At 52.1% G+C, this 116,308-nt stretch overlaps 8 protein-coding genes and 2 pseudogenes across 15 annotated transcripts; 7 read left to right on the top strand and 3 right to left on the bottom strand.

Annotated features, from left to right (window-relative positions):
• Positions 1-14,666: 14,666 nt before the first annotated feature.
• Positions 14,667-27,402, top strand: PTBP1 (polypyrimidine tract binding protein 1). 3 transcript variants are annotated; one of them, XM_036242125.1, is made up of 15 exons: positions 14,667-14,755; positions 18,045-18,075; positions 21,918-21,993; positions 22,285-22,457; positions 22,552-22,698; positions 22,804-22,974; positions 23,048-23,158; positions 23,235-23,409; positions 23,678-23,755; positions 24,456-24,604; positions 25,784-25,817; positions 26,238-26,330; positions 26,414-26,630; positions 26,891-26,968; positions 27,055-27,377. In XM_036242125.1, exons 1-15 carry the CDS (start codon positions 14,748-14,750, stop codon positions 27,185-27,187), a joined length of 1,674 nt encoding a protein of 557 aa, XP_036098018.1. In that variant the 5' UTR covers positions 14,667-14,747; the 3' UTR covers positions 27,188-27,377. The 3 variants fall into 3 exon arrangements, with proteins under 3 accessions (XP_036098018.1, XP_036098020.1, XP_036098019.1); XM_036242127.1 differs by lacking the exon at positions 18,045-18,075 and having other exon boundaries at positions 14,682-14,755; positions 27,055-27,187; XM_036242126.1 differs by lacking the exon at positions 23,678-23,755 and having other exon boundaries at positions 14,708-14,755; positions 27,055-27,402.
• Positions 27,403-29,296: 1,894 nt separating this feature from the next.
• Positions 29,297-38,795, bottom strand: PLPPR3 (phospholipid phosphatase related 3). Of its 2 annotated transcripts, XM_036242122.1 has the most exons (9): positions 38,745-38,795; positions 38,505-38,596; positions 34,365-34,485; positions 32,003-32,188; positions 31,780-31,921; positions 31,492-31,687; positions 31,340-31,397; positions 31,009-31,182; positions 29,297-30,643 (listed from the first exon to the last, which is right to left on the bottom strand). In XM_036242122.1, exons 2-9 carry the CDS (start codon positions 38,531-38,533, stop codon positions 29,300-29,302), a joined length of 2,250 nt encoding a protein of 749 aa, XP_036098015.1. In that variant the 5' UTR covers positions 38,534-38,596; positions 38,745-38,795; the 3' UTR covers positions 29,297-29,299. The 2 variants fall into 2 exon arrangements, with proteins under 2 accessions (XP_036098015.1, XP_036098016.1); XM_036242123.1 differs by lacking the exons at positions 38,505-38,596; positions 38,745-38,795 and adding an exon at positions 34,801-34,842.
• A 6,077-nt stretch (positions 38,796-44,872) lies between these two features.
• On the top strand, positions 44,873-45,078 carry LOC118616560 (annotated as a pseudogene).
• Positions 45,079-47,817: 2,739 nt separating this feature from the next.
• On the top strand, positions 47,818-50,400 carry LOC118616223 (myeloblastin-like). The gene is made up of 5 exons (XM_036241698.1): positions 47,818-47,884; positions 48,181-48,337; positions 48,559-48,700; positions 49,456-49,686; positions 50,230-50,400. The coding sequence occupies exons 1-5, from the start codon at positions 47,818-47,820 to the stop codon at positions 50,398-50,400; spliced, it is 768 nt and encodes a 255-aa protein (XP_036097591.1).
• Positions 50,401-54,694: 4,294 nt separating this feature from the next.
• Positions 54,695-57,113, top strand: ELANE (elastase, neutrophil expressed). Its single transcript, XM_036241869.1, has 5 exons — positions 54,695-54,761; positions 55,202-55,358; positions 55,663-55,804; positions 56,521-56,751; positions 56,913-57,113. The coding sequence occupies exons 1-5, from the start codon at positions 54,695-54,697 to the stop codon at positions 57,111-57,113; spliced, it is 798 nt and encodes a 265-aa protein (XP_036097762.1).
• A 2,620-nt stretch (positions 57,114-59,733) lies between these two features.
• Positions 59,734-62,030, top strand: CFD (complement factor D). Its single transcript, XM_036240448.1, has 5 exons — positions 59,734-60,055; positions 60,562-60,718; positions 60,813-60,957; positions 61,126-61,383; positions 61,808-62,030. Exons 1-5 carry the CDS (start codon positions 59,998-60,000, stop codon positions 61,967-61,969), a joined length of 780 nt encoding a protein of 259 aa, XP_036096341.1. The 5' UTR covers positions 59,734-59,997; the 3' UTR covers positions 61,970-62,030.
• Positions 62,031-70,742: 8,712 nt separating this feature from the next.
• MED16 (mediator complex subunit 16) lies at positions 70,743-89,259 on the bottom strand. 4 transcript variants are annotated; one of them, XM_036240496.1, is made up of 15 exons: positions 89,151-89,259; positions 87,175-87,347; positions 84,977-85,084; positions 84,509-84,678; positions 82,161-82,592; positions 81,139-81,244; positions 79,109-79,264; positions 78,193-78,404; positions 77,229-77,435; positions 76,211-76,421; positions 75,560-75,693; positions 75,260-75,452; positions 74,125-74,341; positions 72,289-72,372; positions 70,743-71,148 (listed from the first exon to the last, which is right to left on the bottom strand). In XM_036240496.1, exons 2-15 carry the CDS (start codon positions 87,305-87,307, stop codon positions 71,022-71,024), a joined length of 2,490 nt encoding a protein of 829 aa, XP_036096389.1. In that variant the 5' UTR covers positions 87,308-87,347; positions 89,151-89,259; the 3' UTR covers positions 70,743-71,021. The 4 variants fall into 4 exon arrangements, with proteins under 4 accessions (XP_036096389.1, XP_036096390.1, XP_036096392.1 ...); XM_036240497.1 differs by having other exon boundaries at positions 87,175-87,366; positions 89,151-89,167; XM_036240499.1 differs by lacking the exon at positions 82,161-82,592.
• Positions 89,260-89,789: 530 nt separating this feature from the next.
• Positions 89,790-89,890, top strand: LOC118616623 (annotated as a pseudogene).
• A 2,200-nt stretch (positions 89,891-92,090) lies between these two features.
• On the bottom strand, positions 92,091-99,918 carry R3HDM4 (R3H domain containing 4). Of its 2 annotated transcripts, XM_036240186.1 has the most exons (9): positions 99,780-99,871; positions 97,308-97,415; positions 95,733-95,887; positions 95,213-95,337; positions 94,665-94,788; positions 94,427-94,512; positions 93,920-94,005; positions 93,783-93,838; positions 92,091-92,265 (listed from the first exon to the last, which is right to left on the bottom strand). In XM_036240186.1, the coding sequence occupies exons 1-9, from the start codon at positions 99,860-99,862 to the stop codon at positions 92,162-92,164; spliced, it is 927 nt and encodes a 308-aa protein (XP_036096079.1). In that variant the 5' UTR covers positions 99,863-99,871; the 3' UTR covers positions 92,091-92,161. The 2 variants fall into 2 exon arrangements, with proteins under 2 accessions (XP_036096079.1, XP_036096080.1); XM_036240187.1 differs by lacking the exon at positions 97,308-97,415 and having other exon boundaries at positions 99,780-99,918.
• Positions 99,919-103,799: 3,881 nt separating this feature from the next.
• KISS1R (KISS1 receptor) lies at positions 103,800-107,006 on the top strand. The gene is made up of 5 exons (XM_036241463.1): positions 103,800-104,043; positions 104,795-104,919; positions 105,461-105,596; positions 105,836-106,068; positions 106,237-107,006. The coding sequence occupies exons 1-5, from the start codon at positions 103,800-103,802 to the stop codon at positions 106,666-106,668; spliced, it is 1,170 nt and encodes a 389-aa protein (XP_036097356.1). The 3' UTR covers positions 106,669-107,006.
• The last annotated feature ends 9,302 nt before the right edge of the window (positions 107,007-116,308 follow it).

Here is a 116,308-nt window from a genome sequence, read left to right as displayed (position 1 = left end):
ATGAGGGAGTGACTACTAATAGAAATGGGGCTTCTTTTTAGGGTGATGGAGCGTTTTGGAACTAGATAGAGGTAATGATTACACAGCATTGCAAATGTCACTAAATGCCACTGCATTGTTCACTTAAAAATGATTAATTTCATGTTATGTGAATTTCACCTCAATTTAAAAAAAAAATTGTGCTCAAAGTAACTTTACTCCCAGCTTCTTCATACCCTATGATAGCCCACTGTGCACCAGCTCTGTGTTTTGGCCACCTAAGTACCTGGGACCATGCTGAGGCCTGACCTGGTTTTTCTGGTTCCATCCTGCTTTAATTCCTGGAGGAGGTCAGAGTCACACAAGAGGGAAGTATCCTTTGTAGGGGTCTCCACACGAGATGACCCTGGTCCCTCCTTTAGAGACACTGTGGAGCTCAGGGTGGTGAAATAGCTCCTGAAATCACCCGCCACCCCCAGGACCCCACTCAGGTCAGTCTATCCCTCTCTGCGGGCGAGCCCACTGTGCACCAGGCACTGGGGACTTAAATTCATACTCAATAGTGTGGATCTAGCTTTAACCCTGCCTCAGTTTCCCCACCGGGAATCGGGTCAGCCTCCAGGGCTGACCACTAACCAGTGTCCGAAATTCTGCTGCCTCCCCTGAGTCCCAGGCCTCTGCATCCACCCCCTGGCCTGGCCTGCAAGGGGCAGAAATCTCTTTCCAGCCCTGGCCAGTTTGGCTCAGCGGTTAGAGCGTCGGCCTGCGGTCCAGAGAGACCCGGGTTCGGTTCCCGCTAAGGGCACGTACTTCGGTTGCAGTTTGTCCCCGGCCCTGGTTGGTCGTGCGGGTGGCAGCCATTCGATGTGTCCCTTCACGTCGATGTTTCTCTCTCTCTCTCCCTTCCTCTCTCTCCCTCCCACTCTATCTGTACAAAAAATGGAAAAATATCCTCGGGTGAGGATAAAAAAAAAAAAAAAAAAGAAAGAAATCTCTTTCCACCTCCCTCCTGACAACAGCTAAGTGTGGGGAGGTGTTACCAGACTATTGCATGGATTGCCTTTCTCTGTTGCTGGTGAGAGTGGGGTTCTTTAGAAATCTTGAGCCTTGTCCGGTTTGGCTCAGCAGTTAGAGCGTCAGCCGCGAACCAATGTGTCGCGGGTTCGATTCTGGTCAAGGGCACGTATCTCAGTTGTGGTTTGTCCCCAGCCATGGTCAGGGTCATGAGGGATGTTTCTCTCTCACGTGGATGTTTCTCTCTCTCTTGGGTGAGGATAAAAAAAAAAAGAGAGAGAGACGAGAGAGAGAGAGAGAGAGAGAGAGAGAGAGAGAGAGAGAGAGAGAGAAAGAGAGAGTTGTTGTCAGGAGGGAGGTGGAAAGAGATTTCTGCCCCTTGCAGGCCAGGCCAGGGGGTGGATGCAGAGGCCTGGGACTCAGGGGAGGCAGAGAGAGAGAGAGAGAGAGAGAGAACCCTGGCCGGTTTGGCTCAGCGGTTAGAGCGTTGGCCTGTGGTCCAGACAGACCCAGGTTTGGTTCCCGCTAAGGGCATGTACCTCAGTTGCAGTTTGTCCCCCGTCCTGGTTGGGTTGTGTGGGTGGCAGCCAATCAATGTGTCCCTTTCACGTCGATATTTCTCTCTCTCTCTTCCTCTCTTTCCCTCCTGCTCTGTCTGAATAAAAAATGGAAAATGTCCTTGAGTGAGGATAAAAAAAAAAAAAAAATCTTGAGAAAAAGAATGTTCTAAGACTCGCCCAGGAGAAATACAGTGATATCAGAGGTACAACTGTCCTGGCTGGAGAGTGGACAGTTTTGATGAGGGTGGCCATGGATGGCCAGGCCTGAGGTGACTGACAGGGCATGCGGGCCTGGGGTCATACATGCCAGCTGCACACACTTAGCTGCAATAACCCCGATATGGTGTCTCTGGGGGAGAGTGCGGCCTGGAAGGGTGCTAGCATGTCTTCTGGCTTGACCACTGGTAGTTCCCGGATGTACAAAGTCCCTAAATGCTGGTAGGCAGCAGAAAACAAAAGGAAAAAGGAGTTCTTGGGGCATCTAATTTAAAACAAACAAACTAACTAATGGGGACAAAAGAAGGAATGCTCGGAATGTGGCCAGGTCCCCGTCTGGGTGTGGCTGACCGCTGACTGTATAGGACCTGAGGCCACCCCAGACTCCCTGAGGCCTCTGTGCTCTGTGGGAGGGAACAAAGAAAATTATTAACACTAAGGAATTTTGCTTTTCTTACTAGGCTTGAGACGGCTCCCTCGGTGTCTTTGTTGTAAGGGGCATTTGGAGGTCTGGGTGGGGAGCCCTCTGGGTTTGAATTCTTAGGCATGAAAGAACCCCATGGAAGATTCCAGAGACAAAGCTTTGCAAAAAGAAATAACCATAAACGTAGTATAAGGTTGTTGGAGGAATATGGGCATTTTAAGAGCAGTGTTTTTAAGCCTTGGCCTAGGTTGTGCTGAGGCCCCTCTCCCGGAACCCTATACAATGTCTGGAAATGACACAACATTCCACGCTTTGGAGATAAACACCAGCATCTGGTATGTTTGTTTTTATGGTTGGATCTGTTTTATCTTCAGTAAAAAGGAAGGAGCCTGTGCTTGCCCAACTAATTCTAGAATTTTCCTCCAGGATCACGCTGGGGAATTTAAACTCTGCTAGCTGGACAAGGAAGCTGGGGCAGGAGAGAAAAATGTGGCTTTCTTAAAAACAAACAAACAAACAAACAAAACACCAAGATGTAGATTTTAAGAAAAGAAGGATCGTCATCATCTCAGTCTTTCTGGAGATTTCCTGTTATTTGCTGAATGCTGCTGTTCTGATAGGGAGACCCCTGGGCACTGGGCTGGTTGGAAGTTCCGGGTCTGGAGACTCAGGAGAGGCAGCAGGTCCCAGGTCAGCTGAGCTGGGGAGGGCTCTCAGTTCCTCTGGAATGTGGGGTGGGGCTGCCAGGAATGTTGTGCCTGACCCCTGTCCTCCCTGACTGGGCACCCAGATTTAGGGCTGGACAAGCCTGTGCACCGCCAGCACATCCTGAGTTCAAAGAAACCAGGGCAGGGGCCAGGGAAGGAGATGCTGCCTGCGTGAAGAGGGAGTCCCAGCTCCCACACTGCGGGCTAACTAGGAGCAGGACATGACACTGTCAGCACCGACGATCCTGCATGTATTAGAGATGTTTCCAGAGTGTCAGTTTGGGAAGAAGAGAAAGTTCTGGGGAGGGATGGTGGTGACGGTTGCACAACAATGTGAATGTGCGTAAGGTCACCGACCTGCACGACTGAAAAGGGTGAAAAGCCCTGGCTGGTGTGGCTCAGTGGTTGAGCATCAACCCATGCACAGAGATGTTGCCGGTTTGATGCCCCGGTTGTGGGCCCAATCCCCGGTGTGGGCATGCAGGAGGCGGCCAATCGATGTCTCTATCTCTCTCTCTTTCCCTTCCTCTCTCTCTAAAATCAATAAAGAAAAACTATGTAAAAAAAAAAAAAAAATGGTGAGCCCTGGCCAGTTTGACTAAGCAGTTAGACCTTCGGCCAGTGGACCAATGAGTCCCGGGTTCTGTTCTTTTTTTTTTTATCCTCACCGGAGGACATTTTTTTTGTTTGTTTGTTTTTTGTTCAGATAGAGTGGGAGGGGGAGAGAGACAGAGAGAGAGAGAGAGAGACATAGACGTGAAAGGGACACATGGAGTGGCTGCTACCCACACAGCCCAGGGCCGGGGACAAACTGCAACCAAGGTACATGCCCTTAGCAAGAACCGAACCTGGGTCTCTCTGGACCGCAGGCCAAGGTTCTAACCACTGGGCCAAACCGGCCAGGGCCCGGGTTCGGTTCTGATCAAGGGCACGCGTACCTTGATTGCGGTTCAATCCCTGGCCCTGGTCAGGGTCGTGCGGGAGGCAACCAGTTGATGTGTCCTCTCACATCCATGTTTCTCTCTCTCTCCCTTCCTCCCACTTTATCTCAAGAGAAACAGAAAAATATCTTCAGGTGAGGATTTGAAAAAAAATAGTGAAAAGGATAAGTTATGTTATGCACATTTTACAATTTTATTTTATTTATTATTTTTGTTTTGTTTTTCTTTTTTACTGATTAAAAATATTTTACAGCCCTGGCCGGTTTGGCTCAGCAGTTAGAGCGTTGGCCTGCGGACTAGAGAGTCCCGGTTTCGGTTCCTGCTAAGGGCATGTACCTCGGTTGAGGTTTGTCCCTGCCCCGGTAGGGGTTGTGTGGGTGGTAAGCACTTGATGTGTCTCTCTCACATCCATGTTTCTCTCTTTCTCTCCCTCCTGTTCTATCTGAAGATAAATGCAAAAAAAAATGTCCTTGGGTGAGGATAAAAATAAAATTACAATTTTATTTATTTATTAATCCTTACTCGGGGATATTTTTTCCATTAATTTTTTTTTTTTTTATCCTCACCCGAGGACATTTTTCCATTTTTTGTTCAGGTAGAGTGGGAGGGAGAGAGAGGAACAGAGAGAGAGAGAAAGATACATCGACGTGAAAGTGACACATCTAGTGGCTGCCACCTGCCCGACCCAACAGGGCCGGGGACAAACTGCAACCGAGGTACGCGCCCTTAGTGGGAACCGAACCCGGGTCTCTCTGGACTGCAGGCCGACACTCTAACTGCTAAGCCAAACCGGCCAGGGCCATTGATGATTTTTTTTTTTTTTTTTTTAGAGCGTGGAAGGGAGGGAGGAAAAGACAGAGAGAAAGACAGAGAAACATCAATGTGAGACAGACACATCAACAGGTTGCCTCCCACATGACCCCAACTGGGGCCAGGGATAAAACCTATAACCCAGGTATGTGCCCTTGACCAGGAATCGAACCCGAGACCCTTTGGTGCGCAGGCCAACACTCTAACTACTGAGTGACACCAGTCAGGGCAGAAAATATTTTACAATTTTTAAAAAATGATGTTTCAGAAGAAATGTTAATATCATTTGGAAAGTTTCAGTACATAAAATAATGGGAAAGGAGCACCTGCTTAACAAGGAAGCAAGTTGTACTTTGGTGAACTCAATAAAGCTACAGAATAAAATTCAAAGTCCCCCTCAATGTAACACCATACAACATACTAGCAGTTGTTCCCTCTGGATTACTGAGGACATTTGTTTCCTCTTCTGCTCTATTTTTTTTAATATTGGGGAATTTTATTTATTTGTTTGTTTATTTATTTGTTTGTTTGTTTATATTTTATTTTTTTGTGGTACGTGCTCCTAGCGGGAACCGAACCCGGGACTCTCTGGTCAGCAGGTCGACACTCAATGCTGAGCCAAACTGGCCAGAGCTTCTGCTCTATTTTTAAATCTTTTGCTACACTAACGTGGAAAACTGAGTTGGTTGTTAAATGCAAAAATGCATCATGGAAAATGAGTACAAAAGGCCTTAGAACCGTTTAATACTCAAAGGATGGAAGATGCGCAGCAGTTGGGAGCATGATGCCACATTACAAAACACAAAAAATGATTGTATTGTCCCCGTAGATTCTGTGGTGGAAAACAGGCCTTGGAATGTCTGGGAGCAAACAGTGTGAACTTGGAATAGCAGGAATATGCAAAGAACAGGGCAGAGGAGCTTTGTATGTTTAATTTTGTATTCTTGGGGTGTGTGAATTGGTTACAATGATACTTAGTTTTTAACCATTTTTTAGAAAGTATTAGCATGATTGGGATTATATATGTGTATACAGACATGTACATATATACATATCTATATTTATATATTCACTTATTTTTCCATACAAGATAAATAGATATAGGAAATATGAAAGGAAGGCCTCTAATGTTAAAGGTAGTTATTAATGACTTGGGGGGCAGTTTCAGGTAATTTTTAGTTTTCTTCTATTTGGTTATCTAATTGTGTACAATGAGCATTTAATATATATACATTTTTTTTTTTTTATCCTCACCCGAGGACATTTTTCCATTTTTGTACAGATAGAGTGGGAGGGAGAGAGAGGAAGAGAGAGAGAGGGAAACATCGATGTGAAAGGGACACATCGAGTGGCTGCCACCCGCAAGACCAACCAGGGTCGGGGACAAACTGCAACCGAGGTACATGCCCTTAGTGGGAACCAAACCCGGGTCTCTCCGGACTGCAGGCAGACGCTCTAACCGCTGAGCCAAACCGGCCAGGGCAACATATATACATATATACATTTTAGCCCTGACGGTTAGAGTGTCAGCCCACAGATCAAAGAGTCCCGGGTTCAATTCCCATCAAGGGCTAGTACCTCGGTTGTGATTCGTTCCCAGCCCTGGACGGGTTGTGCAGGAGGCAACCAGTCGATGTGGCTCTAACAGATTGATGTTTCTCTTTGTCTGTCTCTCTCTCTCCCTCCTTCTCACTCTATCTGATATTAAGTGGAAAAATGTCCTCAGATAAGGAATAAAAAAACAAAAAACAAAACAAAACATATATACATTTTAAACTCATTAAGAAAAATAATGCAGAAAAGTTTCATGAACAAAAAGAAACCCCATCCCATCAGCAGTCACTCCCCATCCTCCGACAACTGCTAACCCACTTCCTGTGTCTGTGGATTTGCCCGTTTTGGACATTTCACATAAATGGAATCACACACTATGTGACTTTTTGTGTCTGGCTTCTCTCACTGAGCAACATGGTTTCAAGGTCCATCCATGTTGCAGCGCATGTCAGGGCTTCACTCCTTTTCACATCTGAGTAGTATTCCAGTGCATGGATGGACCACATTTATCTGTTAACAGACACCCATTGTTCCCACCTTATGGCCTTTGTGAATCATGCTGCTGTGAACATTCATGTACAGTTTTTTTTTTTCCTCACCCGAGGACATTTTTCCATCTTTGTTCAGATGGAGTGGGAGGGAATGGGAGGATGAGAGAGGGAGAGAAAGGGAGAGAGAGAGAAACATCGATGTGAAAGGGACACATCAAATGGCTGCCTCCTGTAGGACCCCAACCAGGGCCGGGACGAATAGCAACAGAGGTATGTGCTCTTGACTGGAATCAAACCCACGACTCATTGGTCTGCAAGCTGACACTCTAACCGCTGAGCTAAACCGGCCAGGGTGGTTTTTTGTGTTTTTTTTTTAAATCCTCACCCGAGGATATTTTTCCATTTATCTTCAGATAGAGTGGGAGGGGGGAATAGAGAGAAAGAGAGAGAGAAGAACATCAATGTGAGAGAGACACATAGATTGGTTGCCTCCCACACAACTTCAACCGGGCCCGGGGATTGAACCGCAACCAAGGTACGTGCCCTTGACCAGAATCGAACCCGCAACTCTTTGGTCCATGGGCCGACATTCTAACCGCTGAGTCAAACCGGCCAGGGATACAGTTTTATGTGGACGTGTTTTTATTTCTTTTGGAGTGAAATTCTTAGGATGAAATTGCTGGGTCAGACAGTAACTTTATGTTCACCCTTTGGAGGAATTGCATGATTTTCCACAGTAGCTGCCCATTTCACAGCCCAGCAGCTGTGTACTGGGGTTCCAACCTCTCTAAATCTTTTTCCACCCTGTGATCATCCAATGGGGATGAGACACCATCTCACTGTGGGTTTGGTCAGCATTTCTTCCATGGTTCATGGTGTTGAGTATCTTCCCATGGTCTTATTGGTCATTTGTCCATCTTCTCTGCAGAAATGTCTATTCAGAACTGCAAAGGAGCCCTGGATGGTTTGGCTCAGCGGTCAGAGTGTCTGCCCTTGGATTCCAGTCAAGGGCACGTACCTCGATTGCGGTTTGTCCCCAGCCCTGGTCGGGGTTGTGTGGGAGGCAACCAGTCGACGTGTCTCTCTCACATCGATGTTTCTCTCTCCCTCTCTCTCATTTTGTCTGAAAATGAAATGGAAAAATATCCTTAGGTGAGGATTGAAAAAAAAAAAAAAAAAGAGCCCTGGCCAGTTTGGCTCAGCAGTTAGAGCGTCGGCCTGCGGTCCGGAGAGACCCGGGTTCGGTTCCCGCTAAGGGCACGTACTTCGGTTGCAGTTTGTCCCCGGCCCTGGTTGGTCGTGCGGGTGGCAGCCACTCGATGTGTCCCTTTCACGTCGATGTTTCTTTCTCTCTCTCTCTTCCTCTCTCTCCCTCCCACTATATCTGTACAAAAGATGTAAAAATGTCCTTGGGTGAGGATTAAAAAAAAAAGAACTGCAAAGGAACTTGGAATCAGTGGCATTGGCCCCTTTCCCTTCCTCCTATCCTTCCGGCTTCCTGGGCAGCCAGAAATAGAAACCCCTTTTGGACTAGTACCTAAGCCCATGCACCAAAGGGTCATGTGTTCGACTCCCAGTCAAGGGCACGTACCTGGGTTGCAGGTTTAATCCCCGGCCCCAGTTGGGGCACATGCAGGAGGCAACCAATAGATGTATCTCTCTCACATTAATGTTTCTCTCTCCCTCTCTCCCTCGCTCCTCCTCTCCCACTCTAAAAATCAATGGAAAAAATATCCTTGGGTGAGGATTAACAACAACAAAAAAACAAGAATAAATTGGTGACATAGTGTCTCCACTCCAGGAAACGGTGGCTTCTGTGGAATCAGGGAACCAAAAGTTTGTGTGTTCAGACTGAAATGAAGGACAGGGTCCGTGCTGACCCCAGGCGGGTCATCAGGAGCTCCACTCAGGCAGGCCACCCCAAGGCCATCCAAACTGGCTGCCCAAGACTCCAGATCAAGTGTCCGTTCCTGCTATAAACTATTGATGCCGGCAATGTCACCAATGGAAGGCTGGCTGTCTTGGGTGTCATATGTTATCTGTTATGAAACACAAGGGCCGTTCTTCCTTCTGTTCCCGGAGTCCTATTTGCCTGCTTTGCGGGGGGCACATTTCTGCCTCTGCACCTGGATCCTTCCAGAATTAGCTTCTTATCAGGATTTCAGTCGACTTCTGGGGAGGTCATCTGCAGAGGACTCAGGGGTTTTATATAAACTCAGCTGACGTTGGGCAAGTCACTCTCTGTGTGTGTGGGGCGCCACCCTGGGCACTGTGAGGTGTAGAGAAGCATCCCTGGCCCCCCAACCACGTTATGTCAGGAGCACCCCCAGTGTGACAACCACAGAAGTCCTCAGATTATCAGCCAGTACCCAGGACTCTCCTGGGTGAGAAAGGCTGCTTTACATATATAGTGAAGGCTCTGCTGCAGTGACCAAGATGGGGCTGGGGTCCCCACTCCTTGGTGAGTGAGGACTTGGGTCAGTGCCCCTACCCTGGTCAGGACACGCTGGGCAGCCCAGAGCCCCTGATCGGCTTCATGCCAGCCTGTGCCCGTGGCCCCATGACCCTGTGGACAGGCGGGCATCAGAGTGAACAGATGGCCGCAGGATCACTTACAGCCCAGCTCACATTCCCTCCCCCTATCAAGACATCTTCCTTTTCATAAATTTTGCAAGGGCCGCGAAAGCAAGCCAACTTTCCTGTCACCAGGCGAAGCTGCCAGCCCGGACAGGACAGCCACTGTCCACCCACTTCTCAAAGGCAGAATGAGTTTCCTGTGGCTGTCGTGACCAACAGCCATGAACTGGGTGACTTAAAACAACACACATTTACTCTCTCCCTGTTCAGGAGGCCAGGAATCCAAGACCAAGGTGCTAGCAGGCTGGTTCTTTCTGGAGGCTGTGAGGGGGGATCCTGCTGGTGTTGCCAGCAACCTTGGTGTCCCAGGCTGGTGACCTCATCACCTAGTTTCTGCCTCCGTTGTCACATGGCCTCTCCCCTGTTTGTATGCAAATCTCCCTCTTCTTATAAGGACACTAGTCATTGCATTAGGGCCACTCCACTCCAGTGTGACCTCATCTTAACTAATTACATATGCACAGATCCCATTTCCAAGCAAGGTGGCAGTCATGGGTGCGGGGATCAGGACGTGGACAACCCCATTTTTGGGGACCCTGATTCATCCCTTGACAGGGCCCTTGTGGTTCCGTTCTCCACACTCTTGGCCCAGCTCTCCAGTGGCCAGCCCTCCCTGCTCAAATTAAATGTGGTTGTTGAGGAGGCTGCCCTGACCCTTCCCAGCCCCTTCCTGCCTTTCTCTCTGGCCATTTCCTGCAGGGCCCATTGTAGCGTCCTGCCCTCAGTTTTGTTTATTGTTCATCCTCCCTGCGGCCCAGGCTTCCTGCACAGTCCAGTGCCCAGCAGGAACCGCAACATGACCTTGGTCATTTGGGCCCTTGGCCTGTCTCCACCACTGATCACTTGACAGAAAGACCCCTGGCCCACCCCTCTTCATGGGCTACACACGGCAACCCCTCCTGAGAGAACAGTTTGGGGAGAAGCCTGACCAGCAAAGTAGCCAGATCAAACTTAGCATCAGCCCTGAGGAGCCATGGGGGACAGCAGGGACCCTGATGACTTTAGGCTTGTGTCAGTGCTTTGTTCCTTTTCACGGCTGAGTAATATTCCACTGTGTGGTTGGACCACGTTGTGTTTGTTCATCTGTCAGTGAACACTTGTATTGTTTCCACTTTGGCTGCTGTGAATACGCCTGTACGAGTGTTTGTGTGAATTTTGATTTCATTTCTCTTGAGCACATACCTACGAGAAGGGTTGCTGGGTCAGGTGGTCATCCTATGTGGACCCTTTGTTGGGCAGGACAGACTGTCAGTCTGGGTCAAACCTAAGCTGAGAGGCTCAGGCAGCTGACTCAACCTCTCTGGGCTGGGGAAATGGAAGTGATAGTATCTCACAAAGAGTATTAAAATTTTTTTAAAAATGTATTAAAGAATTAAAACTGGGTCCTGGCCAGTTTGGCTCAGCGGTTAGAGTGTTGGCCTGAGGTCCCGAGAGACCTGGGTTCGGTTCCCACTAAGGGCATATACCTCGGTTGCAGTTTGTCCCTGGCCCTGGTTGGGTCGTGCGGGTGGCAGCCACTCGATGTGTCGATGTTCCTCTCTCTCTCTCTCTTCCTCTTTCTCCCTCCCACTCTATCTGAACAAAAAAATGGAAAAATGTCCTCGGGTGAGGATAAAAAAAAAAAAAGAATTAAAACTGGAAGGTGCCCAGCACTAGCTGAGCTCACAGTTGATGTGGGTCAGGCAGGGGGTGGGGTGGCACTGGAGATGGAAACACAGTTCTAGCTCAGGGGCAGGGCCTGGGGAGAGGGTGGGTTCCTGGAGGGAGGGGCAAGCCAGGCTGGTTTGGGCAGATAAGGGCTGGGGAGTTTGCAGATTGCCTGAGGGCCTGGGGCTGGGGGAGGGGAGAGGTTGAGCCCTAGATGTGGGGTCTATGGTAAGACCCTTGACAGGACAATTCAGGAGAAGCACCTTAGGGACCCCCTCTGCACTTCACAGAGACAGGGCTGGGGGCTGGGCAGGGCCTGGCAGGGATAGTGGAAGAAGAGGCCTGGGGCCTAACTGGAGGAGGGGCACAGGCAGAAGTCTTGTAGCTGGGGAGTCAGCTGTTCCCTGATGGACCCAGGCTGGAGGCAGATTTTGAATATTCTTAGGCCAGCAAGAGTTCCAGAGGTCCAGGAGTGGCTCCAAGCCACCCAGCTGGGGTGGAGGGAGTAGCTCCAGCTTGGAGGGGCTGGGAGTAACCTCTTTGATCCCCCTACTCCCCAGCTCAGTTCAACAGAAAAGTGGAAAAAGGGTCAGAAAGTCTGGGAGGCCTTCAAGAGGAGGGGAGATATGGAGTGACTTGTCCAAGCCCAGGAAACCAACCCCCACCATGCCTTTGTAATCAAGGCAATGAATAAACAAACAAGTGACTAAATCCAAAAGTATTAAACTATTTCCATTTGAAACAGGAAGGTAAGCCCACAGGAGATGAAAGAGGACAAGCCCTGCCCTGCCCCTTTGTTTTGACAAAGAGATAAACTGAGGTACCACCCCCCATCCCCCATCTGATATGAGAAGAGGACTGAGGTCCTGCAGGTCTCTGCCATCAGAGCCCAGGTACCAACCATCCATCCCCATCTGGCTCCCACCTACCTGCCTTGCTCTTGTCACAGAGTATCATTTTCAAAATGATCAAACAATTGCAAGGTGAGCATGCAGCAGCACTCACCCTGAATCATTCATGAGGGAAGCAGCTGGCGACTGGGATGAGAGAACGCACTGAGAAGGGAAAAGGAAGACAAAGAGAGGAGGCTGGCCTGCTCCGAAATAAATCAGGAGCACCGATCTGATTGTCAATGTCCAGCCCTAAGCCTTGGCTGAGCTCATGAAGGCCCCGACAACAGCCTTTTGTTGCTGGTCCAAGTTTCAGATGGTGTGGGCTGACAGAGGGATGGGAGGTGGGGCAAAAAGGTTATATTCACATCCTAATCCCTGAACCTGTGAGCATGCCCTCCTTTGGGAAAAGAGGTCTTGTAGATGTGATTAAGGGTCTTTAGGTGAGACCCTGGAATATCCTGGTAGGCCCTAAATCCAATAAGGACTGTCCTTTTTAGAGACACAAAAAAGGGACAGAGAGAATAAGGGAGAAAAACAACCATGTGATCACAGAGTCAGAGACTAGAGTGATACGCCTACAAGTCAAGAGCCTTGAGGCCTCTGGAGCTGAGAGAGGCATAAGGCTCCTCCCTTGGAGCCCCTGGAGGAAGCATGGACCTGTTGACACCTTGATTCCAGACTGCTGGCCTTCAGAAAGTGAGAGAATAAAGGAGGGAGTTGTGCAGGTTTGGGGAAGAATCTTCCAGAAGGGAAAAGCTATACAAAGGAGGCCTGTGTAAGTGAGGTGAAAAACCAGAAAGGTGGCCCATGGTGTGGGGCTTGCTGGGCTGCAAGGCTGACTTGGGCTTGGACTCAGCAAGGCAGTAGCCCTGGGAAGGCCCTGCTTAGAAGTGGGTTATAACACAATTCCGATGGTTTAGACCTCCACCACTGTCAGCTGCCCCTCTTCTCCTTAGGGCTGTGACACTCCCAAGTCTTCCTCCCTCCCCGCTGCTGTTAAGGGTTGGGGGGGGGAGGGGGCAGACCTGGCACTTGTCACCAAAAGAAGGAAGATGAGCAGCTAGCTGGCCCTGGTGGTATCCAAATTGGAGTGTGGATAGGAATCCAGGAGGGAGCAAATCCAGGAATCTACCGGGACATTCTTTTTTTTTTTTCCTTTATTGATTTTAGAGAGAGAGAGGAAGGGAGAGGGAGATAGAGAGAAACATTGATGAGAGAGAACATCGATTGGCCACCTCCTGCATGCCCTCCACTGGGGATTTGGCCCACAACCTGGGCATGTGCCCTGACCGGGAATTGAACCAGCGACCTTTATGTGCATGGGTCAACACTCAACCACTGAGCCACACTGGCCGGGCTACTGGGACATTCTTGATTAGTGACTCTGGGGCTTCAGATGTCCTGAGGTGGAAGAGAGGGCCAAAAACCGCAGGGCAGGAGGCTCCAGGGAAATTGGCGACAGCCCCTAATCCCTGGCAGCCCTCTAGCTCCCAGGACTCCTGGGCTGTGTCCAGATCCTCAAGGCTCTGGAAGTGTTGTTGCCAGGACTACAGGCGCTCGCTGGTGCAATGAAACTAACCTGAGAGTCAGGGAAAAGAGAAATGTCGTTGCTTCTCCCTCTCTAGGCTGGTGCCATTTAAAAATCCCTTTTTTAGCACGGACATATAGCAAACTATAATCACAACAGCTTCCTCTGTTTATTGAACTTCTACTCCGCACCGGGAAACTCGCCAAGACTGTAATGCCCATCGGCTCCAGCTCCTGGTGCTTCCCACAGCGCTAGGGGATCCAACCCACATGCAGCCGTCCTGGCTCTGGCCTCTTTGACCTCAAATGGAACTCCCGCCTCCCCACCCAGCTGGCCTTGGTTTCCCGTCACTTCTCCAAAGGGGCACACCTGTCACAGACAACCCTGTTAAAAACTCTTGGAATCAGCGCTCTTGGGAATACGTTTAGGGTGTTTTTCCTGCTGCTGGGATGGAGCCGCACCCGGTTCTGAATGACCCATGATGAAAGATTCTGCTTTCTGCGTCCCGGGCTCAGTATCTCCATGTGCAGGGCAGGAGAGGTCCCCTGTGCGCCAAAGCCTCGATTTCCCCTCCCTCCAGCCAGGGAGCGCAGTGCACGCGGCCTTCGCTGCTGTAAGACAAACAGGACGGTCGGGGCAATCCCTGACCACAGCGCGCCTGCGGGTTCGGTGGCCAGCAGTGGGAACTGAGAACCAGCGATTCTCCGACACATTAACAGGCATCTGCCTCTCTTCCAGCTAATCTAAGAGTAACGTCTCAATTTGAATCAGACTTTTCTGCCACGTGCCCATAAGCAAGATGGAGCCCAATAGGTGTCCTGCCCGACTCCAAAATGGCGACGCGCCTTCCTTCGCTCTCACGCATGAGGGGAAAAAAACACCTGCCCGTTTGCAAGATGGCGGCAGCCTAGGGGAAGCACGCTTCCCGCCGCCTGACTCGCCACGTACCCACTCTCAAGATGGCTTCTCCCGCAAAGCCCCACGCAGCAGGGCGGCTTGATCACTGGCTCAAGCTTTCTCACGTGCTCCCACCTTTTCTCCCCTCCCCACGATTCCACGGGCCGTTTCCGCCTTGAGCCCAGACGAACGGTCAACTTCTCCAATGGTAGCCTGCCATTCTTCTTGGCTCCACCCCTCTAGCGGCGTCCTAGCCATTGGGAGGGGTTGGTGGGGGCCCGAGACGCTCGCCCCGCCTCCCCTGGGCGGCAGGAGCCAATGGGCAGAGCGCGCGAAGGACGTGTTCAGGCGTCTCCGCCATTTTGTGAGTCTATAACTCGGAGCCGTTGGGTTGGTTCCTGCTATTCCGGCGCCTCCACTCCGTCCTCTGCGGGTCTCTTCTGTGTGCAATGGACGGGTGAGTTGTGCCTGTCCGCGCTTCCCGCCCCTCTTCTTTCGTTCCAGCTTTCCTCTTGCCGTCGCTTAGGGCTCCTCAGAGCAACGGCCCGCTTGCCGATCCGTCCCGGGCCCACAGGCGCCTCGGGATCCTTTTCCTCTCCGCCACGGGCGCGGGAGAGTTTGCCAGGATCTAGAGGTGTCTCACATCTCACGGGCCGGGGCTCGGCCGGGCCCAACCTTTCTCGCCGCCGCGCTCGCTTCCGGTCTCCCCGTGGCTTGGCCTGAACACACGCGGCGGCCCTTCCTGTCGGCCTTCGCCCGCGCCACCTTTTGCGCGCCCCATATCCCCCTTCCCGCTACCCGTACTTTTACGCTCCTCGTCCGCCCCTTTCCGGTACCCGTTCGGACCCCACGCGCGCGCGCGCAGTTTTTTGCACCCCCCCCCCAGGACCCGGTGCGCGTGCGCGGCCTTTCCCGCCGCGCCGACTGTGCGCTTGGCCTCCCCCACCCGTGGCGGTCCCGGGCGCGCCCAGGAGACGCCGCCCTCCTGCCCAGAAGGGCGCGGGCCCTCCTCCGCCCCCGCTTGGCCCCTCCCCGGACTTTCCACAAAGGACGGCGGCGTTCTCCGTCCAGCCCAGGGCTGGGGGTGTCCCAAAGGGACCCTCGCACCCCCTTTGTTCCCGCTATTTTGGGGCTCCTTGTCCGCGAGTTATTTAAGTACGAGTTGGCCCACCTGGGCCGTAGAGTTCGGTCTCTAAATCCTGCGGAGTGACCCACGTGGGCCGGGACAACCGGACCCCGAGCCTTTGGGCAATGTAGCCGGCTGGCCACCTTGCAAGAGGGAAGGGGGGCTCTGGGTGCAGTCAATCGTGTCCGGAGCTTGTGTGTGTTCCGGGGACGGGAGAAATGGCTGAGGGGTGGGTAAATGCTTTTTCCGTTGTGAGTTATGGTAGGACTAAACAGATCTGAAGTGTTAACAAGGCTTCATTTCACTTCACGTAGATTCAGGGCCAAGGTGCAGAGCTGTAGTCTGTTAGACAGGAACAGAGCGGCCCAGTTTGGAGACTGATATTTCTGGTTTGCGCGAAAGGATAGAAACTGTTAAAATGAAACTAAGTTTAAACAGCTTAACGTGGTAGCCTAGTTATTTTCATTTTGGGAGGGTTAAGTTCTGATTTTAGAAAAGTAAGTCTGAAGATTTCCAAAGGCAGTTCTGGTTATCTTTTGATCCGGAGCTTTGAAAGCCCACCTTCTCTGGTCTGACCTGCGGGTGTGTTGTGGCTAAAATGACTGGAGGGCCAATATCTCTTGTGCCCCGGTTTGAAATGCTAGGTTTCAGGCTGAATTAAATTCAGCCTTTTAGAAAAACTGCTGGGGCATGACGAATATGATCTTGGATCCACCTTCCGTTTTAGGTGGACCTTGCAGAGAATCGCTTCCCAAGCAAGTGGGCCTGGGCCATGGGTGCACACAAATGGGTACTTAAGGAGCCCTGCAGGGAAATCTTGATGGAAAGTGGGACTGTCTGGCAGTTTTGCTTCCCTCAAGGATTGTTGAAGGAGTATGTTTTCGGTCAGATGTGGTTTGGTGGCCCAGTCCCATCTGCAGTCTCTTGTGGATGGTGTGTTATGCCTAGGCATTCAGGCCAAGCTTCTTTTTGGAAGATTTGAAAACCTTTTTAGGAAGGGCCATTTTACATAAAACTTCTGTGTCTGAGGGGCCCTCTCAGGGAGTTAGGAAGCAGTAAGTTGCCTTGGGTTAGCAGACAGGAAGCGGCATGTTTTTCATTCTTTTCAGTTTTTCTGGGAAGTTTTTCCTTGACTCCATATGGTTTTAAAAACTGATACTAGTCCAGCCCGGTCTGTGTGGCTCGATGGTTGAGTGTCGACCCATGCACCAAGAGATCACCAGTTGATTCCTGGTCAGGGCACAGGCCGGGGTTGTGGGCCTGATCCCCAGTGAGGGGCATGCAGGAGGCGGCCGATTGATGTTCTCTCTCAAAATCAATAAAGAAAAAAATTTAAAGGAAAAAAACTGATACTAGTCCATAATCTTTTTTTTTCTTTATTGACTTTAGAGAGAGAGGAAGTGAGAGGGAGAGAGAGATAGAAACATTGATGAGAGAGAACATCAATTGGCCGCCTCCTGCATGTCCCCCATTGGGAATTTGGCCCACAACCCCGGCATGTGCCCTGACCAGGAATCGAACTGGTGATCTCTTGGTGCATGGGTCGACACTAAGCCATTGAGCCACACCAGCCGGGCCCATAATCTTTTTTATAGTGAAGCGGTAAAGGCCCTACAGTAGAGGTAATGGGTTAGAATGAGCCAGTGAAGAGCGTAGATGGCAAAACTAGGGCACAGGGCTTGGGGTCATGTTCTTGCAGATGGGTGGGTGGGTTGGTGCCTTGAACTTGTCTCTCTGAGGGCAGAAGCAAAGGGATAATAGTGCACAGGTGGCTGCCCCAGGACCTTCTGCCCGTTCTGAGACCAGCCTTTCCCTGGCTGGGTGAGGGGGACATATTTGTGTGACATCTTTGAGACTCGGTCACACACCACTAAGCCAGGTGACCTGGTGGGGGTTGCTGACTAAGTTCCTCTCCATGAGTCATTGAGGACCTTTCGAGTTTACATTTACCTCGGAGGGTTTTATGTTTGTATTGAGAGCTGATTTGCAGCTAAGGCCTGCAGGAGTGCAGGAACCTCAGTAGCCATGGTTTCTCATCTTCCTGAGCTGGGTCTGGAGCAGGGATAAGAAAGTCCAGTCACACATAGCCAGGTTGATGAATAACTTGTGTTAATTTTATCTAATTATTTCATCTTTATTCTGTCGCCTTCCTCCTGGAGCGTGCCATTCTTTGAACAGAGTCCCCTTGTTGAGTCCCTTTCTCATCCCCCTGGAGCTCTGACCTCAGCGCCTTGTGAGTTGCCTTCTCACTAGCCTTCCTTCCCTGCTTGAAACGGTCTCCAAGCATTTCCAGTTTTTAGAAAGCAAACAACAGCACTTCAGCTTTAACAACAAGCATCAAGTGTCCCTCCTGGGGCTTTCGGAGGGGGTGTCTTTGTCTGGGGTCCTGCTGGGAGGGAGGGGTAGCTGAAGGACAATGATGGCTCCTTTTCAAGTTAAGATTAAATGGACTGACAGCTCACTTCCCTGCTCCAAGCTTACTGGTTATCTGAGGACCTCAAATGGGGGAGACTTGTGTAGCCAAAGAAGTCCTGCGCTGGCTGGCCTGTCCCGGGAATCCTGGCAGCAGCTGCTGTAGTACACCTGCTAACGTTCTCCTTTTCTCTCTCTCTCTCTACAGCATTGTCCCAGACATAGCAGTTGGTACAAAGGTAGGCATTGCTGACTCTGCTACCCTGATCAGAGGCGTGGCCTCTGATCTGATGCTGCCCATATGGGCCTCTTCCCTCCTGCTGAACACTGGGGCTTTCTTCTGACAGCAGTGCTCTTGTGGTCTACAGTTTGCATGGGGCAGAGGTTTTGCAGGTTGGGTACTTTTCAGACACCTTTCCTTGGCTCTACCTGCATCCAGCCATTTCCAGGCTCTGTTTCCAGCAGTGTGGGTTGGATGGTTTCTCATTGGTAAATGTACCTTTGGCCTTAATTTGAGGCTCCTCCTCCCTGTCCTGGAGAGAGAGTCCTGGGGTATGCAATTGGGACTGAGGGGTGTCTGCCCAGTGTTCTAAGTACCCTTGGTTTGATACAGGAAAAGTAAAAATCTGGTTGTACCCCAGGCAGATTATGGGGTGGCTGGTGGGATAGGAGGATACAGAGGGACTACTTATGGTGGTTGCGGTTTGGATATTTTTTGGTCTGAAAATCTCATAGCTTTTTTTCTTGAGATAAAGGAAAATGGAGGTGTTGCAACCCCTTTATGTGCCATCCTCGGTACTTGGACATTTAAACTGTAGAGAGGGCAGAGCTGGCAGCTGCTGTCTCCACAGGAAGTGGGGCCATGGTGGTCCTCCCCTCAGGTGAGGACCAGGCCTGTGTACGCCCCAGGAACTTGGCATCCAGGGGTGCCTGGAGCTGACTGAACACTTCTGCTGGCTTGGTGTTATGTGCTGGCAGAGACTGGGGGCTGGGGAGTACACTGCTGGTGTCTTGGTCAGTGGGCCATGCTGCTGGGCTGGGCTTCGGTTTTTCCAGGTGGAGTCTTGTCTTCACATGCTGCCTGTCCTGATCTTCCTGCAGATAAAACCTGTTTGTTCAGTGGTGGGAGGAGGGAGAGGGATTTTTGTCTCTGAAGCATTTGTAACCATCACAGAAAGTCTGGCTTCCCATAATCCTCCTGGCTTTGCCTGTTTCCAGCTGGAGCAGGGCTATCCTCGAAGGGGCCAGCCAGGGGACCTCTGCTTCCAGAATCAGAACTGTACAGGACAAACCCCAGAACCTTGGGTTGGGGGGGCACCTGCCATCCTGCAGAGTTAAGGCCCTCTGCCAGCACAGCCTGGTACCTGTACCCTAGTCCATCAGTAGAGTAGCACGGTTGGGTTTGGAGCACCATTGACCATCACTCCAGCTTTAGAACAAGCTGTACCATAAGCCCGAGGTGTTTAGCTGTTGATTAAAAAGCAAAGGTTTCCCCTATATGCTGTTGGGAGCTGGTGTGCCTTGTCCCCAGCAGGAAGCACACAGCTTGGGGACTTTTCTAGTAGATGCTTAATTGACTTTGGGAAAGGTACCATGGGGTCTCCCCAAGTGCCTGCTGTGAAAAGCACCATCCGCTGGATGGCCTGTCCAGAGGCAGTTGGACTGTCCTCTGAACTTGACTTGGGTCATGGCCTCAGTGTGGCTTGTCCCCAGCCTGGCCCAGCTGTGCATGAGTCACAAGGCTTTCAGAAAGCCTCGGCATTTGGCCTGGCCCTTTTCCTTTAGTCTTCTGCCCTCGGAGTGTCTACCCCAGTGGATAGTTTCCTTCTGAGCTACTGGTCACTGCCTGCACTTCGGTGTCCCTGTGCTCTGGGGTGGGGAGGTTGCTGCTTAGACCAGGCCTGTGTCCTGGGGGAGGAGGGCCTAGGGGAATGTGGATGGGCTAGTGGTCACGGTTTGTCCCACAGATGTGGAAGCACCAGGCTATCTGCCTTGGGAACTAAATGAGAGCCAAGAATGCTGCCACTCAAATGACGCTGGTCAGAGACAGCAGTCAAGATGCCCTTTTTAAGGTTGTGCAGCTAGCATGTGGGAGCCACATGGTGCCTGGTTCTTGTCCAGTTCTGGAGGGGGCACCTTTGTGAGTCGGGATGGGGCATTATGGATTAGAGCTCCCAGTCCAGAGGCAGGAAGGAACTTCCTTGAGGCTTGCACAGGTGGGACTTAACCTGCCCTTGGTGTCATCAGGAGATTCTGAGGCTGGGGTGCACTCTGCCTGGTGGCTTTGTCTCCATTGAGCCCTGTCTGCCTGCAGTGTTGAGCTTTGAAGCACCGGGTATCCACTCAGAGTCATGACAGGCACAGAAAATTTTGCTTTGTTTTTGTTAATCCTCACTTGAAGATCTGTTCCCATTGATTTTTAGAGAGTGGAATGGGGGAGGGAAGGGGAGAGAGAGACACATACATCGATTGGTTGCCTCCTGCACGATCCCTATTAGGGCTGGGGATCGAACTGCGACCCTTTGGTCCACAGGCTGCTGAGCCAAACCAGCCAGGGCTCACTTTGTTTATATTAGACCCTTGTTCTCAGAGACCAGCAGCATTAACTGTGTGTTCCTCAGCTCTAAGCACCACTGGGGTTTGAGCAGCCATAAGCCATGCACTATGGTCCTGGGTCCACACTGCAATTAAGAGCACCTGTCCATCTTGCATCTTTGGGCCATGGGAGCTAGGGGTTGGGGATCCTCTTTGGGTGCTTGTCCATCCAGGGGTCCAGGATTGTGGGGACATGCCCTCAGCAGGGAGCCAATGGTGGTGTGGCCATTCCCAGTCCTCTTCCTAAAGGGCGGTTTGTAAACCTTTCTGGCTTCCTTCAGTAGGTCTCAAGGGCTGCCTGTGGCAGGGCAGTGGTTCTGAGGGCTTCTGGAGCTCCTCAGCTCTGCCAGGGGAAGATGGGCAGCCACATGGCAGCCATGCGTGATGGTTGTGCTTGTTTGAGTAACAACTAAGTTGGCAGTTTGGAGGAAGGGCAAAGATAAGGTGTCCTTGAGAAAGGCAGTTTGAGGGAGAAGGGGCGAGGTTCTTAAGCCCTGAGAGCTAGAGGCCCAGGCAAGCTGGTCTTTCTTGTTCCTGCTACAGGCCTGAGGGGGCACTGAGGGCTGGGGGTACAGAACACCCTTCCCTGATTGCCGGTCTTGGTCCCAGTTTCTATTGATAGAGCCCTGTCACAGTTCTGCCCCCCACTCTAATTGGTCCTGGAGCCTGCAAGCTCCTGCTCCTGTTACCAGCAAAGTGGTCCTGGGTGGGGGTTGCATCCTGAGTCTCCATGATTGCACTGCATGGTCTCATACAGCTCACCCCTTGAGTAAAGTAGTCCTGTCCTTGAACCTCACTCCACAGGAGGGATGCCCGTCTGCTTTCCAAGCTCAGGGTCAGTCTAACGTGATTGGGGAATTGATTCAACTAGATTGAGATTTGGAGTAAACAGGTTGTTTCTGGAAAGAACAGGCAGGTCAGAAGTCATGGGAGCCTGCCTGCAGACGAGGAGCTCTAGAGCTGCCCTCACACCCTGTTTTCTCAGTCACTGGATAGTGTCGCCAGTTCACGGAGAGGTAGTGTTTCTAGTCAGTGAGTGATGAGGCCGCAGCTCAGGTGTCCTCACACAGCTGGAAAATAGGCCAAGCTCCTGAGGCCAAGGGAATAGCTGCAGTGTGACAAGGGGGCTTTGTTTTCAATTCGAGAGCAGCTTTGTGATAACTGAAGACAGTTTAACAGTCTCAAGGTGGCCTGCTGGGCCTGACCTGAAGCCTGCCCACAGACCCAGTAAGGGTCCCCCAGAACCTAGAGATGGGAGTGACATGCAAGCCCTTGTAGGTGACAGCCCTCCCTCCACCCCCACCCCAATCCTGAAAAGCAGCCAGGTCTGGGGAGTTGGAAGAACTATGAGGCCATCTTGAGGTGGGACAGGCACAGTGCAGGACTGTTTCTTCAAGTTTGAGCAGCAGGGTATTCTGGGAGGAGGGGGTCTGCAGCCATGTGCCAGGCCATCTCCAGCCCTGCTCCAGTGCGCCTTCTCTTGCAGCGGGGATCTGACGAGCTCTTCTCTGCCTGCGTCACTAACGGACCCTTTATCATGAGCAGCAACTCAGCTTCTGCAGGTAACTGCTGACCCATAGCTTTTCGTTCCTGCCGCTGGGATTTTCCTCTTTGTGCCCAAGTGTGCTCTGTGCGGTGAGGACACTGGGGTGAACTGATTTTGCCTGTAACCTTGAACCTTGGTTCACATGTAGCTACACTTCCCTGGGAGTTGAGGCGGGAGGGAAGAGACCACACCAGATGTGGAGACCACTCTGGTTGGCCCACTCAAGGAGGAAGCTGATTCTGAGGAGTGTTGCTGTGTGGGAGCCTGGGGGGGTGCTCTGTGTCAGACAAATCACCCCTCTTCTCAGCAAACGGAAATGATAGCAAGAAGTTCAAAGGTGACAACAGAAGTACAGGTGTCCCCTCCAGAGTGATCCACATTCGGAAGCTTCCCAGCGATGTCACCGAGGGCGAGGTCATTTCCCTGGGGCTGCCCTTTGGGAAGGTCACAAACCTCCTGATGCTGAAAGGGAAAAACCAGGTGTGTGAACCCATCCCAGGAAGGGCCCTACTTAGGCCTGCTTTCGGGGTGTGGTGCTGGGGTCTGGCCTGGCTCATACCCCTGCTTCTACCAGGCTTTTATTGAGATGAACACAGAGGAGGCAGCCAACACCATGGTGAACTACTACACCTCAGTGACACCTGTGCTTCGTGGCCAGCCCATCTACATCCAGTTCTCCAACCACAAGGAGCTTAAGACCGACAGCTCACCTAACCAGGCAGTGCGTCATCCCCTCGTCCCCTTCTGGGTCTAGGGGAGGACAGGGCTCTTGGTGTGGGTCTGGGGATGGTGAGACTCACAGCTGTCTCCCCACTCCCCCCCACAGCGGGCCCAGGCAGCCTTGCAGGCCGTGAACTCGGTTCAGTCAGGGAACCTGTCGCTGGCTGCCTCGGCCGCTGCTGTGGATGCTGGGATGGCGATGGCTGGCCAGAGTCCAGTGCTCAGGATCATCGTGGAGAACCTCTTTTACCCAGTCACCCTGGACGTGCTTCATCAGGTGAGGTGGGGGTCCATGTGCCTCATCTTCCATCCAGATCCTGGGCAGAGGTTGACTGCTCCTTTTCTGGCAGATCTTCTCCAAGTTTGGCACAGTTCTGAAAATCATCACTTTCACCAAGAACAACCAGTTCCAGGCACTGCTGCAGTATGCTGAACCTGTGAGCGCCCAGCACGCTAAGCTGGTGAGTGGGCCCCCTGGGACACCTGCCTGCCCCCTTCAGCCCCAGGGCCCCAGCCACTCACAGCCTTTCCCCACAGTCGCTGGATGGGCAGAACATCTACAATGCTTGCTGCACACTCCGTATCGACTTTTCTAAGCTTACCAGCCTCAACGTCAAGTACAACAATGACAAGAGTCGGGACTACACCCGTCCTGACCTACCCTCTGGTGACAGTCAACCGTCTCTGGATCAAACCATGGCAGCGGCTTTTGGTAAGATTCCTAGCAAGGTGCCTGGTACCCTGTGTGCCATGATAGGCGAAGACGCGTAGCTCAGTCTTAAGTGCTCAGGCCCCAGGAGTCCCATGATGCCTGCCCTGCGCCCAGGGAGGTTGGCGCCCATCACTCCTTACATGGCCATAGCACCCAGCACGGGTGGACATTGGACCTGCCTGCTGGGTGTGGGGTGCGCCGGCTTGGCTCACTCGGCTCTGGTGGCGGAGGTTGTGGGTGCGATGATTAGTGTCTCATTTGTTTCTAGGTGCACCTGGTATAATGTCAGCCTCTCCGTATGCAGGAGCTGGTTTCCCTCCCACCTTTGCCATTCCTCAAGCTGCAGGTACTCTCAAACACTCGGTCTTGGTCCCCACAGCCGACTGTGCATGCCCACACACCTTTCAGTAGCTCTGCCAACACGCGAGCTGACGGGCGCAGTCACGGGGGGAGCCCATCTTCCTGGGCGCGGGCCTCTGGGTTCCCTGAGGAGCCTGGACAGGGTAGTTATAGGACAGGCCCACACAGAGAATCCTCTAACCCCACAGTCTCTGGTCTGATTCCTTTAAGCACTTCCCGGGCAAGGACGTGTGCACACAGTGGTTGGAGGGCTGTGTCCCTAGTAGGTGAATTTAAGTGTCCTGGTAAGCAGAGCAGCATGAGCTGGGCGGGCACACCTGAGCGGCCCTCTTGGGGGCTGGGCGCCTGACCATGTAACAGCCATGTGACAGTCATGAGCCTGCTGTGTCCTGCCCGGCGTGCCAACTGCATGGTGATGGGTACCTGCATGCACACAAGGCCGAGGCTCGATTCTGCATTCATGGAGCTGGAGCTTTTGTGCTGTATGGGCGCATGTAGCAGGGTCCAAACCCAGTATAATCTGCTATGAGGAAAATGAAGGAGCCAGTAGGCCATGTGGCCAGGATAGGCCAAGTGCAGACACGTCCTTTGTGTCTCCTTTTGCATGAGGATGGGCAGGACTTCGCTCCCCTCTTGGTGGAAAGCAGGCACTGCTGCTCATCTCCTTACTGCCTCTCTTCTTGCAGGCCTTTCTGTTCCCAATGTGCATGGGGCCCTGGCCCCTCTGGCCATCCCATCAGCAGCGGCGGCAGCGGCAGCAGCTGGCCGGATCGCCATTCCAGGCCTAGCAGGGGCTGGGAATTCTGTTCTGCTGGTCAGCAACCTTAACCCTGAGGTATGTGGCTCTTCCAGGCTGTTCTTCCCCAAGGCTCAAGCAGGGGAGTTGTGCGTCTCAGGTCTTAGTGCAAACTGTCAGCAGGCCACAGTCCTGTAACTCCCTTGAGCTCATCCACAGGCCAGTCCTGTGCAGCCCCACCCTGCGCTCATTGTATCCTCCCCTCCATTCCCACTGTGCTAAGAGCTCTGTCCCCAAACGTCCTAGTTGACATTTCCAATTCCATAGTGTTTAGATTTGAAATGTTTTTCAATACTTTCATGAAAGCAATCATAAAATTTTGAGCCAGCCACATCTCTGTTTGAGGAGGTCTCTGGGCACTTCTGCTCAGGAGGGCCATGGTCTGTGCTGCCCCCACAACTCCAAGTCACAGTCCCTGGAATAGCCAGCCTACACTTGTCTCGGGGCCAAGTTTGGCTCAGAGAGAGCATGGGTGAGATTAAGGCTCAAAATATTTAACTCTTGAAAGATGGGATTAATGTTCAATTAGCATTTCAGACTGTTTTCTCATCTGTCTGACCACTCCTATAATCTCTTGGCCTGGGGCGGCCGGTGCCTTGTCTGACTGAGTTAGATGCTCTAGAAGCCTCACTAACAGACTCCACCCCTCGTGCTTGTGTGAGCCATTATACTTTCCCCGCAGCAGTCAGCAGGAGACAAGTTCCAGGGGAACTGAGCCCAGCAAGGGGCTTGGCAGGAGCAGGGCAAGGCCGGAGGGGCAGCAGTGTCTCCTGCTCACTGTGCGGACAGGTGCTTTCCTGCCTGCTCCACGAGGTGGACCTGTGACTAGTAATGTGTGTAGATCTGACTGATGGAACACTGCGGATTTTCTTATGTATTTACTGACCTGTGTTTTTTGCTACTTTTTTTCTTTTCTCCCCTTCCCCTTTCCCAATTTTTTTTCTGATCCGGAATTTCTTTGCCAACTGACTGCACGGTACTTCTGCTTCCTGTTGTTGCTTGAAACAAAACAAAACCATAAATAAATAAAAACAATTCCCCCTCAAACCCTGCTCTCCGGAAACCAACCTGCCCTTGAATATTAACATCCTGACAACTTCATCATCCATCAACCTGCACGCCTGTGGGGCTGCCTCCTCGTGGTGGACGATGGCAACTCGCCCCCTGACCTCTCCCTTTCCCTGTCCCTCCGCTGCCTTGCTCTGCTGTCCTCTAAAGAGAGTCACACCCCAAAGCCTCTTTATTCTTTTCGGTATGTTATCATTCACACTTTTATTATCTTGTTTTCATTTAATTGAGGTTATTTTTATGCCCCAAGATGTACTATGAGTTTGCAGTTCTGCCTCATTACTTGGTTTGCCTTCGGTTTGTGTATTTATTTGGATTTCGTAGACACGCATGGTTTATTGCCCTGCATGCTCTCGCAGAGTTAAGCGTGTTGGTAGCATGTAAAGTGATGGCTTTTTGGCAATTGACCTTTCCTGGATTTTATGACTTCTTTGCTGAAGGTAGCCCTCCTGGTAACATCCCTGTGACTAGACGCAGGTTCCCAGAGGCAGAATAGCAAACCTTCGGGAAGAGCCAGCCCTGTGAGGGTGTGCGGGTCATGGGGGCTGGTGCGGGAGGCGGCATCAGATCCCAGGCTCAGGGCCCTGTCCCCACGCTTTTGAAGGCGTGTATGGTGATGTGCAGCGGGTGAAGATTTTGTTCAACAAGAAGGAGAATGCCTTGGTGCAGATGGCGGATGGGAGCCAGGCCCAGCTGGGTAAGGAGTGATGGCCTGGGATGGTGGGGGTATGGGACCAGGCCAGTGGGGCCTTGGATCACGCGGGCGTTCTGCCTTTTCAGCCATGAGCCATCTCAACGGGCATAAGCTGCACGGAAAGCCAGTGCGCATCACTCTTTCTAAGCACCAAAATGTGCAGCTGCCCCGCGAGGGCCAGGAGGACCAGGGCCTCACCAAGGACTATGGGAACTCACCCCTGCACCGCTTCAAGAAGCCAGGCTCCAAGAACTTTCAGAACATCTTCCCACCCTCAGCCACCCTGCACCTTTCCAACATCCCGTAGGTGTTGCATGGGTGGGCAGGGTGGGGTCCTTCCTGCAACATTCCCAAAACAAATGAAGGAGTGGGTGGCATTTTTTTCAAACCTGTTTTTGGAAGCCAAGTAGAGAATTTTAAGATAATGGTCATTCTTCAGTATCTTATTTATGGGTCACTAAAAGGGTGAGCAGCCCCCAGGACTTCCCTGCCTCTCTTGAGAAGTACTGTCTTTGAGGGAGTAGCCAGATGGCCCACTGCTCAGGTCTCCCCTCTCCCTACAGGCCCTCCATATCCGAGGATGATCTCAAGATCCTCTTCTCCAGCAACGGTGGAATTGTCAAAGGGTTCAAGTTCTTCCAGTGAGCATGAAACCCTCTCCCTGCCCACCCTCCCCTTCTCTCTCTCCTCCACCTCATGCTGTCCCTGTTCCCTTCGTACCCTGCAGGAAGGACCGCAAGATGGCACTGATCCAGATGGGTTCAGTTGAGGAGGCCATCCAGGCACTCATCGACCTGCACAACCACGACCTGGGCGAGAACCACCACCTGCGAGTGTCCTTCTCCAAGTCTACTATCTAGGCCCCACCACCAGGACCAGCCTGCCGTGTAATCCCGGCATCAACTTCCATCATTCCAGAAAATAGCCACTTTAAAGCAGCTGAAGTGACCTTAAAAGACCAGAGATTTTATTTTTTTAAAGAGAAAATCAGTTTACCTGTTTTTTAAAAAATTAAATCTAATTTACCTTGCTCACCTTGGGGAGATGGGGTGCCAGCCTCAGGCTCTTGGTGATGCGTGGACAGTATGCCTGCGCCTTCTGCAGCCTGCAGTGTGGTCATTCCCAAACCTCCACTTGGCTTTCTTGTGCCTTAAAACCCACTGCTCTGGCAGGGCCTTCTTGCAGTAGCAAATGCATAGAGGTTTGGGGACCAAGGGTACAGCCTCCCACAGGGATCGTGTGCCTGGCATGGCAGGAGGCTGCCAACTGCAGGGTCTGCTGACATCCCAATCCTCCATTAATCAAGTGTCTGATTCTCCCCACCCCTGGCTTGAGGTGCCCCTCCTGGGCCAAGACCCCCGAGGGTGCATCCCTGGCGCTTCTTCAGCTTGGAGCTTTGTTTCATCATAAATCTCTATTGTGCTTTGATGCAGTTGCAGACATTTTGTGCCTAGCAATATTTCCAGTTGACCAAATATTCTAATCTTCATTTATATGCAAAAGAAATAGTTTTAAGTAACCTTTTATATAGCAAGATGATAAAAATGGAATGAGTGTAATCTAAATTTCCTCCTTATATGACCTTGTATACTGTACTTTTTATTTTATTCCTTGTAATTAAGTTGCAGGGCAGGATCTAGTTTCCAGGTCAGACGCAGTGGGGGCCACTGAGGAGCCTGGGTTCCTCCTGGAAAGCCCCAGGCTTAAGACCTTCAGATGCCTTAACACCTAACCTGTCCTCTGTTTGGGAGGACAAGGGCTCTTAAACTTTCAGGGTTTCTTTTTCCTGCAGATTATGGACCAAAGTTTGTTTGTTTTTTCTTTTTTTGGTCTGCCTCTAATGCTGGGACACCTTAAGGTGGGACAATAACCCTTGAGTCTTAACAGTCTCCTTTACCTGGTGTAGTCCTGCACTCTTGGGTCCAAGGGGCTTCCCTGTGCACAGACCTTGTGCTGGCCGGCCCCTTTTCCTGGGGCCTAAACCCTTGAGTGTTCATGTTGGGGTGGGGACAAGGGTTTAGATATTTATAATTTTTTATACCTGTTATAAGACGAGGGGCAGCAAATGCAGTTTTTTATGGTGACACAGATGTATATTTTGATACCAGCAATTACAGGCACAGTATTGTAATGTGGAGCATGGCACATTCCACTGCCCGCCTTACTGCTTGTAATGTTGAGAGAACTGAATTAAAGTGATTTTATAACAACTCTTGCCTTTTCCGTAGGCTTTCTGTTCACTTTGTAGAAGGCAGTTTGGCCAGTCTGTACTGGACTTTGAATAAACTCTCTGTATCCTGCACTCATTTCCCTCTTTATTGGGCCTGCTTGTCTTCACTGCTGTTTTCTGTGAACTCAGATATTTCCCTGTGTCCCTACCCCCCACCCCCGTGACTTCAGTGTTTCTGGAGATTTCCAGATGTGGGATATGGAGGCCAGTGCAGGCCCCATGGACACTGGACACTGGACTCAGCATCAGCATGAAGTCTTGTGGAACAGTGAGCCCTGCTTGGGGAGTCTCGCCTGGCCCTCTCCCAGTCGGGTGGCCTTCCCTGGGAAGTGAGCATGTGTTTGAAATGGGGCAACTTTCCTGATGCTGCAAACCACACAATCCTTTTCCATATCCCAGTTTGAACCCTGCTGTACAGTCCTCCAGGTACACTTGACCGGACCCACTGCCTTGCTGCCTCAGTACCCTGTCGTCTTTGAGGCCTTCCAGTGTACAGGCCCAGGCCACTGGTCAAACACGGCCCCTGAGAGCCTACACCCAGCCCAGGACCCTGAGGCCTGTATGCATTGCCACAGCGCTGCCTGTGTGGGAGACCCTCAGACCAGGATGACTTTGCAGCCATGACTCCAGTATCAACCTTTTATTGTCTGTAAAATACCTCAGCCCTCTTTCCCAGCACCGCATGCTGTTGTTTCCCCCCTCCCTCACCCCCCCTCCCCAATCCTGCAGAGACCCTGGGTGCTCAGTCCTTGAACCTGCGAGCTGCCTGCATCTTATGGTAGTAGCTCTCAGCCTCCAACTCACAAGAGGCATCACGCTCACCCAGGCCAACCCCTTTGCGCCGCATCGTTGATTCCCGGCTAGCAGGCCCCAGAGCCCCATCTGCTGCACCCAGCGGGGGCAACCCCTCCCCTGTGGCCAGGTTGACTGTGGCCACAGCACTGAACCTTGGCTCCTCCTGGTCCACGTCACTGACAGACGAGCCAGGAGACATACCCAGTGGCTTAGGCCCACCACGAAAGCCATGAGCCAGGTCCCCTAGCTCATAGCCAACCTCTCCCTCTGAACCCTTTGTCCCGCTGCCAGCAGCCTTCCACTCCCAGGGCCCATTACCAGCAGACAGGTGAACCACAGGATGGTGGGGCGCGTGTGCATCGATAGTGACGATGCTGGCCGAGTCACGGTCTGATGGTGACCTGTACTGTGAGGAGTCGGAGCTGGAGCTGGAGGACAAGGCTGTATCGGCCGCCTTGGGGCCTGGTCCACCTGGTGCCTTGGACATGGCAATCACCTGTAGCAGCCGGGGTGGATTGGCCATGCGGGGCTGAGTCGAGGCCGTGGCCACAGCGGCCCCGCTCTTCTCAGCCATCATGAGCCATTTGGCCCGCACAGCCACGCTGCCCTTGGGAGACAGACCAGCTGCCGCCTGTGCCCCTTCCTCTGGGATGTGTACCAGGGGCTGTGGCCCGGACCTCGGAGGGAGAATGACCCGAGGCCCTAGGCCTGGCCTTGCCTGGACAGTGGGGTAAAGTGAGGGCGGGGCTGGACCCTCTTCCTCCCCCTCTTCCTCCTCCTCTTCCTCCTCCTCCTCCTCTTCTGCCATGGGCTCTGCAGGCACCAGCATATGCCCCAGGCTGGCCTCATCAGGCAGCCCCAGGCCACGGCCTTCCAGTGATTTCTGCTTCCACTCACTAATGAGCTGCTTAGAGCGCGAGGCATCAAGCGGCACATGGATGGTCATGTGTCGGCGGGCAGGGTCATCAAGTGAGGGCGTGCTGACGCGGGGCAGTGTGTGGCTGAAAGTCACCATGTTCTCCTTGCCCATAGGGCTGCGTGGGGCCAGCAGGTCTACGTCGACGCTGGCCCGCTTCAGACTGCCCAATGAGGTCTTCTCGCGAGCAACAGGACCAGGCACACCCTCCAGCCGCCCCGGAGGGCCCAGCTCATCGGTGCTCACGGACTTGTTCTGCTGGTACACCGAGTCATGGCCCCGCTGGGTCAGCACCCGAAGTGCATCCTTGGCAGGTGTTGGGGCTGTGGGCTTCTCTGTGGGTGGGGCCTGGAAGTTGCCAACCGCGTGGCAGGCCTGAGGGTGAGATTCAGGCTGGCTGTGAGGCCTGTTACCTCTATCACGGTCCCCACAGGGCACAGACTTGGAGATCTGAGGGGGAAGGACTGGCCCTTGATAGGGGAGTTTTAGGAGAAAGGCTACCATTTTCCCCGTAGGGGCAAATTTTTGCTTCAGGTTACTCTAGTTACACTGCACAAAGGACAAGTCTAAAGTCCATGAAATTCTGGTTCCAGAATTCCAAAGGACTTGTCAGAGTCCCCCCAGGACAGGGTCAGGCTTTGGCACCTGTGCCTCCCTTCCTCCAACCGTCCCCTTGGGGGCCATCCTCCCCTCTCAGACCCGCCCCAGTGGCAGCCCAGCCTCCCTGGTCAGACCCTCACCAGGTAGGCAGCGATGCCAGCACCGATGAGGAAGCCAGCATAGACATCCACAGGGTGGCTACGGTACTGCGTGATCTGGGTGAGACCGCAGACACCCGCTGCGATGGCGAAAGCGAACACCAGGCTGGGCTTGAGCAGCTTGGTCGTGTCAGAGATGACCGAGTTGAAGTACATCTGGGGATGGGGTGGTGGTCAGGGTGGTGGGGCAGTAAAAGGGACAGGGGCAGGGTAGGGCCAGAAAAGCTGGGGTGGGGTGGATGGGGTTGGATCAGTGTGGGCAGGTCCTGGCCAGGGTGTGGTAGGGTGGGCAGGGCCTGGGCCCAGGACTTACCGACACATAGACTGCAGCGAAGGCCGACAGTGTGGCGTGCTGGGATGGGAAGGTCTTCCTGTAAGAGTCATCCATGTGAATGCCACTGTATCTGAGACCCCTCTGTACCTGTTTCCCCATACAGAATGGGACAGGGGTTAGAGCCTGCTCACCTTGCAGACAGGATGGCATGGGTGTCGTGGCCAGAGCAGATATCCTGAGTGATGTAGGGGTTGGCCTCACAGGAGGTGCCCAGCAGTGTGTAATTGGGCTTGCAAACCGTCAGAAAGAAGGGCGCATGGTAGCCTGTGGCCAGCTGGATGACGTCAGTCACCAGGGCCGTGGCACACAGGCCGAACACGTGGACTCCTATGAGTGAAAAGGTCAGGCTGGTGTCAGGGGGCCAAGACCTGCCCACCCTGGCATGGATGGCCGTGGTTTGGATGCTGTCCAGTACTCACCTACAAAGCGCACAGTGCGCCGCAGGAAGGAGTTGAAGTTGCAGCCGCCAGCATTGATGCTGCCCTCAGCCCCGCCTGGGCCACCTCCGCGGCCCCACAGCCGAGACTGTAGACAGTACAGCATGCCCTCGCCCACCATGATCTGCTGACAGGGGGGAACTCAGCTGGATCCTGGCCAAGGGTGCCCACAGGCTGGCCAAGACCCCTGGACCCCAGGACTCACCGAGGCCGCAGGGGCAGCGAAGGCCAAGCTGAGCAGCATGAGCAGCGGGATGAGCTCCTCGTTGGTCTCCACATAGGGCATGGAGAGCGTGCGGTCATAGCACTGGAAACCGACCTTGGCTGGCTTGAAGAGGTCGGTCAACTCCAGGAAGTACAGGGACACAATGGAGGATGCCACAATGGGCAGCTGCAGGGAGAAGACTGGCCAGTCACACACATTCACTGACTCATCCCTCCATGAATTCAGTCCCATCCACTGATTTACCCACCCATCCACCTGTCCATGCTGCAGTTCACTCAATCATCAGCTCATCCACCATGCAGCGACCCACCCATCCATCTGTGTAGCAGCCACAGTCCATCCATCCATCATAGCCATTCTTGCACCCATGAATTCATTTACCAGTCCATGGATTTACGTAGCCATCATTCATCCATGCTTCCTTCCTTGCATCCATCCACCTACTCACCCATCCACCCACTTCATTTCATCCATTTCTTCCCTCCAACCACCCTTGACATCTTGAACAACTTAGAAACAGCAAACATTCCTGCTTTTCAGCTTTTCTCTCTCTCTGTTTTTGGTATTTTGTTCAGATAGAGTGGGAAGGAGAGAGAGAGAAACGTCGACATGAAAGGGACACATCGAGTGGTTGCCACCCACATGACCCAACCAGGGCTGGGGACAAACTGCAACTGAGGTATGTGCCCTTAGCAGGAACCGAACCCGGGTCTCTCCAGACCGCAGGCCGACACTCTAACCACTGAGCCAAACCAGCCAGGGCTCAGCTTTTCTCTTCAGGATGGATGGGTGCCCTTAGACATCCCTCTGGTGCCCCAAACCTCCTCAGAGTGGCCCTCCCTAGCCACTCATCTCTCTATCCCTTGCAATGCTTTATTTCCTCTGGGTCTCACAACCTACGTGTCAACCTGTCACTCAGCCCCAAGAACATGGACATCTGGCTCATGACAGGTACTGAATGAATGAATAAATTAATCCACCGAGTCACTATTTCATGCAACTGTCCTCCAAACACCCTTGTCATGTGCCCCCACAAGCTGGGCAAACAGCATATGTGATGGCATGCATGCTCATGCCACCCGTGAGATACAGACAGTAAGACTGAGTTTGGGAAGCTGGTCTTGATCACATCACAGGTGTGGTGCCTGGAGGAAGATTCCTCAGTCATTTGCATAGGCCACAAACCTATTGGGCACAGACTCTGGCAGAATCTTTTTGAAGAAGCAAACCCTCCCAGTTCTACACTTCCCATCCTTGTCCAAGAGTCTCAAACTCAAACGCTAGCAGCTGCAACTTCAACTCCTTCCTGCAGTTCACTGTGCACTTTGTGGGTGAGTTGCTGGACAGCACCCAAACTGCACCCCGCCCCCAATCTACACCCCGGGGTGGGTGGGTCCCAGCCCCCTGGCACCCATAAGAGAAAGACAGGGGCAGCACTGTGGGGGCCAGAGAATATGCAAGAGTCTAAGGGGGCCTGGCTGCCTGAGGAAGCTCCCCCTATTTTACAGATGAGGAAACTGAGGCACAGATGAAGCCCACAAGAGGCTCCCACTTTAACTCCTGTCTTGTATGGCACCTTAAGAGGAGCCTCAACCATCCATTTAGCCCTGGAGAGTGTACAGGGCAGGACAGACACCCTCAGCCCCATGGTCAGGGCTGGAACAGAGGGAGGGAACCAGGCTGGGGCTCTCAGAGGGGAAATGCCAAAGTTGGGTTTGTAAGAGCAGGTCTTGTGCCCAAGGAGCATTTACTGAGTGCCTACTGGCATGTCAAGTGAGGGAGCTACAGGGAGATTAAAGTCAGTACCGAACCTCCAAGGATGGGCAAAGGTCACCCTGTGCCATCACCAGCGTATGCCAGGTGGATGCACTTACTGCATTTTACTTTTTAAACACTTGAAGCTCTCATTATGTGTTCAACCTATTCTATCACAGGTTAGGGGAAGTGTACCTGCCCACAGGAGGGATTTGAGCTCAGATCCTCAGGCTGGAGGAAGACACTGCACCCTCACTAACTGTACCACTCTTATGACTCCAATACCTTGGCTTCAGCCCCTCCAGGTGAGCTACTAGCCTGAACCCCAGACTGAAGGTCCCACCTCCCAGCATTTGCCCAGGATATTTGGGAAGCCCAGAATACCCTTTTGCCCCTTGAGCTTCTACTCGTCCTGCAGAGCCCAACTCCTCTGATCCCCACCCCCAGGTACCCTAGGTGTGCGCCAACTGGAGGGTGACCCCAGCTGTGGCACCCCTGTGCCTCAGCATGGGGGTCCCCAGGGTCAGTGGAACTGAGGCCTCTGCCTTGCCCCGCCCCACCAACGCGACACCCTCCCCCACCTCACCTCCACGAAGTAGAAGCAAGGCAGAAGCGTCATGCTGTCCTTCGGGCTTTTATTCTTCTCCTTGGTCGAGATCATGGTGTCGCCAGTTGCACAGGCTGTGGTTGGAGGGGATAAAGCTGCTCTGGAGGGGAGGCACAGACTGAGTCCAGGGGACCGGTACCCGGCGACGGCGGGGGAGGGGCGGCCAAGATTGCAAAGGAACCGCCCAGGGAAACTGAGGCCAGGGGAGGAGGGGTGTCCTCGCGGCCTCCCCCGCACAATGTGGCCCTGACGAACGATCGGCTGCTGGCAACCCCACACCCTGGATCCAGGTCGGGCAAAGAGGGCGGGGCCGGCCTGGCTTTAGCGGGGGTTCTCAGTCCCGGCGATCCCCGCATCAGGGCGGATGCCTCCGGGAGAACGAAGGGTCCGGGGCCTCAGCTCCTAGGCCACTCACCTGGCGCGCGGGTGCTCGGAGGGCGGAGCTGGCAGCGGCAGCAGCCGGGCGAAGCGCTGAGCACAAAGCACGCCCCTCCCCCGCGGGGGCGGAGGGGAGATGACGGGGGCGGAGGAGAGATGGAAGGGGGAGGCGGAGGGGACCCTGCCGGGCCCTGAGACCCCGTACCCACCGAGGCCTAGCTGCGGCGCGAGGGGCGGGGGCTCTTTGTCTCCGCGCATCGGTGTCCTGGCCAGGCCCCCAGTGTGCGGTCCCCGCCTCCCTGGCGCCCGCCTCCTCTGTCTCTACGTCTCGGAGGTCCCAGTGTCCCGTGGGTGCGAGCTAGGGAAGGGATCTGCGGGCTCCTCTCCTCCTGGGATAGGCCTCGGGAGCCCCATCGGTGCTGGGCGGGGGCCGAGGGTCTGGGTTCCTGGGTCTTTGGTTATCTCTGCATCTCTCTGGATCTCTCCCTGTCTCTGACGCCCCCACCCGGAGTCTCTGCCCCCCCTTCCTTGTGCCCACCGGTCGCCCGCATGCGTTTCCATGACGAGCTCCCTGGGCGAGGAGCGATCGGGGAGACAAAGAAGCTGGGGGGGGGAGCTTGCCCTCCCCCCAACCTGGCCTCCCTCCACCCCGCCCACCTTCGTGCCTGCCCAGGTCCACCCTTAGATCAGCCGGGCCAGTCCAAGGTCCCTAGCTAGGCTCACAGTCGGGAGTCCCCCCATGCGGGGGCGGGGGACAGGGCCCTCACCGTGAATTTTTTGACTCCCAGTTGGACACCTCTTGCCGTTTGTAGTCATGTCCTATTTACCACACATAGCACTGTTGTGTGGGTACTGGCTGAGCCCTTATTTACGAATGGGAAAATTGAGGCCCTGGGAGCTTAAAAATCACTGACCAAGATCACCAGGCCTCAAAACGGCAGGATATTATTCAGTTCATTTATTTACCACCTCTTGAGCACCTACTGTATACCTGGCCCTGAACAGTCACTGGAGACCCCCATGAGAACTGGGGCAGACCCAGACAGTCAAACTCATAGTTAAGTGTTGTCGGGTGAGGGCTGCATTATTGAGTTCACCTCTGGTCTTTGTTTCTGGCCAGTGGTTCACACTCCACCAAGGCTGTCCAGTACTTTGGGCAGACCAGGGCTGTCTGTTCAACCTCCCCAGGCCTGTCAGTTTTCCTGGCTGGTACAGGTTGGGCTGCTCTTGGGAATCTGGTGTCCAAAGGAGACAACAGCCAGCCAGCCCTTGGGAGGCAGGAGGAGGAGAAGAAGAGGGGCAATCACTCTTGGATGCCTCTTGAGGAGCAGGAGCATGAAGAGGTGTCCTGGAGAAACATCTTAACTATTGGAGGGAATATCAGGATAAGAGGTGGGAATGGGGGTGTCCTTCTTACCCAATCCCTGGTGGTAGAGATGGGGCAAGACCTGATTGTGGTGGTGTACCGCCTAGCTGGGGGCCTGCACTTGAGTCTGGGGCATTACTGAGCCATGGGAGAGGTTAGAACAGGCAAGAGGGGTTGAACATGTGAGGGTGCTGCTCAGAGACTAATACTCATATTAACTCACTTAATACTCACAATAGCTCTACCAGAAGGAGGGGGCTGTTCATATCCCCATTGTATAGATGGGGAAAGTGAGGCACGGAGCAAACAGTTTACTACGGAACCCAAGGGGTTCACCACTCAGGGTGCTCTATTAAAAAATTAGACAATGCCCTGGCCATTTTGGTTCAGCGGTTGGAGCGTTGGCCTGTGGATCAGAGAGTCCAGAGTTCGGTTCCCGCTAGGGGCACATACCAAAAAAAAATGAGACATGGCTCTGGCTGGTTTGGCTCATGGGTACAGCGTTGGCCTACAGACCAATGAGTTGTGGGTTCAATTCCAGCCAAGGGCACATACCTTGGTTGCAGTTTGTCCCTGGCCCTGGTTGGAGGGTCGTGCGGGAGGCAACCAGTTGATGTGCCCCTCTCACGTCCATGTTTCTCACGATCTCCCTTTCTCTCCCTCCCACTCTATCTGAAGATAAATAGAAAAATATCCTCGGGTGAGGATTAAAAAAAAAAAATGAGACATGGTTGTCACAAGGTAGTTGTATTTACTTGCAGCAAGAAATAGAGACAGGATGGGGTATTCATATCCAAAGCTCTGCCTCTTAGCCACTGCTTATGTAAAGTTTGGTCAATTATATGCTGGTTTCTTCTTTGCAGTTGGCTACACTTATGGGCTGGGTTCCTGTCAAGCTTATCCTGTTTACAACTGGTCTACAAAATTTTAACTACGTATTTTAACATTTAGCAAGAATAGCATTTAGTAAGAATGGTTCAGACCTTGAGACCCTTGTCCTATCTAACAATTCCCCCGGGAGATTTTTTCACTCCTCATTTTTGAGAGAATGGGGACAAGGGTCATACTTCTGTAACTCTTTTCTGCTAAATGTGGACCAAGTAAGCCTCTGAGTTAGAAGAGTGGAATTCTCTGGCTGCCGGGGGTCCCCTAGGTTCTGGGATTCCTGAGAACAGCAGTGCATAGAAGAGCGCTACTCTGACAGGAGACACAGCCATTACAGGTGAGGCAGAAGTAGGGGGGAATCAAAGAGACCGAAATCCTGTCACTCATAAACTCACACTCTGGTGGGGATCTAATGAGCAAGATGGAACAGAGTGAAAGCTTCCCTAAGGACAAAGATGCCAGCAGGCTAGGTGTACCCAGGACTTCGAAGGACAGGTGGGATCTGTGCAGGACGAAGCGCAGCAATTACGGGAGGCGTAGGGATACCAGATATGACAGTTCTACACAATATTCAGTCGGTGTCCCATGGTTTTTCAAGCACAGCGATGCTTGCTATATGGCCAAGTGAAGAGCTGCCTGGGGAGGGAGGACAGTTTGGGAAGTGCTGACAGCCCTCTGAGACAGCTGTCTGAAGCCAATGCACCACAGAAAAGCCCCCCACGCCCCTCCCGATGATAGCAGGGAGCACTCCTCGAGACTACAAACTGTGTGTATGTTCACTTGTCAAACACTTGAGGCCGTGCTGTTCAGGCCCACACAGCACAAGGCGCTCCATAATCAGACATCCTGTTAGACATCTTCCCTGGTTAGCCAGCTACACCGCTGCAGTTCAGAGACTTAAAATCCTTCTCAAAATCAGGACACAGGGAGAAAGTACCAGTCACTCACTACTTCTTTGTCACCCAAACCCACTGCCCAGTAGGCAGTGACGAGCCTTGAGATGAGCAGATCACCTGAGATCTGTGTACCCCACCGTTTCTACCTTTTACAGACTGTGGCTCCTCTACACCTTGTCCCCAGCTTGGAAACATTAGGAGCTCAAGACTAAGGTGAAGACAGGAAACTGCTGTGGGAACAGATTGTAATGAAACCGAAGGGAGCCCTGGCCGGTTTAGCTCAGCGGTCAGAGCATCTGCCTGGGGTCCAGAGAGACCCGGGTTCGGTTCCTGCTAAGGGCGTGTACCTCGGTTGCAGTTTGTCCCCGGCCCTGGTTGGTCGTACAGGAGCAGCCACTCGATGTCCCTTTCACGTCGATGTTTCTCTCTCTCTCTCTCTCTTCCTCTCTCTCCCTCCTACTCTATCTGAGCAAAAAATGAAAAAAAATGTCCTCGGGTGAGGATTAAAAAAAAAGAAAAGAAACCGAAGGGAAAAGTAAGGAGAGTCAGCAATGACATGAGGAGCTGCTCACAGGAGGCACTGCCCAGACTCACCTCTTCTCTCTGGCTCCAGACGCCCACATTAGTAGAATCACCTCTTACTGCAGTTACAGGTCCCGGCTCCTCTCAGTCCTCTGGTGTCTGTACTGTTAGAGAAGATGAGCTGAGAAGGCTTCCCCAAGGCTTGCCCCCCATGTTCCAGACAGATGGGACTGTGAGAGAGGCAGAGGACAGGCCACAATTCAGACCCAATCTGCTAAAAAGGAGGTTCAGGGTGGTGTGGCCTCCCTGTACCTGTCTCCCTTCCAAATCACATCTTAGCAGTGCTGTATTCTGTTCCTAAACTTCCATGGCCGCATGTGGCTATGACAAAACACTGGGCTGCTCCATCTAGGGCAAGTGCCTGGGTCAGCCCATTCCACCGCCGGTCAGCAGACTCTCAAAGCCACAGGGGCCTGTGCCCAGGCTAAGTGGGGGCCACTCCTCAAGCAAGGGACACAGCTTTTTAAAAAATGGTACCTCTGCCCTGGCCTGTTTGGCTCAGTGATTAGAGCATTGGCCTGCAGACCAGAGAGTCCTGGGTTCAATTCTGGCCGAGGGCATGTACCTCGGTTGCAGTTTGTCTGTGGTCTCGGTTGGGGTCGTGCAGGTGGCAGCCAATAGATATGTCTCTCTCACATCGATGTTTCTCTCTCTCTCTCTCTTCCACTCTGTCTGAAGATAAATGTAAAAATATCTTCAGGTGAGGATTTAAAAAAAAAAAAAGTGCCTCGTCCTGCCTGTGGATGCAGAGAGCAAGCTCTCTCACCTCAACCTGTCCCTCCTCCTCCGGCCACCCCACGAATTTGGAGGGGAAAGGGAGAGTTAAGGAGCTGCTGCTCAAAAAAGAAGCTGACATCTTAAGAATCTTCTGGTCTTGAATGGGCTCGTGACACAGGGAATGCATAATTGTGCACCTGCCCAGGGTTAGTGATCTCAAAACCATCCTGAATGGACAGGAAATAAGTAAATTACTTAAGATCACTCTAAAATCTTACTAAAAGCAATTCATTTTCCTGTGTCATTTCCACCTTCCTCCCATGCCACGTGGCTAGGAAATCCACCCTTTTGGCTTCTGTGACTAACTCAAAATACATATATGTGATTGATTCTACCTCCTTCATGTTGCAAGTCCATTAAAGCTGACTCAAACTACATTAAAATTTTTTTTTCTTTATTGATATTAGAGAGGAAGGGAAAGGGAGAGAGAGACAGAATCATCGATGAGAAAGGACATCGACTGGCCACCTCCTACATGCCCCCCACTGGGGATTAGGCCCACAACCTGGGCATGTGCCCTGACCGGGAATCAAACCAGCAACCTCTTGGTGCACCAGTCGATGCTCAACCACTGAGCCACAATGGCCGGGCACTCAAACTATATTTTTAAATCATGGCAGACTTCCCTCTTTTTCTGGCACCAATCCAATCAGGTAAGCTTAGATTTATTTAGTTTTCAATACCCCTAGGATATTTGGCTTCTGTTACCACACCTTCGGTAAAGTTTTCAAATCACACCTGCTAACAGTAGATCTCTTTATGTCAATGAGACTCTCTGAAGAGATGTGGCATATGATTCCTTCCCCCCTTATCCTTTAGAGGAAGAGAAGCAGTGGGAGTCTTATTCAAACAGCTCATAGATAACACCAGTAATTCGTCTCATATAACTCCAAGCATATATCTCTTTACATCATTAGCCACCGAATCTGGTGTCTAGAGACAGTCCCTGCCCAACCAACCAGAAATCAAACACTCACCAGAACTGAAACTACCTTTCCCACAAAACAGGAATAGAAACACTAATTACAATGACCATGGGGGCTGACCTATCTGCCTCCCTTTCAAAGTGCTGAATGAGATAGATTCAGGTGGCCATTCTGCTCTGCTTTCCGGGGAGACCAGGCAGCTGTTTCAGGGGGCAGCACCAACAGGGGGTAGTATCCTATAGAACAGATTTTCTGTCCAGTGGAGATTCAGGCAAGTTAGCCCTGGATGAGATGCTGCTGCCAACTGTGTGGCCAAGCGTCCACACAAGGCCAAGAGAAAATCCTTTTAGAAAGGTCCCATCTGGAGTCACCAATTTGTTACTGAACTCAAGGGGTTTGCCACTTGGAGTGCTCTATTAAAAAATGAGAACATGGACCCTGGCTGGTTTGGCTCAGCAGTTGGAGTGTCGGCCTGCGGACCAAAGAGTTGCAGGTTCAGTTCCAGTCAAGGGCATGTACCTCGTGCCTTGGTTACAGTTTGATCCCTGGCCCTGGTTGGGGTCATGTGGGAGGCAACCAACCGATGTGTCTCTGTCACATTGATGTTTCTCTCTTTCCCTCCTCCTCCCCACTCCCTCCCTCCCCCTCTATCTGAAAATCAGTGGAAAAGCATCCTTGGGCAAGGATTTAAAAAAAAAAAGTTGAGACATGGCTGTCACAAAGTAGTTTTATTTACTTGCAACAAGTAAAGGAAACAAGGGATTCATATCCAAAGCTCTGCCTCCTTGAAGGGAGGCTTAGCCACTGCTTATATACACTATTTGATCAATTACATGTTGATTTCTTCTTTGCAGTTGGCTACACTTAATAGGGTTGGGTCCTATCAAGTTCCTGTTTACAGCTTGTCTGCCAAATACTGGGCTATATTTTAACATTTATCAAGAGTAGCATTTAGTAAGAAGGCTCAGACCTTGAGACTCTTGTCCTATCTAACTAGTTGGCAGAGTCCAGGCAGATTCCAGGAGCAGCTGGCAGTGGAGATCTTGGGCAACTTCTTGTTTTCCAAGAAAGGCTGACCCTGTGCTGGGGGGTACTGCCAACAGCTGAGACCCAGGGTATAAGGGCAGCCCCATCCTCAGCCACCCCCTGCTGCCCTGCCATGCCAGCACTCAGATTCCTGGCCCTGCTGGCCAGCCTGCTGGCAACTACCAGGACTGATGAGTGCCCACCCATGCCAGGGGTATCCATCTCTGTTGGGGGTTCAGCTGCAGAGGGCGAGGCCCAGGTGGAAGGGAACAGCAGCCCAGTCCTTGCTCTCCTGGACTCAAGGCTCAGAGAGGGAAAATGACCTGGCTCAGGCCACACAGCCAGACTGACCCTGAACAGTCCTAGAAGTGGGGTACAGGGGGTCTGAAGCTAACTGTCTTCTTAGGGGAAGAGTGGGGGAAAACAGGGGTGGGTGTCTGTCCAGGCATAAGGCTGAGATGAAGGAGCTGCACATGCCCCCACCCTTGGCTCAGCCCCACCTTGTGGACAGCCTTGGGAGCAGGAAGGCTAAGTCACAGGAGCTCCCTGTTCCTGGTTTCTGTGCTGTGAGGGGTCCTTGGAAGGTGAGGAGGGCGTTGTGGGGTGCAGAAGGTGCCACAGGTGGGAGGCTCAAGGTGGGAGGTAGTCTCAGAGAGGGAGGGACCTTGGGATTCATAGGGGACTGCCTGGGAGATGGGATGGGGAGGAAGCTTGGCAAATGGGCGGAGGCTCAAGGAAGGGTGAGGGGCTTGGAAAGGGAAATAGGGACCCCAGAGAGACCCAGGAGAGTCTGGAAACAGAGGGCAGATAGATATAGCTATGAAGGAAGGGGCATAACCATCATGGTTGGCCTTTCTTTGGCTCCTGGGCTGCTGGGCAGTGGCCTGGTAATTCCCTACCTTATTTGCAAGCTTGCTCTCAGGCAGCGTGCTGTTCCCTGGGTGGGTGTGGAAGGTCAGGCCCAGGTTTTTCCACAGACCCCCAAGGGCTGCCTCAGCCTGGTGTCTTCCCCTGCTGCCCCCCACCCACTCCTAGGAACCCAGGAATTGCCACCATGATGCTGGGGGCCTATGATGGAGGCAGCCAAAGAGTTCCAGGCAAATATTCTCTAGGAGGAGTGCCAGCTACAATCCTTAGAAGAACCTGAATGACCTGCTGCTGCTGCTGCTGCTGCTGCTGCTGCTGCTGCTGCTGCTGCTGCTGCTGCTGCGAAGAGGGGTCATGCGGGGTGGTAACAGCCTGAGGGGCTAAGGGAGAGAAGAGCCTGGTGTACTCCGGCCTCTTTTTGTTTCCTTTGGTAGTTTAAATCATGTAGCAAAGTGCACAGACATCCCACAATCCATTTATCTAGCCTCTGGTTGGTGGACACTTGAGTTGTTTCCAGACAGAATCACAATGGACTTCTTTGTATCTGTTTCCTTGCAAACGTTTCTCCCAGGCAGACAAAATAACTGGGCCGATCTACCCTTCCCACCAGCAGAATTAAAAACTGCCCTTTTTGCTCCACTGGGGTGGCTCAGGGGATTGAGTGTTGTCATGTGGACTGAGAGGTCCTGGTTCAATTCCCCGTCAGGGCACATGGGCTCGATCCCCAGTAGGGGGCAGCCAGTTGATGTTTGTCTCTCACATTGATGTTTCTATCTCTCCCCTTCTCTCTCAAATATCAATAAAAACATATTTCTTTAAAAAAACAAAAAACACTGCTCTTTTCTCTATAGCTTTACCAACACTGGGTATGATGATTTAATCCTCTCAAACACCTTTGTGGTAGGGATTATTGATTGTTATTTTCTATGGTGCAGGAATCTGAGGCCCAGAAAGATAAAGTGACTTGGCTAGGACCCCACAGCAGGTTACTGCCCAAGCTGGGACTTGAATCCAAACCACTACTCTGGCTCCCAGCTGGACCTCATGAGGCTCCAGTCCCAAATTCCTCCTCTCCTGACTCGGTTTCCCTCCCCAGCTGGAGGGTGAGGCCAACCTTCCCAGCAGCGTGGCAGTACCACTGCCCCGTCAGAACGCCATGGTGGAAGCCAACACCAGCTTCCAGGTGGTGGGCTGCAGGATCCAATGACATAGGGGACTTCTCTCCAGTTATCCAAGGATCCTCAATGTCACTTTGACCCCCTTGGACCAGTATTGCCCCAACAATGTATGCACTGGCGTTTTTACCTGCTGGGGTGGCATCTGTCAGGTATGGGCCAGGTGTAACCTGACATGGACTCCTCAAGGCAGGAGGGGATCTTGAGAAAGAATGAGTTCCCCATGGTGGGAGAGAGCAAGTACAGGACAAGGGCCCTGGGACTGAGTATGGAATTAGAACTGGACGATCAAACATTTGTGCATTTCAGCAGCATGAGAACACATGGGGTTGGAACAGGTTTGAGGGTTACAGGAGAAAGGCTCAGGTTGGCGGGGCAGCTGCCAGCTCAGAGGTTCTGTGGTGAGAGTAGAGTGTGCGGCTAGACCTGGGGTGCTCTGACTGTTCTGCCACCCACCCAGGGTGATGGGGGCACTCCTTTCATCTGTGACAACCTGGCATGTGGTATGGCCCCTTTGATGGAGCACTGTGGCAGGGGGGCCCCAGCTTCTTCACCCATGTAGCATTCTTTCAAGACTGGAGATTTTGTTCTAAACCCCTCGCTGGGCTAGTGCTGGCCTCGTGCTGGCCTCTGCTGAGCCCCTGGGGGGCCTGTGACCTTCCATCTCCAGACCTGTCCCCCACCTCTACCCCAGCCTCTGTACTTGTGACTTCACTACAGAAGCCATCCTCATTCTCTCTGCACCCGCTGTCTGCTTTGCGAGGTTGGCAGGGGCTGGGGCAGGAGGTGATGAGCGTTTTCTGGCAGAGTGGCCTCCACTCACTGAATTCCCTCGCAGCCCTGAAAATCAGGGGCTGTCACTACCTCCACCTAACAGAGGGAGCACTGGGTGACTTACCTGAGGTCACACAGCCAGTGTGGGGTCTGAACCCCAATCTGTGAGATTCTAGGCCCACTTAACCACCTCTCGTTTTGGTTGAGAATATATTGTGCAGCAAAGTCAAGAGGCAAATGAGACACTGGCCAAAGATGGTCACTTGACTCACAGAAGTGACAGTGAGTCACTCTAATATTGAAAGAGCTAAAACATAACTATTAAATAATAAATACAATTATATAGAAATAATAAATAGAATTATATATTATATGTGTTTTTAAAAAATATTTTTTCTTTATTGATTGTAGAGAGAGAGGAAGGGAGAGAGAGAAACATCAATGAGAGAGAACATCGATTGGCCCCTCCTGCATGCCCCCCACTGGGGACTGGGCCCACAACCTGAGCATATACCCTGACCGGGAATCGAACTGGCGACCTCTTGGTGCATGGGTCGACACTCAACCAGTGAGCCACACTGGCTGGGCTATTATATAAGTTTATTAAAATAAAATTATTTAAAACTTTAGATATATATCATTATTTATTATATATCTATATATTTATATATTAATAGTATATAATTATGATTAATATATGAAGAGCACCTAAAATCAATAAGAAAGAAACAACAGCCCAGTAGTAAAAAGAAAAAAGGGTACAGGATGTGAGCAGTTCATAGCAAAGAAACACAAAAAAATCTTAAGGAGAAACCTGCCCGGCTCTCTCTGCACCATGTCTGGTTCCTCCAGCGTCACCACTATGAAGAAAGTGATTCAACAACTGTGACTGGAAGCCAGGCTCAACCGCCTGAAGATTTCCCAGGCAGCTGCAGCTTTGAAACAATTCTGTCTGCAGAATGCTCAACACGACCCCTGCTGACTGGAGTATCTTCAAGTACCAATCCCTTCAGACCCCAGAAAGTCTGTTTCTTTTTGTAGTGAAATGAATCTTTGAAGGTATTCTAAGCCACTTTTCTTGAACCGATGAATATTCAGAGAGAGTTAAATTGGAAGCCTGTATAAAAAACTTATCTTGGCCTGGCCCGTGTGGCTCAGTGGTTGAGCACTGACCCATGCACCAAGAGGTCGCCAGTTCAATTCCCTGTCAGGGCACATGCCCAGGTTGTGGGCCTGATCCCCAGTGGGGGGCATGCAGGAGGCAGCCAATCAATGTTCTCTGTCATTGATGTTTCTAATCTCTCCCTTTCTCTCTCTCTCTAAAAATCAATAAAGAAAAAAAACTTATATTGTAACATGTGCCATACTATACAATCTTCTGCTTTTGTCAGTCCTTAACATTCACCTCTCTGAATTTTCATGAATTTCTGTTCCACAAGGTGATTATTTTATATACACGGCAGCAGCATACAAATAAAATACTTAGTATAAAAAAAATCTTAAGGGTACAGAAACACCTTCACCTTCATTCATTATACTAGAAATATGAACAAACTTTCTCAAAGATACCATTTCTTTCAACTTATGGGGTGTGCAAAAGTCCTGAGGTTTGAGAACTCTGTGAGTGTATGCCTTGGTGGGCGGGTAACTGGGACACCCCCAGCAGAGGTGGATCTGGGGTCTCAGAGTCAGCAACTTAGAGAGGTAAAGTCACTGTCTGCTCATTGTTCAGATGGGGAAACTGAGGCCCAAGGGCTGTTGGAGTCCAAGAGCATATGGTCCCCCAGCCCGGAGCCCTCCCATACTGACACAGGAAAAGAGTATTTTTCTTTTGTTAGGAGAGGAGAGGAAAAAGAGAGACAGTTGAAAATAGAGACTGCAGGCTGAACCTGCTCCCTCTCTTTCCCTCCATGCTCGGGTCCTGGTGACTCAATAGACCCAGTTCCTGCTCCTGCAGGTTCCTGCTTCTGCAGCCATTGCCTGTTATGCCATCCACAGCTGGAGTGGGAAGAGACGAGGCAGCAGCTTCCAGCCCCCTCTTCCCCTCCACCTGCCACCTGGACCCCCAGAGGCTCCAGACTGTTCCCTCCTGTTACACTACCCCCAGGCTCTCCACAGCCCATAGTTTTTGCTGAAGTGGGGAGCTCCCCCCCCATTCCCTTTGCCTCCAGGCAGCCCCCACCTCTGCACTCACCTGCCTGTCCCCCAGCCTTGGTGTGATGTGCACCTGGAGCAGAGCACTTGGAGAGGAGGACATTGAGACCCTCCAGGAGGCTCCCCCTTGGTGGGTGAGTTATCTGGTAGGGTGTGTGTGTGTGTGTGTGTGTGTGTGTGTGTGTTTCTTTTTCTTGTTTGGTTAAAGCTTTATTGCCCTGGCTGGTTTGGCTCAGCAGTTAGAACGTTGGCCCACGGACCAAAAAGTCGCAGGTTCGATTCCGGTCAAGGGCACGTACCTCCATTGCCGTTTGTCCCCAGCCCTAGTGGGGGTCATAAGGGAGGCAGCCAGTCAATGTATCTTTCTTACATCCATGTTTCTCTCTCTCTTCCCATCACTCCCATTCTTTCTGAAGATAAAATTTAAAAGCTTTATTGAAATATACAAGTTGTATGAAACCATACAACTTGGCCCATTTAACAATTCAATGGCATTTGGTGCATTCACAATGTGTAACTACCACCTCTACCTAGTTCTAAAATATTCCATCACCCCAAAAAAGAAACTCCTGTTCCCATCAGCAGTCACTCCCCAGCCCCAGACCCACTTCCTGTCTCTGGATGTGCCTGTTCTGGACATTTCACATAAATGGAATCACACAGTATTTGTCCTTTTGTGTCTGGCTTCTCTCGTGAGCATGGCGTTTTCAGGGTTCATCCACGTTGAAGCGAATGTCAGTACCTCGTTCCTTTAACTCCCTGGGTGAGGGGTTTCCAATGACCCCAGGAGACTGCGTTCAGTAACCTTCTGCCTACTGAGGTCCTGGGAGGATGCACACACTTAAATACTCAGCCTGAGTGGGATGGAGTGGGGAGGTGACTCACAGATGCTGGGGTCACCCTAGTTTATACCATCTGACCATCAGGATTTATTCTGGTGTCTACTGTGAGCAGTGAGTGAACTCTAATTTTTCCCAAATAATGAACTGGGGTTTCTCCCGTTGACACTTGGGGAGAGGGAGCCGATCATCTCTATGGGAAACCATCCTGGGCACTGTGGGGGGTTGAAGAGCATTCCTGGCCCCACACATTCCATACCTAGAGCACCCACAGTGCTGACAACCAAATGTCCCTCCACAGTGTCCCCTGGAGGGACAATCACCTGGGCAGAAGCTCTGCCTTAGAGGGAACAATGAATTCTTATGGGTCACAGAAGGGCACATGGCTCTGTGGCCCCCACCACCTTTTCCTGTCCTTTCCTGTCCCCCACACCTGGACACGCTGGTCACAGTCCTCTTTGCTCAGGCCAAAAGGACCCCATCGGAAGAGGTAGGAAGTGCAGTGTGTGTGACCCTCTGAGGGCTGTGCCATGCTGCCCCTTGTCCAGGGGACCCAGGCATGGGGTGGGCAGGAGGCAGCTTCTCACACTCACAGGGGAGTGGGGACCCTGAGCCCAGTGCTTCCTGTCCTGGAGTGTGGTTCTACCCCCCAGCTCCCTGGGGCCCTAAGTTGAAAGGAAGAAGTGAGGACGCCCAGTCCAGGCATGGAGCAACCCCAACGGCCTCCAGGCATTGGGCTATAAGAGGGGGTGAGCAGGCAAGGGGATCCCAGAGCTCCCACTGGACCATGACCCACAGCCACCGACCCTCCAGTCCTGCCCTGGCCCTCGTCTTGCTGTTCATGCTGCTGGGTGGTGAGTGGGACCACCCGTTTGTTCGTCCATCTGTCCATGCCCTGCTGATTCTGGGGAATATCCACCCACAACAGCCAGCCCAATGCCCTCACCACACAGATGGGGAGACTGAGGCAGGACCAGGGCAGGACTCATTTGATGCTTGGGATGAATGCCCCAAGGGAAGGGAGGGGGAGGTCTGGGGCATTTGATTCAGTTTCTCCATCTGTGAAATGGGCAAAGCCCAGTGCTTCCCTCCTAGGGAGGTGGGTGGGGATGGGCCCAGCAGGGACAGCGCTGATGCCCCTCTTTCTCAGGTGCAGCATGGGCTTCAGAGATTGTGGGTGGGCGGGACGCCAAGCCCCATTCGCGGCCCTACATGGCATCACTACAGATCACAGGAAACCACTTCTGTGGGGGCACCTTGATCCACCCGAGTTTCGTGCTGACCGCTGCTCACTGCCTGGTGAACATGTGAGTGCTCGGGTGGACCTGCTCGAGGTCTGAGTGAGGAGATTCAGGCCTGCCCTGGGTTAGAGGAGGGGAGGGAATGTCCTGCCGTGGGTCTGATGGGGAGGCGAGGTCTGCCCTAGGTCTGAGGGAGGCAGAGGGAGCTGCATTCTGGACTTCACGATGCCCATGGGGGTGGGGGTGGACATGGTGGGAGGCAAATGATAAGCACCCTGACCCTTCAGGCCCCTGGCTCTGGTGAAGGTGGTGCTCGGGGCCCACAACCTGCAGGACATGGAACCCAGCCAACAGCAATTCTTCGTCACTCGCCTGTTTTCCAACAACTATATCCCAGAGCAACACCTCAATGACATCCTCCTCCTACAGGTGGGTGGGCAGGGCCCACAGGGCTGGTAGGACCCCTTTGTTCATCCTCAGCAAACGTATTGAGTGCCTACTGTATGCAAGGCCCCTGCAAGTGCTGAGATATAATCTGGTACACAGTAGGCCTGGTAAGGAGAGAGCCATTCAGACAATAGCCCCCCAAATAGCCGCCCCACCTGCCGCCCAGCCTTTGCCTTGGCTATGCCCTTTGCCCGGTACCCATCCACACAACATCCTCACCCCCAACCTCACCTTCTCATCAAGACCTCCCCTCACCCCAGTGGAAAGACAGTCAACCCTCCCCTGAGTTACATTCACCGTCTCATCACTTCCCTTGAGACAGTACATCTGTCATCCTCCTCGCCTCTCCAACTCCCTGAAAGATTAGCTCCCGGAGGGCAGAGGTAGTATCCCCAGGGCTCAACAGAGGACTGAGCACACAGTTGGCACTCAATAAGTGCTCTGTAAGTGAATGAATGCCACAGTAACAAATGCTACAAAGGGGAGGCCCATGGTCTCAGAGAATGTAAAACTGAGCCCTGGTGAGGTTTGGAGGGTCAATCAGAGCAGGTTCCCTGAAGGAGGTGACCCCTGAGACAGAACTTGAGGGGGGGGGCAGGCAGAGGGAACAACATGTGCAAAGAAAGGTCCAGAGGAGGCACTTTGGGGTGGTCAGGACATAAGTGCATGTGAGAAGGGGGTGGCTATGGGGCCTAGAGACAGGGTCTCACTGCCCACCCACTCTCGTTCTGCCCCAGCTGGACCGCCCCGCCAACCTCAACACCCAGGTCGCAGTGGCCCCGCTTCCCGAGCAGGACCAACTGCTGCCCCACGGCACCCAGTGTCTGGCCATGGGCTGGGGCCGCCTGGGCACCCGTGCACCATTGCCTAACATCCTACAGGAGCTGAATGTCACTGTGGTCACCTTCTTTTGTCGGCCAGAGAATGTGTGCACCTTTGTTCCTCGTCGCAAAGCTGGCATCTGCTTTGTACGTACCTGCTGCAGTGCCCTGGACCACGTTAGGATGGCCAGAGGGACCTCCTGAGAGGCTGGGCTGCCCTGCAGCAGAGTGGGCTCCAGGAGCTGCCCATAGGAGGGAGGGTGGGTGGGTAGCCGCTGTTCAAATCTACCTTCTCCTTACTGAGCAGTTGCAGGCTGTGCCTTGGTCTCCCCATCTGGAAGAGGGAGACATTTATCATTTGAGTTCAGCATGTGGAGTGTGGAACAGCCTCAGCTCCCACAGGCACAGAGGGGCAGACACTTATGTCTACCCAGTGGGTCTAGGGGCTTTCCCACCCTGGGGCCCACTATTGGACCCTGGGGATGTGTGGTGACCTGTTCAGCCTCATTCCAAGGGTCCAGGTACATAGCAGGAGGCCAATAAACATCCACTGTCCTCCAGAATGGCCTCATCTCCCTTTGTCACCCACATGTCTTAAAGAAAATTCTGGACTGGAAACATTTTACCACTAAATGAATTAGGCTTCCACACATCCTGGGTGACTGACCAACCTGTCCCCACCCTTTCTAGGGGGACTCTGGCGGCCCCTTGATCTGCGACGGCGTCCTCCAGGCCGTGGACTCCTTCCTGATCCGGGAGTGCGCTTCCCAACAGTACCCTGACTTCTTCGCTCGAGTTGCCCTCTACGTGGACTGGATTCAGTCTGTGCTGAGAAGCGTGGGGGGTGAGGGCAGCCCCTGAACCACTTCCCAGATCCCTCCCCAGGGGCCTCACTGAGGCTAGCGATCAAGCCCTAGTGGGGGGAAAGGGGCTGGTGCCCAGCCTCACGTTGAGGTCAATAAAAATTTCAACCCTCTTTTTGCTCCTGTCTGTCCTTCCCATATGGGGAGACGTGGGGGAGAGTGGCCAAGGGTCCCCAGCATCCAAGTCTCCCAGTCCCAGACTCTGGATGGCGGTTTGGAGCAGAAGACTGGAAGCCAGTGGAGGGCCCCGGTCACATTGCCCATAGACATAGGTTCTAATCCAGCCCCGCCAGAGTGGCCCCGGGCAAGTTGATGCCCATCTCTGTGTCTCAGTTTCCTTATCTGAAAAACGAAGCCACCGCAGACATTTCTCAGAACTGACCAAGGGCCCCACCCTGACCCTCAGGGACAGGGGTATCGTGTCCAGCTCTGTGTCTCCAGCTCGGGGGCTGCTGGAGGACCAGGCTGTCATAACTTGGAGTGCCCAGGGCCTATGGGGCTCCTGACCCAGTCAGGGGCAGGCAGAATGGTTATTAGGGAGGCTTCCTGGAGGAGGCATCTATGCCTAAACAGGATTATGAAGAGAAGAGCCCCCAGGCAGAGGCACATCGAGTACGGAGGAACAGTAAGGTGTCCGGTGTGGCTGAGATGGAGACCGTCAAGGGGATGGGGGAGAAAAGTCAGGGATGTGGTGGGGCGGGAGCATGCAGGGCCACAGACATGAACTGGGGGGGCCTAGAGAAGAGGCCTCAGGCCAGGAAGAGGTAGAGGTCATTGGCCAGTGGGTAAGTAGCCATGGGAATGAGGCTCAAAGAGAGGGCCAGACTGCTCACAGGACATACTGGAACGGGAAGAAAGCTCTTTCTTTACTGATTTATTCTGCCACCACCTGGTGTCAGCGTACAAATTCAAGCAAGAGTGAGAACTCCCAGGCTGGCTTGAGTTTGCAACTCTTTTACACCTCACCCCAGGGGAAGTGCTATGACTGGTTTGCAGCAGCAGGGCCAGGAGCAAACGTGTGCTAAGACTGGGCATGGCTGCATCCTGGGAAATTACTCTGATGAGTGTCAGGGGGGTGCTGGGGATTCCCTGCATTTCCCAGGGGCCCAAGGCAGGAAAGTGATTTCTATAAAAATCCCACAGCATTGGGGGTAAAAGAGGTTTGCTAGAGGGAATGTTGGGAACAGAAGGACCCACAAAAACACAGCAAGAGATGTTTTTTGTTTTTGTGGCCTTGTGTGTGAAAGATGGCTTAGGTGCTTACTAAGTGCTATATGGTAAATGTAAGCCAATGAGGTGGGGACTCTGCCAAGTAGGAAAGGGGGTTCGGACTGAAAGGGGGTGACGTGCATCTGATGAAAGGAGGGATGAAGGGTGGACACTGGGCACCTGCTATGTGCCAGGCTCTGAGAAAGCCAAGCCATCATCCTCACTGATGAGACTTGGGAGTTTGCTTGCCTGTGGCTACAAATGGAGGAGGACTCAGGGAATCTCTGCACAGCAAAGATCAAACTCAATAGTAGGAATTGAGGATCAGTGATTGGGGGACCCTGGATAGATTCGGGAAATGCCAAACCTACAGGAATAACAAGCAGGATGGGAGGCCTCAGTGAGCAATGGGTTCCCCAGGAAGCCCTGAGGGTGGGCATCTCTGCTGCTGGGGCCCACAGCCAGGTGGGGCCACTCCCTACAGCTCAGGGGTTCCCCCTCTCGCCTTCAGCAGTGGGGAAAGACACTCACATCGTTTTCTCCCTGCAGTGTAACTTAGGCATATAAAGTGTACTGTCTTATTTGGTTGACTCATTACTCATTACAGGGATATGGCCAGTGTCACCACTACTCTGATTACAAATTAGAAGCCTAGCATTTGCCTCCCAGCCTATACTCTCCAGGCAACCACCACCCTGCCCTCCTGGAGGTGATTAATGGTTAATAAGCCCTCCAGGACATTATTTTATTATATAAGAACTTTACAAATGTTCATTCATTTGTGGGATAATCCTATGCAATAGAGCCTATTATTATAACTTCTCTTTTAGAGACAAGGAAACTGAGGCACAGACAGGTTAAGTTAGTAGCCTGAAGTTATGAAGTGGGCAAGTGGGCAAGCCAGGATATGCACCCAGAGTCAATAGACTTGAGGACCATGAGATGTGTGAACATAGTATACAGATGGTGCTCAATAAATGCCTCTTTTGCCCTGGCCAGTTTGGCTCGGCGGTTAGAGCGTCGGCCTGCAGTCCAGAGAGACCCGGGTTCGGTTCCCACTAAGGGCACGTACCTCGGTTGCAGTTTGTCCCCGGCCCTGGGTGGAGGTTGTGTGGGTGGCAGCCAGTGGATGTGTCTCTCTCGCATTGATGTTTCTGTCTTTCTCTCTTCCTCTCTCCCTCCTGCTCTATCCGAAATGCAAAAATGTCCTCAGGTGAGGATTTAAAAAAAATACATCTTTGGTTAAACAGGGTCTCCCTTTCTGAGCACCCCACCCCTAGATATGGCTTCCTCCACTCTCCCTCATCCCTGGACTGGAAACAGGGTTGTGTATACAGCTGGTGCTTACTAAGTGCTATATGGTAAATGTAAGCCAATGAGGTGGGGACTCTGCCAAGTAGGGAAGGGGGTTCAGACTGGTGATGTGCACCTGATGAAAGGAGGGATGAAGGGTGGACACTGGGCACCTGCTATGTGCCAGGCTCTGAGATAGCCAAGCCATCATCCTCACTGATGAGACTTGGGAGTTTGCTTGCCTGTGGCTACAAATGGAAGAGGACCCAGGGACAAACGGAACTCCAGCTCTGGCTCTGAGTGTCCTCGGTGTCCCCACGCACTTGTTCCTGCAGATGGATCCGTTGGTCCCCTCCCCTGAACCTTGCTCCAGGTCAGGAGAACGTTGCTTCTTGCGACAGCCTTGGCTATAACGGTTGCTGCTGGAGCATTCTGGGGGAGGTGGGAAGAGGAACAGGGCCATGGGGTGGGGGCTGGGCCCCTTCTCCATAGTTTGGCCTGAGTTCTTCCACAGCCCTAGGAAGAAGCTCTTAAGCTTCCATCGACATTCATGGTTCAGCCCCCAGGCCTGGGCAGGATTCCTTTCCCAGGCCAGAAAGGGGTTCTGCAAAGCTCAGGGGGTCGAGGGTGGGAAGGGGGAGGAATTCTTTCCCAGAACCCCTGCTGGTGACCAGGGACTAATAGGGCCCAGAGTGAGAATGAGTTCCCCAGTATGAGTAACAGCCGAAAAGAAGTTGGAAAGCCAGGCCTGGAGAGGGAGACCCAAGACTCAGGGAGGTGGGCAACAACTCACCATCCAGCTGTGAATTGTGGGGGCCTGAGTTCAAGCCCCAGTATGCTCACCATGTCACTGGGTAGGAACTCATGGGGGAGGCCTCATTGTGCCTCAATTTTCTCATCTCAAATGGGGACCTAGCAGCCTCCCATTGTCCCTGTAAAATGTCAGGACAGAGCTGCATGCACTGTCTCTATTATAGTGCCCTGGGTAAACTGAGGCATGTGGGGGAACCCAGCCGACATTCTTTGGGCCTAAGGTTGCCAGATTTATACAACACCCAGTTAAATTTGAATGTCAGATAAATAATGACAACCTTTCTGGATAATTACAACATTTGAGACACAGTTATACTAAAAAATTGTTCAAACAGAAACGCATAGACAAACGTCAGTATGGTGGTTATCAGAGGGAAGAAGGCTTGGAAGTAGTAAAGGTTAAAGGGGGTCGCCCGACTGGTGTGGCTCAGGATTCAACGTCATCTCATGGACTTACCAGGTCGCAGGCTCAATCCCCAGTAAGGGGCGTGCAAGAGGCAGCTGGTCGATGTATCTCTCTCACATCAATGTTTCTATCTCTCTCTCCCTCCCTCCCTCTCTCTCTCAAAAATCCATAAAACTTTTTAAAAAAAAAAGGTAAAGGGGGTCAAATATATGGTGATGGAAGAGGATTTGACTTTGGGTGGTGGGCACACAATGCAATATACAGATGATGTACACTTGAAACTTATATAATTTTATTAAGCATTTTTACACCAATAATTTAATTAAAAAGAAAACAGATTTTTAATCTGACTTTCAAATTTGTGTCGTGAATTTTATCGGGAGCCATCACAGGCCCCTTGTACACACCAGCCCTATTCTTCCCATCGTTGCCCTCATCCATTCCTGAGGGTGGAAAAAGGAAGTGGGGACACTTGGTCCCATCATGGGGCAATGCAACGGCTCCCAGGCTTTGGGCTATAAGAGGGCCTGGTGGGTACAGGGAACAGAGACACCGGAGCCCCCGCCCAACCATGACCCAAAGCTGCAGACACTCTGGCCCTGCCCTTGCCTCTATCCTACTGACCATGCTGCTGGCTGGTGAGTGGGACCACATGCCTGTCCATCCATCAGTCCCTGGACATTCATTCCAGCCTCTCAACTTTGCCCTCGACCCAAGTGGCCCCCTTATCCTTATGGGAGGTGGCAGCTGGGATGAGGAGATCCATTTCTAGAGGAGGAGACTGAGGTTCAGAGTGGGGAGGAGATCAGAGTCCAGAGTTTAAACCCAGCAGGGACAGGTCAGTGGGCATGCTCTGGGGACTCCAAAGCCAAATTAGGTCCACATCTAGCTGAGCCCTGGCAGGAGGCAGTGGCAGACCCCTCTCTCCTCTCTGTACCTCAGTTTCCTCATCTGGCAACAAGCACATGAAGAAAGAGCCCTGACCCATAGGTTCTTGGTGGGAGTTCAAAAGCTAACTGACCCAGTAGGGTAGGGCTCCTCCAAGGCGCTCACTACCTCCACCCCTAAATGTCTTCAGGCTGCGTGCTGGCCTCCAAGATTGTGGGGGGCCGGCAGGCCCAGCCCCATGCGTGGCCCTTCATGGTGTCCCTACAGCAGCGAGGAAGACACTTCTGTGGTGGCACCCTGGTGGCCCCGAACTTTGTCATGTCGGCTGCGCACTGTGTGAACGGCAGGTGAGTTACTCCCAAGCACACCTTCCCTCTTCAGGTCCTCTGTTTCCACATCTGTTAAAGTGGGGTGGGGGGATGGGAGGGTGGGGAGTGAGACCAGGGCCTGGGCTCCTCCAGGGTGCCCCCATTAACACACCTTCTCTACCAAGCCCAACTGAAGGCATTCAGCCAAGGGGTCCAAGAATCTGCCCTGGGTGGCAAGGCACCCCATGGGTATGGGGCTGGGCTCGGCTGAGCCCTGGGGTCTCTCTGCCAACCCAAACCCCAGAGCTACCTCGAATCACCTCCTGCACCCATTTTGCTGCAGAAACTTCCAGTCAGTGCAGGTGGTGCTGGGGGCACACAACCTGAGGAAGCGTGAACCCACCCGGCAGTTGTTCAGCGTTCAGCAAGTCTTTGAAAATGGCTTCGATGCCCAGAGGTTGCTCAATGACATCGTGATTCTGCAGGTGCGAGGCCAGCTGGGCAGGGAAGGGATGTCCCAGCTGGGGAAGGCATGCCCAAGCAGGTGCAAAGGCCTGGAGGCCTGAGGCTTCGGGAGGGTGACGAAGGAGCTATAGACTAGGGCTCACATCTGGCTTTAATTGGGTAGGTAGGTCATCTCTGGGTCTCAGTTTCCACCTGTGTAACCTGGGAAAATAAGCCCCACTTGGTAAGGCTGCTGAGCAAGTGAACAAGAGGATGCAGAGATCTCTGAATAGTTGTCCATCAACAGACTGTGGTGATTATTTGTGCCCTGTGGCCGAGGACATGAACAGTCCCTGTCCTTGTGAAATGGGGCAAAATTCCCCACATTCAGTGGTGGGAAACTGGAGGGAGAACCCTTCCTTTTCCCACGGCTTATAGAGTTATGATTATTATCTATAATGTTCTAGAACAAGGGTTTTGTTGTCATTGGTGTTGCCCATAGTTTGGTGTATTGAGTACCTACTGTTTACTGTACTCAAGACATGTCCAAGGTCACCTTGAGCCACTGTGGTTGCTCCTACTTCACAGGCGGGGAAACTGAAGCTCAGGGTGGGGGGCATCTTGTAGGACGGGCATCCTACTCCATAAAATACCAGAACTACCACGGAGCTTCAGGTGGGGAAACAGGCTCGGAAAGGGAAGAGTCAGCACCCACTGCCCCGTGTAACTCTTTGGTACTCTGTTCTGCCCACTGCAGCTGAACGGGTCAGCCACTATCAATGCCAATGTGCAGGTGGCCAGGTTGCCTGAGCAGGACCAAGGTGTAGGCAATGGAGTGCGATGCCTGGCCATGGGCTGGGGTCAGCTGGGCACAAACCGGCCACCACCCAGAGTCCTACAGCAGCTCAATGTGACTGTGGTGACGTCCCTCTGCCGCTCCACCAACGTGTGCACACTGGTACCACGCCGGCGGGCCGGCATCTGCTTTGTAAGTACCTGTGACACCCTCCTCAGCTCTTACCCCACTCCCACTGCAGCAACCAGGACTGCAAGCCAGACTCCAGGAGGATTTCCCAACCCTGAAGGGAGGTGGGTGGATAAGGGGCTTTGGAAGCTTAACCTCCTAATCTCACCCGGCTCTGCACACAGGGGGACTCTGGTGGACCCTTGGTCTGCAATGGGCTGATCCATGGGATCGACTCCTTCATCAGGGGAAGCTGTGGCTCTGGCTTCTACCCAGATGCCTTTGCTCCCGTCGCGCAGTTTTCAAACTGGATCAACTCCATCATTCGCCGACATGATGGACACCCTCATCTCCACCCCAGGGACCCTGCAAGTCGGAGCCACTAGAAAGGGCTGCCCCAGTCACCCCACCTCCCCTGCCCCTGGCCGGGCCATCCCATACTGCATTATGCAGCATTTGGCACAATAAAACCCTCTCTGTTTTGTAGAATGTGTCTGGGCGTTTGTTGGTTGTGCAATTGGAAATTGAAAGTAGTTAGGAGTGCCCTGGCCAGTGTGGCTCAGCAGTAAGAGCATCGCCTGCGGACCAAGTAGTCCTGGGTTCATCTCCGGCCAAGGGCACGTACCTTGGTTGCTGTTCGTCTTTGGCCCTGGTTGGGGTTGTACAAGTCGCAGCCAATCGATGTGTCTCTCTCACATCGATGTTTCTCTCTCTTTCCCTGTCTCCCTCCCTCCCTCCCTCTCTCCAGTTCTATCTGAAAGATTAATGTAAATATATATATATATATCCATCCATCCTCGGGTGAGGATTTTAAAAAATCAAGTAGTCAGGAGAATGTCTTGAGCATCTCACTCCTATGCTGCCACCAGATGGCAGCAAAACCAGGGCATTAGGGTAAGAAGTTCCTTCCTCTCCTGCCACAAAAGTATGCCAGTTACTATTTCTGGTTTCCCTTCTGTAAAACATGACTGAGTTAGAGTTACAGGTTGTTATGATACAAAGCGTTGTAGCAGGTGTTTGTTGAGTGCTTATCAGGTGCAGGAATCATTCTCAGTCTTTGCAAGTGTTGGCTCATCTGGACTCTCTCCAGCCCTTGAGGCAGGTTCCATCAATGCCATGTTTCACAGATAAGAAAGAGGAGGTGCAAAGAGGTAAAGCCATTCTCCGGAGCCTGAATTTGAGTCCCCGCTCTTACTTTGGGCAACTTGGTCGCCCGAACCTCTGTTTCCCTGTGGGGAGGAATAAGGTGCTGTCTGGGAAGGGCAGAGCCACAGATTGGGGTCTCACTGGGTGACACAGACAAGCCCTCCTCCACCTCTTGCTCTGACAAGTGGGAAAAAGCAGAGCAGAAGATTCCCAAGGCATCCTCCAGCCTCAGTGAAAGTTGCTGCCCTGGCAGGCATGACCGACTTGTACTACACTTCTGCTTTCCTGGGCCTTGGGTGGGGACCACAATAGACGTGGCCTCTGCCATCATGCAGCTTACAGTCTGATGGTGGGGGAGGAAATAGTCACCCAAGCAAACAAATAAATGAGAGTAATAACAACAGGTAATGTCACCCCCCACATATACACCATGAGTTTGGGATAAATCTTTCCCTCCTTGTCCCCTGGCCCTAAATCCCCTCCCTCTGGGTCCCTTGGGAACCCTCAGAGTCTTTGCCTTGGCTGTGTCCTCTGCCTGCCTTCTCTTTCTGCAGGCTGTTCCCTTATCTGGCCTCCCCCCAAGTGCCAGCTTCTTAGAAAAGTGACCAGCTGCCTTGCTCTTTCCACTTAATACTATACCCAGGCGGTCTTCCGTTGTCCCAAGGCATCTGGACACGTTCAGGGTTATTTATTGAACTGCCCCATCTTCCCGGGTTGTTTCCAAACTTTGTTGTAATTTTGAACATTTTTACATAATCTGGACTCCATGTCCTCATGGGCTTTCGTTCAGAACTTCTGATTTTAATAAGGAAACATGTTAGGATCTAACAGATCACATTTGTTATTTTTTTATTTATTTTATTTTTATTTTTATTTTTATCCTCACCCGAGGACATTTTTGCATTTATCCTCAGACAGTGCAGGAGGGAGAGAAGAAGGAAGAGAGAGAGAGAGAAACATCGATGTGAGAGAGACACATCAAGCGGTTGACACCCACATGACCCCAACCAACTGCAACCGAGGTACGTGCCCTTAGTGGGAACACAAACACAGGCTTCTCTGGTCCGCGGGCCGACGCTCTAACCATTGAGCCAAACCTGCCAGGGCACATTTGTTATATTCTATTATTTTCTGTATGTATGAAATAATCTTCTATGAGGAGAGAAGAAAAAGAGGGGAAAGTATCGTGTACTGGACCCTTTGGGGATGTCCAAGGTCCACCCTACTCTTTCGGTCTCAGCACCTACCACTCTTCTGTTCCTCAGAATCTGCCATCCCCTGCCTGGAGTGGTTAGTTTGGGAGGGGGCATGTGATCCAAGCTCAGCCAATTAAAAGCAACCTGGAGATATTGACTAGAGTGATGGGAAATTGGGGGAGGAGCCCACTGAGGCATTGAGCTGAGTCTGGGGTTCCTGGGCCACAACAAGGGAGCCTGTTGAGGAAAGAAGCCATCAAGGAGGAAGGGGGAAATCAGAGATAGAGACCTGACATTGTTTAAGGTGCCTGGATCAAGCCACACCTGAAGACAGACTCTGAACTTTCCATTTCCATTTCCTTATTGAAGGCACAGTCTTTCCAACTGCCCCTACACACCACCTTTCCAACATTCTACTTGTTGGAGTGTCAGGCCTCAGAACAACAGCAATGAGGACAAGGGTGTGGGGTGACCTTTCTCCCACCCTCATCCAACTTCCTTTACAAGATGGAGGAGGAAGACAAAGGAGGGAGGTGTAGAAAAATAAGGAAGTGGGTTGTTTACAAACTGTGGTTTCTAACTGCTGTTGCGAAACTTGAGGGCTGGAGGACACTCTTGGGAGGTTGGGCTGGGGGTGCTGGGATGGGTCCATCCCTCTGCTTTGCTCTTCCACCCTGAGGAGTTACTCCCCCCACCAGGGCCAGCCCTGGGCCAGGTACACAGAGGCAGGAGGCACCCCTTATGGTGCAGAGTCCAGCAAGATACAACCCCACACTGAAGAGGGCGGAAACAGACAGGCGGGCTCCCCTTTACCCAGCTGGGCAACTGCCCATTGGGCAGATAGGGCCTGTTGGAACCGCCCACCTTCCACTCTCATAAGAATGCCCCAGGGTCCCGCCTGGGTTACTGTTGAGGCCACAGCAGCATCATGGCAGACCTCTCCACGTTCCTGACGACTCTGATCCTTCTAGGAGTGGCCCTATGTGGTGAGAATGGACCTGAAACTGGGGTGACTGCAGGGTAGTCAGTCAGGGGGCCCTCTCCATCAAACAGGACTGTCCCTCAGCCCTACTAGGTAGGCAGAAAGGGGGCAGCACCCAGGTGAATGAAAAGCTCTGAAAGTCCAGCATTTCTCAAAACTTGGATTTGAAATGCAAGCTTTCCCCACAGTGAGAGTGAGAACATGCAGTTCTGCAGTGGAAACTGGCAGCCTGCGTATGCAGAGGCTGCTAGGAGTGTTGGTTTGGTCTTTGATTTTATGTGAAATCAAAGCTGTAAGTCTGCGTATAGAATGGAATTTGCCCCAGATCCCACCACTCGCTAATTGTTCCCAAGACCCTCAAGCATCTGAGTTTGTGACCCTGGGGTGTGGCGCTCTAATAATGGAGTTCCAGGTCTGAGGGGGGCTGGAGTGACCTCAGGGGTGGAGGGGATCTCTGAGGGCTGGGCTGCAGTCATCCGTGGAGTCCTCAGCCTACCTGCCTACACACAGCGGCACAGCCCCGCGGCCGGATCCTGCGCGGCGAAGAAGCCAAATCTCACGAGCGGCCCTACATGGCCTCGGTGCAGGTGAACGGCACACACGTGTGCGGCGGCTTCCTGGTGGCTGAGCAGTGGGTGCTGAGCGCAGCGCACTGTCTGGAGGACGCGTGAGTGGTGGTGGTGATGGGGAACACAGAGCAGGGGACGGGATTGGGATGGGGTGATGACGTGGATATGACAGAGACCCTGCCCCACACCCAGGACCAACGAGACGATGCAGGTGCTCCTGGGCGCACACTCACTCTCGCAGCCTGAGCCATCCAAGCACCTGTATGGTGTGCTCCGAGCTGTGCCCCACCCTGACAGCCGGCCAGATACCATCGACCACGATCTCCTGCTGCTGCAGGTCCGCCAAGCCTGGCTGCACTGCCTCCTGCTGCATGCCTCCCACCACCCCGCGACCCCCAATCCTGATGCCTGCCTCCCCTCCCCCCAGTCCCAGAGAGTCTAGCCACAGTCCCTCCTACTGCATGCTCCCCCTGCAACCCTGACACCCGCCTCTCCCTACCCCCAGCTGTCTGAGAATGCCACTCTGGGCCCCGCCGTGAAGCCCCTGCCCTGGCAGCGCGAGGACCGCGAAGTGGCAGGGGGCACGCTCTGCGACGTGGCCGGCTGGGGCGTGGTCAGCCACACCGGCCGCCGGCCCGACCGCCTGCAGTACTTGCTCCTGCCGGTGATGGACCGTGCCACCTGCAACCTGCGCAGGTACCACGACGGCACCATCACTGAGCGCATGATGTGCGCAGAGAGCAACCGCCGGGACACCTGCAAGGTGTGGGGTAGGGTTGGGCAGGGGCCAGGGTCGGGCGGGGCCAGCTGCAGAGGGTGCGACTGAGGGGTGGGGGAGGCCAATAGAGCGGAACCACCGGAAGGTGGGCTCTGCCGGACAGGGGGGGATATGGGGAGGGCGGGATCAGTGGAAGGGCGGGGCCAGGAGGGCGGGGCATTGGGGCGGGTTAGGTGAGAGGGCAGAGCCAACAGAACCGACTGAGCTCAAGCTGGGGAGGCAGGGCCTTGGTGGGTGGGTCCTGCAGTAGTGGGTGGGTCCTGGGGAGATTGACACGTGAGGGAACGGGTTTCGGCCCGAGAGAAGAGTGGGAATTGCAGTGGTCTAACCAAAGTAGGACCCTGGAGGGCGGGGATGGGGGGCCCTGGGTAGGGTGGTGCACACCCCCTCACGGACCTGTCTCACATAGGGCGACTCCGGGGGCCCGCTGGTGTGCGGCGGCGTGGCCGTGGGCGTGGTCACCTCGGGATCCCGTGTGTGTGGCAACTACAAGAAGCCTGGCATCTACACTCGTGTGGCGAGCTATGCCGCCTGGATCGACAGCGTGATTTCGGGGGGAGTGGCCTCCTGAGGAGACACTGAGGGGCGGGGTCACAAGGAGTAATAAAGTCATTCACTCCCTCATCCCATCATTTCAGTTTTCTCTTTCTATTTTATTAATTTGTTTTTGTTTTATGATTCCACATATAAGTGAAACCATATGGTATTTGTCTTTCTCTGTTTGACTTACTTCACTTAGCATAATGCCCTCTAGGTCCATACATGTTGTAGCAAATAACAATATTGCATTCTTTCTCATGACTGAGTAATATTCCATTGTATATGTACCATGTTTTCTTTATCCATTTGTCTATGGATGGACACTTAGGTTGTTTCCATATCTTGGCTGTTGTAAATAATGCTGCAATGAACATAGGGATGCAAATGTCTTTGGATAAATATCCAGAATGCTGCATCATATGACAGCTCTATTTTTAATTATTTGAGAAAACTCCATACTGTTTTTTATAGTGGCTACATCAGTTTACAATCCCACCAACAGTGCACAAGGATTTCCTTTTCTCCATATCCTCACCAACACTTGTTTATTTATTTATTTTAAATCCTCACCCGAAGATACTTTTCCATCTATCTTCAGATAGAGTGAGAGAGAGAGAGAGAGAGAGAGGGAGAGGGAGAGGGAGAGAGAGAGAGAGAAAAGTTGACCTGAGAGGGACACATCACCTGGCCACCTCCCACATGACCCCGACCGACCAGGGTCTGGGATCCAACTTGCAACCTAGGTATGTGCCCTTGACAGAGAATCGAACCTGTGACCCTTCAGTGCACAGGCTGACACTCTAACCACTGAACCATGCCAGCGAAGTCAATATTACTTTAAATGTTACGTTACAACCACCTTTTAAAAATTGATTTTAGAGGAGGAAGGGAGAGAGACGAGAGAGACAAACATCGATTGGTTGCATCCTGTACAGGGATGGAACCTGCAACTTAGGTATGTGCCCTGACGAGGAATCAAACCTGAGACCTTCTGGTGCCCAGGGCAGTGCTCCAACCAACTGAGCCACATTGTCCAGGGCATGTTTTTGTTGATTTATTGATGATAGCCATTCTGACAGGTATGAGGTGGTATCTCATTATGGTTTTGATTTGCATTTCTCTGATGATTAGTGACATTGAACATCTTCATATATCCATTAGCCATCTGTATGGTCTCTCTGGAGAAATCATTATTCAGGTCCTCTGCCAAAATTTAAATTGGGTTACTTGTTTTTTGATATTGAGTCATATGAATTATTTACATATTTTGAATATTAACCCCTTATCAGAAAAATCATTTGCAAATATCTTCTCCCATCAGTAAGTTGTTTTTTTATTTTGTTGATGGTTTCCTTTGCTGTGTAAAAACATTTCAGCTTGATGTAGTCTCGTGCTCATTTTTTCTTGTTTCCCTTGTCCAAGGGGGCATATACAAAAAGATATTGGTAAGAGTGATGTAAAAGAGTTTACTGTCTATGTCTTCTTCTGCCTTTGTGTTTTGGGTCTTATATTCAAGTCTTTAATCTAATTTGAGTTTATTTTTGTGAGAAATCAGCTGATAGCCTTATGGGATTTCCTTTGTATGTAATTCTTTGTTTTCCTCTTGCTGCCTTCAAGATTGTCTCTTTATCTTCAACTTTTGCCATTTTAACTACATGTCCTGGTGAGGTCTCTTTGGGTTCATCTTGTTTGGAACTCTCTGTACTTCCAGCCAGGGCCCAACCATTATTTATTTAAGTAAAATCTCTGTTGCTTTCTCTCTTTCTTCTCCTTCTTGGATCTCTATAATGTGAATGTGGAGAGTTTGATGTTATCCCAGAGGTATCTTAAACTGTCTTGGGTTTTTCAATTTTTTTTCCTTCTGTTCTGATTTCCACTAGTTTGTCTTCCAAGTCACTGATTCATTCTTCTGTGTTAGCTAATCTGCTGTTAATTCCTTCTAATATGTGAGTTTTTTTTATTGCAGTTATTGTATTTTTTAGGTCTGCATGATTGTTTTGTTTTTTTTTTAATCCTCACCTGAAGATATTCTTCCATTTTTTGTTCAGATAGAGTGGGAGGGAGAGAGAGCAAGAGAGAGAGAGAAACACTGACGTGAAAGACACATCGAGTGGCCGCCACCCACATGACCAACCAGGGCTAGGGGCAAACTGCAACCAAGGTATGTGCCCTTAGCGGGAACCTAACCCGGGTCTCTCTGGATCACAGGCTGATGCTCTAACCGCCGAGCCAAATCGTTCATTCTTTTTTATACTTTCTAATTCTTTGTTAAAGTTCTCCCTAAGTTCCTCCATTTCACTCACATTTGGAGAACATCCTTATGACCACTTCTTTGAATTCTACTCCCTCCCCTAGATTTATTATTATTTGTACATAGTTTTACATACTGTCTATAAAATTGTGTGTTCTACTTTACATTGTTTCATGAACACTTTCCTATAGGTATTTCTAGTCAGTATTTGAATAGTTATATAACATTTATTTTTGTCAGTGTATCGTTAATGCTTAACCATTACTCTGTTCTGTTATATACTCGGGTCAAAGGAGGTTCTCAGTAAATATTCGTTGAAAGAATGCATGAATATCATAAATTTATATTCTGTGTATCTTTTCAATATTGCACGTTAAAAGGCACAAAAATTTACCTTCTACCCTTTTAGATTCTTCGGCTGGTCTAATCAAATTGGCATAAAACAGGTTAACAGGAGAAAAACAAATTTAAGTATGTACTGTGGAGAAAAAAAGAGGAGAGTTCTATGGAAAGTAACCTCACAGGAGGATCTGATATAAATCCCTAAGTAGGCAGGTCATGGTGAGTAGTCAAGTACCAGGTCTATACTGTCTTTTTTTTTTTTTCTCCTCACCCAAGGACATTTTTGCATTTATCCTCAGACAGAGCCAGAGGAAGAGAGAGAGAGAAACATCAATGTGAGAGAGACACATCAAGTGGCTGCCACCCACATGACCCCAACCACGGCCAGGGACCAACTGCAACCGAGGTACGTGCCCTTAGCGGGGACTGAACCCAGGACTCTCTGGTCCATAGGCTGATGCCCTAACCGCTGATCCAAACAGGCCAGGGCCCTATAACTTCTTTCAGTGAAAGGTTTAAAAACAATTTTTTTAAATTGAGTTTTTAGATAGCGAGGAAGGAAGAGGGGGAGAGAGATAGAAATATCCATGACAGAGAAACATCGATTGGCTGCCTCCTGCATGCCCCATACTGGAGATCCAGTCCGCAACTTGGGCATGTGCCCTGACCAGGAATCAAACTGGCGGCCTCTTGGTGCATGGGACAACACTCAACCAACTGAGCTACACCGGCTGGGCTAGTGAAAGGATTTAGGCCAGTCCTGTCCATTGTTCTTAGACATCTCCTTTGAATTCTTTTTTTTTTTTATCCTCACCCGAGGATATTTTTCCATTCTTTGTACAGATAGAGTGGGAGGGAGAGAGAGGAAGGGAGAGAGAGAGAGAAACATCGATGTGAAGGGACACATCGAGTGGCTGCCACCCGCACGACCAACCAGGGCCGGGGACAAACTGCAACCGAAGTACGTGCCCTTAGCGGGAACCGAACCCGGGTCTCTCCGGACCACAGGCCGACGCTCTAACCGCTGAGCCAAACTGGCCAGGGCGCCTTTGAATTCTTTATCAGGCAAATATCTTTTTTTTCTGGAGATTTTTCTTGTTTCTTCAGTTGAGAGATATTCTGTCATTTCATTTTGTCTGAGTTCTAAGTTTATCTGAATTAGACAAAATACCTGTCTCTCCCAGTCTTGATAACGTGACCTGATGAAGAAGTAGCCTCTGTATAGTCAGCACATGCCTAGTGGTTTTGAGAAGCTGGTGGGAGCCAAAGGTGTTCAGGGCACTGGCCACTGAGCTGGAGTGGCCCCAGGTGGGGTGACCAGGTGAGTGTGGTGCTGCCCTGTTGATCCTGTTTGCTTTCTTTGTTCAGAGGCAACCTTGCAGGCAGGCCAAAGCCCTTGGACAGAACCCCTACTGCCCTATAGAGGTGAAGGGGACATGAACAATGGCACTCATGGCCCCTCTGATGCACCCCTACCCTGGACAGTTCCTGCAGTTTGCTCTCCAATGCTCTATACGTTCTCTCTCGTTTGTCATTGAGAAAGTGGTCTGGCATAGAAGCGACCTCTATGTAGGTATTGTGTGAGGGATAGTTTGGGAAGGTGGTTGGAGCTGGGCAGGCACATAACACCTGGGGCTCTGGTCTGTGTACCTGAGTAACTCCCTGGCAGGGAGGCTAGGTGCGCATGGTGATGCCCTGTTGTCCCTTTGTTTGGAGACAAAGGGCTCCAGGCAGTGTAGCTAGGAACCTGCTGTGCTGACCTTGCAGGCCAAATCTCCTGAATAGAGCTCCTGCCACCTTATGGATCCCGCCTTCTTTGTTTTGTCTCTTTCTCATTTGCTGTTCAGAAGCTGTTCATTCAGCTGCCTATTAGGTGAATTCAGCCACTCCCTATGCTGCTGCCATCTTGAGCACGCTCTGCATGACAGAGGCGAGCCACAGCCAGGGGTGGCTGGAATCCGCACACCAAAGGACATGCACCAGTGGTGTGGTGACAGGAGAGCTGGTTTGGGGGACCTTGGGGTTTGAGGATGGGAGATAAAAGTGGGGAGAACTGACACCCTTTATGAGGGGCTGAAGTTGCCAGGCACCTCTCCATGCCTTGGCCACACGGTGGCGCCCTTACTCCTCCCTAACAGTCCAGAGGACACCTGAGATGCAGTGAGGGCCCTGGTGCGGGTGTCCCCTTGGTCTAGCTAATATCCAGCTCTCCCTTTTCTTCCCAAGTGGAATGTGAGGGCCATTGTGTGCAAGACCCTGCTCTGGGCTGAGCTTTAAGTTTACAGAGACTCTAAAGTTGTGCTCTCATGAACCATGTCACAAATTGGGAAACAGGCTCAGAAAGTCTGTGTGACTCTCCTGAGGTCACACAGAAGCTCCTGGGCAAAGTCTGGATTCAAACCCAGAGCCATGGCATCTGTGTTCATAGGCATTCTCTGGGCTGAGGGTCATAGAAAAAGATTGGTGGGTGTCTGAGCAGCCACGCAGCTCTGCCCTCAGACTCATTGGCCTCCTTCTGGGTAATGACAGGAGGTGACAAAGGGCAGAATCCAAGCCCCAAGTCCCTGTGCCCTTTCTCCTGACTGGATGAGGGTCCATTGAGGCCCAATACCTACAAGGCCCCACGAATTAAGCCTAGCCCCCAAAGGGGACTTGAAAAGAGATGGAGGTTCTGAAAGGTGAAGTTGTGTGCCCCACTGGGGACTGGGAAGTTGGAACTGGAACCTGTGGGAGGTTTTGTTTTTGTACTATGGAGCATTAATTTATATACAAACATTTATGGGGCTCCTCCTTTGTGCCTGGCCCTGGACTGTGTGCTGTGGACACAGCTGACTCCCAGTCCTGCTCATAAGAACTGGTCACATTCTGTTGCACCAGACCTAACTCATTTAGGCTTTCCTGTGATAGGTGTGAGATTCTCAGCATGCTCATGAATTTCATGTGTAATAAAGTGTGCACATCTGAATAAGGGGAGCGAGAGATATAACTGCTTGTCATTCAGCATCAAAGACTCAGTCACTCAATAGGTTTTTCCTGAATGAAATGATGGTGCCAGGGAGAGGCTTTGAAATGGTTCAGTTGGGGGAGGGAGGAGGATAACTAGATTTAGCAAATAAAAATATAGCCTGGCCAGTGTGGCTCAGTGGTTGGGTGTCGACCCATGTACCAAGAGGTCGCCTGGTCAGGGCACATGCCCAGGTTGTGGGCCCAGTCTCCAGTGAGGGGCATGCAGGACCAATTGATGTTCTGTCTCATTAATGTTTCTATCTCTCTCTCTCTTCCTTCCTCTTTCTCTAAAATCCAATAAAGAAAAAAAAATTTTTTTAAATACAGGCTTGCCCTGGCCGGTTTGGCTCAGCGGTTAGAGCATCGGCCTGCGGGTTCGGTTCCCGCTAAGGGCACGTACCTCAGTTGCAGTTTGTCCCCGGCCCTGGTTGGGTTGTGCGGGTGGCAGCCACTCGATGTGTCCCTTTCACATAGATGTTTCTCTCTCTCTCTCCCCCTCCCACTCTATCTGAACAAAATATCAAAAAATGTCCTCGGGTGAGGATAAAAAAAAAAAAATACAGGCTGGCTAGTTAAATAGTACTTTCAGAAAACAAATACACTTTATTTATTTAAAACAATTTTTTTTTCTTTATTGATTTTTTTTAGAGAGAGAGAGGAAGGGAGAGGGAGAGAGAGAAACATCGATAAGAGAGAACATCAATTGTCCCTCTCCTGCATACCCCCCACCAGGGATTGGGCCCACAACCTGGGCATGTGTCCTGACCAGGAATCGAACCAGCGACCTTGGTGCATGGGTTGATGCTCAACCACTGAACCACACCAACCAGGCAACAAATACATTTTATACTATATCTATCCCATGTGACATTTGGGACAAACATATATTCACATTTACTGGGTTTTCTGCCTTTTTTTTTTTTTATCCTCACCTGAGAACACTTTTGCATTTATCTTCAGATAGAGTGGGAGGGAGAGAGAGAAACATTGATGTGAGAGAGACACATTGAGTGGTTGTCACCCACAGGGCCCCAGATGGGGACAAACTGCAACCGAGGTACGTGCCCTGAGCGGGAACCAAACCTGGGACTCTGGTCCGTGGGCCAACGCTCTACCCGCTGAGCCAAACTGGTCAGGGCCTGCCTTTTTTTTTTAATTCTCACCCAAGGATATTTTTCCAATGAATTTCAGATAGAGTGGGAGGGAGGGAGGAAGAGAGAAAGAAAAACATCAATGTGAGAGAGACATATCTATTGATTGGCTCCCTGCACTCAACTCCAACTAGGGCCAGGGATTGAACCCACAACTCTTTGATCTGCAGGTTGATGCTCTAACCGCTGTGCCAAACCAGCCAAGGCAAGTATCCTGCCTTTTATCTGACAACACTGGTGGAAGGTGACAGATGAAACAGGACTGCTCCCCATCTGTGGGCTTATAACTAATGAAGCTGGGCACCAGGCTTTCATCTGAAGGGTGGGGTGGGAGAGGTAGAGGTTGGGGTCACTCCCATCCTGTGGTCAGTGGGAGCCACAGAAGTTTCCAGAGATGGTTTGGGAGGAGAAGGTGGGTTATGAGTAGCAGAAGGCTGGAGGCCTGGGAGCGCTGTAGACACTAAATGCAGAGAAGGAATGTGTGTCTTCCAAGCCCAAGACATGGGCTCCAACCTCACTGCTGCAGCCCTGCTCTCCTTGTCTGTAACGCAGGCTCAAGGTCACTGGCTCTAAGGAGGCTATGAGGATTCAGTTGGGCACAGAGGACATGCGCAGCCCGATGGGCTGAACAGCCTCTTTCTGTAACAGTAACACTGTCATTGTTGACCCCAGAGGTGGTAACTATGAACTGTGTGAACCCTTGTGGGCATGAGAATGCCCCGGGTGGGGGATAGGTTTGGGGCAATAGGACATCTGATCCACAGACCCTCCCCCTCGAATATTCATTCCAGAGGGCCCATGGCAGGCAGGCCACCCCACATTCCCCCCATGAGTCATTGCTCTTGGGCAGCCCAGAATATCTTGCCTACTGGACCCGCACAGCAATTTACAAGATGTTCTGGTGGCCTGCTGCAAAACCAACTACCTAAACTTAGTGACATAGAGCCACTATGTCACTTATGTTCAGCTTCTGTGGATTGGGAAGCAGGTGGCTTGTCCCTTCTTCACTGTGTCAAGGTGACCTTGGGTTACATGCAGGCATCTTCACTCCCCTTGGGCCTGGGCTAGGGAGACTTCGAGTAGGTATGTGGCCAAATGAGGTGCAGATGACATGATTGTAAAAGGTCAAGCCTTTAATCTCCATCCACCTCAACACACAGATGGCACTGAGGTAGAGTCATGGGTGAGGTGTGTGTGGGGTGAACTTGGGGAAATACTTTGTGGAGGAAAGGCCTTGTTCCCACTCCCCAAACAGCCATGAACCTGCTCCTAATTCTTAGAACAAATGATTTACAGGTATTTCCTCCACCAGCTTACAATGGCTCCCTCAGGCAGTGACCCTTTATCCAGGTGTGCCTCCTCCAGGGGGACTGCCCTGGGGGTTCCTGTTTCACTGAGGGGCAGTAGGTGGGGGTGGCCAGGAGCCCATCCACCTGGCCAAGGGCCAGCTTCCCCGTCCCTTCCCTGTGTTGGCCCAGAAGCTCCAAGTCCCCGTGTAAAGCCGTTAGGCCACATTGGTCAAACTTAGGTTTGTCCCTGGCCCCGGATGGGGTTGTGTGGGTGGCAACCAGTCAGTGTCTCTCACATCAATGTTTCTCTCGCTCTCTCATCCTCCCTCCTCCCTCCCACTCTGTCTGAAGACAAATGCAAAAATGTCCTCAGGTGAGGATAAAAAAAATAAAAGACCAACACCCACAATGTCTTGGACCCTATGAACTGGGACGAGGGGCATCTTGGGAGTGCAGGGGCCTGGAGGTTCAGTGAAGTCCGCACATGAGCCGTGAGACAGTTAGGGTAGGCCTGGGTCTGTCTCAGTCAGCACCCAGCCTGGGTAGAGATGCAGCTGTGAGATGGGTCTCACTTCCTGGGATGTACCATTAGGCTCTGGGAGAAAAATGGTGCCACTGGGCTGAGGAGCACAACTGGAGGCTTCAGGCTATATCTTCACGTGTCCCACCTCACAGGGATGCTGGCCTTGGCTGATGAGGCCCCAAAAGTCACACTTAAAGGATGAATTTTTTTTTTTACTTTAACTTTTATTGATTTTTAGAGAGAGAGGAAAAGAGAGAAACACTGATTTGTTATTCCACTTATTTACACATTCCTTGGCTGAGTCTTGTATGTGGCCCTGACCAAGGACTGAACCCGCAACCTTGGGAGTATGGGGACAATGCTCTAACCAACTGAAATACCCAGCCAGGACCAAGAATGACTATTTTTTAATGTACCCGATAAAGGTCCCAAGTATGTGGAATTCTGTTACTGGCAAAGGAACAATGTTACTCTCCTATAAAATCCATCAGGAATCTATTTACAGGGTTTGGAGGCCCCAGTCAGGGGCAGCTGAGGGGCATCCGCCGCCAGAGCCCTCCACACAGGCAGTTCTTGATCCAGCGCTGTTCCCACTGTTTGACGGCTGTTGTCTTGTTGGGTGACTTGAGCATGGTAACACAGCCACACCTGCAGGCAGAGCTGGGCTGGAGTAGGTCCTGGGGGGGGCCCTCTCCCATCTGCCACTGGGCCCTTGCACATGCTGTTCCCCCACCAGGAATGTTATTCCCTACACTGTCCCACATACTGAGGTAACTCCTCCACATCCTCCCATCCAGGTTCTGATATCACCTCCTCACCTCCCTGAGTGAACAAAGCAGGGGGAGGGGCTCTAGTCCTGGCGTGAACGCTCCCTAGTGGTATGACTGTGGGAGTCAGAACCTATGTCTGGCCCGGGCCAGTTTGGCTCAGCAGTTAAGAGAGTCGGCCCGAAGTCCAGAGAAACCCAGGTTCAGTTCTCACTAAGGACACGTACCTCAGTTGCAGTTTGTTCCTGGCCCAGTTGGGGTCGTGTGGGTGGCAGCCAATAGATGTGTCTCTCTCACATCGATGTTTCTCTCTCTCTCTTCTTCCCTCTCTCCCTCCTGCTCTATCTTCAGATGAATGCAAAAATGTCCTCGGTGGAGGATTATAAATAAATAAAGTTGTTAAAAAAAACAAAACCTGCCCTGGCCGGTTTGGCTCAGTGGTTGGAGCGTTGGCCTGCGGTCTGGAGAGACCCGGGTTCGGTTCCCACTAAGGGCGCGTACCTCGGTTGCAGTTTGTCCCCGGCCCTGTTTGGGTCGTGTGGGTGGCAGCCACTCGATGTGTCCCTTTCGCATCGATGTTTCTCTCTCTCTTCCTCCCACTCTATCTGAGCAAAATATCAAAAAATGTCCTCGGGTGAGGATAAAAAAAAAACAAAAAACAAAACCTACATCCGGGGTTGTGTGGCAGTAATCAGGGCCATGTTTGCAAAGTGCCTGTGTAGAGCCCAGGACCCACACTGCTGTGGTCATTGCGTTATTCTTGTACTTGAATTACTGGGAGTGTGGCCACCTGATCACCATCGATGCCCAAGGAAAGGAAGCCCAGGACTTCTCAAGGCATCTCATTCCATACAGAAACCGCCTGGTGTGCCCTCTCAGCAGCCCCACAAGGAGGGCATGTCCACAGGTGGGGAAAATGAGGCTCACAGAGAAAAAACCTCTCACCCCGAGGTTACTGGGCGGCAGAGTGGGGACAGTGTGTGCTGCAGGATTGACAAAGGATCCACAGTGGGTGGCTCACCTCGTACAGGCCTTGCACTCCTCCGTGGGGTGGGCTCCCAGGTGCAGCCTTCGCAGGTGGTCGATCTTGGGCTGGCCCGTTGCCCTGGCAGATGAAAGGGGAGAGCAGAAGGGATCAGGGGGCCCCACCCACAACACACAAACACATAGACAGATGCATGTACATAGGCACATAGGCAAGTATCTGCACACATGCATACACAGATGCATGCACACACCTGTAAATGTGTATACACACACATGTAACACACCCACTGTGGCAAACACAAGGAGTGTGTGTGTGGGTGTGCACCTACACTCCCTCTACACACAGAGACACCTTGTCCCGGATGGTGCCAGACCCCCCTGGATGACCCCAGAGAACCTGGCAGTAGGAGTCCCTGCAGGAGCAGACTGGTGGCTGGAGCAAGACAGTTGGTTATATTCGGGTGAAACATGTTTGAAAGTTTCCAGAACGAAGGGTTCAAAACCTCCCTATGACCAGCATATTCAATTCATAAAGTCTTTTCTGAAGCCCAAACACAGAGGGAAGACTGATTAATCAGCCTGTATCCCACCATGACACAAGAAAGGAAATGCAGGGAGGTCCCAGAGGTGGGACCACAGGGGTGTGAAAGGTCTTCCTCTTACTCATCTGTTTTATGTATTTTTTTATCCTCACTGAAGGATATATATATATGTTTCTTTTATCCTCACCCGAAGACATTTTTTGTATTTATCTTCAGATAGAGTGAGAAGGGGGAGGAGAAACACTGATGTGAGAGAGACACATCGAGTGGCTGCCACCCACATGACTCCAACCAGGGCCGGGGACAAACTGCAACTGAAGTACATGCCTTTAGCGGGAACCAAACCCGGGACTCTCTGGTCTGCGGACAAATGCTCTAACCACTGAGCAAAACCCGCCAGGGCTATTTACTGATTTTTTTAAAGAGAAAGGGAGAGAGAGAAACATCGATGTGGGAAACATCAATCAGTTGCCTCCTATACATGCCCCGACCAGGGACTGAACCCACCAACTGAGATATGTGCCCTGACAGTGAATGAAACCCACAACCTCTGGTGTATGGGATGATGCTCCAACCAACTGAGCCACCTGGCCAGGACTTACTCATCTGTTTTCTGGAACTCCCACCCAAAGTAACAGGTTACTTGAGGAGGTCACATGTGTTTCCTAATCTAATGAGTACTGAACAGGGGTGGGAGCCTGATGGGTCCTGGTGCAGAGTGGCCCAGCCACTTCCTGGTTGTGACCCTGGCTCAGTGATTGCACCTTTTTGAGCTGTTCACTTGTCTGTGAGATGGGGACAAAACCCCACTACATGATACTGTGGAGAGTAAAGGGTTAAATTAGTGGCTTGGGCTATCCAGACCCCTATTCCAAAGACAGGGCTGGCCCTTGACTGCAAAAGTTCACCTCAGCCCTGCAAAGGTACTGCCTGATTTAGTGTCTACTGGGGCCCTGGGCCAGGCCATGTATCAGCCTGACCTCTGCAGAGGCTGGAGCCCACGTAACCATGGTCAATCATGTGGGCACTGCATGCAAGAGGTGACAGACCAGGGGAAGGAGGATGTTACACAGATATCCAAGTGCACAAATCTGTAAAGATTGAGGTGATGGTGGAGGGAAGAGACAGGTACTAGGAGGCAGGGGGAATTCAGTGCCTAAGGGAGGGACGTCTGCCTAGCATTTAGATCAAGCTCAGAAGGAAGCAGTAAGTACAACATAGGTAAAGGCCCGGAGGCAGAGACATAAAGGAGTCAGGTAGGTTTGGGGGAACCTTTTCTCCCCCTTCCGGAAGGAACATGCAAAGGGCCCAAGGCACAGGGCACGTACCTGATAAGGCCATCCATCTGCAAGGTGGTGGTGCTGCTGGGGAGAGTGGGAGCCTTGCCGAAGTGCAGACGGAGGGGCTGCTTGGGCTGCAGGCGGCTGACCAGGCCATCACTGATGGGCAGCCAGTCCAAGCTGGGGATGAGCAGCTGGCTGGGCAGCAGGCAGCACTCGTCAACAAGTGCCTCGTCTGGCTCACTTGTGGGGCCCTCATCACGGCCTGAAGAGGGGGACCACGGGGATGTCATGGTAAGCTTGAAGCTCAGGGACCAGGTTGGGGTCCAGCTCTGACCTGACTTTTTGAGTTGACCTGGAAGCTCCTCCCCTTCTCTGGCTTGTCTTCTCTGTAAAACGGGAACCCAATCATTCGTTTAATCCTCAACCGAGAATATTTTTTTCTACTGATTTTCAGAGAGAGCGGAAGGGAAAGGTAAAAGAGAGAGAAACAGTCTGGCCAGTGTGGCTCAGTGAATTGAGCATCGTCCCATGGACTGAAAGGTCCCAGTTTGATTCCCAGTCAGGGCACATGCCCGGTGCAGGCGCAATCTCTGGTATGGGGTGTGCAGGAGGGAGCTGATCAATGTTCCTCTCACATCGATGTTTCTCTCTCTCTCTCCCTTCCTTTCTCTCTAAAACAATCAAAACAAACATCAAAAAAGAGAGAGAAAAACACCGATGTGAGAGAAGCACATCAATCGGTTGCCTTGCGCATGTGCCCTAACCAGGATCAGGGATCAAACCTGCAACCCAGGTATGTGCCCTAGACTGGGAATTGAACCAGCGACACTTTGGTCCGCAGGCCAATGTTTTAACCATTGAGATACATTGGCCAAGGCCCAATCATTCATTTAAAAAACATTCAGTGAGTACTGGATGCCTTCTTGGGAACAGGGCTACAAGAATGACAGAACCTGGCCCTGCAGAAATACATGGCATGGTGACATGAGACAAGTCACCAGGTGCCTAATAATGACGGAGGAGCACCCACCCTGTGCTTGAACCTGTGCTGGGTGCTCAGGAAACAGTGGAGACCAAGACAGAGCTGGTTTGACTTGTGGAAGCTTATATTCTGGTGGGGGTACTCAGCTAGGGTTTGTATGTTGGTGGGGGGCTGGGAGCAGAGGGCTGGGCATCTCACAGCAAATCCAGAGCTTGGTGAGCAGTCGGAAGAGTAGGGACATGCTGTCCTGGGTGTCAGAGGTGGCCGTGTACACAGGCAGGCAGCTGGGCTTCAGCAGGCCCCAGATGCGAATGACCACCATCAGCTCCCGCAGCATGCCAAGTGAGGTGCCATCCCGCAGGAAGCTATGTCCGGGCCGCAGTGGGGCGCCCTGTAGGAAAAGGCACTCAGATGGTGTATTTAAATGTATGTTGCATTCTCAGACCTCCATGGATGCTGGGGGAGGGGACTTCAAGGAAGGTTGGGAAGGATACACACCTGGTTGGGCAGGCTGGCCAACAGGTAGAGCACGAAGTCGCCCACCCACTGCAGGAGCTGCTGCAGGGCCTGAAGTGTGTTCATGTCCAGGACAAACTCCTCAGTCTTGAGGTTGATCATGACCTTGTCGATGTCTGGAAGGGGAAGGTGGTCAGGGGTAGCTGGGCCCCAATGTGCACAGGGACCGACCCTGCTTTGTGCCATGGGTTCCTCATCAGCCACCAGCATCCACTGTGAGCTGGGTCTGGATGAGGTCAACCCAACTCCGTGAATGAGCAAGTGGGCAGGATGGCGGAGCTGGGGACCTTGGAAGAAAGGGCTGGCCCCAAAGCAATGGGGTGTCCATTACCAGCACTCAGGATGACCCTAATGCCCCTTGGGCTGACCTGTGTCAGGCCCCCTGCACCTCCTCCCCAGCATGGCTAATGGGACTCCACCTGACTCATCTTTTGTTCCCCTCTGGTTAACATCTGTCACCAGCTCCAGGCCAGACCTGAGGGCCAATACCTCCAACTCCTTCAGGTACCACCCCCACACCTGGCATCCAGTAAACCCCCAGTGGAGTGTTCGGGTGGAATTTAGGATATTGGCACACACAACTGTGCATGTGCAGCAGCTCTCAGCGGCCTGCTGGGTGGGTGCGAGACCCACCAACATCTGTGATCTTGGCACAAATCTCGGTCAGCCGGTCACCGGGACTCTTGTCGGGCGTGTTGAGGATGTGCGGGCGCAGCAAGGACTTAAGTGTGGAGCTGATGGCGATGAGAAAGAGCTTGGCATGGTAGTCGCACACAAGGGTCACGGTGCAGGGTGAAAGCTTGCAGAGTGAAGCCTTCATGGCCAGGATCCGGGTGGAGAGGACCTGGGGAGTGTGCAGCGTGAGCAGGGACATCCGCCTGAGGGGCCTAGGAAAGACGCTTTTACCACAGTGTGTAGCTGGGCTGGGCAAGCTGAGGCAACCTGCTTAATGTCTCTGGGCCTTACCTCTTATGGCAGAATCAGATAACCTATCTCACAGGATGGGGAGGGGTGTCAACTTGAGAGTGGCCCTGCCCCCAGGGGACACTGGGGCCTAGTCTGGGGACATCTGTGGTTGTCACACTGGGGGTGCTCCTGGCATTGAGTGGGTGGGGGCAAGGAATGCTGTACAATACCCCACTGTGGCAGGACAGCTCCCCCCCAGAGAGACCTGGCCCAGGTGTCAGCAGTGCCAAGGGGAGAGCTGGCCTCATGGGAAGAGTTAATGCACTAAAACATTAAAATGCTTTGGGTTAGGGTTCCTAAGCAATGATTTTATTTCCATGGTGATTAGCTGTGAACCCTGCTGCATCCTCACATTCTCCCTAATAATCTCACTCATGTCCTTTCAGGATGCTCTTGTGAAGGGAACCTTTTCCCCCATTTTACTGTCTTACTGGTCACTGCTGACACAGAGGGAAGCTACCCACTTCTGAAAATGTTCTCTGTGCAGCTTCCATGCCGAGGTCCCCAGCTTTGCATGCAGGCATACTCATGCACTCTGAGCTGCTTGAGAAGACACGCCCCACTAGTGGCAGAGGCAATGGCCCCAGAAGTTCACGGGTCACCCGCAGGGCTCTGACTCTCCAGGACCACTAGGTAAAGAGGGAGGGGGCATCCTGTCAGGTGATGGCACATGGCCCCAGGCTACCTGCTGAAGGGCAGCTTTCTGGCGCGTGTACTCCTCGTGTAGCCGCTCCACCAGACTCTGCACCATGGTGGGCTGCACATGCAGCAGGATGTCCCACCAGTCATAGCCGGTTACCATGCAGTACTCCAGCAGGAACAGCAAGTGCCGCAGTGCCAGGTTCACATCCAGTGTGTGGCCCATGGATGGTGAGATGCGCAGCATGCTCAGCTGTGGGAGAGGGGACAGCTGGTGAGGCCATGGAGGGAGTGCTGGGCAGATGAGGTTCCTAGCCCCGCCTAAGGCTCAGGGCACCATGCTCCCTCTCAGGGCCTCATGGTCCTGCTGCCCTGTGGGCAGCCAGAGCCTGGCACGTGGAAGTGTTAATGGGTTTGAGGGAGCCATGCAGTGCTTCCCAAAAACAGCCCGAGAGGCTGCCCTAAACCTATAGGCACATTTAGGGTTACTGGACCCTACATTTAGACTCCATGATGGACACAAACCCATGGGGGGTGGGCGTGGGGATCCCTCCAGATACAGACATGGTTCCCCAGGGAAGCTGAGCACCTCACCTAAGTACAGGCCTGTGCAACAGCAGATGGGCAAGGCCCCCACATGCAGGTGCTGAGGAAATGGACCAGGATTCACATGGAAGCCAAAAACAAAAGGCAGGTGCCCAAAAGTGACTAGATGAAGCCGACTTCCTCCAGGGAAGCTAGAGTTGGGGTGGAGGTTGCTCCCCTCACACACATTTGGGATGGGTGAGCCCCAAACCACAAGAGGCCCACCATCTCGTGTCCAGCTGGCTGCCCCCACAGCCAATATCCCCTCTTCCTTTGCTAATAGCCCATGAGAGTCAGCGGAGCAAGCCACCACCAGCTCAGGCTGATGCCTGTGGCTTCTTTGCAGCTGGCACTATGTTTTGGCTGATGTGAACAAACACACAACTTCTAGGGGGCGGCTTTGGAGTGCCCAGGACAGGGTTTACCTTCCCATGGTTATCAATGCCCACAAGGGCCAGAGAAGTCCAGGACAACTGCATGGCCTTGAAGTGGACGGCGGGGCCTGTGGTCCGAGGGCGTTTGATAGCTGGCTCATCCATGGAGCGTGGAGCTGTGGAGCTGTAGAAGATGGCCATGGTCTGCAGTGACAACCGGTGTACGATGTGGACACTACCATCATGAAAGGCCAGGGCCAGCCCTAGGGTCGGGCACATGCAGGGTCAAAAAGAGCCTGGAAGACACCCACAGGCGTCTGTGGGGCTGCTCAGTTCTGAACAATGGGAAGTGATGGCCCTAGGGATGGGGAGCCCAAATAACAAAAGGCCCACCACATCGTGTGACAGCCACTACCTCCTCTTCCTTTACTATCAGCCCATGAGAGTCAGTGGAGCCAGCCATCCCCAGCTCAGGCTGCATGTCCCCGGCTCCCTTCCAGCTGGCACTATGTTTTGGCTGATGTGAACAAAGGCACAACTTCCAAGGGGACTAGGTGGAGGGGATAGGAGCATACACAGGACCTCATGGCAGGAAGAGAGGTCAGGGACTCCTTGAGCCCAAAGCTTGTAGTGAAAGTGTAACAGGGTTGGGGGATGACTGTTATCCATTCCAGTGCTTCCAGACTGACTCACTCATGGTTACTGAACCCAGGATCAATGTCTCAGCTGCTACAAGGGGGCGCTGCTTATCTGGAAAGTTTGCCTCCAAGTTTCCAACTTCTGCCTTATTGGTTTCTAACAGCTCTTTACATGTTAAAGATGCAGCTTTTCATAAGCCAGCCTCATAGCCCTTTGAGCTTGTCGGATTCTGAAAGTGGGACTACCTCCTCACTGGGACCTGACTTGAGGCCAGGAGGCAGCTCCCATGGCCCTAAGACCTAAGACCCTAGCTCAGAGCCCACCATACCAAGGCCAGGATAGAACTGTGTGTCGCTGGCCACCTTCAGGTCAGTGTTTGTGAGGGAGATGGGCAGCTTGGGTAGTGCCACGGCAGACACTCGGTCCAGGTCGTTGGTGGCCGACAGGATCCGCCATTTGAGAATCATGGGCTGCTTGTCACCAACTGAAAAGGGAGCAGGGACACAGGACAGCAATGGAATGAAGACAAGACAAACACCACAATGCTGGGCCCTGAAAGGAACACTGGCTGAGCCTCCTTCTCTAATGCCAGGGGCCCCACCCCAGCCCTGGCCACTCAGCACATCATGCCCCAGCCAGCTGGTTAGTGCAGGACAGGCACATGACCCAAGCAACAGAACCCAGTCATGGAACTTCCTGGGGATGGGGAGGAGGCACCCTCTGGGAAGCTGTCAGCTGGCGGTAACTGGTGCCTACTTGATGGACCCAACACACTGAGAAGGGGGTCACCACTCCCCAGATCCTGCTGCCACACATACCCTAAAACTTCCCACATGACTTAGCCATCTTGGTTTGGTTTTGTTCCTTATGATCTAAGAAATCCTAGGTGAGACCCCAGCTCTTCCCACCAGACAGGATGTATCTCCTCCCTGCACCCACACCCTTGGCATGATGGTGAAGCCCCTGCAACAAGAAGTCGAATGATTTCTGTGAATCTGCACTTGGCCAATGGGCATTGGTGAACGTGATATAAGTAGACGATCAAACAGTGCTTGTACCAAGGATACTGAGGCAAGCAGGCTGGGCTGCGGGGGTGTGTGTTACTGGAGGATGGGCCCAGCTGGTGATCAGCAGCAGCCCAAGCTTGGAGGCTGATGGCAGGCACATAGAACCAAGTAGGTACAGCCAGGTGACTAGACCCATAATAATAATACGAGCAGTGGTTTTGAGCCTGAGTTTGGGGCTAGTTTGTCATGCAGCAAAGCTATCAGAAGGCTCATCTCTGCTACCATCTATATCCAGGTTTGTGCCCTGGGTGGCTCCTCACAGTTTATAAACTTGCTGCAAACCCAGTAAGACAGTCTCGGCAAATGCTTCTCCCCCCAGGGGAAACTGAAGTCCAGAGAGGTCAGAGTGGAATTCAGTATTTGACATGGAAGACACTAGAGTGTAAAGGTAATAACCACAGTAGACTTCCAGGGACAGTTTGTGGGCTGGGAATCGTGCCCAGCCATTTAAACCCTCCCTTCCCCCTGACTGGTGCACACCGAGGTTGATGCAGCCCTGCCTGCCTCCTGTGGGGCCACCAGCCACTGTCCAAAAGCTCCCCGAGATGCCTGTCCAGGGACAGGGCAATGTGACCTCTTCACATTAATTACTCTGCAACCATAATAGAAAGCTTATATAAGCACCTTGAGTACGAATAGAGTCACAAGGGGCCTCTTGACATGGCTTCATTAGCGGCTTTCACTTAGCACCCCCGCAACATCCAACCCCCCCAGGGTCCATTAGCACTAATCAGCAAAAAGCAGAGCTTTCCTCTGCCAGGAAAACATCTGCATCTGTGTCTCAAGGCACGTTTACCCCCCACAGCCCCATCATCAGGGGAGGAAAACCAGTCACTTTTCCAGCTTCCCACTGACTTCAGGCCAGGCCAGCGTCTCAGGGTCTGTACTAAGGAGGGGGCGCTGATCTTGGGGCCACCCTGAGCCATGGGGTCTCTCCGTGGGTGAAAGGATAGGGGGAGAAGAAGGGGAGCTGGTGGGCATGTTCTTGGAAAATTCAGTTAATCCTTTCAGCCACCGTTTCCTCACTCTAAACCTGGGTTTCTGGAAGATTCCATGGCTTTTAAGATTAAGTACCTCCCTGCAGCCCAGGCTCCTTTGCTGAGCTGGCTCTAGCTCTTGGCCTGTACCCCTGAACTTCTGGGCTGCCGTTCCTGTACCAACCTCACGCTCCCCACAGGTTTCAGAGTGAGGCTGTCAGGCTGCCTGCTGGGTGACTATGGGTAAGGACTTGGCCTGAGTCCCTGTTTCCCAAAATTAAAAGTCAAATGCCCAGACCCCACCAAGGGCTCACCCACAGGAGAGATCTGCTGAAAGATGTTGTTCACGGGGAGCCCCTCCTTCCGCAGGGACCAGCACTCCACGATGCTGCTCGTCTGGCTGGATGCGCACAAGAGCACCTGGGGGGACAGTGGATAGCTTGATGAGGTCTTGGGCATCCATACCTCATGGGGGGCACTTGCTCTAACTCAGGCTCAAATGCTGGTCTGCCTGATCCAGCCACCTCCCCTCCCTAGGCCTCCATCTCCTCAGTTGCTCATACTGGCCCTCACCTCACAGCCATTGTGGACTTGAACCCAAGCCTCCCTATCTGCCATCCTGCTGCAACAGCACTCACCACCCTCCCTGGTGCTTTGGATCTTACTGCTGCATAGGTATGATGGGAACATAGTGACCTAATGGGATCAGCCGAACAAAGCCCCAAAGATGATCCTGTCCTGGTCTAAGGACCTGTAGACATGTCACCTCACATGATAAAGGGATTTTGCAAGTGAGATTAAGTCAAGGACTCTGAGATACAGACAATCCTGATTCCCTGGGGAGCCCACTGTCATCACGGGGTCCTCAAAAGAGGAGGCAGGCCCAGCTGGTGTGGCTCAGTGGATTGAGCGTTGTCCCATGGACTGAGGTCCCAGTTCGATTCCTGGTCAAGGCAAATGCCCAGGTTGCGGGCTTGACTCCCAGTAGGGGGCGTGCAGGAGGTAGCCAATAAGGGTATCTTTCTCACATCGATGTTTCCATCTCTCCCTTCCTCTTTCCAAAAATCAATAAAAACACATTTAAAAAAAGAGGCAGAAGGGTCAGAAATGGAAGAGGCTGTGCTACTTGGCTGTGATGATGGAGGAAGGTGCTATGAACTAGGGATATGGCACCTCTAGAAACTGAAAAAGATTGAAAACGGTTTTCCTTGGAGCCTCTGGAGGACTGGTCCTGCCTACACCTGGGTTTAGACCTGTGAGACCCATGTCAGACTCTCCATCCAGGACTGGAAATAAGAAGTGTGTGGCATTGCAGCCACATCCTGGGTGGCCTCACCTGCTCGGACATGTCGCGGGCCAGGAATTTGAGGTGGGTGATGGCAGGAAACTTGTCCTTGCGGTTGAGGTCGGTGGTGCAGCGCATGAAGAGCGAGGGCAGGATCTCAGTGTCGATGCGACACTTCTCGCTGACCACGCTCACACACACCTTGTAGAACTGCACAGGGGAGGCACTGCTGCCATCTGCCGTGGCCACCACGATGTTGCCGCCACCAGTGAAAGCAATGTCTGCCAGGGCAACTCGGCCACGCAGCCGGCATAGGCTCTCCGTCGATGTCAGCACCTGCCCACTGGGCTTGAGTAGGGACACGGTGACCAGGCCACTGACTGTCACTGCAATCCAGCCCTCCATAGGCTTGCCTCCAAACAGTGTGAGCGACGGTGAGAACTTGACACGGGAGAACTTCTCCCCGAAGCTGGAGGCACCTGACTGCAGGGAAGTGAGTGAGGGTTCTTAGTGTTGATGCCACCCCCACCTTGGCATTAGGAAAGATGCCCTGTTGCGCTGCTGGGTTGTTACCCAACAACCCCCTTCTGGGAGTCACACCCACTGAAACACACAGGAACAATGAAGCAGAAGCTATGAGATTGTGGACTTGAATTCAAATCCTGCCTCAAGTTATGATTTATGTGCAACAAAATTCACTCTTTTTTAAGCATATGATTCCATGGACCTTGACAAATGTATTGTCATGGGAAACCGCTAAAATCATGACCAGAATCCACTCCCCTCAAAAGCGCCCTCATGTCCCTTAGCAGTCAGTTCCCATCTGCCACACCCTGGGTTCCTGGTTGTGTCATTAGTTTTGCCTTTTCTAGAATTTTACCCAAGTGGAACCGGTGTGTAGCCTTTATGCCTGGCTTCTTTCACTCAGAATAACGGCTTTGAGCTTTGTCTGTGCTGTTTAATCACTCAAACAGTGCTGAGCTGGAGGTTACACAGGGTTTCTCTAAGTCGTCTGAGAGTATCGGTACCCTCCTCTCTGGTGAGCTGGAATGGAATGCAGGTTCCTGGGCCTCTGACCTGTGCCAGGCCCCAGGCTGACACCTCTCATGCATTCTGTCAATGAATCCTCACCATGAAGCATCACCAAACCCACTTGATAATAAGCAAAGTGATGCACAGAGGCATGAAGTCAAGATTTGAACTCAGGTGCCCTTGACCCAGGAGGCTCTCAGTCTTAACTATGACACTGGGCTGAACCACAGGGTATAGAGAGGAATTCTGAAATATTACTGAATCAAAATGTGGACTGGGTTCGCAGGACAGCAACCACCAGTTAAATGGGAGATTCACTGAGGACAGCAGCCATCAGTTAAATAGGTGGCCCATTGAAAGCACAAGTGCTGTCCGGCCAGTGTGGCTCAGCGGATTGAGCATCGTCCCATGGACTGAAAGGTCCCAGTTCAATTCCTGGTCAGGGCACATGCCCAGGGTGTGGGCTCAATCCCCAGTTGGGGGGGTGTGCAGGAAGCAGCTGATCGATGTTTCTCTCTCTCTCTCTCTCTCTCTCCCTTCCTAACAAAAAAATCAATAAAAACGTATTTTAAAAAATATATAAATAGCCCTGGCCGGTTTGGCTCAGCAGTTAGAGCGTCAGCCTGTGGTCCAGAGAGACCTGGATTTGGTTCCCGCTAAGGGCACGTATCTCGGTTGCAGTTTGTCCCCGGCCCTGGTTGGTTGTGCGGGTGGCAGCCACTCAATGTGTCCCTTTCACGTCGATGTTTCTCTCTCTCTCTCTCTCTTCCTCTCTCTCCCTCCCACTCTATCTGAACAAAAAATAGAAAAAAAATATCCTCGGGTGAGGATAAAAAAAAGTGTGTGTGTGTGTGTGTGTGTGTATATATATATATATATATATATATATATATATATATATCCCTGGCTGGTTTGGCTCAGCGGTTAGAGCGTTGGCCTGCGGTCCAGAGAGACCCTGGTTCAGCTCCCACTAAGGGCATGTACCTTGGATGCAGTTTGTCCCCGGCCCTGGTTGGGTCATGCAGGAGGCAGCCACTCGTGTCCCTTTCACGTTGATGTTTCTCTCTTGCGCGCTCTTCCTCTCTTTCCCTTCTACTCTATCTGAACAAAAAATGGAAAAATGTCCTCGGGTGAGAACTAAAAAATTATGTGTGTGTGTGTGTGTGTGTGTATAAATAAATAGAAAACATATTTAAAAAAAGAAAACACAAGTACCAACTGATAGCTTGAGTGAAGGTGTGAGCCAGGCCACAGCCTCAAAAAACTAGAGGATGCTGGTGGTGGAAGAGGAGGAATCAAACTGACATATAGATGGATAAAGTAAATGGCCTCATCTACCACACTTACTCACTCAGGCAAATACCCACCTTTTCCACGTGCAGTGCCAGCTTCACACCATTGTGCAGCCAAGATAGGGCCACAATGGGGTCCCCTTCCACCAGGCTTCCCACAGGGCTCTCCCAGCTGTTGGCCAGGTGGTCTGCCATGCTCCAACACTTGATTTGCCCATTGGCATCAGCTGACAGGAGCCGGGAGCCTGTGGAAAGCAAACCTGCATTTCAAACCCCCACCATGAGCAGAACTACCACCCACAGTACATCAAAGGCCTGGGAGAAGCCAGCACAGTGGAGGTAGAAATGGCTCTGAACACCAGAATAGGAAGAGCAAGAGCTGCAAAGCCATAAGTCGAAGGTTCAAGTCCCAGCTCTGACTCTGGGGACAGGACCAAGAAAATATAGAAAACATCTCTCTGGGATTCAGGGTCAAGGGTGAGCATCACCATGGTCTCCTTCAGCCACACAGGACTCTACTGACCATGCTGGCCCCACCCTTACCTGACTGGTCCCACTCAAGGCAGGTGATGGCCTCGCTGTGTTCTGAGCTGATGGAATGCACATCCCAGGGGTGCTCTGTGTCCAGAATGTGGATCAGGCGGGTCAGGTCTGCAGGGGATGGAGCACAATCAGTACAGTGACAATGACATGGCCCTGAAGTCATGGAGCAACTCAGGGAGGAACCCAGCAAATGTCCCATCCACAGGGAAATCATGGAGATGTTGCTGACCATATAGACAGCCTGGGCACTAACTAGAAACCAGCTTGTGCTCCCTCAGGAAACAAAGCAGGCCTGTGAATTTGTCACCAGTGTGTCTACACTCACTTTTTTTTTTTTCAGACAGAGTGGAAGGGACAGAGGGGAAGAGAGAGAAAAACATCAATGTGACAGGGACACACTGACTGGCTGTCTCCTGAACGACCGCAATTAGAGCTGGGAATTAAACCCATGACCCTTTGGTCCACATGCTGATTCTCTAACCACTGAGCAAACTGGCCATGGTTACACCCCCATTTTTGAGAGACCCAGAAAACAGAATGGGAAAAGAATGACCCCAAAATGCTAACAGTGGGCTTCTCTCCATCAAAGATAATAGGTGGTTCTCTTTATCTTAAATTTCTGTGCTTTTCTAATTTTCTCTAACGAGTGTACATTACTCAAATGATGGAAAGAAGACAGCAGTGGTGGTCCTGCACCTTAGAGGCTTTCAAAAGTCAAAAGTGACATGTGCCCTGGTTGATGTTGCTAAGTGGTTAGAGTACTGGCCCAAGCACAGAGGGGTTGCAGGTTCGATCCCCAGCTTGGTCAGGGTGTGTGTGGGAGGCAACCACTTGATGTGTCTCTCTCACACTGATGTTTCTCTCTCTCTCATTCCCTCCTTCCCTTCCACTCTCTCTAAAAATCAATGGAAAAAATATCCTTGGGTGAGGATTAACTGGAAAAAAAAGTAACGTGCTCAGGCTGGTGTGGTTCAGTTGGTTTGGCATTGTCCTGTCATACTGAAAGGTTGCTGGACTAATTCCTGGTCAGGGCACATGTCCGGGTTGCCAATTCCCGGTAGGGGGTGTGAGGAGGCAGCCGATAGATGCTTTGCTCTCACATCGACATTTCTCTCTCTCCCCCTCCCTTCTTCTTTCTCTAAAAATCAATATTAATATATTTTTTAAAAAGTGACATGTGTCCTGGTCAGTTTGACTCAGCGGTTACAGTGTCAGCCCGTGGACCAGAGAGTCCTGGGTTCGGTTCCCACTAAGGGCATGTGCCTCGGCTGCAGTTTGTCCCTGGCCCCAGTTGGGGTCGTGTGGGTGGCAACCAGTCAATGTGTCTCTCTCACATCAATGTTTCTCTCTCTCTCTTCCTCCCTTTCTCCTTCCCGCTCTATCTAAAGATAAATGCAAAAATGTCCTCAGGTGAGGATAAATAAATAATAATAAATTTTTTAAAAAAGTGACATGTACCCTGGCCAGTTTGGCTAAGTGGTTAGAGCTCGGCCCACAGACCAATGAATCGCAGGTTCGATTCGGTCAAGGACACGTACTTTGGTTGGGGTTCATTCCCGGACCTGGTTGGGACTGTGTGGGAGGCAACCAGTCGATGTGTTCCTCTCACGTCGATGTGTCTCTCTTTCTCCCTCTCCTTCCCACTCTATCTGAAGATAAATGGAAGAATATCCTCACGTAAGGATTTAAAGTAAAATAAAAAAAATGACATGTAAAGTATGGAAACTGAGGCATGAATCTCCAACAAGCCTGAGTAAAAAAAATGCCCACCCTGGTTCCTTCTATCCCGCAGGGGTGATCCCAGTGTCCCCCAGGCACCAGGTGTAGAAGAGCACCATCAAGCAGCCATCAGTTAAATGGGTGGCTCACTGAGGAGAGAAGCCACCAGTTAAATGGGAGGTGGTTCACCAACTGCAGGCATCAGTTAAATGGAAGGCTCACTGAAGACAGCAGCCATCAGTTAAATGCATCTACCCTTTGCACTCCTGAAAGGCTGGGGCCCTCATCACCTCCCAGTTATAAATGAGGAAGGCCTGAAAGGGCCTGGACAGGTGGGAGGTAGCTCCCAGGCAGGCTGGAAACAAGGAGTCACCCCATGCGGTTATGTCAGGCACCATGGAGGCTAGCAGTATAACACTGTGAGGTGAGGGGAGGAAAGAAGAGGAAATGGAGGCTGGGCTGGAGGTGAAGGGTTGTACCCTGGTCATCATTCCGGAGGTCCGTGGTGAAAGCGATGAGGTTGCGGCAGGACCAGGCACAGGCCAGGGGCACTGATGGACAGTGGGTGCTCTTGGGCCACTTCTCCCACTCGCAGACATAGGCCAGATCCATGTTACCTACTTGCCACAGGTCACACACTGAGGACAGTCACCTGAGAAAGAGAACACCACCTGAAGGAGGGAGTGACAGGGAGGACTGGTTCGCCTTTGCCAAGTACCTGCAGGGTACTGAATGCCATGCTGGATGCGGGCTCACCAGAAGGAATGAAAAGGACTCAATCCCTGCCCTTGGGTCTTGTATGTGTGTGTGAAGTGGGAGGGCTGCATTTATTTTATTTTATTATTTTATTTTATTTTTATTTTTTTTCATCCTCACCCAAGAATATTTTTCTATTTATCTTCAGATAGAGTGGGAGAGAGGGCAAGAGAGAAACATCGACATGAGAGGGACACATCGACTGGTTGCCTCCCGCATAACCCGGACCAGAGCTGAGGACCAACCGCAATGGAATCAAACTAGTCAAGGGCAGAGGGCTACATTTTAAACAGAGGGCGAGGGAGGCCTCACTGGGGAAAAGACTTTTGAGCATAGGTGCAAGGGAATACACAGAGGCATGCAGATGTCTGGGGAAGAATACTGCAGGTGGAGGAAACAGCCAGGGTAAAGGCACAGCAGGTGGAACCAGCCTGGGGTGTTTAAGAAGAGGCCTGGCTATTGGGGTGAGGCTGGGAAAATGACGGGGCAGGTCATGCAAGGCCCTGTGGGCTTTCACCCTGAGTGACACAGAAGTCCCAGGAGGGCTGTGACTTATTTATTTTCGTTTTCTTGTGATCCGTTTATATTTCAACAAAATCCCTCTGCTGTATGGAGAGTGCCCTGGCCCGTTTGGCTCAGCGGTAGAGCATTGGCCCAAGGACCAATGACTTGAGGGTTCGATTCTGGTCAAGAGGGCACATACTTCCTTCCGTTATGGTTTGTCCCTGGCCCTGGTCAGGGATGGGGTGAGGTGACTGTACTGATCCAGGTGAGCAGTGGAAGCTGTGAGAAAAGGATGGACCCTGGGTCAATCCTTAAGGAGGGGCACCACTGGCAGGGCTATCGTTGGCAGACTTGGGGAGACAGGATGGGGAAAGTCAGCAGGTGGTTTTGGTGTGGGGCTTACTGACTGTAAGAATAACAATTACGGTGAACCTTTTTCTGGGCTCTCTATGTGCCTGGCATCACTTGCAGGTTGTTTCCTTTCACCATTGCGAAAGCCCAGTGAGGTTGTTAGTATGATAAACGCCATTTCCTCAATCACTACCCCCACGTCCCCAATTCTTCAGGCCCTGACCCAGAACACCAAGGCCCCACCTAAAAGCCCCTTCAACACTAAAGTTCCACTCCCAAAGCCCTCCTTCCCTATCCCCTTCGATCTTTGCTTTCCAGACCCGCTCCCAATTTGCCTCTTGAACCTCCAGGCCCATTCAAAAGTCACAGGCGTCACCCCAAAGACTCCAAACAATTCCTAGGCCCGTTCCCAAAGTCCTCCAGTCCCACCCTAGCACCTTTTGCCTGCTAGACCCTCTTCCCCTAACCTAGCGCTCCAGGTGGCGCCTCCAATTCTCCCCCTGAACTCAGGACCCAACCCGGGGTCCCCCACGCAACAGCTAGGTCCCGCCCCCAAGTCGTCATAACCCTCAAGCTCTGCCCCCAATCGGCCCCAAGCACCTCCCCTGAGAGAAACAACCCCTAGGCCCCGCCTCGATTTTCTCCGGCAGAGGACCCCGTTTCCGCAACAACCCCCCAGGCCACGCCCAGGCCGCATACCCAGCACCCTTTGCTTTCCAGACCAGCCCTCTGACCCCACAGGCCCCGCCCCGAGCCTGCGAGTCTCTGCCGGCTCCGAGAAGCGCTCCTCGGGGTTGCCCAGAGGCCGGCCGACCCCTCCGGACGCGCGTAGCCCCTTGCTCACCGGGCCGGCCCGGGCGCCGCGGCCGCAGCCCGCACTCGCCCTAGCTCCTCGGCTCCAGCGCCGCCATCTTCCCAGGGACCACCGAGTCGCCACGCAGCGCGGCCGCTTCCCACAGACTTCTGGGACGGTGGTGGCCCTGGCTCCGCCCCATTTCCGGGCTTGTTTGTATGTGAAGCTTAACAGACTGCCAGCTGCTACCTGAGTTTTATGAGTTAGGATAACCAACACTTTTTCAACTCCAGTGAAAGACCCCACTTGGCTACTCTGTGTGCTGCACTAATATCATATAAAGATGGGTTGCCGCCCTGACCAGTTTGGCTCAGCATTTGGAGCGAAATGTCAAGGGCACGTACCTGGATTGCAGGTGGGCGGAGGCTACCAATGGATGTCTCTCTCACATCGTAGTTTCTCTCTCCCTCCCTTCCTCTCTTCCTCCCGCTCTATCTGAAGATAGATGCAAAAATGTCCTCGGGTGAGGATTTAAAAATAAACAAATAAAAAATTTTTAAAATCAATGGGAAAATGTCCTCCGGTGAGAATGAACAAACAAAAAGATGAGTTGCCAAACCTTTGCAATAAAGTTCCCCCTTAGTGGAAAGTATTTATATACTCTGTAAATAGCCCCAGGATCAATCCCTAGCTCGCACTGGGCACGTATACTAAAATTGGGACAATACAGGAAAGATCAGCATGGCACTTGCACAAGGATGACACAACCTTGTGAAGCGTTCAGTATTTTACTTTTCTAATATTCTATTCCTCCTAGACTCTTCCCAGTTTGGAAGGTCTTCCCCAGGAAGACCTCCTGGGATTGTAGGGTAGGGTGCACCAGGCAGAAGGCAAAGCCTGGACAAAGGCTTGGAATCCCGGCAGACTGGGACCTGAGCTGGGGAAGAGGGCCAAGAAGAACCCCACACAATCCCACTCCCTGAGACCCAATCCAGTCCTCTGGGAACCTGGGGATGGGTCCCCTTCACAGATGGGAGCCTCCGAGCTTGTTACTCAAATACCTCCACAGAAGCTATTCGGATTTCCATTATTTAGCCTCTATCTTTAAAACTATTTAAATGCATATTAAAATGAAATACAGTGCACCCAGCACTCACTAGTTTCTAACATGGTGCCCTGATAAAAGGAACTGGACTTGTTGGAGAAATACACCAGCCCAGCCTGAGCATTGTGTAATGGCAGAAAGTCAGTGCTGTGCTCAAGAAATAAAAACCCCACAACTGATAGTCCCTAAAGAGACACAGGAACCCTGGCTGGGTAGCTCAGTTGGTAAGAGCATAGTTCCAATACCCCAAGGTTGCAGGTTTGACCCCTGGCTAGGGTACATACAAGAATTAACCAATAAATGCATCAATAAGTGAAACAACAAATTGAGAGGGGAGAGAGAGACACAGGAGTCAAACCTGGAATCATTTTGCAACAAAATAAATACTGCATTTTAACCCAAAGTTAGAATTAAATACCCATGTCTCCATACTGCTATAAAATGATTGAATAAATTCTTACATGGGGGAGAAGAGACAAACCTCTTGGGCGGAATTCCCCATAATTAATGTATGTTCTCTGCCCTCAGGGAGGTGGAACTAAGAGACACTAGGGCCACTAGGAGCTGAAAGAAGTAGGAAGGGGAAGGACCTTCCCTGGAACCTCTGGAGGAAGCAAGGCCTTGGGACTCTTCTGAGTTTGGACTTCTGGGCTTCAGATCTGGGAGACAATACACCCATTATTTTCAGTCTCAGTGTGGGTTATTTTATTGCAGTGTGTGGTGTTTTGTGCCAGCTGCCCTAGGAACCTCATGGGAGTGAATTTATGGGAGGTCATGCAACTAGGAAGTGGTGGAGCTGGGGTTTGAGCTTGGGCACCCAGGAGGGGCCAGGGCAGCAGAGCCAACATCCAGATGATTCTAGCAGTCTTCCCACCACCTGCCTCACCCTCCAGGTGTAACTCAGCACTAAGTTCTTCCCCCAGGCCCACAGCCCTCAGTGACCAGGACCCCAGTGCATCCTGAGCACCTACTGCGCCTCCAGCCCTACCCCAAAAGAAAACACCACATCTGGAGACCAGAGCACCAGAAATTTATTGATTTCTCCACTTTTCCCAAAGCACAACTAGCCACACACATAGGAATAGGGGTGTCTTCCAGCCCTGTTTTTGTAGCCCAGGTCAGGGTCCAGCATGAGGACACCCCAAAGCAACAGGTCAGAGTCAGGCTGGGGAGGTGGGGACGTGAGGGAACATGGACAGGGGTAGGTGACAGTGGGAGGGTGGAGGCTTCTGGCTGGAAGTCTCATACTCCCAGTATGAAGAGGGGAGAAAAGTTGGGGGGAGGGGGTTGTAGAGCAGGCAGAGTCCCAAGAGCCACCAAAAAGCACCAGGGGAGGAAACACACATTCCAAAAAGAGGGTAAAACCAATCTTTAAGATGCAGCTCTGTCCTGGGTTGCAGGACACCAGCATGCATATGCACACACACACACATACACACGCAACACGCAACTCTCCTGGGGTAAGGGGCAGCACCCCAGAGACACCCCCCCCCAATTCTAGCCAAAAACTGGGAGGGAGGTTAAGCAGGGACTAGAACAAAGCCCCCAATTTATCAGTTGGGGTATTTGGTTTTTCTTCCCAAAAGGGAAATTTAAAAATCAACAACACATCATGCAGAATTCATTAAAAGTGATTTAAAAAACCTAGCCTCTCCTTCCTTGTTTAAGCTTCAGAGTGGGCTGAGAAAGCTGACCAAAGAAGGAACATGGAAGTGAACAGGCCAGGTCTCCCCATCCAAATACAAGTCCTAGAGCAGGGAGTCATGGGCTCGGGATAGTCTGGGTCAGCTCCAGCTGCCAGCATTTACCTGGAAGAGCTGGGATGGGATGGGGCCAGGGTGAGAGTGACACCCCAAGGGGGAGAGCATGTTTTCAAGGACAAATTCTAAAATTAACAAACATGTTTTAGTGGATGGTATAGGAAATCTTGATGGGAAAGGGGACAGGCAGGCTGGCATCAGCTGCGTTGCTCCAGGTAAGCGGACAGGAGCAGCCCTGGGGGCAGGAAGTCCAGATGCCGATTGCTGACCTTCATCTGCCTCTTACCTTCCAGGTCAGCACCTGCAAGAGGTGACAAGTGGGGCAAGAATGAAAAGAATGCAAGAGTCACCCTGAGTTTGGGTTGAGCTTCGGCCCACGAACCAGACTCATGGGTTTGATTCCCAGTCAAGGGCATGTACCTGGGTTGCAGGTTTGATCCCTGTCTCGGTCATGCAGGAGGCAACCAATCCATGTGTCTCTCTCACATCGATGTTTCTCTCTCTCTCTCTCTCACTCTCCCCCCGCCCCCCTCCTGCCCACTCTATCTGAAAATCAATGGAAAAAACAAAACAAAAACGCAGGAGTCACAGCACACTTAGGAGCCATGCTCTTGGCCTTTCCCTGAAGGTAACAGCAAGCTGGCACGTGGGATCTGGCTGACGGTGATGGGCTCACAATAACAGCTCCAGCTCCCTGAGAACCTCCATTGGCAAACCCATTTTTTTTTATCCTCACCCGAGGACATTCTTCCACGTTTTGTTCAGATAGAGTGGGAGGGAGAGAGAGAGAGAGAGAGAAACATTGACATGAAGGGACACACCGATGTGGTTGCCACCCACACAACTCAACCAGGGCCGGGGACAAACTGCAACCGAGGTACATGCCCTTAGTGGGAACCGAATCTGGGTCTCTCTGGACCGCAGGCTGACGCTCTGACCGCTGAGCCAAACCGGCCAGGGCGGCAAACCTATTTTATCCTTTCTGTTCCTTATCCCGTATTCAGAGAGTTGCACTAAGATGTACACTCATGGCCTGGAACAAGTGTCCTGCATCCTCCCAAGTCACCTGCTTCCATCTCTGCCCTAGTGGTGACTCTGAAGCTCAGTCCCACCTGCAGGCTTTTGCCCAGCTGTTTCCTCTCCCCTGCTCCTTATCTTGCCAGGGTCCCTCCTCTGTGTTCAGCAACAGCTGGACTCCAGCAGAGAAGCACCCCCCAGCCTAGCCCCCTCCATTCTGAATCTTTGGTAACAAAAGCAAGCATGAGGATAAACCATCTTGGGGTTACCATGGGAACTATCTCCTCACCAACTCTGGACAGGAAACAGGGAGATAGGCAGAATGGGGTTCCCAGAGCCAGCAACGGCCTACAAGCACCCTCTTTGGGGACCTGTGCCCCAAAACTACCCCTGCTTTGTAAGTGGGGACACAGGCCCCTGGGAAGGGGTATTTGTCAGAAACCATGTGTGGCACAGTGGAGGGGAGTATGGCTAGATGAGGACCCTGCAGACACTGGGGTCACCTCATCTTATCTTGGTGCCTCTTGAGACTCAGCTTCATCACCCCCACATAGGCCCTTCTCTCCCCGTGGCCCTGAAGATGTGACTGGAGGGGGGTCTGTGTCCACAGCATCACCCTGTGAGGGGCCAGGACCACAGGAACCTATGATGAACTAATGCAGCATCCTACTACCACTGCTTTGCTCAAGCTGTCCTCCCTCCCCCAGAAGCCTCCTACTGAGGAAACAGAGTCCACGTAGCCTTGGTTTCCTTGGGCAGAATTGGCTCACTGGGAGGGTCCTGGGGCTGCCAGGCACTTACTGGCTGATATGAGGTCCATGTACTGGCAGACAGCATGGAGTAGGAGCCTCTCGAAGCTGTGGAGGAATGGGTGGTGAGTGGCCATGGACTGGAACCAGCCACCCAGGGAGCTTGCTGTACCCACCCCCACCAGTCACCTGTTATCCAGCATGGCAGTGTACACGGCCTGGGGGGACACGGAGAAGAACCTAAGCAGCCGCTCCTCCCAGGTCTCTAGCGTTTCCTGTAGGAGAGATAGGCCCAGGGGTTAGGCCAATTTTGAGATCTTGGCCAGGCTGTCCAGGCACCCCTATGCTCAGGACAGCCTCCAGAGCTCAAAGCCTTGGGTTCAAATGTGGCCTCTGGCTCCTTAACATGATGAAGCTATTTAACAGGTTCCAAGAATTCCAGGCACTTAGAAATCTTCGTATCTTTGAATGCCTGCACCTTCTGCCTGGTGAACATCCTGCAGTGCCCATCTTCACTGCCCCTGACCCTCCCACCCTTGACCAGCCCTGGGTCCAGCATTCTGATCACACTGGTGTGTATCCTGCCCTGTCTCCATTACAGCACACACACTGGGTAACTGGTATCCCCACATACTGCCCCCAATTGAAAAATTGAGACAGGCAGGTGGGGAGAGACAGGCCCAGCCTGGTAGTCACCATGGGGATGCGGCTCCGCTTGAGAACAGCTCGCAGACGCCGGCTGATGCGTTGGAAGCACTCTCGGGGGGTATAGGCTGGGTCCTCTGCAAGATTTCAAGGTTTTGGACAGCAGCTGAAGCAAACTGCCTACCTAGCCCCGCCAGGCTCCTCCCCACCTGTCCCCAGTCCCACCCCATATAATAGGCCAGGCCCCTATCTACATGTTTGGCCCCCTCCTCCACCATGCAGGCCATACCTCTCCTCCTGTCCTCGCCCCGGCTAGGCCCCCTCCTCCGCGCCTTGCTCCTGCCCTCATCCTCCAGGTATTGGAGGACCCGCTCCTGCTCCTCCCCAGAGCGGTTCATGAAGTCATTCCAGACCTGGAACAGAGGCAGGCAGGCCCTGGGCTAATGATGGTGTGTCTCTGGGCCTCACTTTCCCCATCTGGCCAATGCACACAGGGGGCCACAAAGTGCATGGAAATACTCCTTGTGGACACCTTTGCCCACCAGACCTTCCAGGAGTTCATGGGGCACTTGAGGACCTGTTTGTCAGGGGAGGGGTATCAATATGGATGAGGAGATGAATCATGGGTGCTAGGAGGTTCTGGGATGAGGTGGGGGTTCTGGCCTGGTCTGGGGACTCTGAGGGAGATGGAAGGAACATTCATCAAGGGACCAGAGGTGGGTGGGTACCCCTGGTGAAGACGCTAGTGCAGGCAGTGCCTGGTGGTAGGAGCCAGAACAGAAACAGAGGCCAGTGTGGCCAGAGCAGAGGAGTAAGCAAGGGGGTAGGGAGGCCCACCTCTACATAGGTCTCATTGTTGCAGGCCTCCGCGAATATGCCAGGTGCCGCAGGAGGTGCCAGGTCCCCATCCTCTGGACCAAGTGTGCCCCCATCTGTCTCCAGCAGGGTCAGGAGGTACTGGGCTAGATGGAAACAAGTGGTCTCTGGGCTGAGGTGTGGCATTTGGGGCTCCCCAGGCTCCATGGAGACCAATGAACCATCTTTCCTCCCCCTCTCTATATTTACAGCTTTTACTCTCTGGCTTGCATCAGCCTCCCCACCTCCATACTCCAACTGTCTTTCCCAGAAGGCACAGAAACCATCTAGCCTCCAAAACTCCTACCTCTCCCTGCCTTGTTGAACTCCTATACACCCTTTCAAACCCCAGTGCCAATGCCTAAGGCACCCTCTGGCCCAGCCCCAGCATTGCCCAGCTCAGGGCCAGGCTCATGGTGAGGGCAACAGATAATTCCAACATGCACATAATTCTCATCTGAGGCCTAGGAATCCCCAGGAGGTGCCCCTGACTCCTGCTCACTGTTCTCCAGGCGCTGGAGGCTCTTCCGCCCTTTGGCTTTGGGCACAAGGTCTGAGTTCCGCACAGCCTGGTTGATGAAGTGCTGCTTCCGCTTGGAGGCCGAGAACCTCTTCACTTGGGAGCCAGCTAGAGCAGGTAGGCATCCTGAAAGGTGCCTGTGGGCCAGGGTTGGGGTGGGGAGCAATCCTCAGGGCCAAGACAGGCCACAACCCCCAGGCAGAACCCTACCACTGCCATTCTACCATAGTCATTGTCTGCTTGGTTTCCCTCAACAAAAGAGAACTCACCCCCTACCATGTGTGTAGCCCTGGACCCTTAACATTTCATCTTGTTTATCATCACATCACCCGAAATGCAGGTATAATTGTGATGACAGATCAGTAAACTGAGGCTCAGAGAAGAGAAAACACTTGCCTGAATTCACAAATTTGGTGGGTGGCTGAGAAAAGCTGCTTCTCACACACACCCACACACACACACACACCCACACACACACATACACACACCAGACTTTCAGATTTTAGCTGTAAACTGATAAGGCCCAGAGTGTATGGGATTTGAACACCACCATCCTCTGGGAGTTTCTCAAAGACTTGATTCACCTGAGCCCAGCTCTGCCTAGTGCCCCTGGGTCCCCCCTCCTCCAATATGCCCAGGGACCAGGACATGGGAGGTGGCTGGAGAGCCGCTCCTTCCAACTAATCTGTCCTCCTCAGAACAAATGGCATTAACTATGGAGATGGATTAGCAGGGCCAACCAAGCCTCCTGCTGGGGACTAGAAGACCAGGTGCAGGGGAGCAGCAGGGGGCTCTTGGATGGAAACTTCCTGGCAAGAAGAAGTTGATGAACCTTTCTGGTCAGTCCCTGATAACTCCAAAACATAGGATGGTCCCCACTGGGCTCAGAAACCCTTATCCTGTGGGGCAATGGATTCTGGGCCTTGGAGGGTCTGGGGTGCCAGGATCCCCCTCCCCATATCCTGACTACCTTCCCCTCATTCACTCTACTCCAGTCATCTCCTGCTGCTCCTTCAATAAGTCAGGCACAGTTCCTTCTGGGCCTTTGCACTGGCTGTGCCCTCTGCCTGGTGCCCAGTCCCCCAGACTCCAAATGGCTCACTGGCTCAGTTGAAACCTCCTCAGTGAGACTGCAACCTCTTCTGTTTAACACCTTATTGCTTTGGCTCTCTTATCACCATACATACTATTCCACTGATGACTCCTCACTTCTCCTAATAGATCATAACCTCCATTGGGGTACTCACAGCCATGGCTGGCACACAGTAGGTGCTCAACAACTGCTGGGTCAGATGTCCCGGAAAATCCCTATGGGTGCCTATGAGTCTGGGAGAGGACACTCAAAGCCAAGAGAAGCTGGGACAGGCACCTTCCCCTAGCAACCCAGCCCCCATCTGTTTGGTTTCCTCCTGTTATGGGGAGCTCCCCCTCTGAGTCACACCAATGATCCTAGCAACATCCCTGGGTTGAGCATTCACATATCAAGTCAGCACAGGATTCAACCTGAGAGTTGCCTCCCGGAGGCTCAAGCACCCCCACCCCAAACTCCAGATTCACCCATGGCCTCCCTGGAGCTCCAATGCCCATGTCTCCACACCAGAAGCTGGACAGAGTCCAGGATGGCAGCCTGGTTGGGCTGATAACAGAAGCCACATCCGGGGGGAGCTGTCAGAAACATCAGAGCAGTGCAGGACTCAATGAAAGAGAAATGGGGCTTCCCAGCACCTCCAGAGGAGGAGCAGAGCTAAGATTTAAACCTGAGTCTGAACAGGACCCCCACACACAACAGAAGGAAGCCTCCTGCTTCATCGTGGGTCCACAGAGATCTGTGGTGGGTTCAGACTAAAGTCTACCTAGCTAAGACCCAACTGGTCCCTTCCCTGCTCTACCACCATCCATGGCTCCCCAGCACCCTCAGGGCAAGGCCCAGCTCTTCCTTGACCTGGTGTTAGAGGCCCTGTCTGTCTTGTACCCAGACCACATGGTTTATGCCTGATCCCACAGGCATTCAGGGGGCTTACTACCCTCTCATGGGCCTCAAGTGCTGAGCTGAGAACTGTAAATTGAGTCCACCATCAATTCAAACTTACTGACTTCAACCAGATTCCAGAGGTGATAAGAAATATGTGCCCTCAGGGAGTCTGGATCCCCCTCCCCCCCCCCACCTCAAGATACAAAGAGGATAGGGCATAAAGGGGCAGGGCACAATTACCCAGCAAGTCAGATTTGTAATAAAGGCTGGTGGAGGGGTTTTGGATATCTGTATAAAGTTTATATATAATATCTCTACATGGCAAAACATCAATGCCGGACCCCATCTCTCCCCTGGGGGCTTCCTCTGCTCCAGCCATATGGGTCCCTTCATGTGCTTCAAACTAGCCAGAAACAATCCACCTCAGGATCATGGTGTGTGCTGAGCCCTCTGCCTGAAGCACCCTTTCTCAGCTTTCTGACCTCTGCTCAAATGTCACCTCCCCAAAAACTGCCTCACCCCTCACTAGCCCAATCAGCCCTGTTTGCCTGCTTCACCAGTTGGCATTAAAAAATCAGCTGGTCCATAGACTTGTTTACTCCTTAATCCTCACCTTTCTTGCTAGACCTGTGCAAAAAAGGACACAGGACAAGGCTATCTTGGTCTCTGCTGTGTCCCCAACACTAGGCCCACATCAGTGCTCATTATCAATTGCTGTTCATCTGCTCCCTGTGCCACTCAAAGAGACCACTCTACAGATGGAGAAACTGAGGGCCCAGATAGGGCACCTGAGGCTTCCTGGATGGACAGTTGTCAGGAAATGTGTTCACAGTGGACAGGCCCAATAGTGAATAGCTGCTAAGTCAGGTTGGGTTGGGGGGACCAGACCCCATTGCCCTCAGTTCTGCTCCCTGAAATAGAGAACTTTGATACTGCTGCCCTGGGCAAAAATCACTTTCTCTGACCTGTGCCCTCCCCCAGGAACCCGCAAGAGAGGAACCTACTTCCCTAGCAGGAAACCAAAAGGGCTCAGGGCAGGTGACTCAGACTGGGTCCACTCCCCCCCCCCCCCCCCGCAGTGGCCACACCCCAAACAGGGAGGGATCAGAGGAACACATCTGGCAGGTAAATACCCACTTTTCGTGGTTAAGGCCCATTAAAAAAGATATTGCCTCTCTTTCCGGTAAATACCCATATCTGTAGAGACTGGTAGGGCCTCAGGTAAAATGCCCAGAGGAGATAATAACATAAAATAATAAGTATAGTAATAACAATAAAAGTAATGAAATGATAAAATTCTTTACAAATAATAAAACTAAAATAGTAAGATGTTTAAGATCGTTATGGGTGCCCCTGCACTGGACACCTGGGGTCACTGACCCCCAGTCTCTCTGAGAAGAGCTCACTGTTATCTCATTTACAAGTGGGAAAAATGAGGCACGGAAGGAGGGTTCAAAGGAAATCTGCGAGCCACGAGATCCACACTCATATTAGTGGGGGAGGTCTACACCCATATAGGTTTGCTCCATTAGCTTCCAGTCTCCCTCCCAGGACAGTCAGGCTCTGGTTGCCCGGGTTTTAAGCCCCCGCACCCCGTTTAATCTGGGTTTGCAGCCGGAAATAAACCATAGCCCTGTGCACCCAGAGAGGAGGCTGATAATCGAGGTGGGGATCCAGCCCTGCGTGTGGGGTGTGTAGCCAGCCTGGGGACGGGAACACCGCGTGTGGATAAAAGCCCGGGGACACCGCACAGTGGCCGCCTCACCGGAGCGGTAACAGGCGCACTGGACCCCCAGACGGTTCAGTACCCGGGGCTCCAGGGCCCCGGAGGTCCTTAAACTCACAACCGGGGTGTGCTTCTCCATCCCGGCAAATACCCGGGAGCGTCGGGAATGGAATTTCCCCAGGTAATCAGGGGGTAACAATCAGCACCCCCACTCCCACCGGCGTCTAGAGGGTGTCACCGAGGGAAAGGGGCGGGGCGGGCTTGCGAGGACACGTAGGGGAGGGAGCCCCAGAGCCCCGGGGGTCGCGCCCCGCCCCCCCACCGCGCTCACAGCGTCCGCCGCCCGCCGGGAACGACCCCCGCCGTCGCCGCCGCCTCCTCTGAGCCGCCCTCGGGGTTCTCCAGCGCGACCATGGCGCGGCCGCCGCCGCCGCCGCCGCCGCCCGGCAAGGCCTTGTCGGGAGCGGGCAGGAAGTGACGGGCGCCCGGAGGCGGGCCGGGGCGGGTCCCGGAGGCTGGCCGTGCGGGGCGGGGACCGCCGCCAGGAGGGCGGCCAGACCCGGGGCTGCGGCCGGAGCGGGCACCCACCCCCAGGGCACCGGCGGGGAAACTGAGAAAAGGAGCTGGGGACGGGGGTTCGGGGCTGTGGGCATGACGGAGCACCCAGCCCCGGGGAGTGGGAAACTGAGGCCTGGGTAACGGGGAGGGAAGGGGACGCCCTTTGCCGAGGGAGTGAAGGATGAAATGACCCATACCCACCTCCCAAGCACCCATGGGGCCTTTTCTTCCACCAGCCCAGTCGTTCATTAAAGTGTAGCCCCTGGAGCACCAGCTGGGTGCCTCAGTTTACTCATCTCTAAAATTAGGACGTCGGCCCCGCCTGCCTGGCTCAGTGGTGGAGCGTGGACCCGTGCATCAAGAGGTGGCCGGTTCCACTCCCGGTCAGGACACATGTCGAGGTGGTGGGCTGGATCCCCAGTGCTCCCCAGTGGGGGGCATGCAGGAGGCGTCCAGTAGATGTTCTCTCTCATCTTGTTTCTATCTCTCTCTCCCTATCACTTCCTCTTTCTCCCTAAAAAAAAAAATCAATAAAAGAAAAAATTAAATTAAATTAAGAGGTCAGGCCCTGGCCAGTGTGGCTCAGTTGGTTGGAGTGTCGCCCAGTACAAGAAAAGTTGGCCGGTTAGGTTAGGGCACATACCCAGGTTTCAGGTTCAATCCGAGGTCCCGCTAACGCAAGAATAGATGTTTCTCTCTCTCCCTTCTTTCTAAAAAATTCAATAAAGCCCTGGACGGTTTGGCTCCATGCTTAGAGCGTCAGCCCGCAGACCAATGACTTGCTGGTTCCATTCTGGTCAAGGGCACATGCCTCGGTTGCCGTTCCTCCCCGGCCCTGGTCACGGTTGTTCGTGAGGCAACCAGTCAATGTGTCCCTCTCACGTCGATGTTTCTCTCTGTCTCCCTCTCTCCCACTCTATCAAGATAAATAGAAAAATATCCTCAGGTGGGAGATATATATATATATATATATATATATATATATATATCTCTCCTGGAATGAGGACTACAAACCAAACAAAAATTAGGATGTCAGCATCCACCCCTTTTGCCTTTTAGAGTTCATTCGTTTAACAGGTGCCTCCTATTGCATGGAGCCACTTCTGGGCTCTGTGGACCCAGCAGTGATCGAGACAGACCCCTCACTCACCCAGCCCAGTGGGGAAGAGGAGCCTCTGGGCAGGGGACTGGCAAGCTGCAAACACAGGAATTGTGTGCCAGGCAGAGGGAACAGACAGTCAATGCATTCAGAGTGGCCAGAGCAGGGAAAAGACTGGGAACCAGGGAGAACAGAGGTGGAGGGGAAGGGGCAGACCCCTGAGCCTGATGGCCCTGTGATGGTAGATCTGGTTTTGGTCCCAAGGGCAATGGGGAGCCATGAGAGGGCTTAGAGCACAGGATTAAACCTGCTCTAGAATCTAGAAACTACCCTTCAGTCTACAAGAAAAGTGAGGAACCTACACCACAGGGATGCAACAGATCCAGCCGGGTGCAAACTATACAGAACAAATAACCCAATTATCTTAACAAATAAAGAGCAAGAGGGAAGATTTCAGGATGGGGGTGGGTGGAGGTAGAAGAGGGCATAGAGAGGATAAATAGTGATGGGGAAAAATTAAATTAAATTAAAATTTTAAAAAAGAGCAAGGAGGGGAAGAAAAGAGAGGAGGAACAATTAAAAGACCCCACAAAGCCCTGGCTGGTTTGGCTCAGCAGTTAAAACATTGGCCTGTGGACCAAAGAGTCGAGGGTTCGATTCCGGTCAAGGGCACGTACCTCAGTTGTGGTTTGGTCCCCAGCCCTGGTCCCTGGTCGGGCTCGTGCAGGAGGCGAACAATCGATATGTCTCTCTCACATTGGCGTTTTTTCCTCTCTCTCTCCCTTCCACACTATCCGAAAATAAATGGAAAAATATCCTCAGATGAGGATTAAAGGAAAAAAAATAGACCCCAAAGAGTTCATACTGTGTGACTTCATGTAGATAAATGTGCAAAGATGAAAAAAATTAATAGTGATACACATCAGGAGAGAAGGGAGAAGTGAGGAGGGGGCCCTTGGGGCCACTATTGTTTGCTCCCCTGCTCTGGCCCATGATGAGTAGCTGCTCAATAAATGTGTCAATTCTAGAGTATGCAGCCTGAACCTTGGCCTAACCGGGGCCTCACTCCCAGGGAACCTGGACTGCACCTTCTGCAAACCTCCCAGACCCTGGGCCTGTCAGTGAGCTGTTGCTCCCCAAAGCCCCCACCTTAAAGATCCAGCCACTTGCTGAGTGCTCCTGCTCCTTCAGGCCTGTTCAACTCAGCAGCTTCCCCCAAACAGTTCTCTATCCTTACTTAACCTGTCCCTCATTACTACCCCACATGGATTTTTCTTCCCTTTCTAATTTTTATTCTGATTTGTCAAGAATAATTTTGAAGGTATAAAAAGGGTGACTAGCCCGGCCAGTGTGGCTCAGTGGTTGAGTGTCAACCCATGCACCAAGAGGTCACTGGTCGATTCCTGGTCAGGGCACATGCCCAGGTTTTGAGCCCAATCCCCAGTGGGGGCCTGCAGGAGGCGGCCAATTGATGTTCTTTCTCATCGATGCTTCTATCTCTCTCTCTCCCTCTCCCTTCCTCTCTCTCTAAAAGCAATAACGAAAATAAAAGGTTGAATAAGAAAATGTTCCCCTCTCCTTGGCTCTTTGCACTTCCCCCTGGAGATAGTTGATGTGCTTTGATGCCTGTGCATATCTATTAATCCCCCCCCCCATTTTAATCTTTTTATACAAATGGCAGCATCTTTTTCTTTGCTGCATAGTACTCCACAATGACACCCATCCTGGTACATGGGCTAGTCTCTGGGGTCCATTTCTAGATGTTGGTTTTGAGGATCAGTAGTGTCCTTTGTAAACTGCCCACCACCTGGAACCCACCAGTGGCCCAGGTGTCCAAATGCCTAGTACAGGTGTCTGCCAAAGGCTGCCCTTGAGCTGGGAGGTGGACACTCCCAAGGGGTCTGATTTGCAGCAACCCAAGTCCAGGGAAACGGAGTTCTTTAAAGAAGAGGCATCTTTGCTCTGGCCGGTTTGGCTCAGAGGTTAGAGCGTTGGCCTGCAGTCCAGAGAGACCTGGGTTCGGTTCCTGCTGAGGGCATGTACCTCGGTTGCAGTTTGTCCCTGGCCCTGGTTGAGTCCTCATGCAGGAGGCAGCCACTCGATGTGTCCGTTTCGCGCTGATGTTTTTCTCTTCCTCTCTCTCCCTCCCACTCTATCTGAACAAAAATGGAAAAATGTCCTTGGGTAAAGATGAAAAAAAAAAAAGAAGAAGAGACATCTTCTAACTCCCAGACTTTGGGCACTGAGTCTCTATTCCTTGGTCAAGGTAGGTCTTTCCAGGGTGCACAGCAGCTTTCACATAGCCTACCCCATCGCCACTCCACCCCAACACCTACTTCAGTCCATCTTCTCCAGTGCTCTCACCCTGACCGTTCAGGGGGAGGAGAGAATGGGGAGAAGGTTGCTGTGTGAGTAGATGGAGAGCCACAGGCAGGGGAGCACTTCAGGAGAGGCAGGAAGGCGGGGACAAGGGGGGAACCGGGTATAAATCCCAGCCGGCTTAGGCACCAGCAGAGGCAGCAGAGGTGCAGCTGAGGCCAGTGGAGCCGCCCTCCAAACTCGGTGGCTTCCAGCTGAGACCCTTCCTGGGCTCCGTGGGTGCATCTCTCCTGTAGGCAGCTCAGAAAAGGGTCCCTGCCGCAATCCCAGGGTGGGATCCCAGAGAGCGATCGATAGAAAGAGGGCGGCAAAGCCATGAGCATCTTGGCCAAGTCTGGACCCAACGCGTCCTGGTGGGCTCTGGACAATGCATCGGGCTGCCAGGTCTGTGGCGCCAACGCCTCGGACAGCCTGGCCCCCACGATGTGGCCTGTGGACACCTGGCTTGTGCCACTCTTCTTCGGTGTGCTAATGCTGCTCGGCCTGACAGGGAACTCGCTTGTCATTTTTGTCATCTGCCGCCACAAGCAGATGCGCACGGTGACCAACTTCTACATAGGTGAGCACCAAGGCGCTGCGCGGTGCGGGTTTGCCATTCCCGGGGTTGCCACCAGGGCAGAGTGGCCGCGCTGCACCCTAGCAGTGCCACAGGTCCCTCCCAGAGAGGAGTCTCTTCCCTGCAGGTCCTGTCCTTTCCCTATTGTCTTGGTACCTTAGGCTAGAGGTCCCAAACTCAGGCATTGGAGGGTTCATGCCGGCGCAGCAGTTAAAAGGGAGGTTGAAGAGTGTGGCTTGGAGAGCTTGCCTCTGCCCCTCGAGGAAGATTCTGATGGAAATGTGGTTCTCTGACACAGTGTCCGATGAATAAAAGCAGTGAATGGAGGAACTGCTTGGTCTTTGGGCTCCCAGTTTACAATCTCTGCTACAGTGGCTCAGTTTTCACACTTGTGTGATGGGGTGGCCTATCACACAGGTGAGTGCTCAGTTAGTGTTCTCCATTCTATAGTGGCTGTTGGGCAAGCACCACTGTCTCCAATTTGCAGATGAGGAAACTGAGGCTCTGAGGGACAGGGATTTGCTCAGACTCTCCCAGTTGGGAAAAGGGTGAGCAGGGTCCCTTGAAGCTTGAATAGCTGTGAAGCCAGTGTAGAGGGATGTTTGAAGTGTAAAAGAGGAAGACTGGAGGATGTAGGGAGCCTTCTGGAGCTGTCCTGCTGGTCACTAAGCCAAAGGTAAGTGCTAGGGAGCTGGACCAGAAGTGCTGGGTGGCTGCACCCCACATCCAGAGCCGGCACATCTCCTGCTTGCAGCCAACCTGGCAGCCACAGACATGACCTTCCTGCTGTGCTGTGTGCCCTTCACTGCCCTACTCTACCCACTGCCTGCCTGGGTGCTTGGTGACTTCATGTGCAAGTTTGTTAACTACATTCAGCAGGTGGGCTGTGGGCTGGGGGAGAGGCGCTGGGGAGCCAGGGAGCTGGGTCTAGGTGTGGGCAGGTGGGTGCCCTGGAGGAGCATGGGGCCCAGTGGGAAGTGGGTTGGGGCATGGGGGTTGACAGAATCTGGTGGATACTCTGGGAGAAGGTATAGCCTGGACTGAGTGGTGGGGGTGGGGGTGGGGAGGTAGAGGAACCTGGCAATGGGGAGGCATACAGGTAGGCACTGGGTATTGGGAGATGAGCACAGGGAGGGTGACCTGGGTTCCTGCCCCACCTGTCCTTAGGATGGCTTTGCCTTAGTCTCTGGGTCTCAGCAGACCCCCAATGGACTCCTCAAAGCCCCACTATTCTGGGGTCCTTTCTGGTATCACCCCTCTCCTGACCCTTCCATTTGTGGCCCCTGAAGACCCTCCCAGAACACATCCTGTATGTGTCTGAGTGGTTGGCATTTATGGGGGGGGGCGCAGTGTGGCGCACACACGAAGACCCCAGACTGGGCGGGGGGGGGGGCACACGCCCAGCTCCTCGCCCTCCCAGGTCTCCGTGCAAGCCACGTGCGCCACTCTGACTGCCATGAGTGTGGACCGCTGGTACGTGACGGTGTTCCCGCTGCGTGCCCTGCACCGCCGCACGCCCCGCCTGGCGCTATCCGTCAGCGTGGGCATCTGGGTGGGTGAGTGCAGCGCGGGGGCACACGGGGTGGGAGGAAAGGTCCTCGTGCCCTGGGCGCCTTCCTTCTCACCACCGCTCTTTGGGCATGGGTCGTGCATCTGGGAAATGCGCATAATAGCACTCCCTACGAAAAACCACTGAGGGTGCACTCTGGGGAGGCTCCCGGGAGACCAGGGCCCTGGCACCCTTGTGCCCCTCGTCCGGGGCAAGGTCTTCAGTTGCGCCTGTGGTTCTGCGCAGGTTCTGCAGCCGTGTCGGCTCCGGTGCTCACCTTGCACCGCCTCTCGCCTGGGCCGCGCACCTACTGTAGCGAGGCCTTTCCTAGCCGCGCCCTCGAGCGCGCCTTTGCGCTCTACAACCTTCTGGCACTCTACCTGCTGCCGCTGGTCGCCACCTGTGCCTGCTACGGGGCCATGCTTCGCCACCTGGGCCGGGCCGCCGTCAGTCCGGCGCCCGCCGACAGCACCCGGCAGGTGCGCCACGGGGGTGGGGGGGCAGGCTGCGATGGGCACAGTGTGAGGGGAGGCGCATCTGGAGGAATCTGAGTGGGTGACCCAGTGGGGTTATTTGAGAAGCCAAGGAGGGGAGCTCTGAGGGAGTGTCCTATAGCCTCTCCTCCTCCCATCTCCCTGCACTCCCAGGGACAGATGCTGACGGAGCGAGCGCAAGCTGTGCGGGCCAAGGTGTCAAGGCTGGTGGCGGCCGTGGTTCTGCTCTTCGCTACCTGCTGGGGCCCCATCCAGCTCTTCCTGGTGCTGCAGGCGCTGGGCCCGGCAGGCTCATGGCACCCGCGCAGTTATGCAGCTTACGCGCTCAAGATCTGGGCGCACTGCATGTCCTACAGCAACTCGGCACTGAACCCGCTGCTCTACGCGTTCCTGGGCTCGCACTTCCGTCGGGCCTTGCGGCGCGTCTGCCCCTGCGCTCCCACGCGCCCCACGCGCCCCCAGCGGTCAGGACCCTCGGATCCCACCGCCCCACACGCGGAGCTGCACCGCCTGGCCTCCCATCCTGATCCCAGAACGTCGAAGCCGGGGAACAGCGGGACGAGATGCACAGGCTGCGCGTACTGAGGGAACATGCTGTCCCTCTCTGATCCTACTCTGGTGGAATTGAGGTGGGCCCCTGGGGAACAGGTGTTGCTTGAACAGCAGCTGCCATTATTCTGTTACTTTATCTTTATTTTTGTCCAAGATAATCTTAGTGAAAATGTTTTGTCCTCTTGTAACTTTGGTACAAATTGCCTGTAGTGTTTATACTTCTTGCTATTGTGGTGATTATTTCTGCATTTCCTGACATTGAGATGCTTTGATGCTGGCATCATCTGGGACTTTCCAGGAAGCTTCAATAGACCTTTTGACACACTACTTCCTGGTCGACTGTAAGATTCACCCCATTGTCAGCGATATAAAATGCGAACACGCCCTGGCCAGGTAGCTCAGTTGGTTAGAGCAGTGGGCCTGATACGCCCAGGTTTTGGGTTTGATCTCCAGCCAGGGTACATACAAGAATCAACCAATGGCACTGGCTGGTTTGGCTCAGCGGTTGGAGCGTGGGCCTAGGGACCAGAGAGTCCTGGGTACGGTTCCCACTAGGGGCAGTACCAAAAAAAAAAAAAAAAAAAAGAATCAACCAGTGAATGCATAAATAAGTGGAACAACAAATCGATGTTTCTCTCTCTCTTTAAAATCAACCAGTAAATAAAAAAATTAAACATATGAACACATTGTGTATCTTTTTTTTTTTTTATCCTCACGGGAAGACATTTTTCCATTTTTTGTTCAGGTAGAGTGGGAAGGAGAGAGAGGAAAAGAGAGAAAGAGAAAGAAAGAAACATCGACGTGAAAGGGACACATCGAGTGGCTGCCACCCGTACGACCAACCAGGGCTGGGGACAAACTGCAACCAAGGTATGCGCCCTTAGCGGGAACGAACCAGGGTCTCTCGGGACCGCAGGCTGATGCTCTAACCGCTGAGCCAAACCTTCAAGGGCGAACACATTGTGTATCTTAAAGTTGGCAGAACAGGCCACCTGGTGAGTGTCCGGAGTCCTGGCTAGGAAAACCTCTATGTCACTGAGTAAATAACCTGCGCACCCCCCCCCCCCCCAACTGCTGTACAAGACGCAGGACTGATCCCTCTGTAACAAACTAGCCCAAACAGGAAGTCTTAGAACAGCAGCGGTTGATGATCTCTTGCTATTCTGTGGGGTGATGGGACTCAGCCTGGCCGTGTTGTGACCATATGGGGTTGGCGGGACCAGGAAGTCGGGAGAAGGCTTCCCTCTAGTGGCCACTGGCTAAGCGCTCCTTCGAGGGCCATTGGGCTTTCTCCCTGTAGGGCAGTGGGGAAAATCAGACATTCCTTGGCAAAAACTTCCAAGGAGAGGCAGAAACTACGTGCTTCCTGAAGCCTGTGCTCAGAAGTCCCAGACGTCATTTTTCCACACTGAGCTGTCAGAGTCCCACCCAGATTCCACAGTGGGGGAGAAGGAGGAACCCCCACCTCCTGCTTGCTGAGGTGGGGGTATGTGCAGTCTCCCCAACATCCCTGCAAGCTGAAGGCTTCATTGCCCTGAAGGACAACTGCCCATATCTTGAAGGGCCCCAGTCCTCCCAAATTATTCGGGGACATATGGCTCTCCAAACCACCCAATTTGTGGAGATATTAATATGAGACCAAGAGGCTAGAATATTATGCTGTTCTGACTTTGGACTGAAGCTTGTTTGTTCTGGTCTTCAAGACCTGGCCTCTAGACTGGGCTAGATGTGACCGTGAAATTTTCTTTGCTCATTGGCCCTGCCCACCTCCCTCTCCTCCCCCCACTTCCTCAAAATTACTATCTCCCTGTGGCCTCCTGAACTGTTGCCATTCTTCTTTGGTCTGGACCTTTACACATGCAGTTCTCTCTGTTCTGCCAGGTGTACCCTCACGCACCCATCAAGTTTCAGGTTAGCCTCCTCCTCCTCCAAGAAGTCCTCCCAGATTCCTCCAAGCTGGGTCAGGCACCCCATATGGCTTTCTATCACAGCTCTAACATCCTTGTGCTGTACCTTCTGGTCCATGTCTTACTTGATCCCCCAGGTGTCTCCAGGGCCCCACTGCACAGGAAGGCTGAATAAATATTTGTGGAATGAATAATCAGGTGTGCTGTGGTGATTAAAAGAGGATGTGTGCCCTGGCCGGTTTGGCTCAACGGTTGGAGCATCAGCCTGCAGACCAGAGAGTTCCGGGTTTGGTTCCCGCTAGGGCACGTACCAAAAAAAAAAAAAGGACGTGTGCACATAGCAAATGGCAGGATTTCTCTGTGAAAAGGAATTTTTTTTTTTATCCTCAACCAAGGACATTTTTCCATTTTTTGTTCAGATAGAGTGGGGAGGGAGAGAGAGAGAAAGAAACATCGATGTGAAAGGGACACATCGAGTGGTTGCCACTCGCACGAACCAACCAGGGCCGGGGACAAACTGCAACCAAGGTACATGCCCTTAGTGGGAACCGAACCCCGGTCTCTCTGGACCGCAGGCCAACGCTCTAACCGCTAAGCCAAACCGGCCAGGGCTCTGTGAAAAGGAATTTAAAAATAATTTAAGAGACCAGGCCAGTGTGGCTGAGTGTTTGAGCATCAACCCATGCATTTAAGAGTGTCACATGCCCAGGTTGTGGGCCAAATCCCCAGTGGGGGGCGTGAAAGAGGCGGCCAATCCATGTTCTCTCTCATCCATGTTTCTATCTCTCTCTCCCTCTCCCTTCCTCTCTAAAATCAATAAAGAAATAACCCAGCCGGTGTGGCTCAGTGGTTGAGTGTCAACCCACGCACCAAGAGGTCACCAGTTCAATTCCCGGTCAGGGTACATGCCCAGGTTGTGGGCCCGATCCCCATTGGGGGGCATGCAGGAGGTGGCCAGTAGATGTTCTCTCTCATCGATGTTTCTATCTCTCTCTCCCTCTCCCTTCCTCTCTCTCTAAAAATCAACAAAAGAAAAAAAAAAGGCAAGGGTATTTACCCTATAAAAAAATAATAATAAAAAATAAAAAAATAAAATCAATAAAGAAATAAATGAAAATAAAAAATAATTTAAGAAGGATGGACTCTTGGGCATCTATTTCAAAGAAATGAAAACTTCTGTTCATGCAAAAACCTGAACAGATGTGTGCATAGCTGTTGTATTTGCAAAACCCCAAACTGGAACCAACCAGATGTTCTTCAACAGGTAATGAGGAAAAAGACCAGTGGGCCAGCCACACCACAAGCTATGACTCAGAAGGAAAAAGTTATGGACACACTATGGATACAGGCAACATCTCGGATGGACCTCCGGGAATGACACTGAGTGGGAAGGGTCATCCCCAGAGGTTCATAAGTGGTTCCAGCTATTAACATCCTCAAGGTGGCAAAATTATGAAAATGGAAAACAGATTTGTGGTTGTCAGGGTGAAGAGTGATGACAAGGAAGGAAAGGTGGGTGGTTGTCATGAGGGACCTTTTTGATGGAACTGGTCTGTCCTTGGACTGTGGTGGTGGATTCTTGAATTTACACAGGTGATAAAATTGTAGGGAACACCCTGGCCAATGTGGCTCAGTTGGTTAGAGTGTCATCCCATACACCGAAAGGTCGCAGGTTCAATTCCCAATCAGGGCACATACCCAGTTTGTAGGTTCAATCCCTGGTCAGGGCGCAGGAGGCAACTGATCCATGTTTCTCTCTTCCTCTTCCTTCCTTTCTCTCTCTCTCAAAAATCAATAAAAGAGCATATCCTTGAATGAGAATTTTTCAAACATGTAGGGAACAAAATATACACATAGCAGTACAAGTAAAACGGGGAAATCAAATAGGATGGCTGGATTTCATCAAGGTGGATATCCTGATTGCAATATTGTATTACAGTTTTGTGAAGTGTTACTCTAGAGGCAGCTGGTGAGGGTGTGGAAGCTCTCACTGCATTAGAGTCTATAATCATCTAGAAACAAAAAGTTTTTTTAAACAGTGAGGTTAAAGAGTTGAAAGGAATATTCAGAAAGGGGAATCATTTTAAGACTGCAGGTGCAGGGCACAACCTTTGTTTATTTGTATATCTATTCAGCTGGACACTGTTTTCAGAGCCCCTTCTGTGTGCCAAGCTCTGTGGTGGGGACTGGGGCCATACCGTAGCAATGAGCAGCCCCTGCCTCCACCAGTATGGAGCCCCTGTCTAGTGGTGACAGGGCCCGTAAGTGGCAAATTACCTAGAGAGATGTGATGTGATAGTAGTGAAAAGGGTTATGAAGGAAAAATGTGTGCCCATTGTAACTGGAAACCTGACCTTGGTGGGGACAAGTCCAGGAGCTTCTTGGAGGAGGTGAGGTCAAGGGAATGTGAACTGAATTCAGAGGTGGACTGAACTTAGAGGTGGGGGAAGAGCATACCAGATCGAGGGCACACCCCATGCAAAGGCCCTGACACAGGTTATGTCTTGTGGATTTGAAAAATCCCTAGAGATGGGTGGGGCTGGAGGGGAATGAAGAGGGGAACGCCCCACTTCCCTTCACAGGGTAATGTAGTCCTCAAAAGGATAAGACTGTTCGATGGCCTTGGCTAGTTTGGCTCAGCAATTAAAGCATCAGCCCGCTGACCTATGAGTCATGGGTTCAATTCCAGGATTCCCAGTCAAGGGTATGGGTTCGATTCCCCACCCCAGTAGAGGGTTGTGTGGGAGGCAATCATTCGATGTACCGATGTTTCTCTCTCTCTCTCTCTCTCTCTCTCCCTTCCACTCTATCTAAAAAATAAATAAATAAAATAAAAATAAATGGAAAAATATCCTCAGATGAGGATTAAAAAACAAAAACAGCCCTGGCCGTTTGGCTCAGCGGTTGGAGCGTCAGCCTTTGGACCTGCCTGGCCTGTGTAGCTCAGTTGAGCCATCGTCCCATGCACCGACTTCACCAGTTCGATTCCCGGTCAGGGCACATGCCTGGGTTTTGGGCTTGATCCCCAGTGCGGGGTGTACAGGAGGCAGCCAATTGATGTTTCTTTCTCATCGATGACGTTTCTATTTCTCTCTTTCTCCTTTTCTCTCTCTATAAAATAAATAAAAACATATTTTTAAAAAAACTACTGTGTGAGGAATGAATTAATATCGACTCATTTGCTTGGCTGGTTTGGCTCAGCGGTTAGAGCGTTGGCCCTTTGACCAAAGAGTCGTGGGTTCGATTCCAGTCAAGGGCATGTACCTCAGTTCTGGTTCGGTCACCAGCCCTGGTCGGGGTCAAGCGGGAGGCAACCGACAGATGTTTCTCTCTCATATCGATGTTTCTCTGTCTCTCTCTGTCTTCCTCCCTCCCTCCCTCCTGCTCTGATTGAAGATAAATGGAAAAATATCCTCGAGTGAGAATTTTAAAAAATATATTGATCTATTCTACAGAGAGGGAAACTGAGGCACAGGGAGGCCAATGCACCTGCCTGGGGTAGGGCACGGGTGCATTCTGATCTGTTTGGCTCTTTCTAGGTGTGGAGGGGGCTTTCTGCACTTTGGAGACTGAGCTAGGGACTGGCCCTTTATGTGTGACTTCCCTCCCCAGCTCACCTGGGTCTCTAAACTCTCCCTCCTTCAGGTCTGTGTGGGGGCAACAGCTGGGGCTGGGTATTTAATAGCCTAAAGGTGGAGGCCTCCCTACCACCTGCTGCCATTAGATTACAGGCAGCCCTGAGGCTAGAGGCTGGGATCCGGAAAGGGGTGGGCAGGACTTGGGCCCTGGGGTGTGGGCAGCTCCCCTAGATCTGTCTCCTGGATTTGGGACTCCCCTGGACAGTGAGACTGAAATCTGGTGTGGGGGGGTAATTTGGGGGAATGACCCCAAGAAGATGGCAATGCAGTGTACTTTAAGGGATGGGCTGCACAAGACTCCACCCCAACACTCAAGACCAGGGACCTCAGTCCCTGAGGAGGGTAGATGGAAGGGGTGAGACGTGGGAGAACCTTGCAAACAGTGAGTTGGGTCATTCTCTAGATTGATGGGAGCTATGGGAAGCTTCTCAGCAGGAAGGAATATGGCCCAAGGTATGTGGAGATTCCTTTCAATTTATTATTTCATTATTGTGGCCATTCTAATCATTTTGGGCTGCCAGGATGAGTCATATGACAGTACAGTCCATCTGGGAGGGGTAGGAATGGGTCCCAGGGGTCTGGTGAGTAGGAAGAGGGGTTGATTTCAATTTCAGATAAACAATGAAAAAAAATCAGTATAAGTATATTCCCTGCAATATTTTGGGATATACCTAAAATTATTCATTGTTTATATGAAGTTTATGAAGTTCAAATTTATTTATTTTTTAAATCCTCTCCCGACAATATTTTTTCATTTATTTTCAGATAGAATAGGAGGGAGGGAGGGAGGGGGAGAGAGAGAGAGAGAGAGAGAGAGAGAGAGAGAGAGAGAGAGAAACATCCATGTGAAAGAGACACATGGACTGGTTGCCTCCCAAACGACCCTGACGGAAGTGCAACCGAGGAACTGAACCCAGGACTTCTTTGGTCCGCGGGCTAACGCTCCAAGCGCTGAGCCAACAGGCCAGGGCGTATGAAATAAAAATTTTTTCTTTATTGATTTTTAGAGAGAGAGGAAGAGAGAGGGAGAGAGAGAGAAACATCAATGACAGATAACGTCCATTGGCCGCCTCCTGCATACCCCCCACTGGGGATGGGGACCACAATCTGGACATGTGCCCTGACTGGGAATTCAACCTGTGACCTATTGGTGCATGGGTCGATGCTCAACCATTGAGCCACACTGGCCAGGCTACCAGCACTGTATTTTATAAAGCAACTCACCATGGAGCAGTCAAAAGTCACTACAGAGGAAAAAAAAAAACCTCCGCGGGCCTCAGTTTCCCGGTTGACCCAGGAAACTAGTTTTCAGGTGAGACAGCGTCACCTAGCGCCACGGCGCGAAGGCGCTGGTCCTACCCCGCGACTGCAGCGCCGCAGTTTCCCGGCAGATGGCGCGCGCATCTCACAGAAATTCCTAGCTTCCCTGGGTCTACCACTCAAAGTGGACCCCGGCTGCAAGTTTCCCCGCTGACAAATGGGTCCAGCAGAGCCACACTATTCATTCCTCGGGTCTTAAGAACTTTTGTCTCGTGGGCCCTTCTATGAAAAAAATAGTCTTTTTTTAAAATATATTTTGTTCAGATAGAGTGGGAGAGGGAGAGAGAGAGAGAGAGAGAGAGAGAGAGAGAGAGAGAAACATCGACGTGAAAGGGACACATTGAGTGGCTGCCACCCTCACAACCCAACCAGGGCCGGGGACAAACTGCAACCAAGGCACATGCCCTTAGCGGGAGCCGAACCCGGGTCTCTCTGGACCGCAGGCCGACGCTCTAACCGCTGAGCCAAACCGTCCAGGGCGAAAAAAAATAGTGTCTTTTAAAAATTACATTTTACAGCCCTGGCCGGTTTGGCTCAGCGGTTAGAGCGTCGGCCTGCGGTCCTGAGAGACCTGGGTTCGGTTCCCGCTAAGGGCGCGTACCTCGGTTGCAGTTTGTCCCCGGCCCTGGGGGTGGCAGCCACTCGATGTGTCCCTTTCACATCGATGTTTCTCTCTCTCTCTCTGTTCCTCTCTCTCCCTCCCGCTCTACCTGAACAAAAAACAAAACAAAAAAAATGTCCTCGGGTGAGGAAAAAAAAAAAAAAAATTACATTTTACAGCTGTGTTGCTTATAAAAACAAATATAATTTTAGGCACAATTCATTATTATGAATGCCTGGTTATTTGTTTTTCCTTTTTATTTAAAAAAAAAAAGTTAAAATTACATGTTCGTGGCTCACAAGGACAAGGTAACCTGAGGCTCGGTGTGAATGACAGTAGGTCCGAGGTGGAGATTTCTGGCTGTGCCCCACACCCACCTCCAGGCATTTTTTGTTGTTTTTAAGATAGAGATGGTGAATGGCTTAATTTGCCCCCCACCTCTGTGTGACCAGACACCAAAAAATGGTGTATGATGTGAGAGGAAGAGAGGGAACATGAATTTATTCAGTCAACCAAGTTTATTGAGCACCTACTATGTGGCAGACTCAGCCTCAGGGCTGGAGACACAGCTGTGGACAAGGCTGAGAAGGTTGAATAAATACAGCTGTTCTGTCCTGACGGTATGGCTCAGTTGGTTGAGACTGGATTCAGGTGCTGGAGGTCACCGGTTCAATTCCCTGGGTTGGGTTTCCATCCCCAGTAGGGGGCATGCAGGAGGCAACCCATCCTTGTTTCTCTCTCTCCCTCCCTCTCTCAAGAAAAACATATTAAAAAGTATATATATAGTTGTTTTGAAATAGAAGTGCCTGGATGAAGATAAAACAGATGTGATGGGGTGATGGGATACACCTGACACTTGGGAGTCAGGGAAGAACCCTCCAAGAAGCTGAACTTCCAGTTGAATCAGGAAAAGGTAACAGTCATGAGGAAGGTGGGAAGGGCATTTAGGCAGGGGGGCACGACCAGTGCAAAGGCCGAGAAGTGGGAATATATTTGAACAGGACTAACATGGGAAGGGAGGTAGTGTGAAATCTGGGTGAACTTTTTATTTATTTATTATTATTATTATTATTATTTTTTGTACATGCCTCTAGCGGGAACTGAACCCAGGACTCTCTGGTTTGCAGGCCAATGCTCCAATGGCTGAGCCAAACCGGCCAGGGCTATTTATTTATTTTTAATTTTTTTTCTTTATTGATATTAGAGAGAGAGGGAGAGGGAGAGATAGAAACATCAATGAGAAACAACATCAATTGGCCGCCTCCTGCATGACCCCCACTGGGGATTCTATTCAGTCCACAACCTGGCATGTGTCCTGACCAGGAATCAAACTGGCGACCTCTTGGTGCACGGGTCAACGCTCAACCACTGAGCTACACTGGCTGCGCTGGGTGAACTTTTTAAGACGATGCCCCTCCCTGAGTAGAGAGCAGGTTGAGTGATGGGCTGAGGGGTTGGATAAGGACCAAACTGTTTTGGTTTGTTTGTTTTGATTAATTGATTCAGAGCAGTTGTTCTCAACCTTCCTAATGCCGTGACCCTTTAATACAGTTCCTCATGTTGTGGTGACCCCCAACCATAAAATTATTTTCATTGCTACTTCATAACTGTAATTTTGCTATTGTTATGTCTTAGGCGACCTCTGTGAAAGAGTCCTTTGACCCCCAAAGGAGTCACGACCCACAGGTTGAGAACTGCTGATTTAGAGACAGAAGAAGGGAGAAAGAAATAGAAACATCCACATGAGAGAGATACATCCCTTGGCTGCCTCCTACATACTTCCTACTGGGGATTGAGCTTGCAACCCCAGCATGTGCCCTGGTGGGGAATCAAACTGGACCTCTCAGTTCATGGGACGATGCTCAATCCACTGAGCCACATCTGCCGGGCATGAGAACCAGGATGGTTTTTTTCAGCGGCTGTCCAAAACACACAGGAGCCCCACAAGATAGTCTGGACAAGAAACCTTATAAACCTGGAGTTGCTGTACCTAATTTCCAGCTTGAAAAACAGAGACCAGAGAGGTATCTGCACTAATCTAAAATCACACAGCCAGGACCCAGATGGAACCTAGGCCTGAAAGTCTGGGTATTACTTCCCAGCTCCCTCCCTGGGCTAAAAATAGGACCCCCTCAGGGGAGGCAGCTGGGAACCCTGAAGTTTCTCACCCTCCTGGGCAAGGCACCTCTGGGGAAAAAGCTGCATCT

This window comes from Molossus molossus, unplaced genomic scaffold (assembly GCF_014108415.1).
Source record: "Molossus molossus isolate mMolMol1 unplaced genomic scaffold, mMolMol1.p scaffold_m16_p_4, whole genome shotgun sequence".
Taxonomy (NCBI): Eukaryota; Metazoa; Chordata; class Mammalia; order Chiroptera; family Molossidae; genus Molossus; species Molossus molossus.
This window is presented reverse-complemented; position numbering and strand designations above follow the sequence as displayed.

Bases quoted from the DNA above. Each gene is read 5' to 3' on its own strand.
- PTBP1 (XM_036242125.1), top strand. The intron at 25,818-26,237 runs GTATGTTATCAT...ACGCTTTTGAAG, and splicing joins AAGCCTCTTTATTCTTTTCG to GCGTGTATGGTGATGTGCAG. The intron at 26,331-26,413 runs GTAAGGAGTGAT...CTGCCTTTTCAG, and splicing joins TGGGAGCCAGGCCCAGCTGG to CCATGAGCCATCTCAACGGG.
- PLPPR3 (XM_036242122.1), bottom strand. From the start codon at position 38,533: ATGTGGGCGTCTGGAGCCAGAGAGAAGAG. The intron at 34,486-38,504 runs GTGAGTCTGGGC...CCTCCCCTCCAG, and splicing joins TCTGGAGCCAGAGAGAAGAG to AGCAGCTTTATCCCCTCCAA. The intron at 30,644-31,008 runs GTGAGGGTCTGA...TCTCACCCTCAG, and splicing joins CTGGCATCGCTGCCTACCTG to GCCTGCCACGCGGTTGGCAA.
- LOC118616223 (XM_036241698.1), top strand. From the start codon at position 47,818: ATGACCCACAGCCACCGACCCTCCAGTCCTGCCCTGGCCCTCGTCTTG. The intron at 48,338-48,558 runs GTGAGTGCTCGG...CTGACCCTTCAG, and splicing joins GCTCACTGCCTGGTGAACAT to GCCCCTGGCTCTGGTGAAGG. The intron at 49,687-50,229 runs GTACGTACCTGC...CACCCTTTCTAG, and splicing joins GCAAAGCTGGCATCTGCTTT to GGGGACTCTGGCGGCCCCTT.
- ELANE (XM_036241869.1), top strand. From the start codon at position 54,695: ATGACCCAAAGCTGCAGACACTCTGGCCCTGCCCTTGCCTCTATCCTA. The intron at 54,762-55,201 runs GTGAGTGGGACC...AAATGTCTTCAG, and splicing joins ACTGACCATGCTGCTGGCTG to GCTGCGTGCTGGCCTCCAAG. The intron at 55,359-55,662 runs GTGAGTTACTCC...ATTTTGCTGCAG, and splicing joins GCGCACTGTGTGAACGGCAG to AAACTTCCAGTCAGTGCAGG.
- CFD (XM_036240448.1), top strand. From the start codon at position 59,998: ATGGCAGACCTCTCCACGTTCCTGACGACTCTGATCCTTCTAGGAGTG. The intron at 60,056-60,561 runs GTGAGAATGGAC...GCCTACACACAG, and splicing joins TCTAGGAGTGGCCCTATGTG to CGGCACAGCCCCGCGGCCGG. The intron at 61,384-61,807 runs GTGTGGGGTAGG...TGTCTCACATAG, and splicing joins ACCGCCGGGACACCTGCAAG to GGCGACTCCGGGGGCCCGCT.
- MED16 (XM_036240496.1), bottom strand. From the start codon at position 87,307: ATGGATCTGGCCTATGTCTGCGAGTGGGAGAAGTGGCCCAAGAGCACC. The intron at 84,679-84,976 runs GTAAGGGTGGGG...TGCTTTCCACAG, and splicing joins CCTTGAGTGGGACCAGTCAG to GCTCCCGGCTCCTGTCAGCT. The intron at 71,149-72,288 runs GTGAGCCACCCA...CTCTGCCTGCAG, and splicing joins GAGTGCAAGGCCTGTACGAG to GTGTGGCTGTGTTACCATGC.
- R3HDM4 (XM_036240186.1), bottom strand. From the start codon at position 99,862: ATGGTCGCGCTGGAGAACCCCGAGGGCGGCTCAGAGGAGGCGGCGGCG. The intron at 97,416-99,779 runs GTGAGCGCGGTG...TGTTTCTGACAG, and splicing joins CCCGGCGGGCGGCGGACGCT to CTCCCCCCGGATGTGGCTTC. The intron at 92,266-93,782 runs GTAAGTGCCTGG...CACCTCTTGCAG, and splicing joins CATGGACCTCATATCAGCCA to GTGCTGACCTGGAAGGTAAG.
- KISS1R (XM_036241463.1), top strand. From the start codon at position 103,800: ATGAGCATCTTGGCCAAGTCTGGACCCAACGCGTCCTGGTGGGCTCTG. The intron at 104,044-104,794 runs GTGAGCACCAAG...TCCTGCTTGCAG, and splicing joins GGTGACCAACTTCTACATAG to CCAACCTGGCAGCCACAGAC. The intron at 104,920-105,460 runs GTGGGCTGTGGG...TCGCCCTCCCAG, and splicing joins TTGTTAACTACATTCAGCAG to GTCTCCGTGCAAGCCACGTG.